The sequence below is a fragment of the Prosopis cineraria genome, unplaced genomic scaffold (genome assembly GCF_029017545.1).
Source record: "Prosopis cineraria cultivar Desert tree isolate PC_DT_omini unplaced genomic scaffold, ASM2901754v1 PC12, whole genome shotgun sequence".
In the NCBI taxonomy this organism is placed as follows: domain Eukaryota; kingdom Viridiplantae; phylum Streptophyta; class Magnoliopsida; order Fabales; family Fabaceae; genus Prosopis; species Prosopis cineraria.
Genome location: NW_026555343.1, coordinates 41,100,123 through 41,244,301, shown reverse-complemented (window position 1 = coordinate 41,244,301; position 144,179 = coordinate 41,100,123). Strand labels below are relative to the sequence as shown.

The window sequence follows — 144,179 nt, the reverse complement described above, 5'->3', positions numbered from 1 at the left end:
GAATTTCAATCTAACCTCATCTAATGGAATAAAATTTATTGTTGTTGTAAATGAAGGTGTACTTTTGATTCTTAACTTTATATAACGTTTTAATATGATCTCTTAATTATATAAAGTATATTTTTAAAGAAAAATTAATTTTTTTTATTCTTCAATTTTTAACTCACTTGTAACTCAGTCTCTCAATTATGACTCACTGCAAATCAATTCCTCAACTTTTGATTCACTTATAATTTGATCCTTATTTTTTAATTTTTTTTTAAAATTTCTCATCAAATAAGAGGGATAAAAAATGCTCATATATTATTTTAAAATACCCTCCTCTTGCTCATTGATGTGAGATATAAGTTAACATAAAAAAAGTTAACAAGAATTCAGGGACTAATTTGTAAGTGATTCAAAAGTTGAAGGATTGAATCATATGCTAGTTATAGTTAAAAAATTGAGTTACAGCAAGCCATAGTTGAGGGATTGAGTTACAAATGAATTAAAAGTTGGAGGACTAAAAGATCAATTTTTTCTATTTTTAATCTCCCAATCCTAATATCATTAGTTTTAAATAATTATTTTTTAGTCAATCATTATTAATTAAACTTAATATGTCAATATTTAAAAATATTTTATCAATATTTAAAAATTTAATTTATAATTTTATTTTGTGATAAAAGTAATTGTGTTAGAATTAAAACACTAAAAAGATATTTTATAAAATTAATATGTCAAAACAAAATCTTGTATAAAGTAAAATGAATAAAAGTATATTTTAGCCATTTTTTTAAATTATATATAATACAAAAAATAAATTTAATTAACAAAAACGCTAATTCCAGAAGAAGAAGTTATATGAATAATAATACACCTTGTTTGAAAATTTCCTTGAATTTTTATTTTAACGTTTACGCTCAGATACCTGGAGTCTCTTGCAAATTCAACAATTGATTCTTGATTATATTATCTTTTTATTAAAAATAATCATGTTCAAAACACAAGGGACACTAAACATAGATGCATAATAATTTATTTAACGGGAAACTCAGTTTATTACATTGTAGTAAGAAGCTAGCTCCTTTTATCTGACCCTAATTCTGTGGTTATATGTTTTTCACCAAGCATATGGATTGAATATTAGTTGGAAAACTAATAATTGATGATTAGTGAGCGATATTTGCATATATTTATTTCAGGGAAATGACTGAAGGCGGTTTGAATTGTTCAAAACGATGTCTGTTGTATTTCTTTTCTTCGGTTGCTTGTTTCTAGTAATTCAAATTCGACGTAGGAGTCAACCTCTTCGAAGTCCAAAGTCTCCAGTCCAATGTGGAGGTTCTACGGTGCTTCCTTTCATCTCTGTCACCGCTTTCCCTTCCTCTTCCTCCTCTTTTCATTATATTATCTTCAATTTCTCTCCTTTCAAATTCAAATCCAACTTCCTCTTCTCTTCGCATTTCTTCCATCCTCACAGTCATTCACTTCCCATTCTCACCCTCTATTTATACCTTCTTTCTGGATTCCTTTCCTCTGCGGTATTCCGAAATTTCGGACCAAGAATAATCTGGGTTTTGAATTGCTACGCGTGTTTCTGGATTCATGGGTGGTTTGGCAGGAACAGATGACAATTCGGGGGACTCTCCGGGGATGGAATTAACTGGAAAGATCATGGTTGTAGCTATAATATTCCTCTTTTTCGTGATTGTGATCGTCTGCTTCCTCCATCTCTACGCCAAATGGTTCTGGCGGAGCGTTGAAGGAAGCTCCTCTACCACCGATCGCCACAGTGGCCACCGCCGCCGCCGCCGATTTGTCTTCGCACCTGGACAAGACCCGGCAATCCATGGCGTCCAGAGAAGAGGACTTGAGCCTGAAGTCCTCAGATCCATACCTGTATTGGTATACCAACCAGAGGAATTCAAAGAAGGTTTGGAATGTGCGGTTTGTCTCAGCGAGCTTGTTCATGGAGAAAAAGCAAGGATATTACCCAAATGCAATCATGGGTTTCACGTGGAATGCATTGATATGTGGTTCCGATCCCATTCTACCTGTCCACTTTGCCGGAACCCAGTCGCTTCTGAATCCATTGAATCAAATTATAGTTCAGGTGTTCGAGAAAATGTCTCAGACAATTATAGTCATTCATCAGACTCAGAAAGTTCGGATGCTATGAGCGAGGCAGATTTAGAGTCTCAAAATTTCCCCACAAATGTGTTGATTTGGGGAAACCAGACCCAAGTGAATTCTATTGGTGCAGGTCCTTCTCTTCAGACACCTTCTTCCTCATCATCGTTAGCAGCAGCAGAAGCAGATAGCAGCAGCAACAATAACAATAGACGTAATGGAATATTGGTGATTGACATACCAAGGGAGATGAATCCATCATCTTTACCTTCTACTAGCATGTGTGCTGAAGATGAGTTGAAGTCACCAATGACATCTCGACTCAAGTCATTCAAGAGGATGTTAAGCATGAAGTTCAGTCCTCGTAGTCCTAGTTCTGTAGATGTGGAACAAGGAGGGAGAGGACAGACCTAGCTGGAAATTGTTTGACGATTGCTGTATTCATTATTCTTTCAGTACATATTCGCCCGAAAGGAGGCGGGAATTGGCGTGTAGATTATGGTGATTAGCAAGTCAAGGTGAAGACTTAGTGCCTGAAAGGTGTTTGATTTCTTGTCCTTGAGATGAAAGCTCACAGTTCCTTTTGCAGAGAGACAGGAAGAGCTCTCTCAAAGTTGATTCAGTGTCTTTCTAAGGCTGCATGCTCTTTGTAATTGTAACAACTTCTTATAAAACACTATTAAAAAAAGATTGCTTGAAATGTTTATATTGTAAAAAAAAAAAAAAAAAAAGAAGTTTCTCTGTATTACAAGGGTGAAATTATCCCTTACATAAATTTCGTTGTATCCTTGATATAATTTCTTCATCAGGCTTACCTCTTTATTTTCATGTGTCACAAATCAAGTAGCTATTGATCGACCCATTTAGTCTCTGGTCGGCCAATAATGACTCTGGTTTAATACAGTTGATTCATACTTCACACTTAAGTTAAAAACTTCCACTATGGGATCCAACATTGCACACCAAAAATTGCAGCCTGGATTTTCACACAAGATCATTGAGATTGAAGTTACTTAGAATAGAGTTAAGAGATGATGTTTTGATTACAGGTGCTTTTAGTGTGTTAAATGTGTACATACAACCTTTTATATCAATCTAATTGCAATTGTAATTGCAGCCCTTGTTTCCCTGTCGAAACAGAGGAGAAGCCAAGAAAGAATAGCAGAGAAGCCGGACTAATTCAGTTGAGCTACTAAGTTAATGATTGTTACTAATCAAGTCTATTATTTGCTAGTTGATTATGCTGAATAGAAAAGAATAAAATAAGGAGTGATTTTGAAAAAGAGAAATGATTTCCCTTTTCCATTTTTTTTTTCAAAAATTTAAAGGATGCAAGAATTATTAAATAACGATTTCAAAAACATAATACACATTCAAACAAAATCTCTTCCCACCTTTAAACTTTTCAATGCAGACAGAATTATTCACTCAATATTCTGTTTAGATGGTGGGAGGTAAGGATGAAAAAAACCTCTCAATCACTCATGCTTCTCTTTTTCCCTAAAGCTGGTCCCACTAAGTAGTTAGGTAGTTCATGATCTTCAATAGGGTTGCTTCTTTCTCTAGTCTCCATGTAAGCTATTAAAATCTTAAACACGAAGAAGATATGATGTCAATAACTTCAAATGGCACAAGGCTCAAGTATAGTAATTTTAAAAAGTCATGGCATGTTGAATATGAACGTATCAAACATAAATCTCAGTTCACACAAGACTCTGATACACTTTCCAGCAGAGTTTCCCTCAACAGCCAATACATTCACACTCATTTTGCAGTGGAAAATGAAAATATTGTCATAAGAATATGCATTTCTGACAGAGAAGCCCAAAACTTGGACATGCTCTTCATTCAAGCAATGTTTCAGGGTTTAGTTTCCGCACTCCCAACATGTGGGTCTTGAATGTACTCCAGCATACCTTACTTAAGAATTTCTAATTCAGACATGCAGATTCAAGAGACGACATAGGGGGGACCATAGTTCTGAATGTGAACATCTTGAGGGCTATTTTGTTGCTGGTGGTGGTGGAGACACACATAGGGAATATCATTGTGGTTCTCTTTCTTTGAGGATTTAGAGAAGAGACTTGTGATGAGAGGACCAGTATGGGGACGCCATTGCTTCTTTGCATTAGGAGCTCTTCCAGAGTTATATATTGGACCAGAGACGTGACTTTGCTTTTTCCCACAAGAACCCTTTTGCTCTTCAGAATTAATGTTGGTGGTGGTGGGCTTGCTTTTCTTCTCAGTTTTCCACCATGAAACCACAGAACTTTTCCATGATTTCTTCTTCTTCCCACTTTTCTGTTTCTCTTTATCTGATGATTCTTCTCTCTTCCCTCCTCTTCCTCCTTCTGGGTGCACCGATGCTAAGCTCTTCGCCTTTGCTTCTGTCATCTCATATTTTCTTGCTTCCTCCAAGAACTTAATCAAACCAAAGAAACTCAGAAATTGTCAAAATATAAATAAAAGCTACTTACTTTCAGTTCAAGAAAAAGTTTATAGCAGAAACCGGAAAAAGAGAAGAGAGATTGGTACCTGAGAAAAGTCCTCCTGCAGATCAAATCCATATGCGTCATAATAACTTGCCACAGATTTTGAGTGTGCAGGCGATTTCATCATTGACTACAAAGATATCTATGAAGATATCAAGTCAATACTATGGAAAGAAGCAGAAAAAGAAATGAGAAGCAAAAGAGCTGTCAAGGATGAGAAGAAAGCTTAATAAGAATATTAAGAATATGACATTCTAAAAACAAAGAGACTCGAATGGAAAAAAATGACTTGTAAAAAGCTTTACAGCAAATAACTCCACTTTGGGTTGAATTAAGTAGTTCAAGCTTGAATCATAAAAAGGTAAGATCTAACTACTCTTCTTATAGATATCATAATCACAGTGCCACTTGTACATAGATATAATAGAAACTATTAGTAGTTGAAATGGCATTATAAAATTTCTTATTCAAATTTGCTTCTGACGTGAATTGGAAGTTAGATTAACCTTGTAATAATTATTAATTCCATACACATACATACATTATATGCGCGCGCGCGCGCACACACATATATGTAACGTGTGTAGATTATTTTTACTAATGCATTCCTTGAATGGTAATATTTTCTCCATCCTTATTTATTTGTCCTGAAGTTGCCTTTTCATTTTGTCTTTAAATGCTTTTCTTGTTTCAAATTTCTAGGTATAATAATGACTTATTTCAATAATACCCTTAAAAAAAATAAAATTTCCTATGTCACCTTGTAATTGCCTCATGTTATTAAGTAGGAGTAATAGTGAAAAACAAATTAAAAATAACTCTTACATTTTGGATAAATTTTTCTATTCTTATTGATCTGTTTTGTCCTGTGAAGACAAGTAAAAACGGAGGAAGCACTAATCAAGTATTTAAGTAAAAAAGATAAAATTCAAATGTTAAGCAGTGATGATAGACTTGTATTATTTATCCTACTTTAAGTAAACAATTTTATGAGAAAGTGGAAAAGGTCAGATGCAACAAACCTGTAAATCAGATTTTTTTTTTTGGGGGGTAAAAAATTGTATTACTTTATATGAAAGATAACATTTTTGAAAGTTACTAAGTAACAAGTTTGAAGGAGGAGCAAAATCTGAAAAGTAAATAAACATGCTTGAGAATGGAGAACATCATTATGATTCATGATAAACTTTTCCTCCCCTCGTACGGGGCCACACTTATTCACCCCCACTAAACTTTTTCTTGATTTTTTAAATTCTTTTCGATAATTTATTTTCCTCCGCCTTTTAAAGGAAATTTATGGTGATCGAGAATAAATGTCTTGTGCCTCTATGAGACCCAAATGAGAGAAGCATATTCTTCGGTGTGTTGTTTTAAGAAACTAGTTTTATATTGTTTAAAATAGAAAATATTGACTCTAAAATATTCAGATTAGATGATCTAATATTACTACCTTGAAATTGAAAATATGTTTATTTGGATTTGCATTCTGATTTGGTAGGTAATCTTAATGCACTCATTCAATAAGTATTTCAGTTATAATCATTAGGTTTTATTAATATTTGAATATTATCAATGGGTAAACTCTCTAAGTATTGCAAATTATCAAAATATTCACTGATAATAGATAATATTTAACCCAAAATATTAAGAGCAATGGGTAAATTTTTTTAATTAAATTATTACATATATAAAATTAGAACGAACCTTCAAAAATTTAAAGTAATTATCATAATTAAAATACTTCCCATATATGTTGTCTCTCAAAAAAAAATTGAAATTTAATACTCTCTGATTGTCTCTCTTAAAACTGTCTAATTAAATTAAATAAAATAATTGCTGTGGTATCATGTAAAACACTTTTAAAGTGAGTGGAATCACAGCAGATTCAACCCCCCCTTTTTTTAACAATGGCATAACAAATTATGTTCTTTTTAGGGGATTGTTCAAAAATTAAAATCTTATAATTTAAAATGGGAAAAATGTGAAAATGGGGTGGATTGGACACTGCATGATCCTAGCTTCGTGACGATCCGTGATATTGGGGTCAGCAAGCAATAGGATTTTCAACGCATGGCCGCGACAAACATGCCGCGTTTCCCGGAGGACCCTGCTGTTTTTGCTTTTCTTTATTTTATTTTTCTGCACAAATATATCGCCCCTTTTCAAAATATAAAATATTTTAATCAAATTTTATTTTTAATAAAATAATTTTTTATCTTTAAATTAATACCATTTTTTTATATTTACTCTATTTAACATAATGTTTCACCCTAAAATAAATATAAATTAATGTATTCATTAAGGACATTTTTTTTAAAAAATATAATAATTATATTTTAAAAAATTAAAAATATTTTTTATTTTTTAATATCCAATTCATTGCCTTACATTTTTTAATGAAAAAAAATAGTTGCCATCAATCTCAACTAGCTAAATTAGGATTTGATTCTTTAATTTTATATAAGATTTTAATTTTATTTTTTAATTTTATAAAGTATTTTGTTAATCCTTTAACCGTACACTACTAGTTTTATAAAGTATCTTTTATAAAATATTTTTTAATTTTAAATGATTATTTTTTATACCAATTATTGTTATTTTAGAAAATTAAACTTGATATGTTTATATTTGAGTTAAATGAATGAAAAGATACTTTATAAAATTAAAAGATAAAAATAAAGCCTAGTATAAAATTGAAGTGCTAAAAGTACATTTTAGCCATTTCAACTTATAACATAATTTGATATAAAATTATGGGAGAATAAATTTAAGATCCTCTCAGGGAAATTACCAAAATAAGAGCCCATAATTTTATATTGAATATTGTCATGCGAAGACACGTATATATTGTTGTTAAATGTTGAATCTTAACTTGTATTTTTTATTAGAATTTCTTTGGATAAGATTCAACTTTCAACAACAATATATACTTGCTCTCACAAGACAGTATTCGATGCAAAATTTATGGGCTCTTATTGCTGTAAATTCTCTTAAAAGGGCCTTAAATGTCATGCTCCCTAAAATTATACATATAATAAAGTTTAGAGTAAAAAGTGATTTCCCTTCCATTTTGCTAAATTACAAAAAAAATTTCATTATTTTTAAAACTTAAACTTTAGTCCAATTTTAACATCATTAAGAATATTCAGTTAAAAATTCTCAAATACTTAATTTTTTATTTCTAATTAATGATAAAAAATTTTAAATTATTAGTTTGTCCTTATGATCTAATTTTCTACCCTCTCTCCCAATTTTAAAAAACTTAAATAATTAATATTTTCAATATTTAAATAAATAATTTAAATATTTTTTGTTAAATTTAATGAAATTTAAAAAATAAACATAAATTATATTGAGCAATTTATTATATTAAATTTTTTATAAATTTTTTATTAAAATATTTCTTAAATTGTTTAAATTGCGTATTTGAATATTATTTTAGCTCATTCATATATTTATTTTTAAAAATTACTCAAGAAATTGTATTAAAAAGATAAAAAGAAATTCAAAATGGACTAAAGAAAGTAAATTCTAGATGAAGATTGTAACTTGCCTTATTACTCCAACACAACAAAATCACCATGGTAATTAAGAAATAACTCATTCATTACCATACTATAGTTGAAACGCTTTAAGCCTTTTACTAAATATAAGTGAACTAGTCATAATAAAAAGGAAAAGATCAGTTCAAAAGTTTATTATGATTAAAATGTTTGAAATCAATAATTTATAACTTTAATACGTACTAAGATGGTAGAATAAATTCTACCCTGGTGGAATAGTCTGGAATCAAGTATTTAAAACTCATTGAAAATCTAAATAACCAAACTCAAGTTAGAACATAATAGCAACAGCGATGAGATACTAAGTTTAGATAATTTAACACATTAAATCTTGACAAAACAAGCTTACATCAAATCTACAAAACATATGGAAGCATGTGATGTCAATTAGACTTGAAAACATTTGCAAATAAGGTTAAAAATGTCAAAAACCCACAAACAAGCAATCAATTGTGGCCAAAGGAAAATGCATAGCAACTAATGTTCTCTGTGCCATGCACAGCATATTGCATAGATTAGATGACAACACTTTGTCGTCAAATTCAATTTTCGAGGCTAAACTTTTAATGTGTCCTAAATTTTTATTTGATGTTCGATTGGATGGTGATATAGGTGCTCACAAAAAGTTATTTAATAATTTTTAAATTATATCATACCAAAACGTTTGACACTAAATCCAAATTAATCACATTTTCACACTTTTTTACAACTAGAATGTCTAAATTTAGCCCAAGTGTCAAATGTTCAACTATATCTTTAGACCACATTCAAGGAACTTAAGACAGCCATTGCAACACATTAAAGTAATTAAAATATCACACATAACTCAATTTTACCCCTCAACCCCTTGATTCCAAAAAATAATAGGGGGAGATTTTCAATATCAAATGCCAACATAATCATTACAATCATTCATATAATCATAATCATACTTGTATTAGTATTTTGTGTAACAACCCTACACAAAATAAATCAAATCTCATAACACATACTTTAAGGCCCAAAATATAACCTTTTCAACTAAGCATACCAATGGTACAAGTACATATCAAAATATGTAATACTAGGGACAATATCCAAATTTTTACGCAATGTAAGCTCAAAATATAAGAGGTATTATAGTAGGAATAAAATTCCCAAGTCTCAAGTACTTACTCTTTATCTTGCCTAAAGCTAGTGCCTTTAAAATGTTAAGTAAAAAGGTGAGTACATCCATTAATAACCAAGATAATCTAAGTTATGCACATGTAAGTTAATCAATCATAGTCATGCAAAGTAGGCATTCATAACAAACATATCCGCATTTCTAAATCACATAATTCACATATTTACATTTCAACAATGTGCAATATAGTCAAGTCATAAATTTAACAATCATGTGACATTTAATCCAATAAGATGCATGATCAATAACCTCCCTTATAACCTCATAATATCTCTAACTGAAACCTTAAATTATTAAATCTAATGGGAATGCTTTGTGTAAATGAAATAATCTAAACTCATAAATTATGATGAGCTACCTAACCAAAGGTTACTATACTCATTCTCAGACCATGATTTCTCCCATTCACAAATTCCTGAGGTGTCATTGACCTTATTCTAGTCTCCTCAAGAAATAAATGGAGACAAGTTAGGTTAGAGTTCCTTAAAAAATTGTGAAACAATCTCAATTGTAAGACAAGTGGCTAGTCATTACCTTCCGAATTACAGCCATACCAAGTAGATTTATTGCTACTCTTCTCCTAAGACAAACTGTAAGGTCTCTCTTACTTAACCATAATTAACTTCAATCATGGCAATCAAGGGGTTAATCCTTAAAGGATTACCAAAATGTAAAATTTCATAAAAAGAAAATTTCTCAAATTCTTTATGAAAGGAATCCTATTTCAACATTTCAAATCCAAAACAATATATTAATATGCTCAAATTAGAGTTTCAAAGAAATGTAAAAGCTTAGAATTCAATTGGGACCCAACACAATAAGTTTTTAAAACTCAAAAATAGATTTTGTGTATAAAATGACACGTGCGTTGTGGTTCGTGACATGTGCGTCGCAGCTTGTCTTCTTTGTGCCATACGCCATGGTGCATTGCATAAATTAACAGCATCAGTGATGTCATTTGATAGCACAGGGAACAAATTTCCGACGTATCCTAAATCTCCATTTGACATTCAATTGAGGTGGTTTCAGTGTCTACACAAAGCTTTCTCCCAACTCAACCACACGTGCCAAATAACTCATCCGACACCATCTAACCATACTCAATAGACTCTAATAGACCGTGCAATGTACTGCACACAATCAGAAATACTTTTATCATAAAACCACCACTCAACCTTGATTTTCTCAAAACATAAAGGGGAAGCAAAGTTGTACAAATACATCAATTTCATCCTAAATCTTTCAAAATACATATGTCTTTACTTGCACAAGTATTTAGCCCTATCCATAGGTTTACAACTAAAACTCACTAACCCAGGGTACAAAATACATAAGTTATACACAAAATCATACAAGCAGTGCATAAACCATGTCAAATGATCCTAGTTGGCAAATACAATAACATATACACATGGAACCACAAAAAAGAGGCATATAGAGGATTACTCTACAATCTTAGGCCTCAGTGTGTTCTTCCCCGACTTAGATTTGATGAGTTAGGTCTTAAAAATATTGAGAATTGAGGGGTACAATCACTCAGTAACTAAGTTTCACCTAATTTATACAGTTGCATATCAATTGTAAATAGATGCAATTAGGTATATACACAGATATCATATATAACACTTGGCTGTGATTCACAAAACTAATAACCATGTGATTGGGCCCATAACACACAATGTCATGATATTTCACAAAACACAATACAGGGTTGCAATAATAACAACTATTGCCCCTAACACATGCCGGACCACAAAACTAACAACCATATGACCAATCTTATATGCATGATTATATGCCAACCTTATACCTTTCTATTACCTCCAACACAAAAACGGTGGCTATCACGTGGCTATGTCCTTCATAGACTAACCTAGCCTACCACTTGTAAGGAGCTACCAGGTTAAGGTGAACTAACTCACTTATACAATCTGGTTTCCTCTAATACTAACAATTATTAAGTGTTGTACCCCTAATTTAGCCTTCTCATAAACCGGTAGAGACTAATTAGGTTTGAGTCCTTCATAGAATAAGTAGAATAATCTCGAATCAACCATAAGATAAGGGCTACCTCCCGATTCCAACTGTTAGTGCCAAGGCAAGTTCCTAATTCCAATGTTTACTGCCTATATCACATGAATTTAAACCAATCTACTCCTCTCCCTAGGTGAATTCCTATCAATGATCATGCTATGCACATTCTCACATAATATGCATTTTAAGCAATCAATTCATAACACATAAACTCACATATGTTCAATTACTCCATAAACTTAACACATTTCTCATCACAATTCTCCAACCACAATAACAAACCATAATCAAGTTCAATATTCATAAAGGGTGGCAAAATTGAGGTTTTCTTTCTAAACCATTTCGCAAGTAAACACATTGTCAATACGTATCATAAATTTAAATCATAAATCACATTTCACAAACACAATTAACATCCAACTATAAAGATTAAGTTTCTCCTAGTTATCGCAAACCTTTGAGAGGTCAAAGGTTTACCCCTCACAATATTAACTTCTAAAGCTTCAACAAGCTTGAATGGTGACAAAATGAACTACACTACAATCATAGCATAAAATTACTATCATTATCTCAATCTTGAGAATTTATCAACACATAGCTCCACACATACTATTCTATCAATCAAAAATTCACTATCCATTCATACCAAATAGACTCTTTAGGTTTCATTAATGCCATTATCATTAATAACACTTTAAACCACCAGTAATGAACACAAACTTCTCCCAACTACTATATTTATATGGATTTTCAGATATTAAATGCTCCTATGAACTAACTACTTTCAAAATTACTAATATGGTGTTCCAATACCTTAAACAACTCTTATTATACCCATTTTAACCAATGAAATCAGACCCATACCCCTATAGATTGAATTTCAACCTTTCAACTCAAACCCTACCATAAATCATCATAAATGAGGGAGAGAAAGGAAGAGGAAGGCTTAGATTACTCACCTTGAATATTTAGGAGCTTCAATCTATTACTAATATGCTCTAACAACAAACCCCAACAGAGCTCTTCCTCTTCTCTATTTTTCTCATGTTGATACAAATCTAATATATCATATTTTTAGCTGTGCACCATAGCACACACTATCTTTTGCTGCGGTGCATGGCACAGAGGAGCCTGTTACATTTAAATCTGTCTTTGTGCATCGCAGCATATGGCACAGAGAGCACATCTTCACTTTTTCTTCCTTTTTCCCTGCCCGAGTAGCCCGTCATCAATCCAGACCCATTTTTAGGGTTGAAATCACCATAATTATTTCACCAATTAAACCCATTTGGCCATACACCTTATTAATTCACTAATCAAAATAATTAGGTTGATTAATCATGGTTAATTTTCTCGAATGTTACATAAACTCCCGCCAACCATGATTATGTAATATACATATGCTTGATATAGTAGCATGCCATTTCTAGCATTTATCATGCTCAAACACACTAGCACATCTCATTCCTCATTTCACATACTCATAATCACAACACATCACATAATCTCATTGTAAATTCACTATATTCAAGAATAAACAAATTCTATTTATGCATCACATTGTCCATCATCACTTAATAGACATAACCTTCACCATAAAATTATATTTACTTACATAATATTCAAAATCCTCTTCAACTATTATTTTCAAGAGCCACAGTTGCATTTAAACATTTCTAAAATGTGATGCTTATCATAGTAAATATAAAGGTAATTTCACATGTTCAAAACAAGTTCATAAAGTTCCATAGTTAATCAAACAAGCAATGCACACAAATTAGATTTCTTACAGTTACGTAAAACCTTTAAGAGATTAAAAATTATCCCTTAATCAAAACTTGCTTCCCGAGCTATTTCCAAGCTCAAATAGTATACAAAGTGGTTAATATGCAATTAACAATACTAATCATCATTAACACTCTCATAGACACACTCCTAACTTTTTAATTCCACACTTGAACTACCCAAAATCTCAGCCTCTTAGATTTAATCACAACTAATAGATACATTAACTCTTATGAGCTCTATTTAACTTTTTATACTCACCTACTATCATTAATAGCTCTTAACAACTCCAACTCCTCCTATAAATGCAAATTTTTATTCATAATGAGGACCCACTTGTAACATCTTAAGTTTTTCAATTTGTAAATTTCATTGTTTCTAAGGGTAAATTGGTCAATTTAAATAAATATTAATTAATGAGGTTTATGAGAAACTAATATAGTTTTTAGATCCTTGGACGGCTTTAGAAGTGGGCTAAGTTGATGTTTGAGAAAGCCATGGCACGGAAGGGAGTTTAAATTTTGTGAGATTTTTTGTGCCATGTGCCATAGTAGAGGTGTCAATGCACCGTGGCGCACATGATAAAATCAACACTTATCAATTCGCGAAAATAGATTGAAAATAAAAGAGAGAAGAAGGAAAAATGAGAGAGCAATGGAGAGGAGCTCCTGGTCTATTAGGGCGCAATCTCTAGGCTACTTTAAAAGTATTTAGAGCTTGAATCACTATTAGGTAAGTTTCACATTCCCTTTTCTCTCTCATTATGTAAAAATCTGGACATTTGGGGTAATGGGGGCCTTGATTTTAGTTCCCTTAGGTTTAGACCAAACCTATTAGTTTATTTAAGGTCTCGGGGAGTTAAATCAAATCTCTAACCCTAAGTTTATGAGTTTTTTAGTGATTGAAAATTTTTAATAAGGGTTTAGACGAACCCTAAGTATAATTTAAAGATTTTGAGACAATGTGGGATACTGGTTAGTGATTTTGGTATGTTGATGTTGGATGGATGGTTAGAGTGTTTAGGAATGGTTATATTGTTAAAAAAGAAATTTAGGTATTTTAGACACTTAAAACCTAGTGAATTTAGAGTTATCCAGAGTGATAATTGATGATAGTCATTTGATTGTGTAGACTGAGTATTGCTCGAGCTATATTGTGTGTATAAAATGTGTGAAGCTAATGTTGAGCCATGGTAATCCTTTTATGTGACAAAGGGTTGAGGTAGCGAAATAATTTACACTATTCGATTATATTAATTAGCTGTCTGTGAATATATATGTTAAATCTATTACTTGAGATTTAATAACCTTACATATTGCGAAATATGGTTTTGTGCATGAAAAATATATTTGAAAATGATGAGGATGATGAAAGTTATACATGAATGGGTTGAGAAATTTGAAATGTATATGTATATATATGTTGAGTGTGTGCATGATCATGTTAGGGGTAGGAGTTCACCTGTAAGAAGGAGTAGTAGAAGTTCATATGGCATGTATTTCTTTAGTGTCTAGTGAGGCACGGTGTTGGAGATTTTCTCCTTCGTATCCATACGGAATATGGCATTGGAGAGTAACACTCCTTAGCATCAATGATGTGATGTTAGAGTAAAGACACCTCGATTTGTGTGTGATAGGGGAAAACTATAGTCCGAAAGTAAGATAAGACACCTTTGGCCGGGTGATCCTACCATTAAAGGTGAGCTCAGATCATTGTGAATGTGCATTTGGTCTAAGAGCCTATGGTTTTGGTTGGGGTGATATGGAGGCTCGGATGGTAGAACGATCATGCTAGTGGTAAAAGATTTGTATTGATAAAAAGAGTATGTGGTGACATGTTAAAAGTATATTTTTGAGTTTTATAGTTTTACTTTCTTATGGTTGTGTATGTTAATTAATAGTAATGAATTATTCTATTACTGAGATGTTTATCTCATCTCATGGTTATATTTTACTGGTGAGGGCTCTAGTAGGGGTAAGGGGAAGGAAAGGGCGTTTGACGAGTGAAAAGCATAATTGTATAGCTCTTTCCTTTCCTCTTTTTGGATATTGTAACAAATATTGCCAATATGTAATATCAATTTAGGAACATGACATTATTATGATTATCTCTTGATATGAATTTGTGATAAGGGTGTGTGTATCTTGGTTTAAGATTGATGTTGTGGATTGTAACCCCCTAAGGTTAAACCACAATTTACTCCAAATTATAGTTATCCAAGGTTTTAAAGAGAATTTCTCAAAGATTATTTCATAAGAATCCCAATCTCGATAGTTCAAATCTCAAACATAATTTAGGGACTCCAAATTAGAGTTTTAAAAATAAAGCGAAAGCTTGAAAATCAATTAGGACCCGAAAAATGAGTTTTAAAACTCAACAATCATTTCTGTGTAGAAAATGACAAGTGCGCCGCGGCTTATGGCTCATGTGCTGCAACGTGAGACGCCATGCACCGTGGCCCATTGCACAAAATTTGACAGATAATAAATTAAGATAACAAATTAAGGTTAAAATTTTTCGAATGTTATATGGATTAAGTGTGTGTGCTTGGCCAAGTTACACTTATATGTGATATATTTAAAATGACTGATGTGCCAAAATAACTAAGTTGATATATGTGTCAGGTTTTATCCACCCCTTATATTGTTGTGAATTGGATTTTAATGGTCATTTTGAGTGTGAATTTTTAATTGTGTGTTATGATTGAATTGTCATATTGTGTGTGGTCTATTTGAGGTGGTCAAAATGTCTCTAGGCTAATGGTAATTGGCATTGTAAGTTGGACACTTTTATGTGTGTTTTGAAGTGAAAACAAATCATTTTGGGTTCGGGTGTCTAAATACAGATCAATGCTATCATTTGACAGCAAAGGGAGCGAATTTCTGACATGTCCCAAATCTCCATCCGACATCTGATTGAGGTAATTTTGGTGTCTACACAAAGCTTTCTCCTAACTCTAGCTAATGGTACCAGTTTCACACTCAAATTTATTTTCTATCAAAAGTTACACACCAAAACTCATTTTGACATATTTTTACAAAATTTCTCAAATGGGGTGTCCCAACTTAACCACATGTGCCAATAGCCTACACCAACCCTTCGACCATGCTTAATAGATTCTTGCGAACTCATGCAATACACCACACACAATCAAATACACTTATTTCACAAAATCACCACTTAATCCTAACTTTCACAAAACACAGAAGGGGAGGAAAAGTTGTACCAAATCAACCATTTCATTCATATTTCTCAAGAATACATATGTTCCTACTTGCACAAGTATTTTAGCCTTATTCATGGGTTCACAATAAAAAACTCACTAACCTCAGGCATAAAATACACTAATTAAACACAAAATCATACAAGTCGTACACCAATCATGACAATTAATCTTAATTGGCAAGTACATTAACAAATACACATGTAAATAATAAAAGAGAGGCATATAGAGGATTTACTCCACTAATCTTAAGCCTCAATATGTTTTTCTCGACTCTGATCTGATAAGCTAGATCCTGAAAATATTGAGAATTGAGAGGTGAGTATAACCATTCAATAACCAAGTTTCACTTAAACCTTACAGTTACATATTAATTATAAATAGATGTAATTAGGCACATAAACACATATATCACATAGCATTAGGCTACGGTTCACAAAACTAACAACCATATGACCGGGCTTGTCACAAAACACCATATCATGTTATTTTACAAAAACATAATATAAGGCCACAAAAATAACAACCATACACCCTTAACATGTGCCGGACCACAAAACTAACAATCATGTGGCCGAACTTATATGCATGATCATATGCCAATCTTATATCATCTTGTTACCTTCGACACGAAACTGGTGGCTATCACGTGGCTATGTCCTTCACGGACTAACCCAGCCTTCCACTTGTGAGGAGCTACTGGGCCAGGGTTAACTCACTTACTTATGTAATTCGATTTCCCCTAACACTAATAACCATGGGGTGTCATACCCCTAATCTAGCCTCCTCATAAACCGGTGAAGACTAGTTAGGTTTGAGTCCCTCATAAAATAAGCAGGACAGTCCCGAATCAACAATGAGATAAGGGCTACCTCTTTATTCTAATGGTCGGTGTCAAGGTTAGTTTTTGATTCTAACGGTCACTACTAATACCACGTGGATTTCAACCAATCTACTCTTCTCCTTAAGTGAACTCCTGCCAATGATTATGCTATGCACATTTCACACATAATATGCATTTAACAATCTTTTCTCAATACATAAACTCATATAACACAAATACTCTACAATTTAACACATAACTCATCACAATTCTCCACCCATAATAATAAATCACAAGTAATTTCACAAAATATCAAGGGTAGTAGAATCAAAGTTTTCTCTTTCCTAAAACTATTTCACAATCAAGTATTTACCAATATGCATCATCAATTTAACTCACAAATTACATTTTACAACACAATTAATATTCAACTATAAAAATTAAGTTTCCCCTGGTTACCTCAAACCTTTGAGAGGTTTAAGATTTACCCATCACTATATTAACTTCTCAAAGCTTCAACAAGCTCAAAAGGTGCCAAAATGAACTTCTAATCATCCAAACTACAAGAACATTATCATTACTTAACTCTTGAACATAAAACTCCATAAATACTATTTTAACCTACTCATAATCACTACCTATTCATACCCAATGGGCTCATTAGATTTTATTAATGCACATTATCATTAATAACACCTCAAACCATCATTAATGCATATTAACCCCTCCCAACTACCTCATAAATACCAATTTTCAGACATTCAATGCTCTCATAGACCAACCACTTGCAAAATCATCAATGTGGTATTTCAATGCATTGAATCACTCCCATTAATCTCATTTAAACTAATAGAATTGGATCCTATGGACTGAAAATTCATCTCCCAACTCAAACCCTACTATAAACAATCATAAATAAGGGAGAGAAAGGAAGAAGAAGGCACTATGATCTTACCTTGGGTGTTTGAGAGCTCTAATCTATCAAAAATAGGACAAAATGTTGTGCCCTAGTAGAGCCAAAATCAAGCTCTTCATTTTCCTCCTCTTTCTCTCTTCTATTTTCACACAGCTCACGAGCTGATTTATTTGATTTTTGGCCAGGTGCCATGGCGCACGCTGCCTTCCACAGTGACGCATGGCACAATGGATCCTGTTACGTTTAAATTGCCTCTGTGCACTGCGACGGACCAACCACGCATAGCGGCATGTAGCATAGAACACAACTCTTTATCTTTTCATCCTCTTTCCTTGATTGGGTGGCTCGCCATCAATTCAGACCCACTTCTAGGGTTGAAATTACATCAATTATGCCAAGTTAAGCCCCTCTGGCCACACATCACATTAACTCACTAACTACCCTAATTAAGATAACAAATCAGGGTTAAAATTTTTTGGATATTACATGGATTAAATGTGTGTGCTTGGCCAAGTTATACTTATATGTGATATATTTAAAATGATTGATGTGCTAAAATAACAAGTTGATATATGTGTTAGGTTTTATTCACCCCTTATATTGTTGTGAATTGGGGTTTTCATGGTTATTTTGAGTGTGAATTTTTAATTTTGTGTTATGATTGAATTGTCATGTTGTGTATGGTCCATTTGAAGTGGTCAAAGTATCTCTAAGGCTAATGGCAATTGGCATTATGAGTTAGACACCTTTGTGTGTATTTTAAAGTGAAAACAAATTATTTTGGATTCGAATGTCTATCTTTTAAATGAATAATTATTTAAGTGTGATATTAGTGCCATTAGCTGAAGGGCTCAAAGAGTTTCGTGTGGATACTTGAATCGCTCAAATCGAATGTTGGATGGTGAAACGGCACACTCTAGAAGTTCAAAGAGCTGTCATAACAGCAATGATAGTAAGTGCGCGCCGCAAAGCAAGCGGCCTTCGAGGGACTTGTCCTTCTGTGCCATTCACCATGGAGGGCACGGCTTATGCCATAGTAGATGGGCCAGGATTTTTGCAAAAAGGCTTGTTTCAGCCTGTTTTAAAGTGATTTGTTTTTCATGCTTCTGTACTTTCTATTAATTAATTTTTAACTATGGTTTTAGCTTAAATAATATTTTAAAAAGAGTTTTTTAGGATCCCAATATTTTAAACTAATTATTTTTTAAACCTTTGGGTTGTGATAACTTATAGGATTTTATCTAATCTTAATTATCACAATGGCGTGCATGAGTGTTGTTTTGATAATGTCAAGGCGGATATTACATCACTCACAAGGATGCATAAAACCATCATCCCTAGGTATAAGAAGAAAAAACAACTCTAATTGGTTTCATGTAAACCAATAGGAACCCAAAACCCTTAGGTCCAAAAATCTTATCTCCACTACAAGCCCTAACTTAAAAATAGAGTAGAGAGAAAGAGAAATGATAGGGGAAACTTACTTCGGTAATTGAAAGCTCTTAATCCCCCTAACAACTTCAACAATCTCATGCCCTAGCAGAGAGAACCGAGCTCCCTTTGACCTACTCCTATCTCTTCATCTTTTCCTTATATTCGAATGTAGAATGAGTTCATTTAATCTAATTTGCGACAAAGAAGGTTAGTCTAAAATTTCAGCTATAGTTAGGCCCTGATGGCCCAATACAACTCCAAACCTAATCCACAAGTTGTAGACAAAATTTAATAGGTTCATTAGCCCTCTTTAACCATCATCAGACTCAATTATGTTTAAATTTCCCTATTTATCCTCTATTAATTTAATTACTTAGAGAATTAATTTTAAAAATGTTTAAAAGACATGTAGAATTAGGGGGATAAGGGGAAGGGAAACACAAGGAGGAAGATGAAGAAAAGAGAAAACATATGAATTGACAATGCTCTTCCATTACATAAATATATTTAAATAATAAAAAATTTAAATATAAATGAAAAATTAAAAAAATATGCATTAATTTTTTGAATAATTTGAATGATTTTTAAACAATATATATTTAAACAGGTGTATGTTGGTCAAATATACGTGAGTTAATAGTCAAATAATGATTGGCTGGACAAAAATAAAATATTAAAAATAAAGGGGATATTTGTGTTTTGTAACTATTTATGTTAGGTGAGGTTAATATAGGTTTCAAAAATAAAAGGGAATTAACTATAACTAAGGTAAAATTGAGGGAATATTATAGTATTTTAATCTAAAGTTTAATAAGTGAACAAAGGTTTGAATCCTTACTGGAGAGGATATTTAGTATTCAATCATATTTTAAATAATATTGCCTCCAATGGGAGGATATGAGCAATAAAAAAAAGTTTAATAACAACACTTTACATGTTTATTTTTAAAATAAAAATATAGATTTCTAAAAATACCTTACATTTAATACTACATTTGTCTTAAATTATAAGACAACTTTAAAAATATTTTATTGTCCCAAAATATAAAATAATTTGACAAAAAATAACATTTTCATTAATAATATTTTTTTTAATATTACCTTTTGAGAGGAGACAAAATTGAAATATGTAATGTAATGATTAAGTATGTAGATTTAAAGTCAATAAATGAAGGATATTTTTAAAAATTTATATTTATATTTTGAAAAAGTAAGTTTGTAAGGTGTTATTGTTAAGCTTTATTAACATGCACAATTTTGTCCTAAATTATCTTATAATTTGAGACAGATGAAGTATATAATTTTAAATCCGCACACATAATTATTACATTATAGTCATTTCAATTCTCTCTCCACTTGAAAGGTAGTATTAAACAGGTTTCATTGATAAAATTTTATTTTTCTCAAATTATATTATATTTTGAAATAATAAACCTTCAAAAGTTATCTTATAATTTGATATGGAGGGTCATGACTCCTTATTTTTACTTATAATTGTGGTGTTTTTAGTTGCATTTTGGGGAGTCATTAATGAAGTATTTTGATACTTAATTGAAAAGATGTTAACTGTGTGTATCACATGGGTTGAGTGTAATATTTTAAAAAAATGATTTAAGTTGGTTGAATTTTAAGAAAACAAGTAATTCACTTGTAAAAATTGATTTTGATAAGTGAACATCAAAAGCTCAAATAAGGAGGAGGAGAAATCACGAGGAAGAGATTATGGAGAAAGAGGCTCATTGATGCCATAGCATGAGAGTTTATGTGTCAAAGCACCAATGTTGAAAGAACAAAGTCAAGAGGGTTGTGTCTATGATGCTATGGCATAGTAGTTATGGTATTATGACACTGTTGGAATTACATTAGATGCCTCTCTGGTACCACGACATCTCAAAAGGAGTGCCACAACACTTGTCAAAAATTTAAGAAAGCATAGTTTCATTTTTTATGCTGAAAAACCCTAAAAGACCTAATTTCTTAAGCTAAAACAGAGACTTTTTGACCCTTGGAGTTGGAGGCAATCTTAAGAGAGCAAGCCTTGAAGTTTTGAAGCTTTGGGTTGAAGACAAAGTTAAGAGAAATGCATCTACAATAGTGATTAATTAATTTTTCTTCTTCTTCTTCCTCCTTGTGCTTATAAATTTTGAAGCTTTTGTTGTTGTCATTGTTCTCATATCAACTATGTGTAGCTAAATACTTATTGTTTTAGAGGATTTTGAACCTATTTGTATAAAGAACATTTTATTTACTGTTTAGTTGTTGAGAAATGAAGTTTTAATTACTTGTTCTTAAGCTATCTTATTCTTACTTAGTGTTTGGCCACCATTAGGAAAAATTTGGGCATTTGGGTTAAACCTTCAAAGAGAAGACTCAAATTAAACTTTGAAAACTAATAGTCTAGGATTAGTTTAGCTAATTTTGCCATTAGAATATGAGTGTATCTAATGGACCTAGGTAATCCTCATGGGTTTAGGTCTGTAATGTAATTAATTAATTAAGATAATATTTTGCTTTAATTGAATTAATTAAGGTCCTTAGTAATTGGAAGATACTATGAATTAATTTATACTTTTAGATTATCAAAACTAAGTTTTAAGACAATTAATTCAATAATGAGAGGGCTAGAAAGCAAATAGAGAATTAACACTTTATAACGCCATTCTCTTAGTTGACTTTAGCTTGTTTGTGAATTGAAAGTTATTTTAATTGTAAACTTTAATATTTTCATTTGAATTGTTTTAAAATCACTCTCAAATTTTATTAACTTAACGTGAATGAATTTTAAAATTTAATGCTTAGTTGCTGTTTTAATTAATTTTTCATGCAATTGATCTTAATTTACCACTAGCTACAATTGTAACATATATACTTGTGGTGTCTATTGATTTTTGTGAACATCAGAGAGAGTATCTTTTTATCAAAGACTTGTTAGATATATGATCCAACATTAAATGTGATTTGTCAAATTTTAAGGACTAGACCTTTTTGATAGACTCAACCCTCATTAATTCTATTTTTTATTTTTTATTACTTTTATTACTTTAGTCTGTTTTTTCTTTGCTAATCTTATTTTTGAATTTATTTTGGTGAAAATTCTATTTTCCTCTCTTGTTAATCTTATTTTTAGTTTTGGCAAAAACAAAATCTTATTTTTTAATACTACATTAATATTTTATTTTTTATTATTTATATGCATCATTTTATTAGAGACAATTTTATTAGAGATTCAGTCGATTAAATGTAAACATATCTTTCAATAAGAATTCAAATATTAATTTGTCATATTATGAGAAATTAGTCCCTTTTGCTTGACTCAAAACTAATTAAAAACATTTTTCTTTTCTTATTTAGGAAAAGGTCATTTGCATTTTGCATAGAGAAATTGCGCATAAGAAATCTATGAATAATATAATTTTTTGTGATGATTTTTATTGACAAATGTTTAAGGAAAAATATCAACTAAGGACTACTGAAGAGAACTTATATCAGTAAGGATTACTTGTTGTCAAAACTTAAATGGGTACTTATTAATTTGAGTTAGTTTTTTATCAATAAATATTCATTTAAATTTTAATAGCTTATTGTAAATTAATAACAGTTCATTCAAACTTATTTTTCATTCAAATTTTGACAGTAACCCAACCTAAGACTAAGCCCAACACATTAGCAACTTTTGGTAGAAGAACAATGATTTTAGTTATATTGAAAACAAAATCAATATATCAATTTATACACAATAAATTGATGATAAATTGAGTTATTTATAATACCACAATTTATTTATTAAATTTTAAGTAGTACACAAAAACTATATCCAAAATACATTTTTAATATGTGCCACTGGAGAATCTCAATATAGGACCAAAAAGAAAATTATTTACTAAGGAGACCCAAAAAATGAAAATACTCTATAGGATTTTTGGTCTGAAATAAAATAAAAATTGCTTTTTAAAATAATTGAAATGCCCCTCCCTCACATTCCTTCGGTCAACATTCATTTTCTCTCCTCCTTCCCTTCCATTACCCTCTCTGCTCTTCGCCTTCTCTTCCTTCCTCCCCACCGCCATAGATCACACCTTCCAAGTTGGGTGTGAAAGGAAGCTAAACCACTATTAGTTACTTATAATTCGGTATATTTTAAATTTAATTTATTTATTAAATATGATTATATTATATTTAAACATTTGATTAAACTTATTTTTACAAAATATAACCTTAGGCTCGCCTATTTATATATATTATTATTATGTAATATGTTACATATATATTAGATTCACGATTTGATTATTAATTAATCAATTCTTTTTTATTTTAATTATATTTTCAATCAAATAAAATTTATATATTAATTTTAATATTATTATTTTATTATTGTATTGTATTATAATTCATAAATATTTTTAATTATTATATATTAATAATTAATAAATTATGTTGTTAATATTTAAATTTTAATAATTTAAAAATATATTTGAGATATTTAAAATTAATATATAAGTCTATTTTAAAATTTTAATTTTAAATAAATTTTTAAATAAGCTCTCACCTCAAATTAAACTTTTAATAGGCTTATACCTTAAATATAAAGAACAAAAACATTATATAAACTTTATGTCAGATTTAAACTTCTAACTCATCACACATGCTTGCTAGATCACAGCTTAAGGGCCCGTTTGGATTTCAATTTGGGAATATTGATTATAGAAAAAATTGATTATCAGAACATGGTGGTGTTTGGATAAATTTTTAAAAATTAATTTTGATAAAATTGAATGTGTTTGGATAATTTTTTTAGAATCAATTTTGAATGGGTAAATTACAATAAAGGACATTTATTTTTATAATGTAATAATTTTTTATCAATTTTTTAATGTAATATTGATAAAATGAATCCATGTAAAAATATAAATCAATGTATCTAACTTAAAATAAATTTAATAAAAGAGACAAATACAAATCTTAAATATTAAACATCTAGTTTACAACAACTAATGACTTGGGAGATAATAAACTATCTGATCTCTAATAACATCACGAAGATGAGCCATATCTGATGAGGATGCTGGAGATGAAGGAAAGGATGAATAGTCATCAACATGATCATTATCTTTATGCTCTATGTGGTCTTCTGTTTCATGACGCATAAATTCATAATCAGAATCAGACTGTTTTCTAATGAAATTATGTATTGCCATTGTTGCAACAACAATTTGAATTTGTGTATCATAATCATAGCTAGGCATATGGCGTAAAATTGCAAATCTATTCTTCCAAACCCCAAAAGTTCTTTCTATGGTGCACTTTAAACTTGAATGATAATAATTAAAGACCTCATTATTATTTGTAAATGAAGATGACCTCCTAAAATCAAAAAGATGATAGCGCTCACGTTTATATGGTCCAACATATCCATTTGGGTTTGGATAGCCAGCATCCACCAAATAATATTTACCTTATAAAAAAACAAGATTAATTGACATGTTTGTAATTTTAAGTCAAAGATAACTAAATTTTTTAAAAAAATAAATATACCTAAAGGTGGATGTGGGAAGTTCATTGAAGGAGTTGTGAGAGCATGTTGAAATATGCGAGAGTCATGTGCAGTACCCTCCTATCCAGCCAAGACAAATGTGAAACACATGTCCCAATCACAAACCGCCATTACGTTTTGTGTTGGAATTCCTTTTCTTCCAATATATTTTTGTTGTTCACTAGCATTGACTACACATAGAATATGTGTACCATCAATTGTTCCAATTGCATTTTTTTAAAAAAGCCAATATTGTTTATCATTTTGCAATTTTGTTGATATATGACAAAATATTCGATCTTGTGGCTTGATACATTCCATTGCAAGCATATTACAAGCTGATAAAACATCATGAAAGTGCCTGCTAATAGTTTCTCTTGAGTGTTGAAACCTTTCTTGTGCCATCCTATTTCCTAACCCATGTGCAAGCGTATTTAAAAATATTGCAATCATTTCTTAGACCCCCATTTTCCTAGTTTCTTTCAATCCACACCTTACCATTTCAATACATAGTTGATCAAACACTTGTTTTTCCATTCTAAACATTTCATAGCAACGAATTGGATGCCCTTCTAAAATCTCATTAACCCAACATTGACCTGTGTACTCACTATTTCTTCGAGGCTCTTTGCACAAATGTTTTACTGCATATAAACCAACTATGACACTAATTTTTTGAGCTCTTTTTAATCTTTGTTTGTATGACTCTGCCATAGTTCTTTATACCTGTAGTCAAATACATATTTACATGTACACTTTATTAATAATGTTGTTCATGAAGTCGAATAAGTGATAAGCAACAGTAAATGCATAACCATCTATAAAATCATCATAATCATCCATGAAGTCAAATATCATATAGTCAACAAAAAGCTTTACAATACCATAGAGTCAGGAAAAAGCATTACAATACCATGAAGTCAAGCTAATATAACTAAGTTACAATACTAAAAAGTCAAGCTAATATAACTAAGTTACAATACCAAAAAGTCAAGCTAATATAACTAAGTTACAATACCAAGAAACCAAGCTAATATAACTAAGTTAATAAGTTAATAACAAGTTTTAATACACCTTATAATCATCCATTTTTAAAAGATTGATATCTTAACCCTGCAATGCAAGCCCCCATATTAGTTTTCCTCATCTCAGTAAACATTTCCCTTGCAGTCTGGTCCATGAGGAGTGAAATACACCTTGCATACAGATCATAGTCATTTCTGATTTCATCAATTGCATCAACATGTTGCATAACTTCAGCTATTGATGTTCCATTTACATGAATTGCTTCTGTCTCTGATACACTGGCTATTTTACTGATTGCATCAGCTATTACTTTTGAGGTGGTCATTTTTTTCTTTCTCTTACTACTGTATTCAACCCTCTTCCTCTTCCCACTACCACCACTTGTGGTTCCCAATTCCTTCCCATTACCTTCACCATAGATTCCCTATGAAGTATTTAGAATTACTCTTTAGAACTCACCACTTACTCCAGTAGCAACTCTTAAAATTTCATCACTGTCCCCTGAACCTTATTTAAGATCTACACCTCGTTGTTCTATATATGGGCGATACTCATCTTCAACTCTATGATATTGATAAGGGAAGGCTCTACTTGATGGAGCCCATGATCTGCCTCCTGTGGTTGTTGTATCTTGAAACAATTCATATAATTCATTTGCAAAATATAATCCTTTATACCGAAATTTTTTATACGTTGGATCTTCCTACACATATATTACTGATAATATTAGACAATACACATGAATAAAGAAAATAAATATATAACCTCACATAACAATGTCATACCGATATCTTTTTCTCTCACCAATCATCCGGAGCATCTACTGTGTTCTTTTCATGATTCCATCCCAGCCCAGTCTCACTCAGAATCAATCTATTCAGTCTTTCCATTCCTTTCTCAAATTATCCCATTTGTTTTTGAATTGTTGCTTATCATATTTTCTTCCAATCTTACTATTGAAGGTAGTTTCTATATTTATCCAGCCTGCTTTGCTAAAGCTACCACCATTTCTCTGCTTCTTGTGCACTTGGTCCAAGCATAAGTCAATAAAAATCTTAGTGCTCCTCATATCCCATGAGGCTTTCAATTTATCCTTAGTCATTGTACTATATAAAAATCAATTTCAGCATATCACAAATCAAAAATTATCCAACAACCATATAGTAAGCATGTTGAGGATTATCAAAAAAATCATCCGAAAACATATATGAAAATCTGAAAACATATATGAAAGATGAATTTGACAAACATAAAAACATGAAGGCTCAGTATTATCAACAGTTCAGTTCACAAAAATAAAAAAATAAAAAAGGCCAAATATTCTGTTCATCATCTCCTGTCCAATTTTTCTCCATTTTTGTTTCATCATCTCCTTAATAGAAAGCATATTCTACAGAGGTCAGAAGTCAAAGATTCAAAAATATAAAAAAACATAGACACAGAGAAATCGTATGTACAGGTCAGAGGAGATAAAAAGAGCACAACAAAAATCATACCTTGCAGAGGATATGAAAGAACACCTAAAATAGGGGAGGATAGACCGGATGTAGGAGGTAGAGTCAAAGTTCGACAGAGAACCACTGGAGGAAGGAGATCGAAGCTGGAGGGAGGAGATCGACGATGAAGAACGAGAGTGAGGAAGGAGTCGAACTTGGATAAAAGCACTAAAGGAAGGCCGTTCACATCAAACTACAGTGAAGAAGATGCTCTGCAGGCCGCCACTCATGAGACGCCACTCACGATCTGGAGATCTTGTCCAGATCGAGGATGAAGAACGATCGAGGATGAAAAATGAGGGTAAGGAAGGAGCTCGAACTTGGACAAAAGGACCAAAGAAAGTCCGTTCACATCAAACTGCAGTAAAGAAGATGCTCTGCAGGCTGCCACTCATGATCTGGAGATCTTGTCCAGATCAAGGATGAAGAACGAGGGTAAGGAAGGAGCTCAAACTTGGACAAAAGCATCGAAGAAAGGCCGTTCATATCAAACTATAGTAAAGAAGAAGCTCTACAAGCCGCCACTCATGAGATGCCATTATTCACGATCTGGAGCTCTGAGGGAGAAGATGAAGAAGTTTTGCAGTTCAAAAGCTCAGGGTTTAGGAGTCAAGAAGATCACGTGAGGGTTAGAGAAGGTTAGGAAAGAGAGTTTAATTTTTATCTACCATCAGACTACAATAAATGCTAACGGTCATAATTGATTTTCAGAACAAAAATTTGCTTTACTGAAATGGAGTTTGGGAAGTTAAATGGAATTTTAGAAACGTGTGGTGTTTGGGTAAAAATTATGAAAACCATGATTTTATGGCTAAAATTGATTTTTCAGGTGTTTCCAAACAAGCTCTAACTATGCTCTATTTCCACCCCTACCTCTAAACCCTCCTCACTACTATCGGTAGCTTCTTTGTGTCCCCCTCCTCTTCGCCGCCATCATCCTCACCTGTAAAAGCAACCACCAAAACCCATCCACGGCATAACTCGACATCCGTGACTCCCTCAACTTGTATTAAACTAAGATTGACTGATCAACCCTTTCTTTTTGCTCTGATTCTTCCTAATTCACTTGGTTCCTCACTGTTTTTAATTCACCGAAGTTAATTTTCACTTGCTTCAAACAGTGAACCATAGGGGACGAAGATAGTTGCACTACCCAACTCATTGACGGCGACGGCATGTTTAGTGTTACAGGGTTGGATGCTTTTATGAGGAAAGTGAAGGTTGCTGACTGTGGCCTTTTCTATGCGGTAGTCGCTATTATGGGTCACCGAAGTAGCAGAGAGTGGCCAAGTGCATTGATAAGAGTTCGTGAACTTTGAAATTGATTATTGGTCATTTAGATTTAGCTCAATTAAGTTAGTTCTTCCTAGTGTTTTGAGTTGGATTCTGGAATCTTGGCGAGCTTGAATTAATGGCTTTAAGCACATATGTTTTTTTGTCTTTCTTCTACTCATATCTAAAAAATTTTGTCTGCATAACTTGTTAATTCCTCTACCTGAATTGTTAATCATTTAACTTTACTTATTAAATTTATAATTTCCTCAACTTAATTATATTACTTGTTAATTGTTAATCACATAATTTTATTTGTTAATTTCTTAACATGTTAATCACTTAATTTTACTTGTTAGATACATCATCAATTGAATTATGTTATTTATTAATTGCGTGACTTTACTTGTTAATTTCTAACATGACTTGTTAAATTTGTAAACTCTCTTAACTAAACTGCATTACTTGTTAATCACATAATTTTACCTGTTAATTTCTTAATGTGATTTGTTAATCACTTAACTTTACTTGTTAAATTTATGACTCCTTTAGCTGGATTATATTATTTATTTATCACATAATTTTATTTGTTAATTCTACAATAGGACTTGTTAATCACTAAACTTTTAATGAATTTTAATATTTTATTGAATTTATTAGTGTTTTTAATATAATTGAAAATTATTTATTAGCAAAAATATGATTGAGTGAATGATTAAGTGTGAGAATGGACATGGAAACATAATTAAAAATTAGTTGATCAATTATGAGTTTTATACATATAGGGAGGCTTAATTTATGGGAGCCCAAAGGTAAAAATTTTAAAGCCCAGGTCTAAGAAAGTAAATCTAAAAAGAAAATTTACACATGTTATGTTCACTGTAGTAAAAATGCATTTTGCTATAGCGAGGAGAAAATTTTAATAAAATGCACAATTTTGATCTTCAATAAATTTTAGGATTTAGGGACCTCTCTTAATCTAGGGTAGCTATGATTGATTCTTGAATTAGAGCATATTTAAACTATTTATTTGAGCTTAACGTTAGTTTTGTTTTCTTAATCTTATACTTTTTTGTCTACTTAATGTTTAGCCATCATTGAGAGGGAATTTGAAGGTTTAGTTTTGCCTTGGAAGAAGAAAATTTAAATTAGATCATTAGATTGAGTAATGTAGAATTAGAGTTCATTTTAATTTGCCGACAGGATAAGAATATACTTATTGAACCCATATAATCACATGAGAATGAATTTGTACCTTTTGCCTTGTGGATATTTGTGTTAAGAATAGCATATTAATTAAATAGAGAGGCATAATTAATAGAAAGACAATTATTCCTATTAATACTCTAAATTAACAAAATAATATTAAGTGAATTTTAGATAATTACCTGTTTTGTAAATTGAAAAAGAAGTTAGCCACTTTAAGTTGCCTGCATTATTTGTGATTGTCGAAACTTTAATTTTAATACATTTATATAATTTTTATTTTTATTTTGTAATATCAAATCCAAATTTTATTTTACTCAACTTAAATTAAAATTAAAAATTTATTACCTAATTACCCATTAACTTAATTTTTTATGAGAACGATCTTAATTTATTATATACTATTTTTGTTAGAGCTGTCAATTAGGGCCGGCCCTTGAAGGGTCAGGGCCTAAACGGGCTGGCCTTAATAAGCCCGATTACATGTCAGGGTTCCATTTTTTAAGGCCCGGCCCTAGCCCTCAGGGCCTCGGCCCTATTTTTTTAAAATTATTTTTTTAATTAAAAATTATAAAATATATATTTATAATTATAAAAAAAGTTATTATTCATAAAATTAAGTTTAAGAAAATAAATTTAAATTAATTTACACTACAACAATAAAGAAAACTAAAATATTTAGGTCTAATATCAAATAGCAACATCAAAGTGAATACCAATAAAAATTAAACTTAACTAATATTATCATAATAAATAAATAAGGGATGGATGAATGCATTTAATATGTTCATTTCTTTGAATTATGTATTTAATCTTTTATTTTTTATATTATAATTTAAAAAAATTATAAACGGGCCTAAAAGGGCCGGCCCTAGCCCTTTTAGGCCCGATTTACATTTTTAAAGATAAAATGAAAGCCCGGCCCTCAATTTTTTCGGGCCTAAAAGGACCGACCCTACGGGCTCGGCCCTAATCGACGGCTCTAATTTTTGTGACTCGTACACTTGTAGAACTCGTTACATATTTGTGTACATTAATTTTATTTGTTAAATCCATAACCTCTCCAATTCAACTATATTTTTTATTAATTACATAACTTTACTTATTAATTTTATATTAAGATTTATTAACTATTTAACTTGCTAACCTATAACTCCTTGAACTTAACTACATTATTTGTTTGTTTTCCAACTTTAGTTGTTTACTTTGCATCACTTGTTAACAACAATATTTTTGTGTTTAAAAGGGTATTTGGGTCTTTTGATTGAGATTAATTTCATTTCAATTCTGCTGGATTGAAGTAAAATTTTAAATTTTAATGGATTTCATTTGTGATTATGTCACAATTGATCCTGTATTGAATGTATGCTAGTGCTAGTTAAAATACTAACAAAGTATATGTACGAATGACAACCCATGTACTGGATTTAATTAAAAGAAAGTAAGAAACAAGACAGTTTACATGCAAAAGTCAATAGGAATCATTCTATCTTTTTGTCCATTTTTTTTCTTTAAATTGATTACATACGAATCAGCAATGGAAACTTGGAAGCAAATTAATTTTATGCTAAGTTAGATCAGATATCTTTGCCTATATTCTACTAGGCCATTCATTGAGAGCAATTGCAATATGCCATAACAATAGGCGTTTAAAGGAAGAGGAAAGAAAAAGAAGGGAAAATAAAGTACCATCAAGCGCATGCAGTGTATATGCAATAGGCCATAATTTAGTTTTCTTAGTCTGAGGATCCCAAATGCGTGGATTTAAATATTTATCATTGCATGCATATACACTACATGACACCAAAACCATTTAACCAATAACAAGACCAGAAGACGACCTCAGACTGGATTTATTGAACAACCACAAGCACGCAGCTTTTTGGTATTTGCCACCAAGAAGCTGGCACCGAAGACAAAAAGGAGTAGAATCAGCCCAAAAATAGAAAGCAGCCTTCACGTCAACAATTCCCTATACAATTCATGTTAGTCATGAGAAAAAAAAAAAAAAAAAACCAAGTAGCTTATAGAACCAAACCCAGTAAGGACGACACTTTATGGATCCTCATACACACCCATAAAGATTCTTTTTTGGTCCACGATCACAGCTGAAGTAGAGGCAATGCCATTATAACCCCAAAAATGGAGAGGAGCAACAACATCATCCATGTGGGTAAAGATTGCTTTCTGTTATTCCTCACCTCTTTCAATTCATCTACTGCTTTCGTGTCTTCTCCTGTAGACTCTCTAACTTTTCTCAACATGGGCCTTGAACTTTTGTCCCGAGATGCCACCTCAGATGCTGTTTTTTCAGAGGCAGCTTGCTCGGAAAGCCGCTGCTGGTTGTACTTATCAACATACTCAGGGAACATTTTCCTGAATGTTGCACTGTATGCAAAATAGTCAGATTCCGGGTGGGAAAAAACGGAGTTATAGCAATTAAATGGACCTTGCTCACTTTCTGTCTTGAATATCTGGTACAATACAATAAACTTACTTCTTGCAATTGAAAGCAAGGGAAGATTTTGCCAAGCGTTGCTTCTCTTCAGTAGTAGTGCTCACACTGCCAGTAGTTGGACTGCTGTCCATCTGCAAAAGAGAAGAGTTAAATGCCCTCAAGAAGGTATTAGATACGTGACAAATCATCAAGTATGAATTATTCAAATACATACACACATATAAAAACACATTCACAGAGAGAGAGAGAGAGAGAGAGAGAGCTAGCTTTGGTTCAGTGGAGGCTTGTGTGCCAGTGAAATGATGGAAGTGAAAGTGAATCCGCGAGCGGAAAAGAAACCATAGAGCATGGAAGATAGTTGGATTCTAATTAATATGCAAAGCCATGACATACTCACCATGAAGGATAGAAGCCCCGTAAGTATACTGCATTCAGAAATTGGAAGAATCAGTTAAAAACTAAAAGTAGAAACCTGCGTCAGCTATACTTCTAAGAAGATAATTACAGGTGAACAGGCATAAAACCTGCGTCAGTCATTTAAGAAAAAAACACAGACAAAATCACATAAAGGAACTCCATGTAACTAATCAGTCTGACCTTGATACGGACCACATAGGATTCCAACTTTCTGGATGAACTGCAAAAGCAGCATAATCCACACATTCATTAAATTGGAAGAATATGGAAACCCCACAAAATTATTTGACTTGGGCTATGCTAGGCACCATGATAGAAAGGCAATAGCAGAAAAGGAGACATGAATGCTTATTTTCCGACGTCTTTTATTACTCAATCAACAATACCTATCCATTTTCCTTACAAATTTATGCAGAGGAATAAGAATAATTTCCCATCACTCTCGTTCATTTTCTATTTCCTTGCCTAAATTTTTGTGAACCAAACATAGACTTGACTCAACAGATAAAAGAACTTACAATCACTCATGGACAAGCAGATCTTCTTCTGCGTAATGAAGCGTCCATTAGGTGTAGTCATGCTACATGGTTAACCATATACAAGTTAGAAAATATGCCAATAAACCGGATAAGCAGAAGCAAAAAATGAAAACTGAGTACTATAGAAACAAAAAAATCACCTGATTCCAGGAGGTTTATATGGATATTCAGGAGGAAACTTGATTTTGCCATAATAATATCCACCTGATAATAAGACCAAAATTGAGCATAAATTATAAACCATGACATTCACCATCACGAAGCACCAAAATAAATCTGCAAAAAAAAAAAAAATTGAAGCGGCAATTATCAAAATTTTCCAACTTGACATACCTGCAAAAGGTGTTCCTTCACTTCCTTCCAACACATAATCTGAGACATTTATACAGAATAAAATCAATATCAACCACTTTAACAAACAACTTAAAATTAACTAGCTGATAGCACAATGACCGAGGGCACAGACATGTTATGAGACTAAGCCCATTCATAATCATATGTGCGAGGACTTTGGAAGTAAAAATAAATGGTATTTTATGATATCTAGCTTGGCATGTTAAGTGGGAAAGTACTCTTTATTTATCTACATAGCACATTTTGAAAATATATTCTCACAAGAAAAATGGCTAGCTTTGACTAAGCAGTTCCTTTCAAACTAAAACTGGATGCTTTTTGCCAATAAAAAAGCAATCCTCACGAATGATGGTCATGAACAACAAACAGAAATTTACTTTCTTCCCTCTAAGTATTATCCAGGCCAAATAGAGATCTGCATGTCTTGCTTAAAAACAGAAAAAGCATCATAACTGAATTAGCCATAAATATGTAGATCTAAAATATTGCATGAACAAACTACCTGGATTGAGTTCCATAATAGCAGCATATCTTACAAACTAGATTATTTATCGGTAGTGGTACTCTCTCATATAATCATATTTCAATTAGCTCCACTTCTTTACAGCTACCAGTTCCAATATATCCAAGCATCTCTTTGTTTTTCTTCTCTATCTCTGTTTTTATTCCTTTATAGTTTTTAGTAGAACTTGTCCACTATATCTTATTCTTATCTTTGAAAAACTTTGGCTGAATCATGTCATCTCATTTTAATCCTGTTCTCATTGAATAATTATTTTTATTAATACTTTTGTAATTACTTAATGTGAACTACAAATATCGGGCAAGTGGCTGAGAACTTGACATCCATCACCAAGCTAACATGTTTCAATGCAAAGCCAAAAAATTGATATACGCAAATCACAGGCACACTACAATTTTTTCTTACTTTTTTGACATAAATTCAACATAAAATAGCTTATGAAAATAAAACAGTGTAAGGTAATCTTACGCCACTCAAGTATATCATTAGGTGATGGACGAGCAACAACATGGGGCACTGGTTCCTGCAAATTCATGATAACAATTAAGCATTATCCAGTCGATATAACAAAAATAACAACATACTTGAAAAAGAAAACTTTATGTCAATGCATTATAACAGTCAATGGAACTTCACCATGTTAAATTGTATAGCTTAGACTAATAACGGATGCAAACAATTAGTCAGAAAATCATACGCATTGCATAAACTTCAGATATGCAACAAAATTAGTTGATGTGTGCCCGGTACTAAGAAATTTACTCACAGCATTCTACCGGCTACTATACCAAATCACTACACTCAATGGACGGAGGGAGGGAGGGAGATGTCTGATGGAACCACAAAACAAGCAAAACTTCATAGCTATGAACCAAAAGTACCATGCAAGCACATGCATTACATCGAAATATAACTTAGGTAAGATGTTGTACTTTACAAAGAGCTCTATATTCCTTCTGAAGGCGCTTCATGCATGATTTCTCCGCCATTCAATGAATTTCAAACAGTATTGAGCAAAGCCCTACACTGTACTTTATTTCTTTGATCCCAACAATAATCTTCGCTTCCTGCTTAGCACTGATTAAGAATAAAAATATCAACGAAAAGATAGAAGATAAAATAGAGAAAATGATAATAAGAAATGTAAAAGCTCTCAATTTTTGTTAAATTATTGGTTTGGAATCAGAGAGTCAATTCAAAAACACTAACTCAGCCAAAGCTATGTAACTGTACACAAACCATGAGTTCTATAGGATGTTAGAGATGGGGCTTTTGAAGGCAAGAATGATTTTCCCCCCTTCTGCTAAACATTAAGTCCCTGGGAATACATATATGTCCTCGAAACAAGGTGTTACTCGGCTGGACTGCTCCTTCCCCAGCAGATCAGTTTGTGAGTATTCTGCCTACTTTGCCATCTTTTAGATTTACCCTTTAATTGTATTCCTTCGGTTTCCACAACTTAAATGCCTAATACTCAAGTACTTCCACCCGATCATCCAGATTCACAAACCAAAAAAAAAAAAAAAAACAAACAAACAAACAAAACAAAACAAAACAAAACAAAACAAAAATCAAAAAAAGGAGAAAATAAAAGGTAGGGCAAATTGATTGTGCGTATAACGAATTTCCTTGTATCCCGAAATTGGACCATGAATTCTACAAAATTTACCGCCCACGAATCAAAATTGCAAGATGAAACATTAAAGATGAGCCCCTAACTAGACTCCACCATTGATGACATGAAAAAGATGCGGGCAGCATAAAAGTCAAACGAACATAGACTAGTCCAAATCGATCGAAATCATTAGGACAATCAGCCCAGAGAGAAACCAAATCACAGATTATAATGAAAATTGGAAGCTTCAGGGAGGAAAAAGGAAATTGAATTAAAAATCACCTGAGATCTGTGTCTTGCAAATTCGACCTGGTTTCGATTCGAGGAAATAATTACTGGGAATTCTTGCGTTATTTGTTAATATATTATTTAATTATTTATTATCTTCCCCGTTTCGAAACGGAGCACCGAAAAGTTGTTGGTAACGTTCTAAAACGGTGGCGTTGAAAATTGGGAGAGAAGAGGGACGCAAGGCTGACCTGTGTCCACCGTTCAATTCAAGGCCCTGCCCTGCCTGCCCGAGCCAGTGTTTGTGCTTTGTACACACGGGGTCGGGTCGATAGTGGAGTGACTTCCTAACGAGAACGAACCGTCCTTTATATCTAAATTTAAAAGACCATTTTAGCCTTACGCCTTTGCATCCGAATCATAGTAAGGATTAAATGGATCCAGTTGGGAAAAGAAATAGATTAGAATGATCTACTTGCCAAAAAATAAGTTTTAATGGATCCGATCAGCCGGTCTGATTAAGGAAACCGTAATTATTAAATGATTTCTCATTTAATTTAAGAAAAAGTTAATCATTTTATGCTCATAATTTTAATTCGTTTACGATCTAGTCCCTCAAACTGTAGCTATTAACTATTTAATATGTTGATATTAACACTTCAGAATTCGGTTTTAAATCAATTGTAAAAAAGACCATATATTTCCTAAATGTGTAAAACCAACGAATTAAACAGTTAAAATTTGAAAGATTGAATTGTAACAAAATCAAAACTATAAGGATGAATGATTATTTTTCATTTAAATATTTAAAAAAATAAATATTTTCTCTATCCTTATAGATAAAAAGTCTTTTAAAATTCTTTTGTATCTCTAAATATAAAAGGTTGTTGATATATTTTTTAATAAATGAACTATTATATTCTTATTACCTTAAAGGAGTATTATTTATAAACTATTGATTTTCTACCAATATATTAGTTATATGTTGTCTTAAAAAAATCCATCAATCCAAAAAAAAAAATTGGTAAAATCGAAAAAATTATTTAAAAATCAATTTAAATGATTTGGCCCACTTATTGTTATTGTTCATACAATTCCCTAACACATTGATGAGTGCGTGAGGCGATTGGCACAACTCTAAAAAATGAGCAGAGAGCCAAAAGATGATTGGTGACTCCAATTAACTTAGCAATAAGTTCAGGCATGAGTGCTTTTTTCTTTAAATAATTGAATAATGTTAAACAGAAAACATGCTAATCAGATTAATATTTGTGTTAATAATCAATATGCGAAATTCAGGGTCTACTGACAGATGTCTTTTTTGTTAGGTGATTTAAGAGTTGTTAGCATGGATTTGACATGCAGAATTAAATAAATACGAATAACAAATACTTTTTAAAAATAAAAAATAATTTTGACTTGATTTTATTTAAAAAAAAACCACGCTTTTTTTTATTAAAAAAAAACATCTTTGGAATCAAACGATTATCATAATTGCCTTGACTAACTTGATTAACACCTTTGGCTTTTTTCAATAAAGTTAAAGATATAGTAACATCACGTGCCTGATCACATGACGTTTCTGAAATTTCTGTCACCATTTTCACCAAATCCGAAGGCTAGACAACGCAAAAAGCAGCCTGACACGGTCAAGAGTTGAGCACATGATCAAGCAGGCGTCAGATCTCAAACAGACTTCTGCCACATTAGGAAGAATATAAATCAGCACCAATCAATCCACTTGACCCTCATCAATATCTCATCATCAGCACAAGAGACTTGACTCACAATGCAGCAAGCAACAAAAATCATCAAACAAACCTGTAGGAACCAAAATCCCCTCCCACTTACCATGAAGTGCCCCTGGTCCACGCCACTGGCTGCTCTTGCTCTTACACTTTCACTGCTATTATCGGCCTGGTCTGCTGGAGTCAAATCTGAGGCTCTCCCATCTAAAGAAGTGAATTCTTTGCGACTAAGCAAGACTTCATCTTCTCAGGCTGCGCATAGGAAGAACCCTTCTTCAAGGCAGATGGTGAATTCATGTTTCAAAAGGATACCTCCAAGCAAATCAAATCCCACGCAGAATAAGTAACACTTAATACTTACTCATTTTCAAGCCTCAGTCATTCACAGCTATCCAATGATTGACAAGACTATCTCTGTTTCTTTGGCAGGTTTGATCCTCTCACAGATGGCGGATAGGACAGCACAATGGTCACAGAAATATTAAACACACCTGTTCTATTTCTTTCATTTCTTTTTCACTTTTCTATGTTTAAATTAAACATAATAGATGAGTGTACCTGGTGTTTTGCCTTCGAACTGTCAGCTATTATATACATGCACTGCAATCTGCACTGTCTTGAAAGTTCTGGTGGTTAAGAGTTGAGTTCTCTAATAAATATATAAATATATATATATATATATATATGAATCTATAATATTCGATTTGTATGAATAATGAGACTGATATCCCACTGTGCAGAATCCAACACGCACACAGCATGACACAGAAAAGTTTGGTAAATATTTGATCGTCTTAGCTTTACTAGCGTGAACGAAAAAGAATATAAAAGACGGATTTGGAAAATACTCTCAATGTTTTGCAACAACTACCTCTCTCAGCCTATGCATTCATGGTCTATACGGCTTAGCAAATGATACAAAATTTTATAAGCTGTGTAGCGTCATTCAAACGTTCATGCATCAGATCTTTAGAACTCTTTCACCATGCTTAATGCCACCCTATTCTGAAAAACCCTTTCTTCTGATCTATACCCCATCTTATGCCTTCAATTTCTTCTGAGAAGCTTCAGACACATCATTACCTCTTCCTCGTTTCTTCACAGATGGACCGTCTTTTTTCTCGTTAAAACTTCCCTTTTTCCTGTTAGAGCTAACATCATCTTTACCAATTTCAGCATCTCCCTTACTTTTCTGCTTTTCTGTTTTTGGTTTTCTCTTGGATCCAGACGTGCTCAAAAATGGAGTGGCAGAAGCTAAGGATTGACCAATCTCTTTATTCACTTCCTTAACAGTTTTAGGTTTTGAATTTTTATTTGGCGTGTTTGCAAGAAAGCCACTCATTTTGGTTGACTTGTTATCATCGGAAGCAAATGTAGCATAAAAATCTTTATAAGTTGATGCTTTCGATGCTTGTTTGTACCTCCAATGATCAGGTCTGGCAGCAAATCTGGGCAACACAACAAAAGCATAATTCAATAAGATTAACTTCGATAAAATTATAAAGCAAACAAATAAACAGTACCTAGGCTACAGATATCATCGCATGGAATGGCAGATGGTAATTCATAAGCAATGCAGCATGAACAGAAGGTAGCCATTGAAACTCATTATTGGACGTGTCTTGTTGAACTGGATTTTTCTTATCCACAGCAAGAGGACAAGCAGTCCTCGTACATTTTTATCAAGTTCTTCAATTATATAATTTTACAATAGGAACATGTTAAGCATGATTTTTGCAGGAAAGTGTATGTTTTTTACAATTCAACATTACATGATTGGGTTTTTTAAAAGTTTTTCAACACATGATTTTATTAGAGAATTTAATAGCAAAGATATTAGAATCTGCACCTAAATATAATCCTATTTTACATGAAATTTGATTGATGCACCCTATTTATAGAGACTAAGCAGTTTAAAAAAATATCCACAACAATGAATGGCAAGAAAATCTGGACCGAGAGAGAGAGAGAGAGAGAGAGAGAGAGAGCACGCAGCCAACAACTTACCCGTCAACATCTAGTTTCCTTAATATGTAAGGGCCCTGCTTTGTCTTGGAAAGCTCACTTTGCGCAGACAGCAATTCAGACACTATAGCCTCTCTTAGTGACAGATTACTGGCAGTGAAGCACGTTTCAACAGTAAAAGAACCACAATGGTGTAATGCAATCTCTCCAAAATGACCTCGTAGCCTTCAAAATAAATTACAAAAGATAAGGACAATGACAGAGAATCTAAATAAAGTAGACAATTTAAAATATATCACATATACTAAAGAAAGAAAGTAAATATGAGCAGAAACCCCCCTAAAATGTTAGGGCATGCAAAATAGACTCCTGCAATTCCCTTTTGGCAATTGATCGCTCTCAATCTTTGAAAATAATCGCTATTCATTTTTTTGTAGTCAATTGGTTTTCACTTTTCATCCCCATGGTTGAATTCTACCAATCCACCTATTTGTTCCATTCCAAAAGATTCCATACTTAGAAACAAAGATCTCTTTCGATATGGACGCAAAGTAACTATAGAGGCATTTTATCATTTCAACAAAGATAAGATCTTCCTGATGATATGACCAAATGGTTGGAAAACATACTTGTTAATCAATCTACGCTTCTGCTTTCCTGGAGCACCAGAACTTAGAAAGGCTTCAATAACCCGTGATCCCACTGAATTCTTGGTTGTTTCAAGTACGTGATCATCTTCCATAGTTGTGATACTGGCGATGTAAGGTTTTATATATTCCTGCCAATAAATTCAGTTCATCAGAATGTAGTAAATGAATGTAATTTTATTCATAATGTGAATAAACCAGTCTACAGAGAATTTCTAAATGAAAGTACCACTTTCTACAATTATATGCCAAAGATTAGCAATTTATACCGCATTGTAATAATAACTCTTCTATATGGCAAAATAAATTCACCGCAGAAATCACTCCATGCAAATGTACTTTAAGAATAAGCTATCTTAGAAAAATGGAAGATGTTCTCCCTCTCAAGGAGGAAAAATATACACGGAGGAGACTGGAAAACTTTAGAGACAAGGTATTTACATGCAGCAGGTTGAAATATTAAAAGGAATGAAAACTAAAGAGGAAAAACTAGCGTAAGAATTAGGAAGAGCAAATATCAAATGGAGGTGGAAGAAAGGGAAAGAGTATAAATTAACAAAAAAGATTGAGAGATAATGACAATCCTCACCCTGATTTTAGTTCATCAAATAGAAGTGTGAAGAAAAGCCTTTTCAGTTTTCTAAACCTGTACTTATACAAGAGTCTTAAACTGTATTTTTTTGGTTTTAATTGTCTCAAAGATTTTCATTTGTTAAAGTAACTTTTTATTCATAAGGAAGACAACAACATTGCATCATAAAAATTATGAAATATATAAAGCTAATACATAATTTGTCACTCATTAATTTCATCAACTATTCATTACATTATATCATATTTCTTACACTCATGCAAACTTTACTTTTCAAAGGGATTTACCAAATTTCTATTTTCTTTGCTCCATATATATATGTGCACAGGAAAAAAAAATGCTTCTACATTCGATTCTACTCTTTTGTTTGACTGAAACTTGAAAGAAAAAAAATCCAACACGTGCAAATTCAAAATGTTGCTTACACTTCTGAACCGGAATACTGTCTGCAGAATCAGAGAACCAATGACATGCATTTTAGCACCACTTTGCCAGTTCCAATGGGACTTGTCTTCACAAGTGAAATAGTTATCAAGGAATAGTAACCGTGGGATGAGCCACTTTATAGACCCATCCACTGGACACATTGTTTCAGCAAGGACTTGACAGGACTGTGAAAATGTAATAAAGATATTATGAAACAAAATTAAGAAACTACAATAGTTTCAGTGTGCTGGTAAATTTACTTTGATAGTTTGTTGCTGCAATTATTGCAGCAAATTGATGTAGGTTTTGAAAACACAAATTCAATCAGCAATTTAAACACATTAGTATCTGAAAATTCAGTCATTATTGAAAATGCAACTAATATACAAACCTTGTGTTCATGAATATGAAGCCTCTCGCTTGCAGCAATAAGTGCAGCAACAACTCCTGCCCTTCCCATTTTGAAAAGACTTTCGATATTTGGACCAAGTTCTTCCCAAATCACCTCCATCTAGCAAATATAACAAATAAAAAACTTACACATCTTTAAATAAACATCATAAAACATCTGCAAGAGGAAAATAAGAGAAAATAATTTGAAATGAATATGCTAAAGACAAATAACACAGAACCCTCTACAACACGTGGTGAACATATAATTGTACCGGAGTTCATAAAGCAAAGTGTCAACGCTGTTAAACTATAAAGTAGTTGGATGCATTACTTGATCATGATTTCTCACATGAGAAATCAATGCCTGAACAACGAAATTCCCACATTGGTGAGATGATAGCTCAAACAATGAATTCCTGAATACTTTAGCGAACATAACATTGTACAAGGCCTCAGGAGATACTTCCAAAACAACCTGCAAAAATTCATGAAATTCATTTAATTCCATTTCTCTTTATAAAAAAGTATAATTTGATACCTTCATAAGAAAATGCACAAGAATAAGACTGTTAGGCATATAACAGCCCATAAAGGTAAACATCATACAAATTATGTACAGCTTGCAAGCATAAAATATCAAATGTTCAGACCAGTCTACTGAGAGAAGTATTTTTGAGAGAAAAAATCATCAACAATACTAAATTTAATATATAAAATTATAGCACCAATAGTTCTGAGAAATTATGCCTATGGAAGTGTTAATTTCAAGATTAATGACGCCAGTTTGCTTTTATACAGACACCTATAACAAAATTGAACATATACTAATATATATAAAGTTTAAAAGGAACTTACGATTATATGAAGGTAAAAGTGAAAAATCATAAGCATAATATTCAACTAATTGCATTATTTTGTTTGCCCTGATATGTAAGTTGCTAACCTCCATAAGACGACTAGATGCAGGTTCTTTCAATAACTTCACAAGCTTTCGTACTCCTGCTGTTTCTATAAGATTGCCCTCTGCAATATTTTCTTCTTCACAGCCAATAAGGACAGGAATGACGTGAAACAGCTCTTCATCATTGCCTGCCAAGAGCTTTAAAGCAGTCTGCCAGAAAAGAAACAAAATCCTCAACGAGACAGAAGTAATTAAAAACGGAGGCAAAAAACCAAAAGGCAAAGACACTGTTAGCAAATGGTCTAACCCAAGAAGTTAAAAAAAAAAAAAACAATTAGACACAATCAAGCTTCTCAAAAGGTTATATCTCACAAATTTTCATCATGCAATAGTATCCTAGTTAATAATGCCCAAAATCAAAGGTGCAAACAATACAAAACACTTGATGAGTACCTAAGTGGGATGGGGAACCCTACCCCAAAGCTAGCTGTTGAGGTGGGAGAACCAACCCACTTATATACCCCATTAAGCATCTCATATTATTCAATGTGGGAGTTAGTATCACAGACTACCCAGTCTCCATCAATTGGCCCCCTATGGAAAGCCGACATCCTAGTGGCTGCACTTCACGACACTTAACTTGACCTCCCTCCAATCAAAACCTTCCATGAGTAGCCCTCTCCAGAACCGCCGACAATGAGGCTTTAAAACCAATTAATGAGTACCCAAGTGGGAAGAGAAACCCTACCCCAAAGGCTAGCTATTGAGGTAGGAGAACCAACCCACTTATATACCCCATTAAGCATTCCATACTATTCAATATGCGACTTAATATCCCATACTACCAACTCTCCATCAACACTATGCATGCAATCTGCTCTCAAACAAAAGAAGAATAAAAAATGTATGGGAAAACACTACTTTTGGTCACTACACTTGGGTTTTGGTATAGGTCCTTACACTTTGTTTTCGGTGTTCCAAGTCCCTACACTTTCCTTCATCAACAGCATTGGTCCCTACATTTTTAGAGGGATGTTGCCATGGCTCAAACAATATTAATAATGCTGACATGTCAATTAACACCGTTAACTTTGTGCTTATGTGTCAAACTGACGCTAACATTGAATTTTTTAATAAGCAAAAAAAAATAAACATCAAATGAAATAAAAAAGCTAACCTAAACTCTTTAAATGATCAGCAAAAGGCACAAATTCCATGTAGGCTTTAAAAAAAAAATCTTATTAAAATTTTCATGTTTACATCAGTTTGAAACATAAGCACAAAATTAACGGTGTTAATTAACATGTTAATATTATTAACACCATTTGTGCCATGTCAACATCTCTCTAAAAATGCAGGGACTAATGTTGTAGATGGAGGAAAGTGTAAAAACCTGGAACACAGAAAATGTTGTATCAGAATAATTCAGAAGGATAAAGATGAGGGAATTGAGAGAAGAACAGATAGGGAAGAAGATACGGAGGAATTAAGAGAAATAAAAAGACATAGGGAGAGGATTAGACTGAATAGTGCGCAAGCTTCATTGATAAATCATAATGATTACAATTGAATTGTAGGATATTCATAGAAATAAGAACAACCCCCCCAATGGCTACTAAAAGCCTACCTACTAACGGCTATATCCCTCTAACAATTATAACTAACCATAACAGCAACTAATATTTCAATATTATGATTATATAACAATACCCCCTCCTAAAAGACCTTTGCCCTCAGGTCATTTACAGCAATTTGAGGGAACTTTGTTAAAATATTGAAAAGAGAGCATTAAACTCTTAGAAGCAACTGTTCATCGTTCTCTGTCACTATGCGCTACAATTGGTCACTGTTGCTGTTAAATAAATGGAAATAATGAGTACCATACTTGAGCCCAAGAGCATTTTTAGCAATCCTCCTCTATGCCATAGAAAAACAAACAAATGGGTAGCAAGCAACTGAATGAATAAAGCCCACTGAAAATAACATGCCATTAGCATCCTTTGTATCAAAACTGATTTGAAATATTTGCCCAACAATTTATTGACCCAATACCAACTATTTTTGGGCCCATCACCATGCCATTTAGTTTCATGAAGTGGGGCTAAAGTAACCAGGCCCTTATATATGACTATGATCACAATTTTTCCTAAATCAACATTCAGACATGTCGCTATCACCTTTTTCTTTCTGATTTTTAACCTCTGCACTAGTTGTTTCCTAAATCAACAGTGATAATGGAGGAGAAACACATGGTGACCAGCAAACAAAAACCAAAAGCAAAGAAGAAACAAAACTCAACGATGAAGAAGCAGGGACAAAAAGTGATGGTGAAACTAGAGACGATAGTGGCAACAAAAAGGAACCAGCAAATTGTGATTTTAACAAGGAAACAAGGTTTGACAGTACTGGAAGAATAAAAGCAGATGATGGCGCTAAAGGACCCTACGACGAGAAGACGGAGAGAGAGGGTAACGGTGGCTTTGTGAGTTGACCCAAGTGCATTTGTGAATAGCTCTGGGTCCCAAAACGTAAACCAGGACAAACGGGATTAGCAACCCCGACTGCTAAAGAGTTTGAGAGATTGCCCAAGCCTAATCCATCTTTGAACTCACACAAAGAAACCATCTTGAAATCACTGCCATCGACTTGCAATTCTTATTGTTCTTGCATTGGTAAGGAAGACCCAACTTCAACTTCAATGGTTCTAGTTGCAAGATCCCCATGATTTATAATGCCATTCTTAGCTTGTTGATTCCCACAATCTTGTGGAGGGGTACTTTCTTCATCCTTCTCCAAAATCTCCGGTGACCTATAATTATCTTGAAGTCCCCGTGCCTTCTTTTCTATCTAACGCATAAGCATGATCTCTTGCATTCTTGCAAGACTTCTAGTTTCTTGCATCATTCTTAATTTGAAGAGATGCACTGGTTTTACAAGCTCTGGCTCGAGCCTAACCACATATGTAGAAACTAAATATTTTTCTTGCAATTTTAATCCACTGGTGTAGCTATCAAAGAATTTTTCACACTCCCCCATTGACAAAGCCACATCTAGTGGTCATCCTCATATTGGAATGAAAGGTGTGCCATGGCCAAGGACAACTGGCTCTGATACCACTGTTGTATCAGAATAATTCAGAAGATACAAATGAGGGAATTAAGAGAAGACCAAATAGAGTAGAAGAGATAGAGAGGAATTAAGAGAAATTAGAGACATAGAGAGAGGATTAGATTGAATAGTGCCCAAGCTTTATCGATAAATCATAATGATTACAATTGAATTGTAGAGTACTTATAGAAATAAGAATAACCCCACAACAGGTATTAACAGTCTACCTACTAACGGCTATATCCCTCTAACAATTATGACTAACCAACTAACAATAACAGCAACTACTATTTCAATATTATGATTATATAACAGAAAACAAAGTGTAGGAACTTATACCAAAATCCAAGCAAAAGCAAGGATCAAAAGTAGTGTTTTTCGAAAATATATCTATAAGTCAAAAAGACAACACCATTAGATATTATAGAAGTAATCATTTAATTCATGAAAAATCAAATTAAATCAGAAAGCGTGCCTGAAGAACTAAACTGCTAAACTGATCAACTAGCAATGTCTTGCTAAATTCTTTGACATGCTTTAAGATCTCTGACACAAGGAACTCTAGTAAATCTGGAAATCCAAGCTGAAACTGTGCTGGAGCATCTTCTTTTGAAGGGAATGTCTTCAAATTCAATCGATCTGCTACATTTGTTGCTGATTTTGATACATAACATCCAGACTTAACGGGTTGTACTCCTTTACAGAGGCAAAGAAGACTACGAAGCACATGAGAACCATAGCAATTGCACATCACATCAACAGAATTAGCAGCAACCACCTGCCAAAAAGACAATTATACATATAAGAACTCAAACTCCTAGCAGAAGTCTCATAAGACTATTGCCATATTTGGTAGATGGAGAAGGAGAAGTAATCAAAGGAAACTAATTCCAGGAAGAATGCAATAGTATCTGGCAGCCAATAAAAAACCTCGATTTTAATGTTTTAGCAGTAGAATTAGATGAATTATACCTTGCATATCACAGTCAAAGCCTCCTCAATCAAAGGATGAACCTCATGGTTTTCAAGATGAGCAGCTAAAGATTTAATGGCTGTCTCAGCAACATGAGAACCAGATCTATCCATTGCAATAAAAGGGAAATCCTTTGCACAGCTTTGCAGGAAAGAGCATAGGTTGTCTACATCACAAGCCTCGAGGAGTGATTGCAGGGTGTGGCTTATAATATAATCAGTTGCAAGTTCAAATTCTTTTCCTCTGGTTTCTTCAAGAGCATTACCACATATAACTGATCGTTCCTCCAGGTCAACCTCATTACTTTCAAAAAGATTAGCAATTTCTGAGAAGTATTTCGCTGTTTCAGGATCAACCTGTTTCCTACAGATATCATGTAAATTATGAATATTCTTTTCATCAGGTATATTTGTAAAAATTGGCAGGTGTACTCATGTGTTTTATGCCAGAGCTAGGAATTAAATATGGAGACAAACTCACAGTAACCCAATCATTTGATGAGCCAATACCTAATACGAGATGCCTGGGCTATCTTTCTGTCTTTCATACTTTCCTCCTTCCCCATTCCTCTTCCAGATTTGTGTGGATTGTCTCTATTGAAGCCAACTCTCTGTGTCTTTGCCTTCGTCATTCCTTTTTTACTTTTGCCATGGTCATACAAATCGTAACCTTCACCCATAGAGCTTGCCTCCACCAAGTTACAGGTTTTTGTTCCACGTGATGGCAATGGTTTTAATTCAATAGGAACCAGATGGACTCTGTGTACAATTGAAAGATTGAAAGAGTCTAGTATATGTTTAGCAGTGAACGCAAGTATTCAACCAATAAAGAATCAAAATCAAAAGTTTACATCAAAAAATCACAAACAAGGGTTTTATTAAAGCATATAATAGTCTAAAATTAATAGTTCCTAACGATATGGTCTAATAACTAAAAAGTTTAATATTTTTTATGAGACTGCATTCTCCCAATTTTTCCTTTCCACATTTCACAAGAACCAGAGTCATTATGAATCACCCAACTAATAAAGCTAAATTCCAACAAATGAACCATAAAGCACTAATATACATTTATAAATTTACAAATTAATATAAAGCTTGTTCAGTGTATAACAAAATTTAGCAAAGCACTTTTCTTTTCTTTTCTTTTTTTTAATAACAGGCCACGGATAAACCGTGCAATTAGACATCTCATATCATATCAGTGTACAAAAGGTTTCTACAGCCAAGTGGCGGACTATCAAAAATATGAACATCTAAATTATCGATAGAAGCTTGGTTTAGCAAAGCACTTTACGAAAAGACAATCGGAGAACCATAAAAGAAAAACAAAAGGACAGAGCAAGGGTTTATGCATTGCAAGGTTTAAATAAAAATAGGCCAACAAAAAATCCAAAGTTGAGGAGTGTAGAGGAATTGAAGTAAAGCAGTGAGAGCATTCAAGAGAAGGAAACTGACGTATAAAGAAGAGCCAAGAGACGAAGAGAGTTTGTCAGAATCACTGATGGCCGAGGAGGCGACTGACTGAGTCAGGCTAAGTGGAGTTTCCGGGTGGCGCTACCCCGAGTTCTTGAAGCGAATGAGCCAAAGGGAAAACCAGCCCCTGTAAAACATTAAAACAATTTGGCAGAAAAAAAGGGGAAAATCACATATAATTCTAATCACCAAAAAGTACCCGAAATGCAAAATAATAACAACAACAGCAACAAATAATAAAGTCCCAGGGTCTGCGACTGCAAATAAATTTTGGAATGCATTTACCAAAATGTCCTTGTTTTAAAAATAAAGGATAAAGTATATTTTTAATTATCTAACTTTATATAAGGATTTAATTTGATCCCTTAATTTTATAAAATATTTTTTTAATTTTTTAACCCTAACATTATTAGTTTTAAATGATTATTTTTTATATTGATCATTATTATTTTAAAAAAATTAAACTTAATATCTCAATATTTAAAAATATTTTATCAATATTTAAAAGTTTAATGTAAGAATTTGTTAGGATGAAACTAATGATTCTAAATTTAAAAGATTAAAAATATACTTTATAAAATTAAGAAGATAAAATGAAATCTAAAAGATTAAATATATCCTTTAGCCAAAAATAAAAAATTCTAGAAACATGAAACCTAGGATTGGAAACTAGTGAAGCTAGCGAAATAATCTGATGTCAGTGAGCCATGTTCATCTAAAAAAGAAGCCCCGTAGGACAATCGAAACCTTAAAAATCACAACTCGCTAGTCGCTTTGCGAAGGACAAGGCGAGGCAGCTCCAGTTGATGACCATGGAGACCTTTCACAACACCATTAGAGAGAGGGGCCCGGGGGGGGGGGGCATCAATCAACGATGCCTTAACCCTCACAAAAAATTTATTTATATAAAAAATTTATTAATTTTTTTATAAATTAATTATATTATGATCTTAATTATAGTATGATATATTAAAAATATATGTTATAATATTATTTATTTTTATATTAGTAAAATCTTATCACTCGTTCATGAAAAAGTTAAAAAAAATAATTTTGTATATGCTTTGAATTCAAAAAAAAATTATTGAAATGATTTTTTTGACAAGCTATTATTAAAATGAATGCAAAACCTAATCTTAATAAAATTATATAATTTATAAATTATAACACAATAAATTTTTATAATAATTTTGCCTTAGGTTTTTAATATTCTTCACAGGCCCTATTGTTAGATTCCATAAAGAAACAAGGTAATGATATACCAAAAGCTGTGAACGAAGGAGGAGGAGGAGCAGGAGAGGAAGTTGATTCCTCTGTACTTTCAGTGCTTCTTCTTCGCGGCAGCCAAATCTTCTACGCAGCTCCGAATGCCGCCATTGAACTGAACTTATTCAAAAATCATCGCTGAGGAAGGAGGAAGACATGTGTAAGCTTCTGACGCGATTTCCTGGGTTGTTCGGCTTGTGAGAAGGAAGACGATGCCATTGGGAGACTCTGCCATTTCTTTCGCTGGGAAGAATAATTGGGTTCTGAAGGGACTGGAGCCAGAGAGTGGCTGGAGGGAAAGAGTTTTTTTAAATATTTTTAAATAAGGATATTTTGGTAAATTCACTTCAAAACTTATTTTATTAAAGCCCATCAAACATTAGAATTATTATTGCATTTCTTCGTGGGACTTTTTCATTATTAGAATTTATCTATGGGACTTCTGTGTGATTTTTTTTATCATTAATATTATGATGGGATTATTAGTTGTTAGTTATTAATTATTATTATTATTATTATTATTACTGCTGATGAAGCTCCAAGATAGCATGAGAAATGTTTGATTTTTTGTGTTGAAGCAGTTTATTCATATATTAAATTAACTTTTTATAAACTTTGCCAAAATTGTTACTTTTTTATTCCCTTAAATAAATAATAGTAATAATTTATAATATATAATCCACCACTTGAAAAAAATATATATGATGGACCTTGTATTTAAGTGGTGATAGTTTCTTCACTAACACCAACATTTATTGATGATGATAAACTTCTTTTAAAACCTCACATTCAAAAAAGAAAAATATTGAACACTCAAATGAATATAACAATTTTTTTTTAACTTATACGTATTTTTTTATTGGAGACAATTATATCTGAAGTACTATGATATATTAAATGTGAGTATCTCTTCAAAATAAATTTGAGTATCTCTCTAAAATAAATTTGAACATTGATTTATTACAATGTGAATCGCTAGCTTTTTTTTTGAAAAATTTTAGTTAAAGACCACGATAACTATTTAATTACATGTAGGTCAAGAAAAATTCTGAAATTTTATTTTAGTTTAAGGGAGAAAAGTCAAAAGAATTTTGACGGTGAAAAAATCAAAATGCATTTCACTTACTAAGCAGAATCACTTGTTATTAATTTACTAATCTCAATCATAAGTTACATTCATTTTTAAAATAATCAGTAATATTAATTGTTAATTTACTAACTTTACTTATTAATTTACTAACATCATTTATAAATTACAAGACATGTCAGTAATTTAAAATTGATGTTAGTAAATTAATAAGTAAAGTTAATAATTTAACAATTGATATTTCTATTTATGATTGAATAATTAATGTTAAATCTTATATAATTATTCACATATAAACTCATATAATTTATAACTCATATTAGTAAAAACAAGTGAAGTGAGAAAATTAATAATTAGTGTTTTTGCATAATAAGTGGAAAGTATTTTGATTTTTTTCACAATCAAAATTCTTTTAATTTTTCTTCCTTAAATTAAATTAAAATTTAAAAAAATATATATCTATCATGGTCCTTAACTGAAATCCAAACCCCCCTCCCCTTTTTTCTTTCTTCTTTTCTTGAAAGAGCTTGCGCGTTTTTGGGAATTCACTAAACATGTTGGTGAACACCGGAGAGTTTTTTAAATATGAACGTAGGAGAGTTGATGAGGCTACTTCTGGTGAACTAATTTTAGCCCAAGGATGACAGACAATCAGGCCCAAATGATTGGCCGAAGAGGCCCAAACAAGTCAAGAAGGTAAGATGGAGGCCCATCTAAATTCTCGATTCATGCATGACCTAGATAGTAGTATTGAACGATGACCAAGACAAGAGTGATTAATTATAATGAAGGGTTGTTAGTTTAACGCAGCAATCTCAAAAAGTGTTTATGTCACCCACAATATATGATTTAATGGAGGGGACAACAAAAATAATGAAGGGTTGTTAGTTTTTTTTTATATTTTATAATTACATAATATCCGAGCACACTACTAATTAATTCACATTCGAACTCGAATACTGCTAGTTCTCAAATAATGCGTGTTTATTTTAATGCCAACAATATTCATGTAATAAAAACTTGTTTATGTGCTCCCCAGTATAATTGAACCCGGGGGGGAGGTGATGCAATGTTGGTGGAGACAGCCTGGAGAATAACAAACCAAAATGAAATTAAAGTTATCACTTAATCTTAATTAAATATATTTTGGGTTAAAGTATACTTTTAATCTTTTAAATTTACATAAATTTTTATTTTTTTTCTTAATTTTACAAAATATATTTTCAGTACTTTGATCCTAGTATCATTAGTTTTATCATAAAAGATTTTATATTAAACTTTTAAATATTAATAAAATATTATTAAATGTTGACTTGTTAAATTTAATTTTCTTAAAAATAATAATTAGGATAAAAAATCATTTAACATTAACGTGTTTAAATGATTTAAATATACTTTATAAAATTAAAAATTAAATAAAAATTTTATATAAAATTAGATGATAGAAACAAACTTTAACCTATGTTTTGGGACACTTATTATTATTATTATTATTATTGGTGAATATTTTGGCATATTTTTGCCGTGGAATCCAAGGAAGGCATAGTTGTCTGTAAAACCCAACAATATATAAACATACTGACACCAGAGGTCAACAAACAAAGGGGTTGTTCTGATTGCATTAAATTATTTTTGCTTAATCATGAATCTCATATACTTCATTGGCATGGTACAAATCTTGTAGCCGTGGCAATAATGTTGGTGGTTTTGTTTTCCCTTAGTAGAATGGTAAGAGTATAATAGCATTGAAAAGCATGGCAGTCCAATTGATATAACTGAAATCAATTCAATGAAATATTTCATTTATGATCAGCCTAATCACAATTACACGACAATTTTAATCCTTACCTTTTGAATAAATGTTTTCATCAATTTAATAATCAATTTGATTTTCAGTATCTCATGTAAGAATATAACAAGGTAAATATTGAAATGAGTGCATTATTGAGTTAATAATAGTTAGTTCAAACAATTCATTGTTCATTTTTCTTTAAATACCGTCTTAAGCTTGTGCATTGCTTATAAAAAAAATTAATCATTTAGTCCTTAAAATTTTAACTCAATTATGACTTTATTTCCTCAATTATAACTCACTCTAACTCAATCAATGAAGTTACAAATATTTAAAATTTTATTCCCCACCATTAATAAGCATTTATGGTATTTCATTAGTAACATGACATGATAATCAGATGCATTATTCACCCATATTTACTAGTTCAAAGAGACCATTGTACATGCCCAATAAGTGTTCATGTCAATTCACATCACATTCTTAATGTAAATTTGCTTAAGTGTTGAATTACATGCATTAGAGGTATTTTCATAAAATGCACTTTTTCACCAATGTGAGGTTAAGGTTGATAATTATATTTTTTGATGGGCTAAGATGATTGATTAAATTAGTTTTATTAATTTATCCTAAATTGAAAGTTAAAAAAAAGACAGTATTTAAGTATGTTTTTTTAAGATTTTTTCATTTAGCATTTGATTTTAATTCAAGTGTATATTTGTCTACACTTGTATCTCATGAGGCTTTTATATTCATATTCTCTTAGTCATTTTAATATCTTGAATGAATTAAATATTTTTATCTTAATTCAATTAAATAAATATCACAATATGATTATTTGATTATGTTATTAAATTGTGACTTAAGTGAATAGATGTGATAATTGAAGACATAATTCAAGATAACCAAAAAAGGCTTTTAAAGGGCAATTGAGGCATGACAAAGGCAGGTTCGAGAGGGTGTAAATTGGCTTAGAATAGTGTATTGTATGGGATCAAGTCTTGCTTTGGAATTATTACCCTCCAAAATACTAGTTAGTTTCGGACATGTAGACTGTTAGTTGAAGACCATAACCACTTTGCAAGTTTTTATCACTTTTTTCTCATTTTTTCTTATTCCATTTCTTGCTCCAAGTCTTTCATTTGGATCACACACTAATTTTTCCATTTTCAAATATTTTCTCTCACTTTCTTACTTATCCCTCCATCTTCTTACCTAATTATCCACTCATATCTCTCTCAATTTTCAACCAAATTACACAAAGCCACTTTCATTCTTCTCCTCTCTAAATTATCATCTAAACCCTCTTAAATGTTCAAAGATTAAAGGCTCAAATCAATCATAGGAGAAGACAAGAGGTTTGACCAATATTAGAATAGCTTGATGGCTTCAACTGTGGTGATGGAAGGCTAGAGATTATGGAGGATTCCTGAGAGGGAGATGAAAGAGATGGAGTTCACATAATCTTAATTTAGCTAAGGATCTTCTAACCCTATATTTTGCTCATTTTATTTCAAGTTGTAATGCTAGATGCAGGTCACAATTTGATTAGTTTGTTTTATCTAATTTGAAACCATCATCTTGTGTAATGAAGGAGTGCTTATAGACTCTATTCATTTCCTTTGTTCAATGGTAGAAATTTTGGCCATATCGTGTTGCTACATAATCTTAGTTAATGCAATATGATTTGTTTGAATTAGCCTTTACATAATTTTATGAGTTGGTTCCTTGACTTGAATTGGGATGTTGCATAATTTTGTGATATTTCCCTGTCTAATCCTAGCTTGGCCATGATATTGGTTTGAGGAAACACACTAGGACACTTAATTTAATGGGTTGGACGTGGCTTCATTCACCTTAATTGATTGACTAGCTATAATCCAACTAGGTTTAATTGAATCTAGAAGGAATTTGATCTAGTAAGGAATAAATTCTTAGTTAAATACTTTAGTGGACAATGAAATCTCTAATATTGAATCCCTAGATATGTCCATAATTAACATAAGGTATTTCATTCATTTCCTTTAACTTATCTTGCATTAGTGTTTTAGATAATTTAGTGTAGTTTAATTCTCAAACACTTGGGTAATTTCTCCACTTGGTAACATCACATTTGAATTAGGACACTCACTAGGAAAGTGATTTAGAGTTAACCATTTGCTACATTAGGATTGGAACTAGTAACTATTTTGAAAGGTATGTGATTAGCCTAGTCAAAATTTGGCATCATTGTGGGGGAATATGTTAGATTTGATTTTTGAGATTATTTTAGTGTTTTATTTGTATTTTGGAACATTTTTATCTGTTGGAATTTTTATTTTTGCATTTCAATTGTGTTTTGTTTACTTGTCCCAATGTATTCTTGTGTGCTTTGTTGTTATAACTTGTTTGTGTGCTTTGTTCATTATTTTTAGGTGTTAAAATTAATTTTTGTTGCTACTGGAATTTTGGATTATTTTAGTGTTTTTGACATTTTTTGTGTGATTTGAGTGCTTTTTCATTTGTTTCTTGCATTCTAGCATTAGTAGTCTAGTTTGTTTTTGTGCATTTTATAGTGTATGACCCATAAAAAAACACCCTTCATTGTGGCATTAAACCCTGAAATGGAAAAGAGATTTTAGAAATTAAAGAGGTCTTAACCTCAACTTGATTGGCATTTAGTGTATAATTCCACAATACAGGGGAAACTAGCTAGGTCATAAGCATTTGCATGAGCATGAAGGTCGTGGGAATAGTAACGAAAATGAACATGAACATTTGCATGGTGATGATCATGTAAATAATGAATTTGTTGGCTTGCATAATCCAAGGAAAAAGAGAAGCGTTTAGCAATGCAAACAACCTAATTAGCACGATAATCCTTATAACTCGTATGTTCCTCCACCTAATGTTGAGATTGAATTAAAGCTTTCTTTGATAAATGCATTGCCAAAATTCCATGGATTGCCCAGTGAAGATTGTTATAGATTTTTGTATATTCTTTACTTGGTGTGTGATAGTATGAAACCATTACATGTGAATGCCGATGAGGTTTAAGTTAAAGCATTTGTTTTCTCTCTTAAATAGCTTGCTAGGGAGTGGTATTTTAACTATATATCCCTCTTATATGAAGGTATCCACTTGGGCCAAATTGAGGAGGTTGTTCTTGGACAAATTCTTCCCAAATTCAAATGCGAGAAACCTTAAAAAGCAAATATATAGAGTTTAACAAGGAGAGAATGAAAGCCTACATGAATATTGGACTAGATTTTAAAGACTTTTGGCAAAATGCCCTCATCACCAAATATCAAGCGAAAATCTAGTTCAATACTTCTATGAAGGCTTAATTCCAAAAGACAAAGTCAATATAAATGCCGCGAGTAGTGGGTGTTTGATCAAACTCACATCCTCAAAAGTTTGGTAGCTTATAGATAATATGGCTTCAAGTGATGTACAATACTCCATAAGGGCGAGCAGGAGTGTCAACTTGGTCAATGCAAGCTTGCTTGATGAATCACATGTAGATCTTCTTACCGTCAAGATTGAAAGGATGTTAGCTCCACAAGTGAAAAACCAAGTGGTATTACTTAGAGGATTGAAAATTAATTTAGATTTAATTTACATTATTTAATGATGATGAAACTTTTAATCTCTTAAATTAATAAAAATTAAACTTAAGTGGCCAAATCAATAAGAGAGACATATTTAAGGGACAAAAAATTGCATTATCCCATATTTAAAATAAGATCCAAGTAATTTAGATTTTATTTAGATTATTTAAATTTTAAACTTATCATTTCCACTGTTAAGTTATAATAATATCATCATTTTTGTAAAATATCAATAGCTATAAGATTACTTTTTTTTTTATGTTATATTTGATTAAACTAAGTGAGGTCTATAGTAAATCGTACAATGTCAGTATAGTCTGTCCAAAACCAACTCTACCCACAAACCATGAACTAGAAGACTTCGATTGATGACTTCAATTTCTTAAGCATCTTCTTGATTTTCCTTTACACGTTTTAACGAACTAATAAAAACTACATGCGCACGCCTCCTAATTACTGGCATATCCATGATCATTAACTCTCTCCGTACATAACCAAATTATCTTAAACAATTTGCCAATTATCTTACATCCAATAATAAAATAAAATTTAAATTCAGTTTCATTTTTGAATTGAGATAGTAGTATAATTGTAATTAAAATCAGCAACCATCTTATGTCGATGGTCAAGATTAGTGAAGCATGGGGTTTAATTTGAACGAGGACAAGTAGGAACTAGGAAATAGGGAAAGCGCAAGTCACGGTTTGATTGAGGGTATGCCATTTCAACGCTTGAAATTAAAAGGCCAACTAATATTAATGCAGAATTGAGTATCAATTAATCAAAAGGAGAAAAAGAAACACGGAAAATAGCGAAATTTACGTGATAGCTGGCATGTCATTGTATGGAATTAAATTAAATTAATGGATCTGAAGGAAAAAGATTTTCCAAAGTTTCTTTATTTTTTTATTTGTTAGTTAGGATAATTAGTTGGCACATGCACATGCACCCAAGTTGACGCCAGGCCTTTTCCCAAAAATTATTATTAAAAATTAAAAGGATAAACCAGTTTTTAGTCATTTATGCTCAGCGGTTTTATCGTTTTGGTTTTTTAATTTTAATTTATATCGTTTCAGTCCTCCATGATTTGCTTCCCTGTTGAGTTGTTCCTTTAAGTTTCATAAGACAAAATACATAGCCTTAGAAAAAGATGATATGAAAATTAATTGCTTATATGAAATATACATTAGATTAAATAAAATGCATTAGCCAAATCTGACAAGTCCTAAATACTTATCTGTTATTTATTTTATTAATAAAATAAAATAAAACACATTAGTTTTCTTTTAGGGCTATTTTATCTTACAAAATTTAAAAAATAACTTGATAATTAAAACAAAAATTAATGAGTGAAAAGATATAGATTAATATTAATGGACTAAATTCACAGAACTCTTAAATATAAGAGATTAAAAGTTATTTTATTCCAAAATTAAAATACTTGATGAGGTCCATTATTTATTCCCGTGGTTTTCAATATGAGGATTTTGTTGGGTAAACAATACTATTTACCACAAACATTTTTATACATTTATTTATTAGCTTCTTACGAAATTTATATAATGATTGATCGATTTATTTTTATTTCAAAAAAATGTTCTCTATTTCATTCCAATAAAAAAGTCCATACATAACTAATAAAAATCAGTCAAGTAATAACTTAGTTTATAATTTATGGGATCATGAGTTTAAATATCAATGCTACATTCTTGGCTGCTACTGACCTTTAAACCCCTATAAGCTTTTTTGACCACAGAAGTATACTCTAGTCCTCGTAAACTCATAAGCCAGCTTACCTAATTTTTTCTTTTTCTTTTTTTCTTTTTCTAGAAGTCCTTCATGTAATGCAAGTGCTAGCTAGCCAATGACTCTGACCCTCGGTCACACTCTCGGCCTTTTAATAACGTGGCAGACAAAAGTACATTTACTCATTGCCCGATGAAAATATATTTATTTATTTTTTACCCAACAGACCAAAGTGCTTTTTTTTTTTTTTGGCGCCCCAATAGGATTAAAGAGTTTCCACCAGCGTTGGCCGAAGGGGACATTTTATTCTAATGTAAAGTCTTGCACATGTTCATATTGTCGGTCCATATCCATTTCAGATCAGAGAAAGATTAAAAATGCTTTCCGACTTTTCGAATCCTATGAATATCTATCCATCTACATATGCTACGAGCGTCGTTGATAAAGAAAATTTTAAAAATTGGCAAAAAGGATAGAATGGTAAACAAACACATCCGCACAATAATATTTTCTTTATTTGGCCAACGACACCGGTATAACATGTATATATAAATCCCACAATATGTGTTGTCTGGTTTCAGTGGGTTTAATTCTAGCTAATTAATCAGGCTTGCAAATATTTTAAGACAATTGATGCCTTGCTTGAGTCTAAACAATCTCACTTTTTTCTAATTAAAGAAACAAAAATTTTGCCGATGTTTTAGATGAGTTGTTTTCTCTTTTCATGATCTTCATGCGTGGCTTACCGCTCACATATAAATTATTTATTACTTTATTATTAAAGCATATATTTAATTATTTTACCAAAAAAGAATATATTTAATTACTTAAATAAACGAGTTAAGGTTAATTTTATCTCTAAACCATACACAAAGGTACACAAATGATCCTAAACTCAACTTAAGGTCAATTTTATCCCTCAATCTCATAATTTTGATTCCTCTGTACCTTGGCGTCAATTATCTGTTAGTAGGGCCCACAGGAATTTTTTAAATAATAAAATATAAGAGTAGGACACACTTTATAATTTTTTATTATATTTTTTTATGTGTCCTCATTGTAACATCCTGAGTTTTAATTCCCTGACTAATTAAACATAATTAAGGCAATTAAGTAAGTTGAAGTGGTGTGTAGCCAGAGAGGTCTAATGATTATATTTGATGGTATTTCAGCCCCAGTTGTGGGTTCGATATCGAGATAGGCCACCCGGGCGTCAAAAGAAGAAGAAAAGGAAGTTGAACTTGCTGTGCCACACACCGCGGCGCGTAGATTATCCAGCGTGGCGCACAGCCATTTCTGAGCGAAGGAGGACCTCTCTGTGCCATGCGCCACGGCGCATTGTGCGTCCACCATAGCGCATGGTCATTTTCTACAGTTTATCAAACACGAAATGAGACAGAATAAAGAGAAAAGAAAAGAGAGAAAGAAGAGGTGCGCCAATACTCTACTAAGGTTTACTTGGAGATGACTTTGGGAGTATTTTGAAGGTTACAAACACTCAAAGTAAGAATCACACTTATTAATCTCTCTATTTCTTCCACATTTATGAGTTTATGGTTAGGTTGAGGGTGGAAGTGGAATTTCAATCCATATAGGTTATAGGTCTGAATTTGTTGACTTAAATAGAGTTGATGGGAATAGATTATAGTATTTAAACCTAAGTATATTGAGTTTGGTGTCTTGGTTGTTGGGCACCACTAATACACGAAAATTTCATTTATTATGGGTGTTTGGAAGTTTGTGATGCCATTAATGGAGATTTAATAGCCTATTAATGCTATTGATGATTAAAGTTAATTATTAAACTCAATAATTAGGCTTCACCTCTTATAAAGTAAAGGTTGGGCAATTTAGAAGTAAAGATTTAGGGTTTAAATGTTTGAATTTATCATGTTAATGGAATTCAACTTGGTTGATTGTAGTTTTGGCTCTTGGTCACCTATTTGATTGGAATTTCAAGCTTGGAAGCTAGTTGATTGAGGGGTAAACCTTTAACCTCTCAAAGGTTTGAGGTAGCTAGGAAAAATTCTACTTTAGGTAGTTTTATGTTAATTGATTGTTAATTAGTTGTTGAATGTGAGTTGGTGAATGTTACATGTATAGAATTGATTGTTAATGTAAAAACTATATATATGTTTCATTAAGTGCATGAAAAAGCTATTTTTGACTTGAAAATGCCATATGTAAAGTTTAGAGAATTTTAACTATGAACATGCTTTTGTTGTTAAACATGAATGAGGTGATGTGTAGAGGTATTTGTTTGTTAATAAGAAAAGATGAGAATATACACTTAGGTAGTGCAAGGTCATGAGCCCAACATGGTTGTGCTAAAAGTGAGTATATGAAAGTGAAAAGTGAGAACAAGTGAGTATTATTTATGGCATGATCAGTGATGGGAGTTCGCCTAGGGATTTAAGAGTAGAGAAAATTCATATGGCATTTAGGCTACCCTCCGGTGCATAAGGGCTATAACTTGTCCCATTATTTGTCAAGGGACTGTCCCATAGTTTGTCGAGAGATTAGAACCTAGCTATCTCTACTAATTCAATAAGGAGAATAGCCTAGGGTATAAGATAACCTAGGGATTCGAGGAAGGGGAAGCTGTGGTCCTAGAGTGAGTCCTGTGATCTTTGGCCGAGTCACACCTTACAATTGGTGAGCTTGGGTAGTCCAGTCACACGGATGGAGTCCTAATTAGTGTTATAGCTAACGATTTCAATCTGAGGAAATAAAGAAGATATAAGGTTGGTTGATCATTACCTAAAAGTATATAAGACGTGTCACACGTGCTAAGTGGTGGCAAGTCACATAAGTATGGGTTATGTCATATATTTGAGAATAGACAATGAACCTAGTTATGTGAGTTAAAGAAAGCTATAGAGTGATAATGATAAATTGTGATACATGTGAGTTGTTTTGCATATTTGATTTCCTTGTACATGTATTTATTTTATAATTGATATATAATTGCATAGGATAGATTTAACCTTAGTTACTAAGTAGTTAGACTCACCCCTTTTCTTTAATATTTTTCAGACTCTAGTTCTGGTGTTGAGAGAGAGAAGACTAAGGAGGCAGGGAATTAGCATATTCTCACTGTATGCCTCTAGTTTAGTTTTAATTGTGTAATGGACTATGAATTGCCAATTCTAGAATGCATATCCCCACACTTGCACTATTTTGGTTGTTGGAAATATTTTAATTGTATTTTAGGCTCTTAGTCTTGGTGTATGTTGATATATATATATATATATATATATATGTTTATAGGGTCAAAATACTAGTACAAGTGTAGAAATAAATATTTGAGCATATTTTGAATGGTTTGAGTGAAATGCAATGACAAATTACCTCCCCATTTGTTTTTGATAAATTGGGGTTAAGGAGTGAATTTTTGTTATATTGATATTTTGGTGCTTGTGATGTGTTATACTGGTAGTCCTAGGTTCATTGGACATGGTCCAGGTGTTAGAAAAAACTTTTGACACTTGTTGAGGGGTTTGGACATTCATTTTGTGTAAAAGTGTTGAAAAATGATTAAAATATATTTGGGTGTCCAACTTTCTAGTGTAATTTGTTTTGAAAGTGAAACTCATGCCATTAACTAGTTTATGTAAAGAGCTTTCTGTAGACACCTGGATCACGTCATTTGGACGTTGGATGGAGAATTGGAGCAAGTCAAAAGTTCCCCGATGACAGCAGAATCAATAGAAATTTTATAAACATACTGCGGCACATGGCACAGAGAGTAACACGCCAGGCTCATTGCCCTGTATCATAGCATATGTTTTGTTTTTCAACCGTTTTGATTTTTTTCACTCCTTTGAGGTATCCTATGCTTTCGAAACTTATTTTTACTCTGATGTGAAAGATATTGGATCCGAAGGAGCAGACAAGTGATAGATGAGACAAAAGAACTTGAGTGCATGGGGAGGGTTTATTAGTTAGAGCATGTTGCTCTCACTAGTCAAGTCTCGAGTTTGAAATATGATCTCTCCCTCTCCCTTAATTCCCTCCCTCTCTCTCTCTTTTATTCCCTCTCCCCTTGATCCCTTCATTACTCTGTTTTCATGTTGGTTTCACTAGTCAAGTCCTGAGTTTGAAATTGTGATCTCTCCCTCCCCTTTCATCCCCTTCATTACTCTATTTTCATGTTGCTATAACTAGTCAAACCCCGAGTTCGAAACTGTAATGATGGGAAGAAATAGAAAAATAAATAATAAAAGATATTACAAGGATATTACAGATTTGAAGATCAAAGATATTTTGCCCTCATATTAATTACGCATATTTTGTTTTAATTTGAATTATTGCTATCTTTTAACATTTATTATTTTTTAGTTAGTTATTTTTATTTTATTTAATTTTAGAATATCTATGATTTTCATGCATTTATTTCTAGGGTTAGGTTGAGGCCTATAAATAGCACCTCAACTCATTTGATTTGTACGTATATTTGATTGAATAAAATTACTAATATCTCGCCTCTCTTTGAGTTTTTTTTCTCTCTATTTCCTTTATTGATTCCTTTCTTCTTCTTTTTTTATATTCTCTCCCCATTCTCCTTCCCTGTTCTGCATCAATTGATATCAGAGGCAAGGTTCTTACTTTGTTTCTATTACTAAACCCTTTTTTAATACTAAAAATCATCATACAGAAAGGCTTTGGGAGACAATTTTATAACTCAAGACTCCTTAAGTTATTTAGTAAGGTTTTTCGATCATAAATTTTAGGTTCCTTGCTATTTATCTCCTTTCCTTATTCCTTTTTTTCTATTATTCTTGTTTGTTTCCACTTTCTTTTACTTTAAGCCATTCTATCATATTTTCTTCTTTTTGATATTATTTTGTTTTTTATATTTTATTTCCTTCCTTTATTTATTCCATTTTTTCTTTCCTTCATTCATTTATTCGATTTTTTCTTTGATTTAACCCTTAAAAAAATTCACCTCATAAATAGCTATCTGCTTTAGGCTAGTCAAATTTTTATCAATTTCTCTGAGGGGTTTCCAGGCCCTTGAAGGTCACTGTAAAAACTTCACTCATTTAAAATGTTTGATCCCTGAGGAACTTTTGAGTTCTCGAATAGTTAGACTTGTTAAATAGAGTTTTTACCTTTTAGGGGAGAGCAATTGGGAATCTTTTTTCAAATAGGATATTAAAGCCTCCCAATAAAAAAATCTCATTATTCCATTACCTACAATCGTCCAAAAAAACCACATTCAATCATGATATTATAACCTCATTTAATTGCTGATATAATTATATTGACCATCAATATAATTATATTGACCATCATCAATATAATTATCATTATCAACATGATTATGTTAATCATGACTACTATGATTATGTCAATCATCATCAATGTCACTATCAATATGATTTGGTGAATCAATCAGACTTGAGTTTCATATGTTCACACCTTAAACTTATGAGAGATAAAATTGATGAACTCCAGAGCTCCATTCGATCAACATTAAAAGAAGGGCATCGCCATCAAGTTGAGAAAGAGAAAGAGAGGTCATATCGAAAGGAAGAAACTTTTAATCCTATTAATAGTATCTTAGAACCACACAAAGACCTTAATATTTTGACTTCTAAGGGGATAATATGCTCAACAAAGACTTTTACCTACATCAGTAGTGCTAGAAAATAATGTTGATAATTTTGGGATTAATATATATGACGATCTAGATGCGAAGGAGGTTTCAAACCGTACTAAAGATTCTACACCTACTTCAAAGATAGGTGATGTTGAGAAACAAGTAAAGCTAGTAATATGACATAGCAATTGCATATACAAATTCTACCTATGATAGTTATTCCTTTTGAAATTATTGACGATGGTATGCAATTTGATCCTACTCCTATTTCACCTTGTTGGTTTGCTACACCATATAGTGCTGAGGTTATTATAGCTCTGAAAGAACAAATTGTTCTTCAACCATATGGTCCGCTCTAATATTATCTTATTCATTAGAAAGGATTTCCAAATTTGTATATTGTGCTTCTACATTCTCAAATTATTTATTGTTCACTTGATGCTATTTATTAATATTTGATTTATTGGAAAGGGTTTTTCAAACAGAGACACAACTTGAAATCTCTTGATCCCATCATACTTTCAGAACATATCCACAATTTTGCTTTCTGGAGGAGAGTTTTAAGCGGGGCAGAAATGATGGAAAGAAATAGAAAAAAAATAATTAAAGATATTACAAGGATATTGCAGATTTGAAGATCGAAGATATTTTGCTCTCATATTAATTACGCATATTTTATTTTAATTTAAATTATTATTATCTTTCAACATTTGTTTTTATTGTTATCTTTTTATTTAATTTTAAAATATCTATAATTTTTATGCATTTATTTCTAGAATTAGGTTGGAGCTTATAACATATCAACTCATTTAATTTGTATATATATTAATTAAATAAAAATTACTTATATCTTATCTCTCTTTTTATTTTTCTCTTCTCTCTATGAATCACTTTCTTTCTTTTCTATATCCTCTCTCCCTTCTCCTTCTCTGCATCGTGTGATCTCACCCTCCCCCTTCATTCCCTCTCTCTCTCTTCATTCCCTCTCCCCTTCATTACTCTGTTTTTCTATCATTAAAACAAAGGTTGAAAAATATAAACTGTGTGTGTGTGTGTGGTCCTTGTCTCCCACGCAGAAACTGTTGTCGTTTGCCGGACTGACGTCCTTGACGCCGTGCGGTCTATCGCAGACCCTAACGTCACCCAACGCAAGCTGTTTATCCGTGGTCTGGGATGGGATACCACTATTGATGTCCTCTGCTCCCTCTTATCCATCTTCATCGCTCGGAGCCTAGCAAGAGGATGGAATATGGTTGCATTATGTGACGCAGCTTGCAGCGGCGCTTGTGGATTTGTTGAAGATGGTGGAAGGAAGAGATTCGAAGTGGGAGACACGAGCTGCCTGGAGTTTAGGTAGAGAGAGAATGTGAGGAGAGGAGTCAGAAATATTTCTCGTTACTTTCCTGATTCTGGCTTCCTGTCACTTGCCCTCTTTCATGAAATGGAATGTGTGTAAAAAAAAAAAAATATTTTTTTATTATAAAAATATATATCTAATAAATTATGGGATCCACAATTAAATATTTTATAATAAAAAGTGTTTAAAAAAAACAAATGTAGGACCCATTTAATATAAAAAATAACATCAGAATAAATGAATGACTGAATTTTTAAAATTAAGAGAGATAATTAATTTTAAATTAAATTTAAAATTATTTGTCCACATTCATGTATAATTCAAGGAAAAAAGTCAAAACTGATCTTTAATCCTAAATAAATGATCCTAGCATGACATTTAATTAATTAATAATCAAGCCCTCAAGCAAACCAATGCCTAAATACAAGATCAATAACAAGAAGAAAATATATTTATGCCACTAGTTAAGTTGAGTTAATTGCATGAACTGCGTAATATTATTGTACTCTATTAATAAAAAAGTTTTTGGATATATTGTTAATTAAAAAGGTTCATTTGATAATCTCAGTAAATATTCTCTTTGATATTTCTCTATCAATTTTTTATAAGATTTAAGACTATATGCTTCACATGGGCACCTCCCACAATATTTTTTGTATGTATTAAAGTTATTTTAAATAATTTTTTATCATATTCTCTTCAATAAATTCTATGCCTACTCTTTCTTGTATATGCTCAGATGTTCACTTTAACATATTCCCATCCCTTGTGGGCTTAAATACGACATTTGAATTAGGATTGATGTAATTAAAAGCAGCTTAAGAATATTTAAATCTAGTCCAATACTAATAAATATTATTACATACTACACACACACAAGGGTAATATATGTTTCGTTTTCATTATAGAGTTTGCATATACTAAAAACGACTCAATTTGTAAAATAATTAAGTTCTCTCTCACTGCGTAGGACACTCAAGGCGCCGCACGCGTGGTTTCGTGTTCCTTCCATGTACAACAAACTTAATTATAGAAGCCAAACATGTAAATAATAGTACGATTTTTTTTGTTTAATTTAAATAGAGAATTATATTGCTGGTCTTCAAAACTAGCATATTTGAATTAAAGACTCAATAAAATCTAAAATACATTTGTAGATACAAAGGCCTCTCTTGCAATTAAGTTGTTTTGGTGGAAAGATATAATTTTCCCTTTGTAAAATAAATTGATTTTGATTATTAAATAATAATTTCATCTAAATAACTTATAATTTGTAAATTCCCTCTCCTTTCAACAAGTGTGGACTATGTGAAACGTTTTGCTGTAAATAAATAGACTTGAATGCTATTTACAAAATTTGTAATATAAATTTTATTTAGATAACTTATAAATTTTTTCTCATTCAACAAATGTAAATAATGTAAAATATGTAAAATGAATGCAGATTTTGTTATTAATAAATAAATTGTGAATATTATTTACGAAGTTTTTATTGTAAATATCATCTAAATAACATATAAATTTTTTCTCTTTCAACAAGTGTAAACATGGACTATGTAAACTAAATGAATGTTTAGTCATTAGTAAATAGACTTTAAATGTTATTTAAGTATGTCTTGTTGTATATTTCACAAAGAAGCCATTCTACCTTTCCACCAAATCATTTAATTGCAAGAGAGACCTTTGGGGTTTCATGATTATTTCAAATTTTATTGAGCCTTTAATACAAAATACGAAAATGTTATTTTTATGGGCTACAGTGCAATTCTCCCTAATTTAAACTTGGAGCACACTGCACATAAAGTTTTGGACTAATTTGTGGGAGAATTAATGTGTTGATCTTGAACTGAATTAAAGAATAAGGGCAGTTTCACTTAAAAACATGTGATTTAATAATACGTACAAAGAAACAAATTGAAAAAGATGTAGATTTTTTTTTTTTACCTGGAAAAAGTTGAAGGTGATAGATGGAAGTATGGAACAGCCATTGCACTGATATGAAAGAGGAAGTGATAAAGTGTGGCGTGAGTGTATGTGGCTTCAAAAGCCAATGATGGGACCAGAAGAAAAGACCTCGCAACTTGCTCTGCTTTTGTGCTTTACAGATCCACCGAGCAGCGAAAAATATTTTCATTAAAGCTCATCAAAACTAAATTTCAAACGTGTTATTCTCATAATTGAATATTTGTCTCTCATTTTTAAATTCAGATATTCCCATATTCTTACATTAGCTTTTGCACATTGTTTATTGGTGTGATTATCTTATAATGGCTGCTGTTAACTAATTTTGATTTAATTGTTATCTCATTTCTTTTCAAGTGATGGGTAAACGTTCCTGGTTTCCAATGCAAATTGTTTCATGTATTATAGTCAAGACTCACAATGTAGTGAATTCTTTCTATTTTTAACAATTAAGATTTGTGAAAATATCGAGAGCAGCTAAATTTAAAACATCAGAAGGTAATGGTAAAAGAAAAATAAATAATCAAAGGGTATAATGAGCAGTCTAATTACAATTATAGATATAAAACATAAAATTATGTGTGATCTGTATATGTGTCCACTTGATAGAGCTTTTGAATATTATTATTAAAATATGTAATGTATCAAAAGAAAAGAAGAAGAAGAAAAGGAAAGAAAGAAGTTGAAAGGCAAGGTATACATGCTTCATCAATTGTCCATTATTAATTATTGATGAAGTTAATAATAAGCTACATATGGTAATATATAAATCCAAGTAATTATGAAGAGCATGGGAGCATATCCACAGTCGAGGCCTCGTAACCATTGAAGCATCTGAATCTGATGCTTTGCCCAATTAGAATCCAAAGCAAAGGAAAAAAAAAAAAAAAAGCCCCAATAAACAAATAATTAAATTAATTAATTAATACTCCCTTGTGTCTTTTTGATAAATTATAAGAGAACTTTTGAAAAGTGTTCTTACAGGCGTACAGAGTTACACTTCTATTTATAAAAAAAACGAAGCCCCCTTGTCTAATGCAGTTACTAAAAATATTCCTTTCATATCTTCATTAAAAAGAAGAACTAAAATTATTGCCTTCAGTCCCGTTTATTTTTAAGTCACATTCATTTCTAATATGTTCCATCAAAATTTAAAAAATTAAAATTCATTAACTTAATTTGGTTAAAAAATTAATAAATTTTTAATTTTATCCTTATTGAATATACACATATATATATTAATTAATAGTGTACTCTTTTTTACTAACATTTAATGAGAGCAAAAGGAAGAATTTGCAATAAAAATTTTAGAATATCCTTATAAATATAATAAAAAGATACTCTCCCCGCTTTATAAAAAGGAGGATAAATGTCCTCTTAGTTTCTTCATGCAAGAGGAGTTATTAGAGTCCATTAAATAAAAGTATTCCTAAAATTAAAATATTATATCTATATATAATATATTTAGAAACTCTAACCAATATTAACTATATTTTTTTGTTTAATTTCTTAAAAAAGGATGAAAGGGAATAGTAATTAGTTTTTCATACAGTTTACAGATATGAGATCTATACAGTATATAGTATATACAACAATAAGCTACGTAAACAAATAAATACAATATAGAAATTTTCACAATGACCCTGATTATACTGTTCAGAGAGTGATTTACCAATTGATTAAACTATTGACCAGTTCATTATATTCCCCACACACACACACACACACTTGGGCACTATTCATAATCCATGGATAATAAGGTTTAGTTTAAACTTGGTGTAGCATAGATAGAGAAATGTGCCTGATTATCTCTAAACAGTGGTTAATTTTCAGAAATAATCGGTACAGACACGAGTCATACAAGACCAGAGGAATAGCACAGGATAAAATTTAATAGAATGGAAGCCAGCGTTTTAAAAAGTGTTGAGAATGAAATATATTGAATTTATATGTCAGAACGGTCATATATGTTTCCATGCCTGTCGAGATTCCAAAAGATGAATTCAATTAAATATTGAAACGTTATGTTGAATAGACAAATCATCGCACATGTGCCTGCATCATGGAAAAATGAAAAACAATTAAAAAAATTAAAACACGTATGACAGTTGACAATTGTTAAACCAAATATGACATATAGCTGACAAAAAGGTCACAGGAATATGAGATGTACTGCTGAGCTCCATGTTGCAGTTTGGATCAGAAAACGTGAAAATAGTGACAAAATGTTATCAACAAAACAAATCCACGGCTGAGATATTAATTCGAGGGGAAGAAAGTTAAGTTTTAAAAGAGAAAAATGATGATAATTAATTAGCTAGGTCTTTAATAAAAATTTTGGAAAATAACTTCTAAGCATCAATTTAAATACTATAAATTCAGAAATTTTAATTAGATTAACTTATTAGGCCAATCTTATTCAGATTAAGCTTAAATTGGCTTATTTAAATTAAATTTAAAATATTTTACTTTTTTTATAAAACTCGTATAATCAAGCTTGATCTTAACATCTTTGAACTTTAGATTTACTCAGGTTGGGTTAAATATCCAACAAATTTTTAAAAAAATTCTTTATTTTGATTCAATTTAATTTTTAAATAATTTTATTATGCATAAAATATTATTTTTACTTTAAAATAATAAAATAAAAAATAATAACTTATCAACTTTGTATTTAAGTAACTCTATAACTGTTTTTTATATTTATAGTATAATTTATTCATAAATGTTTCTTTTACTTGTAAATTAATGTTTTAACTGTTTAAATATTGCTCTTATTATGGTTGTATATAAATTTTATACTCGCTCTATTTAAAAATGTAAGATATTTTTAATCGAATCTTACTATCCAATAAACTTACTTTTCAACTAACTCTATTTTTTTATATTTACTCCTATTAAACACCCTATAATAAATATAAAGTCATTATCAATAGGGGCACTTTTGAAAAAAAGACAATAATTACACCTCAAAAAACTAAAAATGCCTTATATTTTTAACATCTAACACCTTAAAAAATACCTTATATTTTTAAATAGAGAAAGTATATTTTAATTAAATTATATTATTTTAATTATGATCAAGTTAATCTTAATTCAATTACAGTTATATTACTAACTTAAAATTATTGTCCCAATTGATTCAAAGTTCTTAATAACTTTTAGGTAAATAGTACTTTTCATTTTTAAAAATATAAAAAAATAAATATCATTATATTATATAAATAAAATTATTTAATTATGAGTAAAATACTTTTTTTGAAATTATTTTTTTAAATTTTTATATTATTTAACCCCTACATACAAGAAATATTTAATCTAATTTATTCTTAGTTTTTAACTAAGTATGGCATAGAGGATAATCAAATAATTATTTAAAAATATTATTTTATTTATTATGTTTATCTAATAGTAGATCCAGGAATTCACACATGTCTAAATTTTATTTTTAAAATTATTTTTAATTTAATTTTTCCTTTAAAATTAATTATCTTATATTATAAAAAACATAAAATATACTCTTTCCGTTAAAAATGTAAGACATTTTTAACTGAATCTCAATTTCTAATAAAGTAGTTACCTACCTTTCAATTAACCCTATCTTTTTATATTTATCCTTATTAAACACCCTACAATAAATATAAAGTTACCATCAATAGGGGCACTTTGAAAAAAGCAACAATACACTCAAAAAATTAAAAATGTCTTATATTTTTGAAAACCTAATTCCTCAAAAAATGCCTTACATTTTTGAATGGAGGGAGTATTTTTTTGGATACTCAAATGATGTATAGGACTTAAAAGTCTTATTAAAAAATAATTGGGTCTTAAAATATAAAAATGAATATTAAAATATATTTTAAATGTTATTTTGAAATATTTTGTTGATTAAAATAATTAAAATGTGAAAATATTTTTAAAATTTTTTACAAAATTATAATAACGATTCAAATATATGATATTTTAGCATAAAAGGATATAAAATTCAAAGAATCAATTAATATTTATTATATTTTATATTTTTAAAATATTATTTTTTATTTTGTTATTCGGGCCAAACCAAAATCTAATTGAGTTGGCCAAAATAAGCTCAATTATTAAAAAATATTATTTTTTTAAGTCCGACTTCAAATTTTTCAGAGAGGTTTAAACTGGCTCTTTGAGTTTGGCTCAATTTTGGACTATTGAAAGGGAAATAGCTATGGAGAATCCATTTCCTTTAGAAACATACCTTTTGAGTTGAGTTGGTCGAACCGTTGAAGTCAAGAGCGCAGTGAGTGGAGGCTCTGTAACCGTTCGTATTCAATTGTATGTTTTTACCTCGCACTGATCAAATTTTAATATATGTAACAAGTGAAAAGAATGTAAAATTAGAAAATTGGATTTTTGTTTAGTATATCATTCTATAATTATTATTTTTATATCATGAGGTGTTAAATCCTCAATAATCTCTATATATGTACTCTCGCTGCTTGAATTAACTCTAAAGTTATAGCATAGATATAATGTAAAACAAAAAACTACGCATGAGAAACAACATGAGTTGTAATCCAAGGAAACACACATTAATTCGTGATACAAATCCAGCATTTTATTTTTTTTTAAGCATTTAATGATAATGATCTAGCATCACAAATTGAAATTAAAATTATATATAATTACCCGGAAAATGTATTCACACACCTAAAGGGCAAAAAATATCATTATCTTTCTTTAATTGTTTTATAAAATGAAAAATAAATGTACAAACAGAAAGTGTATTCTCTGTAACCAACCTCACTTTAATTGGGGAAAAAATTAAGCTCACCATCCACCTAGACCTGGTAACATGCATTGCTCGTGTTAATTTCAAATTAATATGGTAGGATCCTGGCCACACATGCGAGACTCACCTTAAAGAAGACACTCCTTCAATCCAAAATACAAGCATTTCTTTTCTATTAATTTTGATTTAAAATATAAATAATCTAGTATATGTAATTTTTTTTATTTTATCCCCTATATTTGTTAACCTAGATATTTATATAAATATATTTCTCACTCATTATAGAGTGTATTGATAATTGAAGTTAGGGATAAAAATTAAAAATAATATATATTTTTATGGAAATGAGGACTTTATAAGTATATAAATTTTTCTTAAAAATTACTTATATTTCAAATTGGTGAGAGTAACTTCCTTTAAAAATTGTACATTTCTGTCTTACAATTATATATATATATATATATATTGAATTAAACTGGATTAAATATTACTAAGAATAACAAGAAAAATACAAGAATTTTATCAACACTAAACGTTAATTTTTTTATCATTCACTGCCTCTCAGGTAAGTGGAGAAGGATGATTAAAGATGTAGAAGTTCTCTTCTAAACTATGAGATAGTGTAACTAAATAATCAGCAACAGTAATATTCTCACAAGAAACGTAATATATATTAACCGACCTAACAACAAGACAAATACAAAAGTTTTATTAACACCAAAAGGTAATTCTTCATCATTCACTGCCTCGAGTAAGAGGAGGGGGATGAATAAAAAATGTAAAAGTTCTCTTCTAAACTATGGGATAATGTAACTAAATAATCAGTAACAATAATATTTCTCACAAGAAACATAGTATAAATTAACCGACCTAATTAAGTATCATTTTATACACAGACAGGTATGTGATTCATGAAATCGATAGTAAATTAATTTTTTAAAAAAATCATATTTAGTCTTCTGTGACATTTAAACATGCTTAGACGTGTAAAAACAATTAAAGAATCATGAAAGAGTTACAGAGTTTAATATTAAAAATTTAGAGAAAGATTGAAAGAGTAATACACAGAATCTGAGATAGCTCGCGCAATTTAGGACTTACGGTTTATATAACGATATTGACAACATTTAGTTTTTGAATGGATATGCACGGTTAAAAAGCATAATAAATCCTTTCTAATTTGTAAAGTTTTTAATTTAAAATACACAAAACTCACCTTAATTTTGATACAACCACACAAAACTTCCTTCATTTTTTAAAGTTTAAAATAAATTTCCTATTTTTTTAACAATATACTTCCTTACTATATTTTTTTAATTATTTTACTAACAAAAGTTATCGCATAATGTTTAAAGACACGTAGAAATTTATGTGACATCTGATGCACATAAGTTAATAATAACATAAAAATATGGATAAATATTATTAACTTGTAAGTTGCTAAATGTTTTTTTTTAATATAATATGATAATTTTTATTAGTAAAATAACTAAAAAAATGTTAGCGGAGGAGTTTGTGATAAAAAAAAAAAGGGTTAAGATCTTAAAGAGGTTAATTTTTACCTTTAAAGGTGAGAGAGTTTTGTGCAAGCTAGCCTCGACTGTTCATGAAAATTTTGAACTTCCTCTATTAAAAAAATACAAGATACTTGTAATCCTATCTTTTTTATATTATCTCTATTTAATTGGAGGTTTCACATTAAAATAAACACAAAGTGATTTATTTAATAAGAATATTTTTTTTAAAAAATAATGATTATATTTTGAAAGATAAAAAATGTCTTATATTAAAAAATATCTTATATTTTTTAACGAAAGGAATATATTTTAACAAAGTATTCAACGTAATTTTTATTATCCCAAAACAGTTATTGAAATTGATAATTTAATTAATCCATAATTTTTAATAGTTCATTCCAATATATTTTATTAGCCATAAATGATAAAACTTAAAAGTGATAAAACTTCAAATAACAAACTAAAATTAAATCATATGCGTTATAAATACTGATGAAATAAAATTAAAAAATACAATAAAAGTTACTTATAATAACAATAATGATAATAACAATAATAATTCAGTTATAGAGTTTCATCAAAATAATTGAAACAAAACGAAATTTGTCACAAAAAATCAATTTCCATATAGTAAAATATAGATGACACGGCCCAAGCTAACATGACACGCTTTTTCAACTTACATAGCCGTTGTTGGACCAGAAAAAATGAAAAACTCTCCATCCTTTCAAAGCCTCTTTCTACGTTTCTATATAACTCTCACCGCTCTTCCCACTCCATTCCACTCCACCCCTTCCTCTTTCTCTATTCACAATCTTTATCACCTATGAGCAAGTTACGGCACGTCTTCGCCGGAATCTCAGATTCCGGCGACCACAGCAGAAACAAGAAGCTCTTTCTTGCTCTGTTCTCCACTCTGCTCCTTCTCGTCGCCGCTGTCGCCATCATCGCCGGTGTCAATTCCCGCCAAAAATCTTCCGGTGACGATAGTTTGAATTTCTCCACCCATCCATCCCACGCCATAGTCAAATCCGCTTGCAGCTCCACACTTTACCCTGAACTCTGCTTCTCTGCTATCTCCTCCGAGCCTGGATTCACCGAGAAAGTCTCTTCCCACCGCGATGTCATCGAGCTGTCCATAAACATAACAGCCAGAGCTGTCGAACACAATTTCTTCACCGTCGAGAAGATAATGGCAACCAGAAAGGGAAGCCTCACGGAGAGAGAGAAAACCGCCCTTCATGACTGTTTAGAGACGATTGACGAAACGCTTGACGAGCTTCACACTGCTAGGGAAGATCTGAAAGTCTATCCGAACAAGAAGACTCTGTACCAGCACGCCGACGATCTGAAGACTCTGATAAGCGCCGCCATTACCAACCAAGTCACGTGCCTCGACGGATTCTCTCACGACGGCGCTGATAAGAAAATCAGGAAAGCACTGGAGGCAGGGCAGGTGCACGTGGAGCACATGTGCAGCAATGCTCTGGCGATGATTAAGAACATGACGGACACGGATGTGGCGAACTACGAGAAGAAGATGGGGATCACAAAGAGCAGGAGGCTGATGGAGGCGACGGAGGGCGCTGTTCAGTGGCCAGAGTGGATGTCGGCGGCAGACAGGCATCTATTGCAGTCGACGGAAGTGAAGCCGGACGTGGTGGTAGCGGCAGACGGGAGCGGAGATTTTAAGACGGTGGAAGCAGCAGTGACGGCGGCGCCGGAGAAGAGCGCGAAGAGATATGTGATAAAGATAAAAGCAGGAGTTTACAGAGAGAATGTGGAAGTTCCGAAGAAGAAGACAAATATAATGTTCTTGGGGGATGGAAGATCTAACACTATCATCACAGGAAGCAGGAATGTCGTCGACGGAAGCACAACCTTCCATTCCGCCACTGTCGGTAAGTTCACCACCCTCCCTCCCTCCCTCTCTGTTTTTTTGGGTCAAGCTCTTCCTTCTCGTTTACTTACCTCACTTTACTAATTAAAAGGACAGACGACGGTAAAATCTAGATAAAGGAAAATTAATGATGATTGAATTTTTAATATAAATTGTAAAATTGATAAAATTGTAAAATAGAAATTTCAATTACAAGCTGTAGTTACATTTAAAATTTAAATATTTTATTTATAATTAAATTTATGAACTTATAATTGTTTTATTTAATATTTATAATTTCTTTTTGAAAAAATTTATCAGTTTTTTTAAATTTAATTATCTCTCTTCAATTTAGGCTAACCATTTAATTTTTTTTAAAAAAAGTTTTTAAATGGTCTTATAATTTAGCCTTCAGGGACCAAAATGTTGGTTGGTATCTTATGATCCGTACCTTGGTCCTCGGACAGAGTGTTTGTCTGTAGTATATAGATTTATTTTTATGCAAGAACATTTTAAGCTGGTAAAAAAAAAAGAAAAAAATCAATATTCAGAATTTTAAATAAATATTCTAATGCAATGCCTTTTTTATTTTCCATTTTCTAAGCGTGATACATAGAGGATTGTTCTTCTTTTAAAATGGTATTTCAAACAAATTATAATGATTATAGTGCTCGGGAATTGTCTTTTTTTTTTTAAATATTCCGAATTACATTTGCAAGAAAAATGGTCTAATGTTAGCTTTGGGCGTAATATAGACGAGCAAGCAAGTTTGAAAAGTTGACAAACTTCTCATTTAACTAAATAATATAATATAATGCCGTGATGAGCGCGATGGATGATGAGGTTCGCGAGTTGCCCCACTGATTCATTAATTCGAAATCAAGGGGCAAAGGAAAGCACCGAAAGCTCAAATTATCCATCCATATACGTGTCCGAAGACATTGCACATATTACATTTATTAATGTAATGATGAAGACAATTTACTTTACTTGACAACTAATAACATTTACGTGGTCACCGTTGTTGTTGAGTTTCGACCAACTCAAAAATTGTTAATGTTTGTTCCTGCGTTTTGATGTTCAAAATCAGACTAATTTTTCCCTGCTTGGCCGCTTCTAACCCTCATAGATTGAAGAGCTAGGAATATTGTAGTTCCTAATACAATGATTAGCGAATAATGTTTGATGAGTATGTTTTCGCTGTCGGTTACATTTTATCATTATTTCCTTGTCTGCAACCAAAAAAAAAAATACTAATAAACTTTTGAAACAAATGATAATTCAATTGCTATCATTTTCGGGATAGAGACCCCAGCATTTGTTGAGGGCCAAGTCATGCTGTACTCAGTATTCTTTTAGGGCCGGTTTCTTATGGTCCAGCTAAAATGTGGCAGCATGTGCACCTGGGTCATGATCGTGTAAAGATCTAGAGAAGTCAAAATATTTTGTCTCTGCCTCCTCTTTTTCTGATTGGTAATAGTAAGTCGCAAAGCTATATATAATGTTCGCACAATCGATAAAAGAAAATTAATTATTTTTCTAGGTCATGATTTTCAACCGCCCCATCAGACTAGCTGTTCTAATTTATTATCTCGTTCTTTAAAAGACGGGAAAAATTTCTGAGAAGCCCTTGTTTTGTTTGTTTTTTTGTTTGTCACTGATCAGTTCTGAAGTTCTCTAGAGTCCGGATATATTATGTTCTTTCTCATTCTATTTATAAGATTAAATTTTTTTTTTACCTTTCATTAAATATTGAAAAAAAAAAATTATTATTAAAATATATATATTTTATAGAAATAAAGTTAAAAACTTATTAAATTTTAAGATAAAATTAATAAATTTTAAAATTTTTTTATATTAATAAAATATATTAAAAATAATTTATAAATAGAATTAGAAGAGTAGAGAATTAAAAAACAAAAATGATAGGTGGCTTGAAGAGATAAACATGCCATCTTTACTTTTTTTAGTCCGGACGATTAATATGTTATTTTAGAAGTCTGGAAATCTTAAAAGGAAAAAAACGACATCAGGTTGTCGGTTGTTTTATTCCTTCGACATTTTGATTTCATGTAATTCATTTCCTTTCTCTTTTGCTCTTCCTCTTTTATCGACCTTCTCTTTTCTTCCTTTTCTTTTGCATACAATGAAAAGAAAAGCTTTCCGATATTCCAAAAAAAAAAAAAAGAACTTTCCTTGATGCTTCTTCTTTATTCTAGTGCCAGTATTATTGGCATCAATCATGCATGGTTCCGTGGGACATGGTAGAAAAATCCAGCCATAGAGAACAACCCACGGCACGACACCCCCCACACACTATTACACCTTTCACTTCCACGCTATCTTTGCTTGTTGAGTATATTCGTGTCGTTTTATATATATTAGCTGTTGGTCGATTGAGCCTTTGATTCTTTAGTCTGGACTCTGGAAATGCTCGGGTTAGTGTAATCCAAGGTAAATCTTGCGTGCCACTGTCAAATTTAATTCCTTAGTTTCCTTTTGGGCATAAACGTGGTGTGTGTCCTCCGCTGTCCAATTGAATTAAAGAGTACTAATAAGTAAACTAATTTGTCATTTTGTTCACGCTGTCCAAATGCTCGGGTCAGTGTAACCCAATGTACGTGTCTCAGACTGAGTAACTTGCAGGCTTGTGGCCACGTACGGAGACACGTACATCACCCCACCACTGAACCAGCCATGCGCACTGTTTCACCTTACCCACGCTTTGACAGTGACCTCTTTAGGCTCTTGTTCTGTCCTCAAGTCCCTACATAAGAGTTTAGACACATTTTTTCCAGTTAAGAGAAGTCTTTAATTTTTCATAATTTAGGTCTAAATAATTTGCATGCGTTTTTAGAGGATTTTTTTTTTTCAAATTTAATGACCTTATGCCTTTATTTACAGTTTTGAAACTGTAAATAAATATCATAAAATTTTTACTGATTTATATAATGAAGCTTGACAAGCTTACATGCAGGCCTCTCCTGTTATCATTTTCAAAATCATCATCATCATCATAATGTAACAGTTTCTGATATACTGAAAGGAGAAAATTTCAGTCAACTCTAAGAAATAAAAATATTAAAAACTACTGTCATTACTCCTTCCAAGAGGGAGGTAACATAGCATGCATGGAATATTATTGCAAATGGCAATCATAAAATAGGAATTATGTTGAGTTGGCATTGGCGAGAGCCAGCGTATAAGTGTGTCATCTTTTAGATGTCACTATTATGTTCCGTAGAAGATATTTTTAAGCCAGCTCATATTAACTCACAGAACAGATTATTATTATTATTATTTTCCTGAATTAGAACGAGTAAAGAGACCTAATCTTCTGATTATTCATCACACCCCTTGATAAGTAAAGATTTTATCCATTTTTTGTTTTATACCTTTTTTCCCATCAATTTATACTTTTAAGGGACAAGCCATTGACGCACTGTACATTGCAGCCGTAGTGGGAGAAAGATTCCTCGCTCGCGACATAACCTTCGAGAACACGGCCGGCCACGCGAAGCACCAGGCCGTCGCCCTCCGGGTAGGAGCCGACTTCGCCGCCTTCTACCAGTGCGACTTCCTCGCCCATCAGGATACCCTCTACGTCCACCACAACCGCCAGTTCTTCATCAACTGCCTCATTGCCGGTACCGTCGACTTCATCTTCGGCAACTCCGCCGTCGTCTTCCAAGACTGCGATATCCACGCTCGCCTCCCCGGCTCCGGCCAGAAGAACATGGTCACAGCCCAGGGCAGGGTGGACCCGAACCAGAACACCGGCATCGTGATCCAGAAGTCCCGTATCGGAGCAACGAAGGACCTGGAGGCGCAGAAGAAGAACTTCAAGACTTTCCTGGGGCGGCCGTGGAAGGAGTATTCGAGGACGGTGATAATGCAGTCGAGCATAACCGACGTGATCGATCCGGTGGGGTGGCATGAGTGGAATGGGGATTTTGCTTTGGACACTCTGTTCTACGGAGAGTATCAGAACAGTGGCGCCGGTGCCGGGACGGCGAACAGAGTGAAGTGGAAGGGGTTTAAGGTTATAACGAGTGCTTCGGAGGCTCAGAAGTTTACTGCTGCCAACTTCATTGGCGGGTCTAACTGGCTGGGGTCCACCGGCTTTCCTTTCTCTCTCGGTCTTTAGATTATTATAATTATAATTATTATCATGGCATTGATTATTGTTATGTTTATTGTGTAATGTGTATTATGGGTAGGAAAAAAAATGTCATTTTATGTAGGAAAAAGGGAATTTATGGGAAAGGAGAGGTTTGTGGTGCGTTGAGGAAACAAAATCATGTGCTTCTAGCACGTGATATGCCTAAAAAAATAAGTGAAAAAAATAAGGTGACCTTTTTATTTTTGGCATGATTAATGAAAATATGAGTGATTTTGATTGAATGCTACCAATAAGGATTTAATTATTTTGAATTGTTTAAATTTATGATTGGTAGCCAAATAATTGTCATTTTAGGTGGAAAAAGGGATTTTGCGGAGAAGATATGTCCGTGAGGAAGCCAAATCCTTTTCTCTTACCGTGTATGCTGGCTATGCATGCAGCAGAGTTGAAGCAGACGGCATTTTTTTCTTTTTTAACAAAGTACATGTCAATATGATATGAACCAGGTTATAATTTATTTTTTTTTATAAATTAAAAGTATGTTACAATATGTACGTATATAATGACATAGTTTTGGGAACTTGGATAATTTTGACTCTCACATAATTTTGACCTTTTTCTTATATTACGGAGATTTTAAAATATTATCCCTTTTCTAAAAATTGCCATTAAATGTATAATTTATATCCCTTGTATTATTAACATTCTAATGATGAAAGGGGAATGAGATAGTGTTCTGTGTCTGCAACAGATTGACCAGTAATGAATTACCGAGTGTATTCCCTTCTATTTTTATTATAGGACACCTAATTATTTTATTAAAACTAAAGAAAAATTATTAAATTATTAACTTTGTTTAAAAATAGAACAAACTTTTAGCTTTAAAATTTTTTAAACTTGTATTACACTTTCACTTATAGTTAATGAGTTTAAATGGAGGTAATATTGAAAAAATAAAATCAATATTATATCAAGTGTATTAATGATGAAAAATCTTTCTAAAAAACATTCTATATTAGGAATAGAAGATATACCGTGTATGCGTGCTTGGAAGTGTGATGTGTACACATTTAAAAACTGTGTATCCGTGCTTAAGGAAGGTTTACGCCAGATGTGGGGCATGGCCGATTTCTCAATCGTCGGCCTCCCTAACAACTTTGTTGTAAGGTTCCCCAATAAAGATCTATGGCAGGCCCACTACAAGAAGGTTCTTTATGAAGGTCCAAAGATATTCAAGCAACATTGCTTATTGGTCCAAAAATGGACACCGTATTTTGATCCGTTTCAAAATACCCCCCGACGTGCGGTGACCTGGGTGCATATTCCTCATGTGGCCATGCATCGCTGCAACCATCGCTTTATCTCTTGTTTGGGTGAAAAAATAGGGAGGACCTTAAAGGTTGATTCAAACACTTTGTCTGATTTCACTTCTGGAGATGCTAAGGTTGAACGGGGACGGCACGCACGTATATGTGTTGAACTTGACTTACAAAAAAGATTAGTGCCGAGAGTGATAGTGGCAGGTTCTCTCTTCAATGTTGAATATGAAGGATTATATCTGATTTGCTTTGCCTGTGGTCGTTATGCTCACCGACGAGAAGCATGCCCCTGGAGAAGTAGTACCAGTACCCAATGCAACACTACCGCATCGTCTTCCTCTTGTGATCACTTGCCCATCAAGATGCCAGATAAATCACCGGTAAGAAAGGTTCTAGAGGACAGTGAAATTTCTGGAAGCTGGATGTTGAGTAACAAGACCTTGAAAGGTCGATTCTCGAAGCCAAATTGGTGCAGAGATGATCAGAGCCATCGTTCAGAGGGTAGGATACAAGGTGTCAGTAAAGACAACTACTTTCACCAAAAGTCCAGATTTGCCTCAATTGCAAACCCAGATAAAAATGATAGCACTTTTGAGTGGAACATCTTAAATTTTTAAATTAAAATTTTTTAGTGTTTTTAAAGATATTTTGATTAATTTATATAAATTATTGATTAATAATGTTTATAAAATATTAATATAGTTTTTAAATCTTTGGACAAACTTAAAAAAAAGTTAGGTCAATGTTTAAACAAATCATGCCATGGAGAGAAGTTTAAATTGTGGCGAGACTTTGTGTCATGTGCTGCGGCGGACATGCCAATGTGTCGCAGCGCACATGCAAAATCTACACTTATCAAATCGCAAATCAGATTGAAAATCAGAAGAGAGGAAAGGGTGAACATGAGAGGAGTGACAGAGAGGGACTTGTGACTACTAAGGCTTGCTTCCAACGTGATTGTGAACGCCTTACAAGCTTGATATACATTACGTAAGCTTTCCTCTCTTTTCCCTCTCTTTCATTATGCAAAAATTTTGACTTATGGGGTAATAGGGGCTTGTTTTTGATTTCATTGGGTTTAAACCAAATCTACTGGCTTGTTTTTGACTTGTGGTAGTCTTGAAACACTATTAGTGGCAATCAAAAAGCACTCCTCGTTGGTTTTTGTGTAAGTCTGGGACTCCGTCCTTTTAGGAGTTAGTAAAAAGATTAATAGTGGAAATAATACCAACTTTTGGTGTGACCTATGGACTCCTTTGGACAAACCTCTCCTTCTCCTTGCTGACAAAAATATGGAATTCATCAATCTCAATGATGTTGTCAGTCATTTTATTCTCCCATTTGAAGATTGGAATCTACAAGAATGGAGCGAATTCCTATCTATAGACATCATACAATCACTCAAAAACTTGAAAATACCATCTAGTTCCATGAAGGACTTATTCTAGTGAAGAGCAGCATCTAATAGTCAATTCTTAATCCAATTTGCTTATTCTTTTATTACTAACAGTGTCAATAGCAACACTGATCCCTTATAGAGCAAAATTTGGCATTAGCAACTACCTAAAAAAGTTAAGGTGTTTATCTGGCAAATTGTCCATGAGAGATTGGCTACCAACTCATTTAGAGCTAAGAGAGGACTCTCAAACACTAATGAGTGTTCTTTTGAGTGTGATACACTTACTTTAAAATTATGAGTGGTCGAAATCTGTTTGGAAGGTGTTTATTAATTTTGACCATTTACTTGCTTTTTTCCTTTTGACTTGCAAGGTTGGATTCATTAGAATGCTACTCATAACCTAGGGAGCAAATGTGTTAGAAGACGGCCATGGCATAAAATCTTTAGCCATGTAAGCGGGCTCTTTTGTATGTAAAGATGTAAGTATGTATTTGAAGGAAAGAGTGCATGACTAAATGAAATTGTTTGTACTTGCCTTTATCGACTCATGGTAGATGTTTGCAATGACAAATTTAAACATCAAATCTTCGTTAGCTCTTCATCTTCACCAAACCTTTAGATTCCTCCTCCTTTGGGCAAAGTGAGACTTGACGTTGATAGCTCTATCTAGCACAACATGCAAGCAGCCTACAGGGGAGTCATAAGAGATACCAATGGTGAGTGGATACTAGGTTTTAAGAAAAATTTGGGATTCCTCCCTCCTACTGCAGCAAAGATTCTCGCCATAAAGACAGAATTTGAAGTATGCAAAACTTATAGCTTTACAACGATTCACTCTAAACTATTAATATCCTATTTAGGGATAGTGGTTTGGATCATCCTCTTAGATTAGAGATTGAAGACACTAGAGCACTGTTATACAATGAGTGAGAGATTGAAGTACATAATAATAAGCAAGAAGCACTTCAATGCGCAGACTTCCTAGCCAACGAAGCTCATAGGAATGGTTTTGATACTATTTTAATCCCTTCTGTACCTAATAGCTATCTAGGTATTATTAAGGATGACTTTAATCACTTCTACAATAGACATGGTCAAATAGGACCTAACTTTGTTTTATCTCTTACTTAAGCTTTGCTCACCCTTTAAACCCAAAAAAATAAAAATAAAAATTAAGCTTCGTAGAACTTGAGGAAGTCAATTCATTCATGTTGATCAATTATTTTTTTAATTTTAAAAAAGAAAGAAAGAAAAGAATGAGAAGATTGCAAAGACGTGCTTATCAAAACTTTGTCACAAATTAAGTAGTGTGGTGTATCTGGACTCATTGACTCGCAGATTATGGGAGTGAAAGAGAAGAAATTAACTACCAATTGGGATGAATTATGTGTATCCTAACTCCTCCTCCCTTCATGCGTCTACTTCAATCTCACTTCTTCATTTTTCATTTTTTAATTAATTGAATTAATTATTTTCTTATGTAATTAATCTTAAATATATGTACGCATGGGGCTAACACACAAAATCCAACAATTTTAACCTAAAGATAATTATAACTTTTAGTCTTGAATTTTATCTCAAATGTTAGTTTTGTTGTGAACATTGACTTAGTATAATTTAGTCCTCATATTTTATAAAGTCAAGAAATCATAGAAATTAGTTGCTAATTTTTTTTTATTATTTTGAAATAACTTTTGGAGCTATCTTACTGAGCAAGGTAGAGATGAAAGGTTGAATCAGGACCGAAGAATATAGAATAAGATGAAGGACACGGAATGACAATGAGGAGCAAGCTGTTATGGTATGGCTTGAGAAATCAGGAAACAAATAGAATTTGAATAAAGTATACATCACACACCACGGAAATTGAAAAAAAAAAAAAATCAAATCCCCAATTTCTCCAATCCAAATACACATCTGATTTTCAAAAATTAATTTCTGAAAATGTAGTGTGGATTAATGATAAGAAAACCAATCACAACTTTTATTTTTTATTTTTCTTAGTTTAAGAAGGAAGGGAAGGAGAAATGGCGGGGGGGGTACAGAGGAACAAAAGGCTTGTATATTGGCGCAATTGCCGGCCGCTCCACATTTCTTCAATCTTTGACCATTCTATATAATAATAATCATTAATTTCACATTGTCATCTACATAATGTTTCATGCACAGTTATTGGGCGAGAATTTGTGATAGACAATTTAAATAATTTGACATAAATTCAATTTATTATATCCATTGGGACATCCAAAAATTAATTTATGACTCTTTCCTACATTGTTGACATTTTTTTTAGGAAAAAGGAAGTCCAAACATGTTTAAAGGCATGTATGTAAGTATGGATATATTGAACGGTTGTGCGAGTGAGAGGATAGGATCGGATAGTTCATAGGTTTGTGACTTGTGACTTACAAAGTGTGCCCACAGACGGTGAAGGTGTTGCCTAGTTTGCAGGCTGCAGGCTGCGCGCACTTTGGTTCGTTTTGCTCCGAGCCACTCACTTGGCCTTTGTCTGTTTCTCGCTTTTCTGTTGGCGCATCCCTACGGTTAGTTTCTTCTGAATGATTGCATTATTCGGTTAGTTAAAAAATATCATATACTTAATCTTGTGTGTGTTTGTGTGGATATTTATTTTTAATTAAATCAACATATATAAATATTTTATAGATTATTTATTTTGTAAAAAGTTTTTGTTATTAATATTATCAACACTTTAAAATTTATTTGACTGACTTAAAATATAATAAGTATATAAAATTAAGTATCAATGTCTTCTCATGATTTGTGAGAGGGGGCTAGATCGACTTGCAAGATTGAACTTGCTATCTGTCCATATCTAGGCAGCATCTTTGACAAATGCATGTTTGATTTTTAGTTTACACGTCTAAAAATATATTTGGAAGAGATGACCATTTATTGGATTTGACCCAAAAAAAAAAAATATAAATGCAGTTTAAATTGATTTTTGAGGGCCATACAGGTCCTGAGATAATACCTTGAACAAGATCAAGTTAAAAAAAAAAAAAAATCACTGTCAGAGACAAATGACAATGCACCCAATGAAGAATGAACATGGCTTCCAGCTTACTCCTGCGTGTCACCTCATTCATCAGTGTAGAAGTCCTAAAGTAATACTGATAAACCATTGCCTAACGCGCAAAAAAACTCGTCATGTTTGCCTGTCTCCGCTGACCCATCAGTGACTCTGATTATTACTTATTAATCTTGTCATCCAAGCATCCAATTACAGTATTACCTACCTTTTTCAACTCATTTCTACCAAAGCGTGCAAAGCCACACAGATTTCTTAAAATTGCAATATTTCCTTCGCAGTCTTATAATCCTGTTTTTTTTCTTTTAAATATCTAATAAATATATTAGATAAAAAAATCAACTTTCATATTATTTTTTTAATTCCCGCAGTCACCATATATATCACTAATTAGTATTACTAAGCAACATTAATAAATTAGTGATACGATTTTGAATATAAAAGATCCTGATTGCATGTCATCCCCAGCCTCTTATATAAAAGGGACAGGGACAAGCACAAACCAGATCACGCCACTCCTCTCAAACAGAAAAGTAATACTACTCCCATAAGAAACAAGAAGCTCGGAAAATAGAGTAAAACAAAACCGCACAGTCTTGTTTTATGGACTCTATCAAGTCCTTCAAGGGCTACGGTAAGGTAGATGAGCTCGACCAGAGAGCTTTCCAGAAGAAGACACGTCGCCGCCTCATTATCCTCGGCGTTTCTTGCATTCTCCTCGTCGCCGTCGTCGCCGCAGTCGTAGCCACCGTCATTCACAGGCGCGGCCGCTCTTCCTCTTCCTCCGACGACGTCCCTCCCACCGAGTTGACTCCGGCGTCGTCCCTCAGAGCCGTCTGCGGTGTCACTCAGTACCCCAGCTCGTGCTTGTCCAGCATCTCGTCCCTCCATAATTCTAACACTACCGATCCGGAGCTTCTCTTCAAGCTCTCTCTCCGAGTCGCCGTTGACGAGCTCTCCAATCTTTCGAAGCTCCCTTCCAAGCTCAAAGCCAATGTGAAGGATCCGCGGGTTCAAAAGGCGATCGAGGTGTGCGGAATCGTGTTCGACGACGCGGTGGATCGACTCAACGAGTCGATCTCATCGCTTGACGGCGGCGGCAACGGCGGGAAGATCCTTTCGCCGTCGAAGATCGGTGACGTTGAGACGTGGCTGAGCGCTGCGATTACGTACCAGGATACCTGTCTGGACGCTTTGGAAGAGTTGAATTCCACCGCCGCAAGCGAGATTCTCGGGGATCTGAAAACCGCGATGAAGAACTCAACCGAGTTCGCGAGTAATAGCTTGGCCATTGTGACCAAGGTTCTACGCCTTCTCTCGAATTTCAACTTCCCGATCCATCGGAGGCTACTGGGATTCGGGGGATCCGATTCGGGTTTTCCGGATTGGGTTGGCCCGGCAGAGAGGAGGTTGTTGGAGGATACAAACGCAACGGTGCCGCATGCGGTGGTGGCAAAGGATAACAGCGGGCAGTATAAGACGATAAAGGAAGCGTTGGCGGCCGTGAAGAAGAAGAGCCTAACGAGGTTTGTGATTCATGTGAAGGAAGGGGTTTACAAAGAGAATATCGATTTGGATAAGAACACTTGGAATGTGATGATATACGGTGATGGCAAGACCAAGACCATCATCTCCAGCAACCTGAACTTCATCGACGGCACGCCTACCTTTTCAACTGCTACTTTCGGTAAGCCGTATATCTCTCTCCTTTCATTTATTATTCATTTAGGCCGTGTTTGGTATGATGGAAGAGTTTTTAATGAAATCGGAATCAGAATCGGAATTGAAATTGGAATTGGAATAGAATTGGATTTAAAAGTGTGTTTGGTATAATGATGGAATACTGATATAATTTTAATAAAATATAAGTATTTAAAATAAGAAAAGACTAAAGTGTCCTTTTTAAAATTAAAAAAAATTATATTGGAGGAGAGAGAAGGGGCAAATTGGAGAAAAGGAACCATGGAATTGGATTCCATGATGCATATGATGGAATTGGATTCCATCAAATTTTCTTGAATCCTGATTCCAAAGAATCATAATTATTGCATACCAAACACATATGTTAACAGATTCCATGTCCAATTCCATTTCTTTCTCCATGATTCCAAAGGGGCCTTACTTTGTTCCCCTTCCCTTTCTCTTCTTTATTATTTTTCTAATTTCCATTACTCGTTCCATGCTTGATAGTTAACATGACAACCAACCATTCATTCATGCACATCGATGTTTCTTATGTTTGTTAGGCATATGTTTTTGATGCTGCGTTTGGTTCATTTAGAGGAGCATTTTCTTTAACAGTTTTAGTGGCGAAAATATTTTTGGTACTATATTTAAATCTCCTTATACTTCATTTTAAAGCTTGAACTTTCTTTTTGATATAACTTTTAGCTTTCTTTTTACAAGTGTATAGAATCGTTCAAAGCAATTTGCGTTAAGCTTGAAAATATTGTTACTGTTATATATATTTTAAAAAATTGATAAAATTTAATGAAGTTTTTTCTTAAAATGTTTTATTAAGCCTTTTTTACATAATAAATATATGGAAAATATAGTTGAGAGAACGAGTTCGATAGAAAGAACGTGACAAGGGAAACACCGGCGTTATTACTTATTGGCGGGATAAATGTTATAAGCAAGCGGTGACACATCATATGTATGGCCAACCCACATGTCCACATGATGTGGTGAAAATGATGGATCATAATGTGAACATGATCTGGCAGTGTGAAATCGCGTTCAAAACATCGTAGCTCCTTTTGGTTTTGTTACTTTTATATTTTCCTGAACAGTGAACGCAATCTATGGTGGTGATGATGATTCAAATGAAAAACAATGTTTGATGGAATATGGTTGTCGGCTTGTTGCCTGGTGGGCTCACGTCCTGCCATGAGCCCATGAGTGCATGTCTGTTTTCAGATGATATGCTTATTCTTTTTCTTATGATCTTGTCACACGTAAACCGCAAAAGTCTCGGGCCCAAAAAATTAGTATGAACAAGTGGTAGGTCTCTTCTGGAGACAAACAGGGTTGTAATTTTTATGTTTCTTATATTTTTTTTAATGAAATATCATACATGACATATTTTTATTTATGTAACATCTATCTTAATGTTTGGAAAACACTTAATTATAAGCCCCTAACATTTTATGTGAAGTCTGAACTTTTTATATGTTATTATCTTATCTGGAAAGTTGTTTGGCTTCAAAAATAAACTATCTAAGCATATTTTTGCTTGAATGATTTTATTCTTTGCTAATATATTCGGCTTATAAAAAAAAAAAGTCAATTAAGCATGCCAGTATTAACTTGAAAAGATTATGTCCTTATCCTGTACTAATTATAAAATTTCATAAAAAATGTGCAGAAAACTTGGCCAAGTTTAAGTAACTATTGTAAAGGGGAAACAGGGTTATAATCCAATAGTTTTGCATTTTTACCAATGATTTGGCTTTGTTGCTTTCTGTCCAATCTTTTATTTCAACTCAAATGTTCATGTTCGTGCAAGACTGATGGTATAATTGAAAAAATTAGATACTTAATTTTGTATATTTAATATATTACTGTCTAATAGAATTAAAATAAGTAGATTTTATATTATTCAACTTAGCTTGACAAGAACAGTTTTACTTCTTTAGTTTACTCCCACTAGACAAACTCACTTGCTTATAACCAGCTGTCAAGGGAAAGGGATTCATCGCCAAGGACATAGGATTCATCAACACCGCCGGAGCAGCGAAGCACCAGGCGGTGGCGTTCCGCTCAGGCTCTGACCGATCCGTGTTCTTCAGGTGCTCTTTTGACGGCTTCCAAGACACTCTCTACGCCCACTCCAACCGTCAATTCTACCGAGAATGCGATATCACCGGCACAATCGACTTCATCTTCGGTAATTCCGCCGTCGTCTTCCAGAACTGCAACATCAAGCCGAGACAACCCTTACCAAATCAATTCAACACTATCACGGCTCAGGGCAAAAAGGATCCTAACCAGAACACGGGTATAATCATCCAGAAATCCTCGATCTCTGCTCTTGACAATCTCAACGCTCCGACGTACCTTGGCCGACCGTGGAAGGAGTACTCCACCACGGTGATTATGCAGTCTGATATAGGGTCATTCTTGGATCCAGCGGGCTGGAAAGAATGGGTTCCGGGCGTGGAGCCCGCGAGAACCATATTCTACGCGGAATACAAGAATTCGGGAGCCGGGTCGGGCGTGGATAATAGGATCAAATGGGCGGGTTATAAGTCGAGCCTATCGGATGATGAGGCAGCGAAGTTCACGGTTCAGTCTTTTATCCAAGGAAGTGACTGGTTGCCAGATACCGCTGTGGAGTTCGAATCCACATTGTAATGGATTTTTTTTTTTTGGCTTTTTGCTGTTTGTTTTTAACACTGTTTACTAACTTATATTTGGTTAAGCCGAGTATGACACATAATGTTCGCTCTTGTATTTTAGTTGATGCTACAGTTTGAAAATTGGATTTGTAATGCAAAGACAGTTAAAATTGAACTGTAAATTGGAATGCCAACACACTTTTAAAATGACGTGAAAGTCATGTCAAAGCCACTAATGGTTTTATAGACCCGGTTATTTAATTGTCGTGCCTCGGTTTTATATTGAGTCCCCCCCCCTCCCCCCACAAACAAAAAAAGCAAACGTTGCGATGGGAGTCTTCAAATCGGATTTCTGGAAAATGAGTTTAAGAACTACTCTATTCTTATCCTATAACGGGGGAAAACAAATAATATAATCACTGGCAACGCTTCACCTGAGTGGTGTGTGAGGTACTGCGATGAGAAGTGGAGAGCCTGAATGAACATAACTTCCCGGCTTGGTTTCTGATTTTACTCGGCGGAAATATCTAATAATTTATTAGATCAGCTCAATTTGAACATACATGAGCTAAATTATTTTGGAAGAATGATATAGAGATTTTAAGTTAAATTTTAAGTGTTAAATTTTAAAAATTTATAAGTTTAATTTTTTTTTGTAATGTTATTGTGATGAATTTATAATTTATATTTTAAATTTTAATAAAAAATAAATTTAATTATATTAAAATTTAAAAAATAGTTAGTAAATTTATTACAACGAAATTATAAAATTAAAAGATAAATTTATAAATTTTTAATATCTACATTTAAAATTTATTTTGAATTATTTTTTTGAGACCCACATTTTATTCTCAATTATCTTCACCTATTGCACGTGTACGCGTAGCACGCTGCAATTGCTTCGACAATAAAGCAAAAGTTCCAGCCAATTACTCTGCTCCTTTTTCCTTTACATTTGCTTAAAAGTTTAAAAAGATTTGAAATCGTGAGCTTGCTTTGGGTTTCTATTTCACACAAACACATACACACCACACCAGAAACTGACCTGTGGAGCAAGTGAATGGGATAAAAATGAGATGGCGAGAATAAGAAAGTAAATAAAATTAGTATTTATCCATTTAATCCAAAATGAAGGTTTTATAGTCTTAAATAAACTACATAAATTCCCCATATTTTTCACATGAATAAATCACATATTATGAGTAATAAGATTCAAAAAAAAAATTATATGATATAATTGACAACTAGACACATTTTCTTTCGTACATTGTACGGAGTCTAAGGCTTGCTTTATAATTTATATATTGATTATTAGAACTTTCTAAGAATTTTCCCCATAAATTTTGTTAACGTGCGGTTCCAGAAGTTTACTGAATTTACGAGCATTTAATTAAATAAACATTCATGCTTTTACCAAATAATAAATAAAATCATGTGCTTTACTTGTTTGGTTTTAATGTTTTGTGTGCAGAATTATACATTATGTTTCCTTACATTTAGATTGTCACCTATAAATCAAAATCAAACACATTTCTTAATCACTTGATTTATTAGACATTTCGATGCTCTTAAATTTAGGAAACTCCATAGAATGAACTTGGGAGTATTTTGATCCATAATGTCTTTTCCAGTTAGGGCTTTCATTATTACGGCTCCCTCAGATTTTTGTTTTTATTTTTTTTACTATGTGTAATGAGATATGGTTTTGCTGAAAAAGAAAAGAGGGTATAGTTTTTAAAGGAGAAAAATACTGTTTTGGCTCCTGAATTTTCAGTTTTGACTTTTATCTTAATATTTTCCCTCTGTATTCTTCCTATACTTGCTGTTATCGCCTATTCACTTAATAAAACAAATATCTACTTCAACATCAATTATTTTTATTTATCTCTTTTTATCTTTATAAATACTAATAGATAAAAATATGAATATATTATTAATTTCTTTTCATTTTTATTGACAACCATTTTTCTAAATCATAAAAGTGTGAATTTTTTATAGTACAAGACTTGCACACTCAACACTTAATATACTTTTATCTAATTAAATCAAAACAAATGAATTTTAATATGTTAATAATATTAATAACAAGAGTTTCATATGAAATGAATAATGCACATGTATTTATTTAATTGAAAGCAAGCATATCAAGTATATAAGCTTTTCTATTTTTATAATCAAGTTTTTCTTTTTTTTTTATATATACATTCTTTGCAAAACTTTTTTCTTGAATTTTTGGGAAAATTTATTATTAAAAATTTTCAATGTTAATATATTGATAATCATAAAGAAGATATTTTTAATTATTGAAAATTTTATCAACTGTATTATAAAATTATTTTCAATTAAAAATAAAAATTCAGGTAACATAAAATTGGCTCCCCACACTTATTGCTTTGGTTCCACTACTAGTTAGTACTTCCCTTGATCCTATTTATAGGGTAGAGAGAAATTTTTTTATCCTATTTATAAATCACATCATTAAATTTTTATCATAAATTTTTTTTAGCCTCTATTGAATATTGGAGAAAAAAATATTATTAAAATATATATATTTAATAGGGGTAAAGAGAACTTATTAAGTGTTAAGACAAAATTAATGAATTTTAAAATTTTTCTCAATATTAATAAAACATATTAGAAGTGACTTATAAATAGAATTAAAAAAATATCCTTGGCAGAATTATAGTTGCTCTACGATGCTCCTAATTTCTTCATTATTTATGCTTTCTTTTTTTTTTTTTTAATCAAATGACATCTAACTAACAAGATAAGTTATGTTAGCGTGCAAAAAATTACTACGACCAAATGACGGAGTATCAAAAATAAGCACATAAAGATAGTCAGTAGGAGCTTGACGAGATAACTAATTCACACATTTATTTACTTTCCTAAAAATATGGTCAAACATAATCGTTCAATCTTGCTTAATAAAATCTCTGATTTTATTGATAATTGCAGAAACTAAGTGATTAGTAGAAAACTCATTTATTTATACTTTTGGTAGCTAATTTGCTTTTAGAGGAGGGCAAATGAAATGACGACCAAAAAGCTAATCTGGAATTTCAGGAAGAGAATCAAAATATAGAGATTTGGTGTTAGCAATGGGTGTTATTATTGCAGGGGAAGCAACCACAGGATCGGTGATTTGAGAAATGAGGGTTATGGCGGTTCATCATCTTGTGAGCTTGTTCCGTCGCCTTCTGGATCTGATCCAGGTGCTGTTGTTTCGCAGCTTCTCTCCATTCCTCGGCTTTTCTGTGAACCGCTGCCATCCTCTTCATCAATTTCTCTTCCAGGTTTGATTTCATCTTCTGTATTTTCACCTGCACAACGTTCACTCAATTTTCACCTTCGTTCCAATCACTCGCTCTTCAACTGATTGAAAATTTGACTAAAACAGCAAATACACAGTCCTCTTCATTGAAATCTTTCTCTTATTCTTCACTTTCAAATTTTCATTAAGATTAGTCTATCTTAATCACCTTTAAATTCTTTTATATAACATCTACAATACATTTAATAAAGGTGTCTGAAAAAAGATTAATTATTGACGTTTTGCAAAGTACCTTGTATTTAAGCTTTAATTATTGACGTTTTGCAAAGTACCTTGTATTTAAGCTAGAAGGAGTAATTATAGCAATTATAATAATTACTTTTAATAAGAGCTTTTGAAGGGCTTTCTTGTTTCTAATTAAAAGAAACAACCTATTATTTGAAGCATTTATTAATTGTTGTTCTTTTTTACTCACATTTAAAAGAGTGTTTATTAAAATTGCATTTATAGCATATTTATTTAATTCTATTAATTTTAATTGCATTCTTTGATCATTCAAAAAAGGATAGGAAGGAGTACTTTATAAATATAAGACTTTTTTTTTTTAAGCGAGATGCCAAAAGATATAAAATATTTTAGATCCTTTAAAGTGCAATTAATGAGATTTTTTTTAAAAATACCCTTTAATTAAATGTGTAATTAATAAGGCTTTTTTGATTGAAATACCTTATCAAATAATTATGAATGTGAAAAGAGAGTACAAAATTTTAAAGACAATCATTTAACTCTAAGATTGTAATTCGATTAAAAGTGTTTTATAACATTGAGAGAGAGAGAGAATACTTTTATGGTCTTAAATATAAGTCATTTTCGACTAATTTACACACATAAAACACTTAGCCAAAGTCTACCAATATAATCCTTATTAATTACACTTAATCGGTTAACCCACTATTATATACCACCTCTACATCACAATTTCTAATATATGACATGTTTGAAAAACTATTTAAGGCCTCAACAAGTTCATAAAATGACTAATAAAAAAGACTACAGATATCTTACACTTCCTCCATTTAAAAAATATAAATCATTTTTAAAGAATTAAATGTTAAAAATATAAAATATTTTGAGTCTTTTAAAGTATATTATTATTTTTTTTAAAAAGTACTACTATTGAATATATTATTTTATTTTATTTTTTTGGGGTGAAACACCCTATTAAATAGGAATAAATATAAAAAAATTTTTAGTTTAAAAATAAATTAATAAAAAATATTTAATTTAAAAATAAATAATTATTTTATTAAAAGATGTTATTCGGAAGGGGTACTGGCCAGCATTTCAAATTTGGGATTTGTCAATATTATTTATGAGTTCAATAGTAAAATACGCTTTACAGCTTATTGCCTGATTCCCCCACCTACCGTCCACGGTCTGAGCTCGGAACTTAATGAACCCAACGTGAGCTCTCTTAAAATAATAATGCTCATTATTATATTAAAGTTGAACAGGAAGAAACAGAGAACAAGTGCGACTGAGCATGGCTGACTCATTATTCCCAAGACTATATCTAAAGCAAACTATCACATGCACTCCTTAAGTCCTGGTACACTCAATATCGCAACATTTTGACTTTCAGGCTTTTAGTGCGGTATTTTATTTTTGAGGGCATGGTGTGGGGAACCGTATTGAATTGAGGATCACTCTCAAAGCAGGGGGACTGGTCAAAGAACAGATAAGGTTTGTGTTCCATTAGGAGCTGCGGGTGGCTCGAGGAGATGAAACCAACCACATGCCAGGCTAAACACTCAGACTTTAATCAACAACTCGTATCAGCATGAGCATCTCAGGTATCTAACTTGTATGCACAGTTATTAAGATACTGGGTTTCTCAGCGTCCAGTACAAGGCCAATCCATGCGCAAGACACAGTAATCTGGACTTATCTTGACTTTCACTGTTCAAACTGCTTGCAAAAGTGCAAGTCCCTACTAGACAAACTGATGTCCGTTTTCACAATACACAAATATGACAAGAGCAGCAAGGGAACCTATGAAATCATTCTTTACCAACTAGACAGATTCAGTTGGGTTCGCATTGATAATTTGAACAAACATATTGTCTTACTTTCAAAGCTAAAGACTTCAGAAAATAAGGCAAGGAATGCAAACTAACCATGATTCAACAAAGGGGAAGTAAAAAGGGAATGATGGTTGAATAATATTTAAATACCTCAAGCTTTCTTGATTGAGCTTCTGCTTTTGCACTTTGGAGATTAACCCAAGCTTGGATTTTTGCTTCTTCTCTCTGATACCTGTCACTCACATCACAAGCATGTAGTTCTTAACTTGACTATCTGACACATGTGGAACTACAATGTGTGCTGCAACAACAATGTTTCACTCTTTCTAAATATTTACCTGAGGCAACACTTGGTCTTTTCCTCTTCTTCCCATGTAGCAGCTCTGCAGTCTATATCAGCTTTCTGGCTGGTGCTATGTCTCAAGCTCTTTGATATCTCCTCCTCCTCCTCCTCCCTCGAGCTCCAATTTGATGTGACTGAACCATACTGTGTTCCTAATTGCAGTTTAGCGAAATGGCACTCCTCGAGCTGAATAACATCAATAGTACAGCCAGTGTCGTTTTGGTTTGCTAGGACCAATGGTCCTGACCTGCTAGCTGGAGTATTATGGCGAGCAGGGGATGAGCTCTTGAAGGGTGTGTGGCACCTTGAAGTGGTTGAACTTCCAAGAGGAGTCATCTCTGTCCCAACATCTCTGTGTTGAACCTCATGAACCATTTCCGTGCAAGCATCTTTCATTGCCTCACCACCAGGGTTTCTGAAAAGAAACGCTTCTTGGTTGGTTCTGAATATCTGAATTTAGGCAGAATAGGGTCTGGATTGTCTGTGAACTTGTCTGCATTACAAGTCACTATCTGTCAAAGGGTTGCTTATTCTATTGGTAGACTTGAATTCAGTTATAACTTCCACCATTCACTCAGGTTCTCTTTCCTTAACTCCTTGAACACAAAAAGCTTATGATGGTCTTTGAAAAGATTGTGCCACTGTCAATTTAAAAGCTTCTCAGGTTATTTTGAAGTATTCTAGTACCAGAGAGCTGTGATTTTGTTCCAACTATGAAAGACAGTGTCTGTATAATTTTATAACCAACTTATGGAACACAGAAATGAGAGTTTACAAAACTTTAGAATCTTGAACCTACCAACAATTTTGGTTCCAAGGTTAAAAATAACCATAAAAACCACAAATTTCTTCCAAGCATAAGCGACCAAATCTAAATTGGGTCTAGCAGCCATCTCAAATCCCAATAATATTGACCCTTAACCCAGATAAGATAAAAAAGCTTTATAGAAAGGCAAAAGTCAAAGAACTTAATACAGACAAATTAGAAAAAAGAACAGAGAATGAAAAAGATGGGAAAAAGGCAGAATGATTTTGAGGTTAAGATAGTGGATAGTGCGGTCATACTCTAACCTTTTAGAACCATGTCTGAGTTATGGTGGTCCAAAGACACGGACCCTTGAAAGCTTGGGACAGTGTTCGATGCCCTTTCCTCCGTAACCCTCGATTTCTCCGAGAGATCCTCCATTTGTTTCTTAAAGTTATCACATTGGCTGCTAACCTTTGAATTTTCTGATACCTTCACAGTATGAGCAGGAGAGTCATGGCAAGAGCTACTTATGAGCCATTTCTCTGCATCATCCCATTTCGAAGGAAAGTTCTTCCTCGAGAGATTTCCAACACTCGTAAAGCAGAAAACAGGTCTACCAGGAGTTGAAGGAGTCTCCAATCTCCTGTTTGTGACCGAGTTAGAGCCTTCTTCTCTCCCTCTCTGAGTCGAACCCTGAAGAATACAGCCCCTGCTCTCTGTGCTTCCACCATTCGACATTGGAAATGACTTGACAAACTCAGAGGTCTCTCTGAGATTGAGCTTGCAAAGTGGGTCTGGAAATGGGTTTTCTTTGCTCCTCCCAAACAAGTCGATCTTGCCCTCCAATTCCTGAAACACAGACCCAAAGAGGGGGAAAAAGAGAGAGAGAGAGAGAGAGAGAGTAATGAATAGAGAATCACATTGAAGCACAGGAGAAACGAATAGAAGGAAAAGAAACGTACCCCATTTGAAGATGACAGAAGAGGAGAAGGTCGAAAGTATTTGTGGTTGGGGAGATCCATGGCAGAGGCAGAGGATATGAAGGAAGGAAGGTGGGTGTGGTGGTTGGGAGAGTGTGTGTGAAGGGCCTTGACTCTTTGTGTGTTGTCGCATTAGACTCGAAAGGGGTCATATAATGGAACAGTGGGTCATGAGAAAGGGACCAAAGAGGCAGTGAAACAGCATACCGAACAAGGGAAAAAGCAAGGACTAATTAGGGAGGCGGGATCTAAAGTACAGCTTTTTAAAAAATGACTCGCATGGGACAAGAGGCAAAAAAACAGAGACCCCTGTTCCAGCTCACTCAGACTCTGCCCACTTCTGTCTCGAAGAAATATATTTTGGATGAGCAACAAGACGAATGAGTACCTCCATGAAAAGAAAGGGAGCTTTGGGAACGACACACACAAATTAAACTATGAAATATTGAAATGCTAACATCTTGGTTGTCATGAACTAATAGCTCACCAAGCGTGGTTTAGCTTTTGGGACTTCAAAATGATAAGAGCAGAACAAAAATAAAAGACAAAACTATAAAATATGCATTGTACTATTATTCAGTAGTAGTATGTCTAGCTATTGTTTTATTTTGCAGAGTTTTTTTTTTGTGTTAACCCTTTCTCCCCTACCAAATCAAAGTCTATCTCTTAGTTAGATAGTCAAGATAAAGATGACTTGTACTGTTTTTTTCTCACCATACACATAATTTTCCCTCTTTTAACTCGCATGAGAGATTGGTATAGTTCATGCTACTTGAGCTATATGTTCTTGGCACTTTTATTAGTTAAATACAGAATATAAATTGTGTTTGAAAATAAATGAAAATTAAAAATGAACTTTCTACATAGTTTATTACTTTTATTACGTCAATATATAATGTCAAATTTATGTTATGCGGTCATGCACAATGCAACTGATTTCAGGCTCTGCGTAATGCTTCAAAAATGCATCTAATCTTTTTTTTTTAAAAAAAATATGAATGAGGTAGAGGATCACATATTCTCCCAAGGTGAAGAGTGAAATTTTAGGTGCATTAAACTGTTTATATATAAACATATAACGTTGAAATATTTATATACCACTTACATGATGTAAAGGTATCCCAAAAGTAGAAAGCAAGAGCTTGTTGTGCCCTGCTTTGGGTAGGACGATGGGAAAAGTTAAAATGTGAATTGCCAATCCAAAAGGATTAAAATATGAGCAAATTGATGGGCTTCACTCATTTATTGTCTTCGTGGGACTGAGAGTACAGTCCCATGTGGTGTTTACAGTTTTGGGAACCATTGAAATGAAAATTGATTTGTTATAATATATATCTGCCGACTGATTTTGGTGAGATAGAAAATATTTGAAAGAAATTAAAACTAAAAATTTATCAAAAACCCACGTTTGATTATCCATTATCTAATATGCATAGGTTTGGGTGTATGTTTTTGTAATTTTCTTAAAAATAAATAAATAAAGCAATGAGTATCTATGTATGAAACAGGAGCCTATGGAGCTTAAATCTGCTGGTAACAAAAAAGATCGTACGGTTTGTTTCCTCGCCCTCCCTATGTGTTTTTGGCATTTTGCCGATCATGTACGGCTTTCTTAGGCTTAGCGTTTCTTTTTTTTTATTTTTTTTTCGGGGTAAAGTTAGGCTTAGCGTTCCTTGTTCTTGTGTTCCCTTTTTTTCTTTTTTTAAATAAAACTATTAAAATCACTAGTTTCTTATTGATACTAAAATGATCAGTTATTAGTTGTTAGTAAATAATATCTTACTATCACATACAATATTTAAGGAATAAATTTAAAATAAATCTGAAAATGAAAGGTTTATGATTATTTTAATTAAATGATAAATATAATTAAACTAAAATAAATAAATACTCACTCTAGTTTTGTTTTTCGGGTCAATGTTTTGTGAATACTATACCTTGCAATGATTTATGAGTGGGAAAGAATATGATTTTTTTTCCTGAATTTATTTGTTAATATTATTGTTTATATGATTATCTAATTGAATTATTATTTGGCTCACTCGATAGTATCTTTTTCAAAGATAGTTTTTACATTCACATATACTTAAATCAAGACTTTGTATTTAGTGATTATAAAGTATTTCATTGTTTTACAAAGACCAACGCGGTGATGATTACTTAGTTATATTATTTGAATGATACAAGCATGATTGTTCGTGGATTCAAAAGAAATTAAATGATGAACAGAAAGTTGTCAAACGTCGTTTTGGTTAGTTGATTTTTTTTTTATTTGTTTTAATTTAATCTTACAATATCAATTCAAATTAATTCAACTTGAAAGATAAGATTTAAAAGACGGACATTGTCTTGTATCTTGCTATACGATTCTTCTCCAATATATCCCCTGCGAATTACTCTTATGGGAATGTGAAAAGTGAAACAATAAAAATGTGATGGTCAAATACACTGACTGTGAGAGGTGAAATAAGTGAAAGTAGAAGTCTGATGAATGATGCAGATGTATAGGACAGAAGGAGGTGGCTGTTGAAGGCCTACATTTTAATTGGCTTCATTTTATTTCTGAGAAAATTTCTGGAAAGGCAAGATATTCAGTCTTAATTACTTCTTTGCAACTGCAAAAATCTAGCCAAATTAAGCCAATTAAGCAGAGAAGCGTCGAAAATGAAGAGAAGTCATCGATACGATGAACACATGAGCAGGTCATTGAAGCCAACCAGATTGCGCAAAGATTTCGCATCTCTAAACACTCTGTCATTGATGATACCTCTATGAACCTTAAGATGGCATATTTCCTGTGTCTTTATATATAAAATATTTTCAAAAAATTTATTTTATTTTTTAATATAAAAAGTGACAATGAAATTTTTAAACAATTAAATAATTTTATTCTTACTTTAAAAAATAAAATAAATTATTAATTGTATGTTTTTTTTACTACCATCATAATATTAATTATAATATTATTAAAGGTAAACTTGAAAAATTATTATGTTTTTATATGAGTTTAATTAAATAATAAATTATTATTATCATTATGTAAGATTTAATTAAAATAATATTATTATAAAAACGGAGGGAGTATATTCATGGAGCTTGATCGCTAACATGCCTCGCTCTGTCACTAATTATGAAGATTATCATTTATTACAACTTTCAAAAAAAAAATTTGGGAAACAAATGGCCCATTTGCATTCCAATCCAATGTCATCATCAAAAGCCCACAGCTCGGAGGACACTCATAACATGCTCTACAGGTCAGGTTATTAATATGCATTCTTCATGGTTTAGTTTTAACTATTATTTTTTTTTTTACTATCTCCGTTTTAAATACACGTAAAATTGTTTACTCTTTAGAACTTCAAAGCAATATTTAGTAATATTTTTCTTATTTCCCCCCCTTTAATCCAATAATTTAACTAACTTATTTAATACAATATTCATTATTAATGATTTTAGATGACCTGTATTATGAAACAGAAAGAGTATGTTTTAATATAAGATAAATGAATAAATTGACCCTTAAATTATAGGTCTAAAAACATTTTAGACTCTAAACTCATTTGTTTCACATATTTTTTAAAATTTAAGTTAATTTTAGTTATTAGTTAACTAAAAAATGATAGAAAATAGCTTTAAAATTATAGAAAATGATTCACTAAAATTTTCTTAGTCATTTTTTTTATTTTTGAGACCATTTTTTTTATTTTCAAATTAATTAACAATCAAAATTAATTTTTATTAATGATAAAAATTAAATAATATTATTTTAAAAGTTAAAAAAAATATTATATAAAAGATGAGTTTAGAGCTCCAAACAATTCTCAACCTGTAATTTAGAGACTAATTTGAACCTAAGGACACTTTACAGGTTTCTACGAGTAATTAATTATTTGTTAGCTAAAATGCCCTTAAGAATAATTAATGAAATATTAGGGGCCGTCTGTGTGTTGTTGATAGCGGCCCTAACTTTTTCATTGTCCCCTTTCCCCGCAACTGTTTTCCGTGTTTTGCCCAACCAAACTTGTTTTTTTTTTTTTGAACAAACCAAACTTGTTTATTTTATATTTCATACTACCAAATTCTCCCGTTGTCACTTTGTCTTTTAGCGTTCAATTATATTGCAGTTCTTCAACAGCTTTGCTATCGCCAATCTGCCATCCGTGCAGCTTTTGTTGCTTTGTTAGCTAATTAATAATCCTTTTTTTTAAATTTTTTTTCCAAATAAGGGAAATTTTTATATCGTTTCTTTCTTATTTATTTTATAGTCCCAAAACAAGATTATTCATTTGAAATGATCGATTGTGCTATACAGATTTTTTTAATTGCATAGTTGAGATTTTCTAGATTTTTTAAAAAATGAAAAGATTTTTGGGAGGAAATTGCAATCAAATGAGGAGCTATCTTCTTCAAAAGCTTGTGATTCAAATCTCCAAGAACAAGAAACTGAAATTAATTTAGAAGATTTTTCATGAGATTGAAGAAAGTGATTTATATTACAATTTTAGCATATCATCCTAATCATATACATATATAATTATTTTATATTTTCATTACACGTAGTGTGTGTACATATATATATATATATATATATAAAAGAGAAGTGGTTGAGATTAAAAGAAAAAGAAGCACTCGCATTAAAAAAGAAAGAAAGAAATAAAGAAAGAAAGACTTCTGGCGTGAGGACGTTTAGAGTATAGAGTGAGGTGAGAAATAGTCAAATCAACCAGTGAAGAGGAAACAAGCCAGAAGCAGCGTGACGCATCAACCAATAAATATCGTATTACTATATAAGATATCCATACCCATTCTCTTTCTTCTTCTTCTTGTGCTCTTCGTCACAATCCACAACATTAATTTATGGCTCTTCAGTGTGCTTCATCTCAAATCCTAATTCGCAAATCTGGATCGTTTCTCAAGTTTGCAAACAGAGATTACATGTCCCCACGAACTCGTTTGCCTCTCAGACTCGGAAAGGCCCCTCCATTCATACTCACAACCTCAGCTTCCATCGACAAGGTTCTCTCTCTCTCTATAAACTATTGCATAATTGATTGCTTGATTAAACCTAAACATGATATCTAAAAGCCAGTGAACAAAAATATAAAAATTGAGGTTTGTAGATGTGCGGTGGAACAGGTGTACGAGAATGAATCGGAGGGAATAGTTTGCTACAAAGACGAGAGTACTGGAGAGATTATTTGCGAAGGATACGATGAAGGGCCTCGGCTTCAACGAATTCCAGCACCAACCTTTCCTCCAAGGTTCAAATCATATTTCTCTATATTTCTTTCTACGGAAAACCCTTAATTTTTTAGCTTTTACTTTCATTTATTCAATTAAATTAAAATAATAATATTAATAATAAAAAATATTATATACTAAATGGTATATAAAAAATCTACGTGCTTCGATTTAATTGAAAGAAAAAAGCACTTTAATTAAGTATATAAGTTTTTTATATTCAATCTAGGAATATTCCCTCCGATTTTGGAGTTTTTAGTCATAATTTAATTCTAGTTAATTTGGATATATCTTGTGTTATTGTTGGGCTCAGAGATGCTGAGATCATGAATCTTCTGCTTCAACAAAGTTTGCTTCAGATCGTAAAAGGCAAAAAAATGAACCTCTCGCTTCAACGTCTTTGCCTTCATCAACACTTCAACTTCGATGGTACTGAAATCTGACCCAACCAGCTGAACCAACAACCATATAAATCCTTATCACTTAACAAAACAAGCTGTGAGTGTGTTGTGAACGTGTGTGTGTTTATGTATAAACAAACTAAAGTACACCAATCACAAGACAGCGCGCACTTGTAAGTTCAATGGAGCTGATAAACAAATTTAAATGCTTTTTAGGGCAATAGTTTGTTTGTGATCCAAGCACATCTTTTTATTGCTAGTGATTTTTTTTTTCACTTTAAAATGACAATTAAAGTTGAGAGTAAGAACTGAGTTTGAAAGGTTAAACTTAAAAGCCTTTTTTGAATTAAAGTTTGAGCTTGAAAAATAAATTTTTTTAAGATAATTGAATTTTTGGGCTTGAGCAGCCTCCAAACTCGGTTCTATTTTTTAATCCATTGTATCTTGAAATGTATCATTTGGCAAATGAAAAAAAAAAAAACCCTAAGTATTCATCAATTCTAAGTTCTCTCACTTTTATTGTCTCTCGACTCAAGTTGTCTCTCTTGCCCTCTCCTTTCCTGTAGCTGTCTCGCCTATCCCTCTTGCTGTTGTGCTCACATTTTGACTCTCTGCGTCTCTCGACTTGGTATTTCCCTCTTTTTGCCGCTCAATCTTGCAATCTTCTCTTCTTGCCTTTGCTTGGTGTCTCTCTCTCATCGTTCTCTTGTTTTGGCCTTTTGACTTTCTTACTCTTAGATAATTTCTCTTCTGGCATAGACCTTTTTTTTTTAGGCTATAGATGTTCAATATTTCAATTTGATGCTCACTCTAAGGAACTCATTTTAATTTGAAAAGTCTAATTCCTTATCTTATTCTATGAGAATTATATCGGTATACCTCGTGTATTTTGTTTTTGGAATTTTGTTGTAAATTTTAATGACATCAACTAACATGTATTAAGACTTTTAAATCTTTTATTTATTTTTTAAATAATGTGAGACATTAATTTAGTTGAATTTATCATTATTTGTAATCTTTTGAGTATAGTTTAGGAACAAATATGATTCTTAACCCTTTAATTAAACTTGTATACAAAAAGCCTTCCAATCAATATTTTAATTTTTATCAATCTAGTATCTTACACAACAATCTGTTCTTTTATTTTTTTTTAAATGTTTGAATCTATTTTTTCTTACACAAATTATTACATTTTTTTATTATGGTTGGCATTAATATCATGTTATCTAAAGCAACAAATTTTGACAATGTTGTCTTCTTTTTAAGTAATGAAGACCAAGCCAATGGTTGAGAGCAAACTTAAGAAACTAAATTAATAAAAATTAAATTTAAAAGATCAAAGTTAATAATTGAGATAAATTTGAGTGACCAAAAGTTTTATTTTTTTTATTTTTCACCATTTATTTATTTTTTCTTTGAATCAAATTTTTTAGGAGGGAGACTGACATTGAAATTATGAGATTTTGAATTTGGACCTCACCATTTCATTTTCCTCTGATTAATTGATAGGAAACTTTTTATAATTAGAGTCAGTTTATAAAACATACGTAGTTAAAGTAATTATGACTATATTTTTTTTAAACATATTTTTATTCTTCACAATTAACTTGCTTTACTTATCTTTTATACATTACTTACATCAACATTGTTCAATCACACTTGCACAAGGAGCAGCATCATTCATAGTCCAAATCTTCCAAATTTTGTTGGTGAATTAAAATATTAAAGTCTTGTATTTATATTGAATAATCTTGAGTAAACATTTTTTATTTTTAAAATGTTTAATTAAAACATGTATTTAAATTTTTGATGATAATATAACAAATCTGTGATTTAATTGAGAAATCATACAACTTTTTATATCATATATTTTTTAATATATAATTTTTATCTCTCTGACCTAGCTCATGAATCTTTCTGCTCATATTCCTGCAAATCCTGAATTTGATCTCCCCCACCAGCTGTATCCAACGAGGAATAAACAAGAAAGAAAGAAGAATGGCCATTGCCATTAGTAAAATGATGACAATATCTAAACCCATGCAAGCAGAATATGATGAAGATCTTACATACATTTGAAATCTGATCTATCCAATTAATAAGTACAACTCTGAGAAATTTATCACGTATAAATGTACATATTGTGATGCTAGTTACATTCACTATGTATAGATTATTGTACACAGATATCATATACAGGCTCATCAAATATTTCTTTCCTCATACAGACATCCTGCGGCTTCTAACAGCCTCTTTTCTCTTTATTCTGCATCTTCTAACAGCTTTAAAAATGAAAAAAACAAAAAACCTATATAATGAGAGAGAGAGAGAGAGAGAGAGAGAGAGGAGGAGGAGGAGAAGAGCAAAAAAAGAAAGCATCAAAGAATTATTCAACTGAAGTAGACGGTGTGTTCTCTTCAAATAAATCAGACTGGGATTTAGGTGGAAGAGACCACTGATCCGGAAGCATGTAAAAATAACTGCTCATTGCTTTCCTGAACCTTTTCTTGTATTGCTTGGGTGATATTACCGTTGGAGCTGCATTCTTGGGGCCTCCAAGGATGCCAGCAGCTTTTACCCACGTTTCCAAATGCTTGTCCCATGTATACTGCCTCATGTAATCAATGATTCCAATCACCAACTCATGCTTCTCTTCATCCATCCCAAGAAGTAATGAATAGTCCATTACGCCGACCGACTGCACAAGAACAAGACACAAAACAAGGGAAATAATGGGGCATAAGATGAAGCGAATGTTTGTTTACACCTTTCAATTTGGGGTTAGCTAATCCTCTGTGTATCAATAGACACAAGCGTTGCTTTTCTATTATTTCACTTTAATAGATCTGATATTTGAGTTGTTTTGGAATGGACATTGTTTCTTTTCTTTTTTGGTTTCTGCACCATGAGATAATAAGCATTATATAGAAGAAAATTGATCCCTCAGATAGTAGAAACCTCTCCAAAGCTAGGAAGAAAAGAAAAAATTGCATGCATTACAAGAAAGAACATCAGATATAAATAGCTCTTCAATACTTACAGCAAGAAAAGAAGTATCATTCCAGACAGCTCTCTCTAGCAACCGTTTTGCCTTATTTCCCACAAAAATGGGAGAAGTTGGTATTGATTCAATCAAGTTCTGGTCCAGCAGAACTTTGTTGCTCCCAGTAGAGTCCGAATTATAGCGAGACCTGGAAGATCCTTTGAGATCATAAAGTCGTTTCACATTCCTCCCAAACAGAAGATTCTCCATAACCAAGACATCTATCCTTGATTCTTTCCCCCCCTTAGGATGCTTTACTGTAACCTTTCGAGGACAAAGCAATCGTTAAACAGAGTTTATCATATGCTATTCAGCAAAGAAACATTACCATTTATTCATTTGCTCTCTAGAGAAAATTTCAAAAATTACATGGCCATTTAAACTTTTTGGACAATTTAAGCAGGCCCCTTTTCCTTTCCTTTTCTTTTTCTTTTTTTAAATCTTCCTCTTAATTAGTTGCCTGCTCAATGCCTGGTAAAGTTTTCATCTCATGAGGAAACATTATAGCAGTTTTCTCCTTAGCTCATAAAATAAATAATTTAGAATCTGGAACATTTGAGGATAACATACAAGTACCTGGTATATTCCTAGAATCTTTGCCAAGCATGTTGGACCTCCCACCTGGTATATTGAATCAGAAAGGTACTTGAAGTAATCAGGACCAAATTTAATAAAGGATTCAAGCTCTGTTTTGGTGACTTGTTTGATGATAAATCGATCGTCCAAGGTTTTTGCAAAGAATACGTTACTCTTGCCACCTTGAGCTCCCCATTTTCTACAGCGACTCAAGGACCGTACATAGTCAAGTTCGGAAGGACAAGAGGTCCTTCTTAAGGCTTCAAACAGCTTGGCATAGTAAACAGTCACAGAATATTTGACCTTACTATGGAGACCATCATCTCCAAAGGAAACTCTGGGATGCATGGCCTTTGTACATACCAGTGGATCTCCTACCCATGTGCTACGTGAGGCAGAAAAGGATGGTAACGTATCATCTGTTGAGAAAAAACTTATCTGAGAATCAGAAGTTGTTTCATTAGCAGAAAGGAACGACTGGAAATTTCCCGAGTCAGACAAATACAATGAAGGCATTGTTTCAACTCCATCTTTTGTTCTTTCTCCTTCATCAATCAGCTGTGCATGATATTCTGGTGACATTAGTGCATACGATATGATACTCGAGGGCTCATCATCAAACAGTGGTATTACAGTCTCATTAACTCCAATCGGAAGAAGCAGCCTTGCTTCGCCTTGTAGTTCCATCTCCCGAAAGGAAGATAAGGAAGATACATACACAGGATTGTAGTCTGCTAGTGTATCAAACTTCTGGGAACTGGCTAGAGAGTTCTTGTTAAATGAGCGATAGAAGTTTATGAACGGCATTCCTAGCCAGCTTAAAGAGTCTTCCATAGTATCATGTCCTTTCGGCATATTCTTGACAACATTCTTGTCTTCTGCATGATTCCCTTGATTTGACATGTCTCTTTGTATAGCGGTGCTCAAATCTGCCATAAACTCATCAAGATTTACAGAATTGTTATCCTTTAGGATTTCAAACCCTGAATCCTCACCTGTCCATTTTGCATCAAGGGTATCAGACAAACAGTAAGACATGGATTGATAATGCCCCTCAGAAAGAGATCTGCGAATGCCTAACCCAAGATTTGAAGAGTCAGGTTCATCCTCTTTCTCATGTTCTGTGTCTTTGTCCCAGTCAATTTCTTGATCAAATATATCATCACCTTGGGAAATTTTGCTACCATGTCCTCCTCTGACCAGATAAGGGCTTTCGAGAAGCTTCGGATCCATAAGAATGCAATCACTACTCCTGAAACCTGGCATGGACATCCCACTTTTCAATTTTTCATCCGTGGTTCTCGTCTTGTCATCTGAAATTGAACCGCTTAAATCACTCTCGTTTGTAAAATTAGCTGAGCTGGCAACATGGATAAGGCGGTGGTCCCACATATATGATTGGAAAAATAACTGCCTCCGCGACCGATTAATTTCCAGAATGTCAACCCCAGGCCGGCCCTTTCTCTTTTCCTGGTTTAAAATCTTATGAAGTGCTTCCTACGTAAAATGAAAAGAAAGATCGAATCACAAGCCTTGAGTACATAGCATTCATATGCTGCTTCATTTGTGAAAATTATTAAAACTGCCCCTAAGTTCTACAAAAGTTATCAAGTATAAATTGCAGATATCAAGAACGAGAAGAAGGGGAAAAACAAAGAAAGAAATTGAGGAGGAGGTGGCAAAATTAAAAATTGAACAGGAACCTCACATGATAAATTCATTAAACATAGCAAATTTCCGCGCAATTTCACACTTACCAGGCACATGGTAAAGCTGGTCAGATCAATTTCAATGGTCAATGGACACTACCCATTTTAAGATCTCAAAAACTTCTTATATTTACCATGTTCACAGGAAAAGGACTTCAATTTAATTTGTTATAAAAGCCCAAATAATCAAAATGAGTCTTACAAGATAAGGAACTAACTAGAGCAAGGCTCCAAATTCAAGCATTTAGAACTAAAGGCCTCACCTCAAATTCATCTTTCTCCCTTCGTAACATGGCCTCTAGTTCCGCAACTTGGCTCCCAGATTCAGGTGTTACAAGTCCACTACTAACTGGCATTGAGCTAGTTCTTTTGTCTTCAATCTGACTAAGAGCACTCTGTACCTCTGAAAATAAAAGCTCCGCTCGGTTAACCACCTGTTACACATCAAATCACGTCTGCGATCAAACAACCATATTTAAAGATCTAACATCTCAAGAAAGTGAATATTGAACCTCATCTGACTCCTTTTGTATCCATTCTTGATTTTCATCATCAAACTTGAGTTTGTATGGGGGAAGGTAGACCGAGTGAATTTCGATTGATACATACCGAAAACAAGCAACCATATGCCCAAATCTGCAAGAAATTGAACATAATCTACAAATAAATCCTACAAAAATAACACATGCATAAGCTACAAAAAACCTATAGATTCTATATTCCAAAAAAAAAAAACATTCCCCCAAATCTGCAAGAGAAATATGAACATGGCGAACTAGTAAATAATTCCCACAAATACATGAAAAATCTAAACCAATTCTAATTTCATGAATGGGCGCAATGAAACTCATTTCCATAAAGACACAAAAAACTATAAGGCTTTTCAAAAAGTGGTTATAAGAAGGGAATCTATTGCATAACTGAGTCAAGCTAAAGATAACCAAACGGTTTGTTTCAATTCAACTAGATGTAATTCAAACCAAAGTTGATCATCCGAAATAATTTTGGGAATCTAGATTACAAGCATGAAAGTTTGGGAAGAATGATGCGTAACAAGCAATGCAATGTTGAATAAAATTTGAAGCAGAGTTTTGCTTATTCATACAAGAAGGAGAAAAATGATCACCCATAAAAACGAAGACAATCCCTATGTAAAGAGTGACCGCAGCCTGCCACTCTGCTTGCTGCAGCATGGTTCGAGAAACTGAGTTCCAAAAATTTCCCAAATGATAATCCCCAAGCAGCATCAGACATTATTATTCTATTTGTAGCGGGAGGAAAACCATTCATTCTTGGACACTTCAGGCATCTGTGCCACATCCAGATCTTTCCATCCTTTTCCCCATGTAGGAAAATTTCGGGCAGTTTTTTAACTGATATGGTGATGGTTCCCTGCCGATGAGTATAGCAATGCACATGTGCTTCTGATGGCATTTCACAGAAGTTGCACTGATAACTCTGAAATGCAATGAAACGAAGCATGAGAACGGTAGCCAGAGTTCTCAAAATAAAAATGCATGGATTATTTCTGGAACAGAACCAACCTGATCAAGTAAACAGTCCCGCAAAAACCGACCCAAGGGTTTGTCAAAGGTTCCATAGTATGCAATACGAAAAATATGGGGCCTCTCACACACGGTTCCCTTCCATACGCATCGGGAGGACATGGACACTAAAATACTTTGATGATCAGTAGGTGATGGCGGAAACACTTCTTCAGCAAGTAATTGCTCTTCATTCACTGCTTCTGTCTCTTTGGAATGGCTTTGACCAACTTCTAAAGGCGACAGCTTCAAAGCACTCAGTGTCGTGGACATTTGGCTGAGACTGTTCTGAGGTGTGTCTGTCTGGATGTGATGAGCAAATTTATCTGAAGTCCAATATTCATTTACAGAAGGAGAAGGATGATTATCCATAATTTCAAGAGAACAGTTCATTACAGAAGTTCCCGACATGAGAGATATTTTAGATTCCATTTTATTTATATCTTCACTTGTAAGAGGCTTCTCATAATAGGACATTGAAGTTGATGAAGGAAAAGAAGAGGGGTAAAAGGTAGTTGAGTTGCTGTAACTTGAACCTGGTGGCATAGATGAATAAGGAGCATAAGACAAGGAGGTCTCTTTACCGCCAATAAGTGAGGCAAGCTCAGCAATTGAGATGCTTTTGGCTCTCTGTAGTTCAGTGCCAAGTTCAGGTCCCAGAGACTTTTCGCTGCCAGGAATGGGATAACCAGGCACTGTTGAGATGGACCTCTCAATGACCGGTGATTTCTCTGGAATGGGCACAGGTATTGGACCATTCAAAGGACACTCTGTTTGTGAGGCTCCTTCATCAGCAAGAAAAGATGTCTCCATGGCCAAATGGTAAGCTGCGAAAACTCCATACTGTACCACATGCTTTACCTTCTTCAGTTCATCCTTGTCAGCACCTCGAAGTAAAATCTGTAAGAAACAGATGCGCTAAGTGAACACTTAATGTAGGTCTACGAAACAAGTTGTACTCGAATGGCTTCTAAAAATTGACAAAACATCTTGGATGAAATTTTCTGGCATATACTTTTCAAGCAAGGATGTACATGACAGCAATCATTGATTTGGGTGGATATAGATAATCCATCTGCAATTCATTAGAAAGAGTGCCGCAAAAATTTTTATTTCTTCAAATGAAATATAAAAATTAAGATAAGGACACACCGTGAAACCCAACGGCTTAGGACAGCCTTCAAAAAACATTAACGTCTTTGCAGATTTTTTCCCTTCATGACCAGCACTACCTAGGTCTTCAATAAACTTTTCCACACGAAATGTTTCACAGCTGCCCAACTTCAGCGATGATAGATGATCAACTGAAGGTGCTATCTGAGTTTCCGTACAGCGTGCTATGCGCTCCAGAAATGACATTTTGACATTGAGAACCAATGATATGCCTTGTGCAAGAAGATATTCCTGTGCGTATCGAGAAACTGATTTCTCCACCAAAAGGATATCAGGTTGTTGTGTAGCTATTTTTGCCACCGCCATCTTCAAATGCTCCATTTCCTAGAAAAGAATGTAAACTTGTCAGCATGAACTCATGAAAGTGAACATATAGGCTGTGCTCCAGCAACCAAGCAAGTGCCACGCTAAACTTATAAAATGGTAAACAAGTACAACCTGCTGCAATAGGGTATCTACACTAGTCAAGAGATTGGTAACACGCTGATACTCAAGCGCCCCTCCAAGGATCAACAAGCGAGGTCTATCTACTTTTGATCTCATTCGCCGATGAGCCACATTTTTCTTACAGACAACTCCTTTAACAACCACACTGTGAATAGAAAATCCAAGAAGCAGGTCAAGTAGCAGGAAGGAAGGGCCATAGAAAGTTAGACTTCTCTTTGTCCCATATTATGGCTTAATAGTAATGCAAATTAAATTAAGTAATAATTTGTCCTTTTATCCAAACTTTAATGACAATTTATAAAAGCGATAGATTGTTACTTCTGTGAAAGTTGTTCCCAATTCAAAGGATACGGAGCAAGACACGTGAGAGTAATCAGAGGAGGACTTAATGGCTTCTAGATTTCGCAAGTCATAATGCATCTAAAGACCATTCTCTAGCCATGCTATATCCAAATCTAGCAAGAGGCTGACAAATTAATAATCAGACAATTGCATTTTTTCCAATTTGTTGATACTTTTCCCTTGAACTATTTTAAACCCATTAGTAAACCAACATTTATTAGTTGATATGAAGAACATAAAACATCCTATGTGGATATTACAACAGAAAATCATACAGATTATGGCACTTACCTCTCGCTGCGGCTCCCGCATGCTATGCATTTGACCTTCACATATCCACCCGGGTCCATCCCACCACTTTGGCTTGTATCTGGTTTCAATAACCTAGCAGCCTCCCATGATAGAGAAGTGATGATTTCAAACCAACTGTTGTTATCATTTTCTTCAACTGGTAGGTTTTCAACTAGTAACAGCTGTGCTACCAGGGCCCTAAAATGTTCATCAACTACATTGCTTGTGCCCATTCTCTGTTCCTCACATGACGAATCTCTATTCGGGTCCTCTCCACTTTCGAAGCTGCTTGGTGAGTGAGCATACCCCCACTCTCCTATGTCATTCCCATAATAATCATCTTCATTGTCAAATAACATGTCTTCTCGTTCATATTCTTCGTCTTCCGGTTCAGGAGGGAGCCAGAGAAGTCCATTATTTTCAAAATCTAAGGGTTCAGCATCAATATCTGCTGAAACATATAAAGAAGAAGGTGCTTCGTTTTCATCAAACATATCAGGCTCATCTTCATTTTTTATGATAGCCGGGATTTCATCCAAACCCCTCATGTCAAAGTATTGGTGCTCAAAAGAGTTGCATAGAACTCCTGTATTGATGTTATCTTCATCAGGATGCACTTGTGATCCATCAATGTCGTTAATTCCATCAAAATCAGCTTGACCATAGTAGCCACCGACTCCTGAATAATGCCTCATTTCAGAAGCTGACTGATACACACTGTAATCATCCTCTTCATCACCGCTCCTGAAGCAGGATAAAAGCATATTTTCTGAGACAGACTGTTCCATAAAACTGTCTTCATGATTAAGGGCTGTAATTCTTGATTACTCTCAATCTCACATTGATTACAAATTATATCCATGTAGCCAGTCTAACCGGCTTTGTTTCTATCATAACTAACTAACTAACTAACAAGGAAAATTAGAAGCAAGAGCAACCAGTGATTTGAAAAGGGGGAAGAAGAAAAGATCTGCCAGCACTTGTGGGATGTGCTCAATCTCATTTGATCATTATTTATTATTTATTATTTTAAAGTTGAAAATACATTAAATATGTCAAGTGTATCAAATTAAAAAACAAAAAAAATAGAAAACTTAAATAGAACAAAATTATGAAATAAAATAAAAATATCATCTATAAAGTTTAGAGGATCTGTTTCAATAAAGTTATTAGATTGTTTTAAATGTATAAATTGATGATTAGTCAATTATATTTTTGTTTTGACACAAATGACCTGAAAAGGTACATTACCCTTTCATTGAGTATTCGTATTGCTTTAATGATGAATTCCCAAGGCTTGCCACAAGATCCCTCCTAAGTGCTGATAAAATTTCCCTATCAAGACTTTCTAATTTCATAGATGATCGATGTAGGCTCACACCAGATTGTTGCCCTTGTTGATAACAACCAACCGAAACGGGAAGGGAGCAAACAATATTGTTACTACTATTAGCGGTGACAACAGATTTGGTACTGATAAAGCTTGAAGTTGATGCTGAAGAACTATGATCCAAACTGAGGACCTGATTATTACTATTACAACTAGCTAAGCCCTGCTTCCATTGCTTGTAGCAAAAATTGCATACCCGAACCTTGTCCCTCTCATCCGACAAGTTCCTTTGGTCGCTAGATAGAGCAGGAGCTAAGTTTGAGGTACAGCTGGCACAAAAAATTTTGCCACAATGACGACAATGGTGCCTGCGATTAGTTAAGTTGAATAGGGAATCACACCCATAGCATACTGTACAACTGTTTTTGGCCATCCAAAAAACCCTGGACACATTTGTCGACTCAGATTGAGGTGGCCAAGGAATCCATGACTTGACGATGCTCACAACTTCAGAGAATGTCCTCCGTCGAGCAACCATTGACAAATACAACTTCTTCCCCGTTCATTGTGACAGGTTCATCTGGCACTCCTGATAGGCAACGATCTGAATTGGAAATTCACACAAAACAAAGAAGAAGAAGAACTAAATCACTCCATGAGATCCAAGCTACCGTATTGACAACTCCAATACAAACCTTCGCGGTCTACATCAACAAAGGATCCACAACCTTGTTTGAGGAAGTTCAAGGTTATCCATTTCAGAATTTAACCAATTCCACTGTCACAAATCCATCTGCACAATTACACAAGGATTACCGCCTAAACCCACGTCAAATTAAACTCATAAAAGTGACCGAATTCAATAGAAACAAAAGCTCATAGCAGAGAAGATCTCTCTCTACCATCACATAGAAGACTCAAACACGCTTCTCAGACAATGCTAATTGAAATGGTCATATTCATCCGTCGTCTTCAATCACTCCACGCATAACCGTTAACTTCTCATTTCAAATATTCAGAAGGCGTGGAGATGAACCAGATTGAATTATAGTTTTAAACAACCTAATGAACCAATCAGACAAACTGCTGGTGATCAAAAACGAAATTGAAGCAGGATCGCATGAAATTCTGATTAAAATTCCCGCTGAAATCACGTACAACAGTTTTTTTTTTTTTCTCGGTCAAATTAAGGCACAAAGAATACGATTGCGCCTCAGAGTTAACGGACTCCTCTGCACGGAAAACTTAAAGACGGAGAGAGGTTATTCAGATATAGTCTTGGGAAACAAACACGGACCAAGAAACGATCCTATCCTTTTTCTATCTTAATAATCAAGAAAGCTTCAATTCTGGATCGCGATTGTTCATGAAACTTCCACTTCCGACGTGGTTCATCCAAAATATTCATATATAGAAGAATATCAATCAAATTCAATGACGAAGGATGACATTGGTAATTCTGTGAATAAATTGCAACGCCTCCAAGTAATTGTATAGCAATTTTATTTTTTCCGATAAAATTAGGAAATTAAAACAAAAAAAAAATAACTAGAAATCTTTGTCTTTGTGGGGATTCAGTGACAACTCTCCATTCTCTTATTCTTCCATCGTTTTTCCGTTTCGCAGCAAATAGTCGTTGTTGTCCCCTTCTCTAATTCGCGTGACCCAGAAACCGAAAACTGCTGACGTGGCCGCATCCCATCACAACATTATTCAAATATGTTACATGTAAATACATCGGTTGTACCTTTACACACACACACACACATAAATATTCAACCACTTCAAAAAATTACAAAATTTACTTTTAACTGCCATGCAAGAAGTTTTCAGTGATCTAGACTTGATTCTTATTTTATTCTTTAATAAGTGATTATTTTTCACCTTGTATATTTAAAGAGGATTTCAGCATGGAAGTATGAATGGATAAGTATGAAGTATCATGAGAATTATTCAAGCTTATTTATTTAAAATTCAAATATAACTCCATATTAAATGACAAATAAATAATTAATATTATTATTATAAAAAAATAAATTTGGGTCTTTACACTATTCTCGCATTTTATCATTGGTCCTTGTATTTTTTTTTTTATGTTCTACGTTCCAAAACTTTTGTTTTTTAGTGTTTTAAATTCCTTCATGAACAAAGTATGGGAATCTTGAAAAGACTTAAAACATTAAAAAATAAAAGTATAGGAATTTAAAATATTAAAAAAAATACAAGGATCAATAGCAAAATATGAGTAAAGTGTAGGGATCTAGAGTTATATTTTTCTTATTATTATTTAATAATTGATCGACACATTAGACTGGGAACATGTTGCTGTGGATAAAATATTTATGAGTATTTTTATTTTATAGGAAAAAGTATATTAGATATATCAACACTTACATGTTGGCCAAAAAAACATCAACACTTACAATATAGTTTGTTTTTTTTTATTTTATAAACAACATTTACAATATAGTCGAGAGTATATAACTGTTTGGCAGGATTAGAATCAAATTTTGTTAGGCCCAATTAAGGGATAAGAATTTTAAAATTACAAAATATTATTAAAACTTGGGTGTTTTTTGGCCAAATTATTAAGACGTGGGTGTGAATACGCATTATTTTTTTATCAGGAAAAAATTAATTGCATCATTTGGGACACCAATGGGGTTAGGTCTAGTAAAATGAACTAATCTCTTATAATATGACGAATTAAGGTTCGAATCTTTATCAAAAGAGATGTACATATTCTGCACCTCATAGTGCCTTAAACAAATTGCCTCTAATAGAAAAATACACTTGGATAATGAAAAAAATAAAATAAAATCTCATTTAAGGACCACACCATGCCATCCCCCCTCTCTCCCACACAGCACTATCACTAAAATTATTATAAAATAATTAACAACCAAATTAATACGCATCTATCATATATGTTATGCTTACACAAAGTTTATAACATATAGTTTATAACTTGTTAACAGTATGATTTTTTTTGATAAATTTTATGTAAAACATTGATATGAAATGATACTCTTTCTCTAGACCTCTATATATACGACAAATAAGAGTCTTTTTTTTTTTTTTAAATTTTGTCTAAACATAAGAAACAACTATCTATTATCCCTTGCACTTATTAAGAAAATTTACCCTCATTAAGTTAGTATAATTAAATCTATGACCACCACATGTCAAATAATGAATAAGGATATTTTATAAAGACTTAAATCTTAATCACATTTATTGATATCAATTAACTGTAGTTTTTAATCTGTGTGAAACATATTTAAAGATTATGAGAAAGTAATCCATCCGATCCATTTATAAGGTTGAAAAAGAAAGGTTTTTTTGGTTCTATTTGTAAGTTATATTATTAATTTTTAAATAATATTTTTTCTTTTACCCTCAATTAAAAGTACTTTGTGGAAAAAATATATTATTAAAATGTGTATGTGATAGGGACAGTTGAAAACTTGTTAAATTTTTATGTAGAATTAATAAATTATAATATGTTTCTTAATTCCAATGAAATATATTAAAAATAATTTATAAATGGGGCTAAAAGAGTATGTTGATTGTAGATGTAGAGGCTAATATAACATAACATGTAGGAGACGAGATGTTATGATAATTAATGCAAAAAAAAAAAAAAAGATTGGGTTGCAAATATAATTATGGTTTCCAGTTGTGTTGTTCAATTATTTCTCACAAAAATTGATTTAGCATTCCATTTGATTTAATTTTAAACCGATATGTATGGAATATTTAATAAATTAGATATGATATGTCCTATCTATCTTAAATTTCCTTTTCCCACCTCATGTGCCAAGCTCGAGCCTTGAGATTAGGAATAAAAACTGTGTAATCTATCAAATAAATTCAACCAATCATCAAAATCAGATGAAGAAAATAAGTAAAGGGTTATTTAACGCATTAATTACAAATAACCAATCTGTCTATATAAGAGAAAGAGTGTAGAGACAATATTGGATCTTATGTTAGAAGAAAGGAAAAGACCTGTAAGTTTCACTTTCACACGAGTAATATTGTTGATCGGTCATGATCGATCTCTTGTATTGTATGTCATAAGCCAGAATAATTAATTTGCATTATATTATTGATTTTTTTGTGACCATTTTTGTTGAAATTAAACTTAAGCTTTTTTTTTTAATGAGAAAGAATTATTGGGATCGGCATTGGATATAATTAGCTCGTGATAAATGAAGATATGGTTTATAATTTTAAATGATATTGATATATTCAATTATCGGCAGAGAAAGCATAGTACAAGCTTATCGATCTCTCTAACAAATCTAAACCAAATTGATTAATATAATTAATTAGCATATCACAATACCTGCTGTATCATTTCATTTAGCATAAGTGCATGAATCTGGTCTTACGGAACTATCTGACTTTATCCTCTCCAAAAGGGGAAAAAAAATGCACATATAATGCAGACCGAGTGCGTACAGAAGGGACAATTTCTCAAAATTTATCAACATCATATATTTATTCATTGATAACAAATTAAAGAGATAAATTTATTTTAGCAAAACTTATCCTTGTAAACTTTTTAAAGGTGATGAGAAAAACTAGACTGACCAATTAGTTATTAGGCCTAACTTTAGTATACATATATTAATATATATCACTATAATTTTGAATCAATTGAGATGGTCGAAAAATAATTTATAATTAAAAATTTGATAATTTTTTTCTTTAATTTGATGTCTTCTTGACTATTAAATATTTATGAAATTTAATAAAACTTACACTCAATTTATTTTATATATGTTTATTTATTTTAATGAACTTGAGAACTTCAAAATAATTTTTCATAAAAATTTAATTTTATATAAAATATTGTGTTGATTCATTTGCACAATTCAATACTTTATACTTACAATTATATATATAATTAAAAAAAAGTTTGACTCTGAAGAATAAATAAACATAACAGATTTCATAAAATATATTGTTATCACTATTAATTAGTATAAAGTAAACCATAGCCCTATCTTACAAATAATTCAAAGAATCATCTATCTGCAATTCATGCTCATCCAATATGACATAAGGCTAAGAGTTCCAAGAAATTAGTATCATATATCTAATGAAAGCTGATTTTCAATTTTAAAGCTATTCTTTGATTTTCTTTATAAAAAAGGACAATAATGTAAAATATAAAATAACCCCATTTAAGACAAATTCCCATGGTTGGCCGCTGCCATAGATAAAGATAACAAGACCGTTTCGCATTATCTTAAACTGATTTAAGACATGATTCAATATGGGACTCTCTACCTGATCAGCATATATATATATATATATATATAAAGGCAATATATATGATCTGATAATTTAAATTGAGGCATGGCAAGAGTTCATGTTCATCCCTTTGATTCCTCTGCAACGAGGACTTGCCACCACTTCACTTCCAAACAAGAAACTTTTACCATATGGATGAAATCTCTGATCCTAAATGGAAATGGCTGTACTGTGTTTAACTCCCAAGGCCAAATTGCGTATCGTGTTGACAATTATGACATCAGGTGTGCACATGAAGTTTTTCTCATGGATCCAAAAGGCAATGTCTTGTTTACCATACTCAGAAAGGTACAATCTCATAATAATTTTGGTTGTACATGTTCATGCTACGTATAGTTAATATGCTTGTGTTCCATACATCGACGCTCAAAAATCAAAATGCATACTTTATATATGTGTGCATTCGAAATGTCTAAATGATACTTAGAGTCAAAGCTAATAAACTCAAATTTCATGGTGTTTTGTTTTTGGTAGAGGCATAAGTTCACAAGGGTTTGGGAGGGCTACAGATACAATAATGATCAGAAAGAACCAAACTTTCGAGTCAGATCATCAAAATTAGGCTGCAGGGTTCAAAGAGAAGGTTTGACGACATACGAAGTTATGCTTGGACTGGACAAGAATCAACCATATTCTCACACAATTGAAAGCAGCACTGGGAAGTCATCTTTTTGCAAAATCTCAGATCAGTTCGGAGGGCTAGTTGCTTGGGTAAATTATAAAAAATTCTGCTTATATCTAAATATAATTAATATTGAGCTTATGTAGGTTATAAATAAGCTAGCTATCATGATCAATTTATATAAAAAAAAAACATAATTAACACTTATGTATATACATGTTTTTATATTTCTTTCTGAGCAGTTAAAAAGAAAGAAGGCAAGCTGTGGAGTAGATTTGGGAGAAGATGTCTTGTCAATGGTAGTGGAACCAAATATAGACCTTTCTCTTATTATGGGGCTTGTTGTTGCTTACTGCCTCATCAACTCTAAAATGTAATGTTTAGTGGTTAGAATTAATATAGTTGTACTTCATTATAGCTGGAGATCAACCCTTTATATAATTTACATCCAAGAACGTAATAAAATTTTACTATATAATATATATTTGTGTTTTGACTTTTAGAGATATCAAAACATGCAAACGATGAAGTCAACAGGTCTGTTACTCAAAGGTTGCCATTATTTTTAATTTATATGAAGGACAAGATCAAAAAAGAAAACTATATCTGCCTTCTCTAATATGAAGCAAACAAAAGTAAGGAATTAAAAGAGAAAACTTTGCCATCTCATCAGTTTAGAAAACTATGACAAGATCAAAAAGACTTAATGATGAATGGAAAAGAAGTTTCTAATTACTTAAAGAAAATCTTGAGCAATATAATTGGGAATCGGCCAATTGATGCATGCTATATATATAGCAGCAAGGCAAGGCAAGATGTTCTTTGAAGGAGTATAAGATCCGGCTTGTAGGTCTCATGGAATACTAACGTTTGGCTGTCTCTTGAGGTTCCATTCTCAGTGGACAGTGGTGAACCATCCAACACCTATACTCCTCTTATTACTTGTTGCTTGCATGTTTTCCTTCCCTATATATAACTATATACCTATTATAAACTTATGTTCCCCTACTTATTCCTTTCCTTACTTTTCAACCTTTTGATTGTGGGTCATAGCTTAACCTAGCTAAATTTTTTCTATTTCTTCTCCTAACAGGATGGAAACAGGCTATGTAGGTCAAACTTTGACCAAATAGACTTAAATTTAAAACAAGGGCTTATAACTTATGTCTAAGCCTGAACTTATGTATATAGTTTTTTTTTTCTTTTAAATTCAAGCATTAAGTGTTTTTTTAAATGTCTATATATTTGAATTATATAGGCTTTTAAAGGTTTAAGAGATTAGGTCTTGAAGATCTTAAAGTAAGCTTTGAGTCTATTTAAAACCTTCCATAAAATATTCTCAAAACTTATTTAAAATTTACATATTTAACTATCAATGATTGTGTCTGAATAAAGGAGTCCTTCATAATGTGTGAATCAACATTCAAATATCTATTAAAAAATATGCTCATATTTAACACTCTATGTTTTGTAAATGATTTTTTTATTTCAATAGGAGGACACGTGTACACAATTAATTCAAAAAAATCAAAATATTCTCCACTTATTCCTTTTCTTAATTACTTTCCAACCTTTTGATTGTTGGCCAGTGCTAAACCTAGCTAAGACTTTCCTATATACAATACTATTCCTTCTCCTTAAGGGCTTTCCTTTAATTTATCGGAAAAACAAGTAGCAGCTTAGCTACGCAAATGATCGGTTAATTAGCAAGAGAAAATTAAATTTGCAATTTGCTAGGGAATAATTTATATATAATGTGATTGGATTATTACATTTATGATCTGGTCTTGGACTTTGCTGATAACAATGATGCAGATGGCTAGTTGCTCAAAGCGGAAGTGTATAGATATGAAAATGGTAATTATAAGGGAAACGCAACATAATATATTTATATATATATATATATATATAATTATATTTGATAGGTGCATGTGTGTTAGGTACTGGTAGGCTAATCAAGTTTGGTTTGAGTAAGCTTATGTGCGTTGGACAGATACTTGTTCCTCAGCTCAGCAACATCAATTTCTCCGAAGTGATTCTCAGGAATCCAGTTTCCGGTGTTTGGATCTCTCATCCAAAACACTTTCTCTTTCACCGTAACAGTTCCACTCACTGACTGATCTGGTGGTCCCTCCACCTTCCTTGCCGCCGTCTCAGCCGTCCCCAACCTTCCACTCTCAGCCGCAACTGTGTGACATCGCTTGCTGCATCATCAAGTACTCCGTATCATAACAAACTAATTAAGAACACATACACAAACATACATATTTTATGGTATAGATAATAAGCTACGGAAGAAGATTACAGGGTGGGAGACATAACCTGATGAGAAGGAGAAGTGGGTTGACAGAAATCTTAGCCATTACTGTGAAGGAAGAAGCGATGTACAGATTGAAAGTTGAAGAGAATTTATGGGGTTTGTAAATATATAAGCTCACGATGTAGGTTTCCAGTAAAAGCATGAGCTAATAAGATATATTAAATTATTATTTTTTTGGACAAGACTTTGATTAGATTATCATGTGTCTTTGGGCAGATTCTCTAATACAAACTATACAAGATTTGGTCGGTCTTTCATTCTGTGTTTGTGCGCTTAATGAAATCGAAAAGGATGTGGTTTTTCTGCGGGAGTATTTTAAAGCAGGCATGATTAATATTAACTTGATCAAAATTCCCAAAGAAAAATTGTTAATGAATTTCTGTCATCTCAGTTATTATTTTTTTCATTTCATCACCAGTGTGCTAGGAAACATTGAGTATTATGTGCATGAAGTAGCTGCCTCATGGGTATTTCAATTATATCCTTTGGTATATTTATTCAACGCAACTGCTTGTTTTAGATTTGAATTTGAAATTCCAGGATAAACAAATTAAATTCTCTTGACTAATGAAACTAAGAGACCTCCACATCTTAGCATTTATAAATATATAACCCGGAAGAAGGGCTTCCTTGTTCCTCGCTCAAATTTTTTTCCTCTCAGGAATAAAGCAAAGCATGCACGGTTTTTGGACAGATGCCTCTCATTTACTCGAATCAAACATTATATATAGTATTGAATATCAAATAATTGCATATAAAAATTCTCTCTTCTAACGTTAAAGAGTCTAGTGAAATTTTTAATGGTATTTTAACTAAATGTGACTCCAAAAAACATAAAATACTATCAAAATTTTGGCGAAATTTGACATTTTCTAAAAACATAAATTAAATAAGCATTTAAAAACTCATATCAATTTTTTTCTAAATTACACACACACACCCCCCCCCTATTAAGCAATACATGTCCACACAAAATAATGCCCAATTGTGTATAAGAGGCAAAAAAACGAAAGGAGGGAGAAAAAAAAAGCCACTTGTTGCTGTAAATTAACCAAAAGAGATTAAAGAATAAGAAAATGGACAGTGTTATTCCTTTTTTAAAAAAAGAAAAGAAAAAAAGACACTTAGCTTGTTATTCTTTGTTCAAATCATATTAACGTGGGCAAAATTTGTACTAGCTTTATTCTTTGCTTTCTTCAAGGCATTTGATGCCATAATCAATTAATTAACCATTGATAATTCTGTCACAAACATATTGCATGTTTTGCCGAAACGTGGGGAATTTTTCAAGATACGAATGGGTGATGAAATGCAAAATTGTCATATTGATTATATCATTAATCATTAAACACTTTCATCTTCCATATATTCTACAGTACACAGTGAGAATGTTTTGCATGCTTTAATTAGAACATATTCTTAATCCAATTGGAAGGAGAAAGTTGATTGTAGAGACTCCTCTATGAGATACCCATACAATAAAGCCACAGTTCAAATATCTTTAAAAAAGTATTAACGCTTTACAGCTTTAAAGCCCAAAATTGGGTTCTCATCTGAAATTATGTTTACACGGACAAAACCGTGTAAGGGTTACAGAGGTCAGGACATATCAGAGTCTAAAATGTTCCTACATCTCATAGGCGGAACATTATAGATAGAGAAATCATAGTGGTCATGCGAAGATTCCCGTGCGAGCAAATCAGCACAATTGTTTACCTCTCTGAAAACATGGTCAAAAGTAACCGTCCAATTTCTCATAATAAGCTCCCTTATTTTCTTGATGGTTGCCGCAAGAGGATGGCTATCAGAGAAATTATGTTGAATAAGAGATAGGGCTTCCATAAAGTCAATGTATAAGTTAATCTTGGTAAGGTTAGCATTCCTACCAATCTGAAGACCTTCTAAAATGCCTGATAATTCAGCTGCAGTACAGGGTTGATATCCAAGAAATTTAGAGAAACCGATAATCCAATTTCCTTTTTCATCGCAGATGACTCCACCACAAGTTGCAGCACCGAGTGAGTTAACAGAACCGTCAACATCAAGCCTAGCCCATCCTTCCTTCGGAGGATGCCATTTAGACTCGGATCTAAGTCTGTTGTCATTCAAAATATCCACTCTTGATAGAAGCCACATATCATTTATGATTTGTTGGGTACAAGAAAAAGCTATATCTTTGTCTTGATTGTCATCTTCAGAATATAATCTCTTGCATCTCGCTTTCCATATGTTCCAACAGACATGAGCAAAGAGCTTCTGCCAATTAATTTTTCTTATGCTAGTACTCCCTGCTTCATTTCTAGCATTCCAAACTATCCAGTCCTGCACGTTAAGAGAGAAAAAATTATTTAGCTTGGAAGGATTGACTAGCTTTAGCCAAACCTCCCGCGCTTCCTTGCAATCATGTAAGATGTGAATTGAAGAGTCAGGAGAGTTACAACCAAAGGTACAGTTTCGTTGTATTGGGTTGTGCCCTTCATCAGTTGTAAAATTACTCTATAGGCGATCCCAAGCCGCTCTCCATAAGAAACACTTGATTTTTTTCATATGTAGGCCGCTTCCAAATTTTAGACCAAATATTAGAATTATTTTGTTCGTTATGGGCTTCTAGCTTTTTATAGGCAGATTTTTAAGAAATTTCCATCAGAGGAAGATCTCTAACAAAGGGCATCATTAGCACCATGAGGGTTAGGAGGTTGAACAAGAGCAATTTGATTAATCACATCAGGGTGAAGATGACGATTAAGAAGGTTGAAATTTCATCTTTCTGAAGGTGTGCATAAATCAGAGATTTTGGCGTGAAGAATAGATTCAACACTAGGGAGAGCATATTTAACAAGAGGTTCAGGAAGAGGAGCCCATTTGTCATACCAAAAGGATATTTGGTTACCCTTACCCACTCTCCAACCGACTTGAGACATAAAATTTTCCCAAATTTTGCAAATACTGCTCCAAGTGTAAGAAGAAGAACTTGGTTTATAGACCATTGAAATAGCCATTTTGCTGCATTTGTTCACACTTTACAGAAACAGCTTTCTCATGTGTCCAAGTCGATTGATGAAACTTATACCAAGCAGAGTGCTTTCTCTATTTAATTGTATAGTTGGTTTCCCTGTAATGATCAAACATTTGCCCTTACGCTTCATCCATTTAAATATAGCATATGGATATTTAAATTCTGGTATGTGCATTTGGAGTAACAAATTATAAGGTTGATTGTGACGATTTCATACACTAACCGCTATTTCAAAATCGTCAGTTAAGTTTTGCTTTTGACAAGAGGTTTCAAGCCTTACTAGTGCCGTTCAGCTATTTTTAGGGAAACTCCTGCAAATTTAGGAACCAAGCGGACCAAGTTTTTGAATTTTATAGACTACAATTCAACTTAACAAGGTTGCTTAAAACACCAACAATCCCAAGATATATACTGAATATGCACAAGTCTGTTATAAAGTAGAATAAGACTTGTCATTCGTTACATGATTATATTACAAAATGTCAGCAAATCCGCGAACAGAGACCTCATGTCCTTAATCATATTGGAGCCCTTGATGGGATGCAAAAGCCGTTGAAGTTCAATAATATGAACTTCAAATCTAAGGACCAAAAAATAACAATAATGATTGGAGGTAGGGATGTGGGAGGGGGAGGAGAGCCTATTCCTAGTGAAATCAGTATTTCTTAAGAATTAAGACCTAATTCTCACTTTTGCCCCTAAAATCCTATAATCTATATAGAACATAATGGTTACAGATGATTCCAACACAAGAAGGAACTAGCATGGCTTGTTAATGGAGGAAGGGAGAGACCGAACTATATCAAAGGAGTTTTGATGCCATTGACCCCTGAGAAAACCCATTAGCAACACCTGAGGGTTTCTTCTTGAAATTTGTAATGCTACAATGAGGACAAATATATTCTAGACCATCTGTTTTTGCATAATCCTGCACAAGTTGTGAATGAAATAATATGGTGAATCCTCGACACGAAGAAAAGGTAATGAAATTCAATTTCCCTCACACAAGATAGCATTAGACTATTCATTGGCAACAAAGATTGGGGCAGTACCTTAAATGCACCAAGACCTTGACGTCTGTCACAGCCAAAGTGGGCCCACTCGCCACATATGCCACAATTCACCCAATCCCCGGCAGCACTACTGTTGAACAGTTCAAAAGTTGTAAGCAAAGATTTACACAAAATGCGAATAGCTGCTACTAATTGTACACAATTTTCAATAACAGCAACATCTCTGGTTACGGTCATGAGCCAAGAATAAATTAGATGAAAATCTACAACTTCAGCACTTTTCATGGAAGGGGGTTTTAAGAGAAAAGAATCTGCATGTGATCGCGAAAAGCAATAGCATATCTGAATACAGTCAGGAAAAGGGAGAACAAAAACCTGTGACACAACAAGCAGCACTCCCCATCAACATCATCATGAGCTAACTCATATTCGAGAAGGTAAGTTTCATAATGCCTTTTGAGTGTATTTCCAACGCCCTGAAAAACCAAGATAAATTATACAGATAATCTTAGCTGTTGCGTGTTATAGCTAGTTAACATCGAAAACAAAAAACCATTAGATAGATCATCACATGGATTCTCAACTAGTTTCTGGAACCATTACCAAAGCTTTTTAATCAATATGCAAGAAGCCCTCTTGAATTTTAGGTGATTCGCAAATAGCACTTAACTTTCAAAATCAGAAATGAGGTCCCCAAATTTCACACTTCAAGATATAAGTCCTTCTGTCTATTTTCCATCAACCATGTTATCTCGAGCCACATTTTTATTTTGGGCCAACGTATCAAAAGCCACTTTAGACTCCCCTACAACACCCTAAATTGGCCAAACTGACACCAAAAATGAGAGGGAGGTGGAAGCTTGTCACATTGATTTCAGGAAGTTAAAGGTGGCAAAGAAGTTAAACCCATTAAGATAAAAGTAGATAAAGGACCTGCTTCCTGAATTGTGAATTTAATTTCTAGTTTTCAAAGCCTGGGATTTATTTGCATTAATAGATAATAAAATTAAGATTAAAAATATATAAGTCAACAAAGGAATTATATATTAATCCTACGGTTGGCTAAAAGTTTTGTACTTTTTATCAAACAACTAAATCTAAAATTAATAAACCATTTATTCTAAATTACAAACCCTAAATTCCAAATTACTATTACATCGTATGTTAATTCAAAAGCCTTTTTTTTTTTCCTTTTCATAATGCATCAATTCAACACAATGTCTTTTCCTTGGTAGGGCACAAAAATGGGCCAACTTCGGACACAAAATGGTAACATACTGATAGATCTGGTTATACCGGCACTGCCATTGCCTATTGCCCCCAGTATCCAGTGAAGAGTGCATACTGACAAATTAATCTCACAAAAAGAAAAAACAATGAGAAAGAGGCAAGGCATCAAACATACAGTCATTCTATTGGTGGTTGTGTAATTGCGCATCTTTGAGAAGATTTGCCCTTTCCAATTGATGCCATTGCCAACATGGAATCCTCCCCTGGTAACCACCTAAGAAACAACAAACAAATTTATCAACATACTCCCCAAATTTGCTGAGCACAATCATCATCAAAAGTGAAAACCCCAATTGCTCACCTCTTTATACAAGTTGTAGAGATCAAGTCGTTTCCCATTGAGTATGGCATCAGGAAACTCAGCAAGCCCTCCTTGAGGGATTAATCGACTATGTCCTCGAAGCATTAGAAACTCCATGACATCTTTCAAAAATTCCTCCTATGAAGAACAGTGACTTAATAGAAATCCAGTAGAAGTTTCTTGATAAATAATTATATCATAAAAAGATCTGAATACAGCCAACTGGTTTAATTTAAAATTCTTTTTCACTGCAAAGTGATGGAAGTGTGTGACTTATCAAAATTTAACCTCACATGGTATGCACTCAATCAAGTTCTACTTCAGATACAGCCTCAATTCTTCCCCTATTTCCACATTAGGGGGCTCACTGAAGAATATAATGCAACTCACACTTTACCATGCTATCTCTTTGAATAACCAATCACAAGCATTAAGAAAGTCTCCATCAGTGTATTACCTTTCATCCAAGTCTCACCCAATGCCAAAGTATTAGATTGCTAAATGAAATAGTGTACCCACACAAAAAGTTGTATCACAGGAAACAATCAAAGAACTCACCTCAGAGCAAGTTTGGATCGGGCCTCTGCCACAACCATGTTTTTTCAAGGGCAGTGGGTTCAAGGAAATAATCTGTTTAGACTGAGCTGAGCCTGAAAATGACCTTCTCTGTGTTGCAGAACTTGAACCAGTAGTACTGCGCTTTGCAGGGACAACAACTGGTAAACTAGCTTCAACTTGGGCACCATCATAACCATCTGTCTCAGAAGGTCCAGAAAAGAGTGTCATTCTATGGCGATGAACATGAGGGATGGGCCTCATTGCAGACACTTTTAATCTCTGCCTAGCTGGAGTTAAGGATGTGCCAATTCCATTCACCATTCTTGTATCCTTTTCCTCTTCATCTATTCTTTGAATAGTACTTTGCCCAGTTAAAACACCATCTTGAAGGCCAGGGCTTGCCTCTTGACTTGGCTCATACCTTTTTCTAGTAGGAGGGGGTGGTTTCAACCAACCAGGGGGGCTGCTGAAAATGATTTTGCCTCCACCACTATCTTTCCCTTGACTTTGATAAAAGAAAAGAAGGCGCTCAGCATCATCTTCCCCAAATGAAGCAATAGGCAACCCCTGAATGCTAGCAATCCCAAGTACAACTAAACTTCGATAAGTAACATTTGGAGCTAGCTGTCGCAAAACCTGAAGGTTGAGTCAAGAAATTATCAGCAGAATACATGATAAATAAAGAGAAGACAGCCCATTTTCAGTGCAATTAAGCCCCAATTCTTATAGTACATGAACTTTAACGCTACATTGAACTGAATCTCCAGCTACTTGTGAGGCAAAACTCTTCCCAACCAGCCAATAATTGTTCATTTTCAGCAATGCAAGAACTTACCATATTGAACTCTAAAGTTCCCATTAAAAATACATTTTATGAGGAAGGCAGTAGATAGATTGATGCAAGGATTTAGGAAGACCCAGATTGATAGTCAGTCAAATGATTGAGTGATATCAATTATCAGCCCATTTAAATACTACAGCACTTCTCATTTGAAAGGGGCAAGGTTGATGATAGAGAAAGCAGAAGCACATTTATACTACCAGCCTAGAAGTTAGCTTCCTAATATGATTTCCCCAACTAAATTTTAACATATCATATCAGCATCTTCCACTTTGGTTAGTCTATTATTTGTAACATTTAGCTTTAGCTAGTAAAGAAGAGCAAAATTCAATGATGTGAGAACATATTGCTGTTGTTCCATTTTTGCATGCAGGACCTTTGTATCATCATTTAGGTGTCAAAATTTCAGAACTCAATTTCATATAAATTGAAAAATGGAATATCCACATTTACATCAAGTAATGGTGCAGAACCTAGATACCTAATTGGCGTGCAAAACTGAATATATTAAACAACTATTCACTCATTCAGCATGGCAAAAAACTCGACCAAATGAATCAAATTGCCATTCAGTGAAAGCAAATACAGAGATGGGGCAGAAAAGCAATTTTTTGTCTTTTAAATTCATGTGAGGGTGATTAACATAAGAGGTAAAGGTCCAGAGGTAGTACGATTAATGTAATCAATCCTAACGGAGAACTTGACGTCAGTAGCATTGTAAGAAGGGTGATCTGATAGATGGGAAGAATACATTCATGTTCCAGATTTCATTTTTGCACAGAAACCTACCAAAATTAGAGGACCACTTCTCAAATACTTAAGCTCCCAAAGCAAGTGAGCAAATACATGCTGTGCTGATGCACAATTACCACCACTATATTAGATATAGAACCAGAACCTTAATGAGGACCTAGTAAGAAACTAGCAAGAAAGTGTATCTTATTCAACGCTAATAAATTTAAAAAAAGCACCCACGTAAAGTTTTGAGATAAAGAGAGTGAAAAATATAGTAATGAATAAAACCTGCGAAGCCCATAGAGGAAGCTTCAAGCAAACTTCAAATACAGCTGCTCCACAAGCAATTGAGGCAGATCTACGAGGTTCAGAGACATGCTGTTTGTTTCCCTCATCAATTTGGGCATGAACTAGTTGATTCTTCTCAATTATCTCATTTTTTATATGATTCTCCAATAACTATAAACAGAAAGGTCAGGGAATAAGAATTTCAAAGTTTTAGTTAGCCAACTTTACTTGCACACTTCATGTCTAGAACTACCTTATACCATGATTTTGAACTGCGCATTTGATATAAAGAAATGGTTGATTTAGACAGGTTATACAAAAAGGGAAATTGTCTGAGAACAATTTTCAATCCAAAATTAAAATTTAATATTTTCCCAGAGAAAAATAAGAATTACCTCCCTAAGCACACTGCGCTTGAAAAAATCTTGGTTATGTAAGATTGATGTTTAACACATTTCTAGCTTCAGTAATGCAACTTCAACAATCACCACAATACTTGGAAATTACCTGATCATTGAAGCACGTTTGAGCACTACCAGACACCAGAAGTGAGATATGGGCTGAACTACAGGTTGATATATCACATCGCATGGTAACAACTCCTCGAGAAAAAGTGGCTGCTTGAAGAGGTGGTGGGGGAGCACTGTGACAGGGGAAAAGGGCCTTGATATATTACCGGATGTCAATGCTCACCAATGACCAACAATCTCTCAAAAACACAGCAAAAATATTTTTAAAAAAGAAAAAGGCTTGTTACCCTATTGGTCAATTTAGTTTCGTAAGAGTTTAATTATATTGCCCCAGTCCCAATATCAAAGTTGCTGCCCTAGTGATTTCAAATTGACCGAGCATGATGCCACCTCTACATCAGAAACTTTGGCTGATAATGCAATAATCTTTCTGCTGAAGTGGATATGGCATGGCACAATCCACATCAGTAATGACAATGTCATATTAGGGCATACTGACAGAGGGGACTAATGCCTAGGTAGCAATAGCATCAATTTGAAAGTTATGGGGGTTTCAACAACAAGAAGCCTTTTCTCACTAAGTGAGATTAGCTACATATATCGGACAACACTATTGTGCTCTATCAACAACCAGCTCCCTAGATGTATCATCTACCTATCTTTCTAAGGCTAAAAATCATATGCTAAGCCCTCTTCACTGGCATCTTGGTAAGCATATGGGGGTTTAAAAGTAAAAATTGGGGGGAGGGGGTTAAATTTTTGCGCAAGGGAGACTGGTAATTAAACCCCTACTCTAGCCCCCCCCCCCAAAAAAAAAGAAAAGAAAAGAAAAGATCTAAATTCTAACATATTGGAAATCATCCAATGTGTAGTTAGTAGGCATATACATGATATTAACATACCTAAACTTGCCATGGAGCTTGCTCCCCCGTATCTGAAAAGATTAAAGAAGACCATGAAAAAGCTGCCTGCTTAAGGAAAAATTTTGACAAGTAGCTATAAAACAAAATAACAAATAGAGGCAACTAGAATGATCAGAGGTAATTAGCAAGGATCTTTAAAATGCCTCTACTGAGAGACCACTATGTTGAATAATGAATAAATCATGGAACCCAACTTTAGGATAAGAAATGATTCCCTGCATGTAAAAATAATGATCCCAGGGCTTTCACTAAAATGAATGCAATAAGTGCCAAATAAATCATGTTCATGTATAAAAAAATAGAAAAATTTGATGAGAATATACGAGAAATAATTGATCATACTTCAATGATTAAGAGTGATTTGAGTCCATCCTCCAATGATCTCAACAGTGACTCATCCTGGGAAAACAAAAGGAGAAGAGGGGAAAGCGCATGAGTAATTGGGGGGAAATCATGTGCATCTAGCATATAAATTCACATCATGTAAGCATAAACAAGTAAGCTTATACAAGGCTATAGCGCATATATATCATGATGTAGTATTCAACAAATGCTTACCACAATGGAAGGCGCACCACAGATGAGAAATCTCAAGTTCACTTCATCATCATGTATCTTTATAGCAGGAAGACTGCCTGAGGAACTTTCCTCATCATCTTCACACACCTCAGGAGGGTCAACATTGATCTGAAGACAGTCTCCAAGAAGGTGTGGCCCTACATTGTCACTAGAATCATGTTTCTCACCGGGAAGGACTTGATTGTTTTGAACACAGTAAAACTCAAAAGAAGCACGGGCAAGATGAAAGGCATCCCACGTATGCGTAGAAGAGCTGCAATTATGTCATTAAAAACATGAAATATAAGTCAAGTCTTAAATTTCTTAACAAACCCACTCATGTCAGGTGAAAAGTGGAATGCGCACACACAAACATAAATACACGCATGCATGCATATATGAAGCCAACTAGACTTCTTGCTTTGCCTTCTCAGACACAGAAATAATTAACATCTTCACAAGTTCTGACCATTCCATGATACAATCAAAACAACTGATATATTAAACATGTAAAACTAAATATGTATGCATTGAATGTCAGCAAACACTGAATGCAGAAGTTTACACTCCACATATTCGAGAGTTAAATATTCCTTTTATAGATGGATAGCTAAATGAAAGCACCATCAAATATGTATATGTGTTCTCGAAGTCTGTGCCTATCAATTGATCAATTCCCACAAGCATCCATTGTAGTGACATAAGACTTTGTCATATATAGTCATTGAAAATGGAACCAACCAAATACTTGCTTACTTGATAAATGGTAACATACCTCTGCACCACTGAAAGAAATGCTTGACGAAAATGGCAAGCAGCATAACAAGAAAAAGCATTTTTCCAATAAATCACATATGCAACTCCCTGCAAGATCAATGTCCAAAATGAATTTTCTTTCCCCCTGAAATTCTCAAAATGCAAGGGATTCCAAAAACCGCAAAACCCAAGTAGTTTAACCATCAAATGATATTAGTTTTGGAAGTTGTTGGCATTGCTGCCCAGCAACATAAGTACCTTAAGATGAAGAGCTTCTGCCAATTTTTCCCCATTTGGGATTTCCAAGTACACCTGCAGAATTTTTTTTTTTTTTTTGGGCAAAAAAATACATCAATTTGAATACCACCAGCTTTGCCAGTTCAAGGACGTCCTTTTATAATAGCATTATTACTTTACATAAAAGAATAGATTATATACATTTAAACAGTGAAGAAGTAAGGGGGCAACATTAGACCATGACAATGCCATCAACATGAGCTAGTATCTTGAGCAATATGTCTAAAGATCACAAAATCTTCTAACCATAGTTTCCCTAAATTTATCATCTAATAATTCATTCCACCACCAACCTTTCCTAGTTTCTTCCATGGTTCAATTTTCACATTATTACAAATTACTATGCAGGACAACTGATCAAGGTAATCTAAGGTTTCCTATGATCTTCATATTCTGTGACAATGAAATTCCTATTGTTTCTTCCTTTTGACCACAAGCTATGGTAATTAATACTCCCATTTGACATAGAAGATTGAGAAGTTCGCATTGGCATGTTAACAATTTGCAATATATAAAATAGCAATTTTACATGCTCCCCCTTTTGCTTTTCATCATATGTCCAAAGTCCAAACCCATGCCCAGTCGGCAAGAATTACATGAAAAGAACAAAGAATTTACTTGGTTTTAATTTGAGAATACATACAGCTGTTGGCAATGTGGGATCAAAGAGCTCTAATATAGCTTCAGAGGTGGCCAATTCTTCGCCTTGCCAGACCAAAGAACCAACTTCACCATTAGCAAGCTGTTCTCCTTGCAAATATACAAAATTTGGTTGATAAGACTCGAGAACTTTTCGAAACTGTTCTTTTTCTGGATTTTTTAGAGTTTGAATCTGCATTAAAGGCTAACCATATGTTAAAGAAACAACCAAAACTAATGCAAAACATAAATTTGTAACCCATAATTGAAAGGAGATAGAGAAATTTGGCACCTCCAGACGCCCTGAAGAAGTTAACTCGGGAAAAGGATATTTGAGCTGATTCTTAGTGGGTTTCTTCTCGAACTCATGCTCAACGCTTTTGCCACATGTGACAGCAAGTAGACTACAAGTTTGTTTAGGAATTCCTCCAGGGTGAAACATCATTCAAGCAGCAGCACCAGCCACCAGAGGAACAAAAGCCAGACGGTTGCAATCTTCGATTTGGCGAATTACCCAAACCACAGAATACGGAAGTACTTCAAGATTCCAATGTCCCGTCGAAACAAATCAAATACCAGTCTAAACAACGGAGCATCTCATCATAGGGGCCTGATATTGGGAAGTGGGAACAGTGAGCGTGCACAACTCAAAGGGAAATTGCAACTCTGCAAACCCTAACTAACAGGATGGAGGAAGAACAGGATCGGAGAAAAAGGAAGAAGATGAACAAAACAAAAGGCACATCTTCCTCAGCTCCTCTGCACTCTAAACGCGTCGTCGTAGTAGAATTTTTTTGTATTTTATTAAGTTTTTCATTGATTGATGTTTTTCGGGCTCAATTGAGCCCAACACAGGATGAATCTTTACATCGCCGTCACATTCATATCTATTCATCTTTCTCAATATCTTTTTGTTTTTTTTATTTTGGTTGATCAGGCTTTTTGTTTTGAATCGGATTGTTTCACTAGTTCGATTCCAATGTCAACTGATGACTCGGGATTTGCACGCGAATAAAACTTGAGACTAGACTGTTATTTCATGCGGAAGTTTCATCGCCCTATTTTCAGTTTTTCACTTTATCACATCTCTCTTTCAAGATTGAGATTTGTTTATATTTAAGATTTAAATTTTCCTGATAAATTCAGCATGTGATATGGGGCCAATTAAGCTTCCATTTCTGAGACAGGGAGTTCTATATATACGTGGAAGTCATTTATACTCTCCCCATTTTTATCTATAAAACACTTTTTATAACTTTTGTTTATGTCCCTATTTTTAGGTCATTTTACAAAATCTACGCATCAATAAATATTTGCCTCAAAATGCCCTTGACATTGATATTATTGAGTAATTATGACGGGGAGGGATTAAGGAAGATGAGTAAAATCTAGTTGGAACTTGATTTTAACTAACTTTTTTAATTTATATGGATTAATTAAATGTGAGTCATGCATAAGAATGGGAGAAATTATAAGATAGACTAAATGTGTCATGTTATTTATAATCCATTCAATAAAAATATAACATTTAAATAGCATTAAATATAAATTGATTACAATATTAATGATAGTATAAAAAGAAAATGTAAGAAATCAAATGTGCATTATTTTATAAAAATAAAATCAACTTAAAAATGTCAAACAAAATTTTATTTAGATTAATTAAAGCATTTCAATTGGACAAACTACAAATGACATGATACAATCAGTCTACCTAAGTATTTCTTAGAGTAATGGAGACAAATACTCCCTCCAATTTTTTGACAAGAATAATATTATTCAAGGACTATTAAGAGTATTTAATATTAATGAAGAATTAAAATATTTTAAAATATCACTGTAGGATCAAGAGATTAATTTAAAATTAACAAATAGTCATTCGTTAGTTAAAAAATATTCATTCACATTTCATAAAAAACTATTCATTATTTGACAAGTAAAAAAAAAAAGTAAAGTAAAAGTATTATAGTATTTTTCTATCTAAAATTATTTTTAAATTAATCTTCTGATCCTATATTGATATTTTAAAATTGTTTATCCTTGTTTAATATTAAAATGCTTCCATGGTCCTTGTTTAATATTAAATTAGTCTCCCATGTTTAATATTAAAGTGGAAACGGCTAGAAGAGAAATGCACCGTCGCACGTTTTCCATTCAGCTATGGCCCCTCCGGAACAGAAAAACATATTGATTTATAAACCAACATATTCATTGTTTTTTACTATATTTTTAACTCTTATTCATGTTGATGTAGAAAATAAAATTTTTTAAGGATGTATAAGTCTTAGTATTTAGTATGGCAAAGTAGAAAACTTATTTAACTTTTACACAGAATTAATGAGTTTTACAATTTTTTATTTCTAGTAAAAATATAAAAAATAACTCATAAATGATACCTTATGGAGTATTGTTCTATTACAAAGAAAACTGAAAAATAATATAATATATATTATATCATGTTGTACAACATCCATCCCTTATTATAAAAGCTCATGCATATTCCATTTCATATATTTTTGCTTATAGTCTAATTATATGTAGGTAATGGGTTTAATAAATACCAATTGAATATGTTACTTAATTAATATTTGTTGCACAATAAAGTGTTGGCCAAAAAAAATTTACAGTTAAAACAAAATAGTGCCTATTCTAACCTTAGACAACACTTATCTTGATTGTTGCAAAGTTATTTGTTACTATAGCTTTAAAATATTGTGGTGTTTCATAATATAATATGTTTTATCTAAAGTATTAATTTTTTTCTCCACATAGTATCCCTAACTTATTACAAAACTTCTAAAATGATTCCTCATGGGTAAACAAAAAAAAAAAATTCTAAACTGATTAACCAATCTCCTCTCTAACTAGAAAATTTAAATCAAAGGTAATTTAAAGATTTTACAATAAATAATTAATGATTAATTTAAACTAGTTTTAATTAATTTATGCAAAGTAATTAATTGGAGCTTATTGGAGGGAATATTATATTATATTACACATGTGTATTAAATGATCATATATGACTACTTTGGTCGGGGTTCTCTCTTTTTATCGTCCATTATATATGTTTGGTAATAAGTAGAAAACATGTGATCTACCCAAAAAATGTCGAAGACAGGATAATTTAATGCAAAATGATGCATTAAACCTGTGGGGTATTTGCAATTTGCATGATCGCATGCATGCAGTATTTTTGACTGAGTAATCTTCGAGATTCATGTATTTAATGAAACTGTCATGTGATGATTTATTATATCCGTAAAAAAATGAAACATTGGTAAAAAAAAATATTTATGAAGAAAATTCTCATGTCTATATAATATGTACTCATGAATCAAATAATTTTTGTAGAAAGATGGTTCATCTTTATCAAATTCGTGTCTGAAGGACTTTCTCTTTAGTGACTAATAGACAGTTAAAACCCTGCTTGGCACAAGCATTTGATAAAATCTTATATATAATAAAACATAAAAATTCACTGTTCCATTGTTTATGGAAAAGTGAAATTAACATTCCCATGGAACTCATTATTGTCTTTTTATAAAAATATTCAATTGTTTACTGGTCAAAAAAAAAAATATTCAATTGTTTTTCTCAATTATCTTTTGTTATACTTATCTTTTTTTTTAAAAAAATCAATACATGTTTAATCGTGGCTACTGATATTTAAAAATTATTTTTAAATTATATTTCCATGACATTATATTAACATTTTTATATTTATATGATTTTCAAATTATATTTTAAATTTTTCACAGGTAATAAGTTCACGAATAAAATCAGATGTCTATATTTTTAATATGCACAAATGTCAAAAAAATATTGTAAAAAAATAACAATTTTTTAATTATTTAAAAGCATTTTTCTATTGAAAAGAAAATTCCTATTCAAAACATGATTAAGTACTAAGTGTGGGCAGCTCCTCAATAAGGATTTGAATCTTAATTGGTCACTATACTACACTCAACTCCCATTCACAAAAAAATAACAAGTTGTTATTAAAATAAGTTTGTCCTGCGGATAATAAATCTTATTAGTGGCCCTTTTTTTCAAGATGTAATTTGTTTTCACATTTTTTATGTTCATCCTATTTTTCACTTTGTCTTAAAAAATTAAAGCATTAATAAAAAATTTTTATTATATTTTTATAATATCATGTTAACATATTTTTTATAGGACCTACTATTTTTATTCAATTACCATAATCATATTTTATGTAATGTAAGACAGGTGAAATTTTCTAAAGAAAGATATTAAAACAAATATAATGTGTCATGGCCCACTAAAAACAGATAATATATTGAATTGAATACAAAATGGGTCTCACATTTTATTAAGTCAGAATTTCACGTCAAGATATATATTCCAATGAAATAATGTCCAAAGACAAATTTAAAAAAAAAAAAGTAAATTTCTCCCTAATCACATGCATTGTTAGGGCCATTTTCTAGTTACTTACTAAATATAAGTCCGACCAATAGATATATCCAAAGAAGATAAAAAACAATTAATTATATTATTTAGATTACCATACACAACAAAGTATAAATCGGTTTATATGCATAAATGAAATGAGAAAAATAGAGTGTTAAATAAAAATGATCATGTTAAAGTCTAGCAAAAGAGTGAAAGACTCAGGCTGATTGTGAGCATTGAACCACAAAAACAAGTATATATACTGGGTAGGTGTAGATGTACGTATATATATTATTTTTTTGTATCTTGGCATGTAAAGGTTTAAATGAGATGAATTTTGCAGTTTGTCATGAATATATTACAAATTATTCACCAACAAAATATTCACATTGGTGACGAGATTTGCACTTATGATTAATTATAGGTTAAACTTTTATCAAATACATCGAAAAAAGTTAGTATTGTACAGATGTTGTTGGGACAAAACTTGACCTCAAATCGATTTTTAAAATTTTTTTTTTTTGGTAAATCACATATGCTGGAATGTTGGAGATGGCTCGCATTTATCAGGTGGCCAAATAGATCATTTATTTATACATGAAACTACAATTATGACATCATGCTCCACAAAAACTTATTTTAGTGCTAGTTTGGCAATGTATACACACACATGTAAGTACGTTTATTTATTTTTTTTTAAGAAAATGACAATTATGGTATAAGATCATTAATTATAATTAGAGATCTTGAATTATTAAAATTTTAATAATGAATCATGATCTTTAATTGAAATTAAAATGTACTTATGAGTTTAAAACAAAAAAAAGACACTCTTCAAATTATTATTATTGGTTGGGTCTATTATTAATCTCAATTAAAAAAACAAAAATTCACTCTTGAAAATGGATTGAGAATAATCTCAACCCAAGATAATAATTTTAGTAGTCCCAAAGCATAACACTTGGAATCTTGATTTTTTACTGAGATTGGCAATAGTTTCAATTCATGATAATAATTTTAGTAATGTCTTTACAAAAAAATTCAAGCAGTTTTAAAAAATTCAGAAGTGATGGACTCACAGTCAAAAGTGATTTTAATAAATTTTTAAGTAATTATTGTATATTCATAAGTGTTTTTTGAAGATTTAACAAGTGAATTTTAGTTTCATATTGTAAAATAACTCATTCTCAAATATAGTTTATAGTTTTCTCAACTAAAATTAACAATAGTCCTAACCCATAATAATAATAATAATAATTTTAGTAATGTCTTTTCTTAATTTTAAACTTATGTGTTTTTAATTCAAAATAAGAACCACAATTTATCATTAAAATTTCAATAATTCAGGATCCCTAATTGTAATTAATGGGGGTCCTTTGTTGTCATTTTTCCTTTCTCTTAGGTGAATGCACATATAAGTGCGTTGCTGGATAACCAGGCATAATAACCAAACGGCTAATTAAGTGACTAACCCGATAATCTCACACCCCATATATATAAATGTTTTAATAGTTAACTAATTTTATTTTCACAATAAAGTTTATTAAAAATTCCAGCATTTAGAATCACTTAGGTGTCAAACATGCTAAAAAATTGTGAAATAAAAGCCTAGTACTGGATATCGAACCAGTGAAGATACTGTATGATTTAAGAATAAGATGATTAAAACTATAATCAAATCATAATCAAAATAATCATAAATAAATCTTTTTACAAAATTGGTCGAGATACTCATTCAATAATCTTCTCATTTAATAGGGTGAACTCGATTTTTAATACCGCAACATGATGAATGTTAAGCCTAGAAGCAAGGTGGTCAGGAGAGGCATGGGGTTTGTCTATGTTGCTCATCAACATCATTGTGATGTAATTTGGTTCATTTAAATCAAAATCTAGATAATCTAAATTTAAAGTATTATTATAAAATAATTTTAATAAATCATTTTACTTTTAATCTAGTATAGATTTAATTTAGAGGGTTCAATTTAATATTAAATTTTTTTAATTGCTATAAAGAGTATAATATTAAATTAAATCCTTTAAATTAAATCTACACCAGGTTAAAAATAAGAATTAATTTTAATAAATATAAAATAAAATAATACTTTAAATCTTAGGTCAAGAACACATCACCCTGATGAGGACCTAAGTCGATTCAGAGGCATGAGGCACAACAAAATCTCTCACGATTCCCTTTGCTACGTGGTTCTCTTCCATCCCTCCAATACATTGCACGGCTGTCTCTGGTTGAATGGGGTTTTTTTTTACAGAGTTATTATAACTAGCAATAACAAAAAACCAAAATGATATATCGTGGGAATTATATTCCAAAATACTACATCAAAAATTGCTTTTTATATTGAGCAATTTATAAAATTAATGATACCATGAACGATTTCTTCAATATATACTCCAAAAGCTAACAAAAGTGAAACAAAAATTATTCTTGACATGGACCATTCATAAACTTCATCCCCAGTGCATCCTCTGCCCTTGATAAATGAAATGAATGATTTAGTAATCATTTAAATAAAAAATAATGAGTAAATAATTGGAGAAGAACGTGTCAATAATTACGTAATGTTACTAATATGATCAAGAAATTATTATAAGGTGTATTAAATTAAAAATCATTCATAATAAATAAATAACTATTAGGTTTTATGAAAATTAGTAATAAATAATTAATTTTTATGAATGAAAACTAAAAATTAATTTACCTCACAAATATAACTTCCAGTATCATATTTTATTGTCTTTCTCATACATTGCGCGCCGCTGTTGTTGTTCTACGTTCCTTGACGGATGTGTCACTTAGAGTTGGCTGCAATCAAGAAGGCTATTGGCCATTTATTATTTATGGGTGGTTGTTGTATCACAAGCCATGGCGGAAAATGCCTAAGCCGTGATGGATTAATTCTTATGGAGTTGGTCATGGCGGATGTACTATAAGCGGTGATAGATGTATCCATATTTTTTAAATGTTGTTTTCATCCCTGATTGAATATATTTGAAATGCAAGAATTATTTTCCCATGTTTCCACATACTCCTATACTCTGATTTTTAAGTTATTTTAAGAGCATTGTTTTTATTAATTATTTTCAAAGGACTCTTAAAATCTCAATCTTTTGAAATAGTTTTAAAAACCTTGACATAACTCTGGTTATGGTTGATCTTTATTGAGATGGTTGTTCGTTTTAGTTGGGTTTAGTATTTGATAATGACAAAAGTCATTATAAAGGAAAAACCGGAAATTCTTGCAAGAGGTTTGCAATGAAAATTATGTCTTATGAGTTAAAAAAGTTGAATTTGTTCACCAAGTAAATGATTCACTTTTTCATTAAAAAAATTAATTTTTGACTACAAAATTATTCTTGATATGAACAAGTTTTTCACAAGTATAAACTACTTTATAATATGAACAATTTCTAGTATTGTACTTAGATAAATATTTTCTAAAATATAGTATTTAGATTTTTTTTTATTGTTCGTAGCATATTGATAAAAAAGTTGTTTGAATGCATTATATGGGCTTTTTTACTTGGATACTATAAGTGATAAAAAAATTAATCAAATGCTGCATCGTGAAAAATATTTATTCAAATATTATACTATAAGTTGTTCAAATTGGGAACGAGTTTGTATTTGCAAAAAAACTTGTTCAGACCAAGAACAATTTTGCAGTAAAAAATATTTTAAAAAATGAAAAATTAAATCATTCGCTTAGGGATTGAGTTTAACTTTTTTTGAGTGACAAGACATAATATTTCTTATTATACTTTCTCTTAGCATACTCCGCCAAGAGTCAAATTGCCTTATTCACAAATTCATTGAGATAAGTCGAGTAAGTGATGTGGCAACCACCTATTTACCTCATCACTAATTAAAAATGAAAATGTAAAGAAATAAGAGTATCAAAATTTCAAAAGTAAAAGTGTTGTATTTAGCTAAAAATAGGGCAGAATTGTCAAGTAAAGACATGAACTATCAAAATTGAGTGGGAGTGTGTGAGTTGAACAGTGATGTTGATAAGGGTAACATGTAATGAGACTTAAATTAAGTAGAATTAAGAGTAGTGAGAAAAGGGGTGATGATAATGATGCGGCTACCGTGAGATTAACTAAAATCTTAAGACTTTCATTTTCCTAAATTTTTATTTTCAATTGGCGATTTGTAAACAAGTAAGATTGGGTGAGATGAAGTGGGACTCATTTTCAATTATTCCCCTATATTCTTATTATGCTTTTGCGTAATGAGACTTGGATTGAGTATGATTAGAAGAGGTGAAAATATGTGATAATATTATTGATGTTGCCATGTAATGAAATTAACCAAAATCTTGAAATTTTTATTTTCCTACATTTTCATTTTTAATTGGTGGTTGGATAGACAAGTAACCACAATGTTGCTTGCTCAGTCTATTTCAAAAAAATTTTGAACGAAGCAATTCAACTCTCATAGAGTAGGTTGAGAGAAAGTAGAATAGAAAATATTATGTCTTGTCAGTTAAAAAAATTGAACGTATTCACTAATTAAATAATTTCACTTTTCATTAAAAAAAATTTTTGATTGTAAAGTTATTCTTGGTGTGAACAAGTTATTTACAAATGTAAACTCATTCTCCGTCTGAATGATTTCTGGCATGGTATTTATGTAAATATTTCTATGGCACAGCATTTGAGTAATCTTTTTTTACTGTTTACAGGTTTTTTGTTTTTGGACAATGTTTATAGAGGCTTGAAAGCCCATTATATGCAGGCGGAGACACGGAGTGGAATCCGTACGGAAAAAAAAAAAACTGATTCACAAACAGGTCATCTGTCATCGCTTTTATGGCATGATTAACACGTGTGCATATCAGAAACCGACAAAGGAGATGCTGTGCTTTTGACGCTCCCCAGTGGACCACACCAGTTGAAATTTGAAAGATGCGTCACTTAACGTAGGTGTTTTCAGTCTGCTCTTCGTTTACTCTATTACTATATATTATTTTGTTTTCGACCATGACAAAAGCATGCACATGCTGTACACATTACAGCCCCGTCAGTGTCTCAGGCGGTAAATATAATATTTATAAAACTAAGTAATTGTGGCACGTGTTGTAATCATAAATCAAATGCATCGGAGTTAAATATACATGCAGCACAAGATGAAGTCCACCTGCGTTGTTTTTATCCTCTTCTCCCTTTTTTTTTTTTTAATGTAAGGAGACGGCCGAAAGATGATTATGAAGCCAGGTCAAATCAAAATTCAGAATAGACCTACAAACTATAAGTAGTTCATTATAAATAATGAGATCACAATTTTTATGAGAGATTTGACATGTAAGTAGATCAACACATTTGTTTACTTTTTTAGAGTCATGATTAAAGGTGACTGATCAGTCTTTCATAACAAATTTTTTGATTTTCTTGATGTTTGACGTTAAAAGATAATTATCAGAGAAGTTGTGATGGATAAGAGAGAGGACTTCCATAGCATGAATGTGTAAGTTGATCTTAATAAGTTTAGCATTCCTAACAAATTAAAGATCTTCTAAAATGCCTGATAATTCAGCCGTTGTATTAGATTAATAGTCAAGATATTTAAAAAATTTTATAATTCAATTTCCTTTGTTGTCGCAAAAAACTCCATCACAAGCAGCTACTTCATAAAAATTAATAGAACTATCAATATCAAATCTGACCCACCTACTTTCAGAGGATACTATTTTACTTTGCATCTGAGTCTCTCTTTATTTAAGATATTTTCTCTGGATAAAAGCATCCTCTTCTCCCTTTAAAAGCCCACCACTTCTTCCATTCTCAGACCTCATCAGTCTTCTCTCTCTCTCCCCTCCCCTCCCCCCTGAAATCTGAATCATACCTCCATCATCTTTCTCTTCCTGGTTTGGTCATGGTGCTTCCAGAGTTCAGTAAGTCCAGTTGTGCAGAGAGCTCCATGAATGTTGGTCTGAGGCTTCTTCCTCAGATTTCCATCCCTAATAACAGCAAATCCAATGTCCTTCTGAAATCTGCCGTTAGAAAGGGAGACCAGACCAGGCCTAATTTAGATCAGGACTTTTGCTACCTTAAAACTTGTAACCTCTGCAATAAGAAGCTCAGTCCAGACAAAGATATCTACATGTACAGGTATTAAACAGTGACCCCATTAGTACCCTCAATCTCACAATCATCATGGGCTCTCTAAATTTTACTTCTAAAATTCTGGGGATACTTTGGTTTCTGATAAAACTCTACATTTTTATGCATCTGAGATATTTAATTGTCAAAATGTGAAAGAGAAACACCATTTAAACCCTTTTAAGAATGTGTGCCATCTCTTATCTCCTTTTTGGCTGGGAAGTTATATGTAAAGTTTTGAATTTTGATTTTCTTCCCTTCCATGGGTAGTTTTAAATTTGCGCATGAAAATCTGGGTTTCCTTTGGTTTCTGGGAAAGTTTTAATTTTGATGTAAATTGTGCAGAGGAGATGAAGGATTCTGCAGTGTAGAGTGCAGGAACAGGCAGATCGTGATGGACGAAATGAAAGAGTTAGACAGCTCAAGGAAGAAGATGGTATCGTCTTGTTGGAATGAGTCTCGCCGCCTGGAGACTCGTCTCATTCTCAAAGACCTTCAAATGCAGAGACTAAAGTCTAAGCCTTGTAATCCTCGTCATCAAAATCACTGGGCAATTGTTTCCTAGTACTTCGCTTGATCTTATCATATCACTCTCTGCTCTCAGTTTTTTCGTCATCAGATATGTAATATCAGATTTCGGATTTTTTTTCCCTGAATTTTTGGGCCTCAGTAACATATCATCTTTTGGTGAGAATAAAGTTCTTTAAATAAAAACAATAGCACACACTTCACATCAACTCTGATGGAGATTTGTCTGGACTTCAAATATCTCTATGAATCTACCTTTTGGGCCTGCCAGGCTGGAAAATCTAATCATTCATGTATTCTTCAAAGCTAGCCCTCAATTTCTTCTTTTGTTTTTCTAAATTTACTAGTTAGTGAGAACTACAAAAAATGTTCCTGTCCTATTTTTTGTCTTTTAAAA

At 32.6% G+C, this 144,179-nt stretch overlaps 14 protein-coding genes across 25 annotated transcripts; 7 read left to right on the top strand and 7 right to left on the bottom strand.

Annotated features, from left to right (window-relative positions):
• Positions 1-1,292: 1,292 nt before the first annotated feature.
• Positions 1,293-2,934, top strand: LOC129287714 (RING-H2 finger protein ATL60-like). The gene has a single exon (XM_054923938.1). The coding sequence runs from the start codon at positions 1,588-1,590 to the stop codon at positions 2,524-2,526; it is 939 nt and encodes a 312-aa protein (XP_054779913.1). The 5' UTR covers positions 1,293-1,587; the 3' UTR covers positions 2,527-2,934.
• Positions 2,935-3,717: 783 nt separating this feature from the next.
• LOC129287715 (uncharacterized) lies at positions 3,718-4,962 on the bottom strand. Of its 2 annotated transcripts, XM_054923941.1 has the most exons (3): positions 4,910-4,962; positions 4,648-4,808; positions 3,718-4,533 (listed from the first exon to the last, which is right to left on the bottom strand). In XM_054923941.1, the coding sequence occupies exons 2-3, from the start codon at positions 4,729-4,731 to the stop codon at positions 4,063-4,065; spliced, it is 555 nt and encodes a 184-aa protein (XP_054779916.1). In that variant the 5' UTR covers positions 4,732-4,808; positions 4,910-4,962; the 3' UTR covers positions 3,718-4,062. The 2 variants fall into 2 exon arrangements, with proteins under 2 accessions (XP_054779916.1, XP_054779914.1); XM_054923939.1 differs by lacking the exon at positions 4,910-4,962 and having other exon boundaries at positions 4,648-4,887.
• A 26,856-nt stretch (positions 4,963-31,818) lies between these two features.
• On the bottom strand, positions 31,819-36,604 carry LOC129288642 (ubiquitin-conjugating enzyme E2 34-like). Of its 4 annotated transcripts, XM_054925322.1 has the most exons (11): positions 36,265-36,444; positions 35,300-35,444; positions 34,836-34,890; positions 33,824-33,862; positions 33,631-33,694; positions 33,470-33,531; positions 33,132-33,171; positions 32,932-32,959; positions 32,574-32,665; positions 32,152-32,464; positions 31,819-32,048 (listed from the first exon to the last, which is right to left on the bottom strand). In XM_054925322.1, exons 2-10 carry the CDS (start codon positions 35,354-35,356, stop codon positions 32,179-32,181), a joined length of 723 nt encoding a protein of 240 aa, XP_054781297.1. In that variant the 5' UTR covers positions 35,357-35,444; positions 36,265-36,444; the 3' UTR covers positions 31,819-32,048; positions 32,152-32,178. The 4 variants fall into 4 exon arrangements, with proteins under 4 accessions (XP_054781297.1, XP_054781295.1, XP_054781294.1 ...); XM_054925320.1 differs by lacking the exon at positions 36,265-36,444 and adding an exon at positions 36,462-36,604 and having other exon boundaries at positions 31,819-32,464; XM_054925319.1 differs by having other exon boundaries at positions 31,819-32,464; positions 36,265-36,441.
• A 1,351-nt stretch (positions 36,605-37,955) lies between these two features.
• On the top strand, positions 37,956-38,595 carry LOC129288459 (uncharacterized). Its single transcript, XM_054925045.1, has 2 exons — positions 37,956-38,301; positions 38,388-38,595. Exons 1-2 carry the CDS (start codon positions 38,000-38,002, stop codon positions 38,413-38,415), a joined length of 330 nt encoding a protein of 109 aa, XP_054781020.1. The 5' UTR covers positions 37,956-37,999; the 3' UTR covers positions 38,416-38,595.
• A 123-nt stretch (positions 38,596-38,718) lies between these two features.
• Positions 38,719-49,716, bottom strand: LOC129288458 (pumilio homolog 23). Of its 2 annotated transcripts, none has more exons than XM_054925042.1 (11): positions 48,421-48,565; positions 47,473-47,721; positions 46,963-47,326; positions 46,466-46,768; positions 42,925-43,092; positions 42,313-42,456; positions 41,980-42,099; positions 41,588-41,773; positions 40,553-40,701; positions 39,966-40,148; positions 38,719-39,406 (listed from the first exon to the last, which is right to left on the bottom strand). In XM_054925042.1, exons 2-11 carry the CDS (start codon positions 47,640-47,642, stop codon positions 38,998-39,000), a joined length of 2,196 nt encoding a protein of 731 aa, XP_054781017.1. In that variant the 5' UTR covers positions 47,643-47,721; positions 48,421-48,565; the 3' UTR covers positions 38,719-38,997. The 2 variants fall into 2 exon arrangements, with proteins under 2 accessions (XP_054781017.1, XP_054781019.1); XM_054925044.1 differs by lacking the exons at positions 38,719-39,406; positions 39,966-40,148 and adding exons at positions 40,173-40,409; positions 49,701-49,716.
• A 24,148-nt stretch (positions 49,717-73,864) lies between these two features.
• On the top strand, positions 73,865-79,408 carry LOC129288694 (pectinesterase-like). The gene is made up of 2 exons (XM_054925416.1): positions 73,865-75,026; positions 78,460-79,408. The coding sequence occupies exons 1-2, from the start codon at positions 73,952-73,954 to the stop codon at positions 79,149-79,151; spliced, it is 1,767 nt and encodes a 588-aa protein (XP_054781391.1). The 5' UTR covers positions 73,865-73,951; the 3' UTR covers positions 79,152-79,408.
• A 5,939-nt stretch (positions 79,409-85,347) lies between these two features.
• Positions 85,348-89,416, top strand: LOC129289557 (pectinesterase 3-like). The gene is made up of 2 exons (XM_054926333.1): positions 85,348-86,581; positions 88,571-89,416. The coding sequence occupies exons 1-2, from the start codon at positions 85,498-85,500 to the stop codon at positions 89,248-89,250; spliced, it is 1,764 nt and encodes a 587-aa protein (XP_054782308.1). The 5' UTR covers positions 85,348-85,497; the 3' UTR covers positions 89,251-89,416.
• A 2,853-nt stretch (positions 89,417-92,269) lies between these two features.
• LOC129289535 (uncharacterized) lies at positions 92,270-97,129 on the bottom strand. The gene is given in 6 exon segments (XM_054926311.1): positions 92,270-92,557; positions 94,743-94,824; positions 94,931-95,363; positions 95,366-95,428; positions 96,007-96,532; positions 96,646-97,129. Coding segments are annotated over 6 exon segments (1,392 nt in total). The 5' UTR covers positions 96,706-97,129; the 3' UTR covers positions 92,270-92,329.
• A 4,262-nt stretch (positions 97,130-101,391) lies between these two features.
• Positions 101,392-104,539, top strand: LOC129288673 (uncharacterized). 4 transcript variants are annotated; one of them, XM_054925382.1, is made up of 4 exons: positions 101,400-101,682; positions 101,803-101,927; positions 102,221-102,336; positions 104,213-104,265. In XM_054925382.1, exons 1-4 carry the CDS (start codon positions 101,524-101,526, stop codon positions 104,248-104,250), a joined length of 438 nt encoding a protein of 145 aa, XP_054781357.1. In that variant the 5' UTR covers positions 101,400-101,523; the 3' UTR covers positions 104,251-104,265. The 4 variants fall into 4 exon arrangements, with proteins under 4 accessions (XP_054781359.1, XP_054781357.1, XP_054781356.1 ...); XM_054925381.1 differs by lacking the exon at positions 104,213-104,265 and adding an exon at positions 102,875-104,179; XM_054925383.1 differs by lacking the exon at positions 104,213-104,265 and adding an exon at positions 104,270-104,441 and having other exon boundaries at positions 101,401-101,682.
• Positions 104,540-104,689: 150 nt separating this feature from the next.
• Positions 104,690-114,278, bottom strand: LOC129288672 (1-phosphatidylinositol-3-phosphate 5-kinase FAB1B-like). 2 transcript variants are annotated; one of them, XM_054925379.1, is made up of 12 exons: positions 113,459-114,278; positions 112,685-113,367; positions 111,434-112,177; positions 110,792-110,945; positions 110,333-110,677; positions 109,181-110,080; positions 108,763-109,094; positions 108,149-108,272; positions 107,900-108,070; positions 105,928-107,424; positions 105,349-105,615; positions 104,690-105,006 (listed from the first exon to the last, which is right to left on the bottom strand). In XM_054925379.1, the coding sequence occupies exons 2-12, from the start codon at positions 113,299-113,301 to the stop codon at positions 104,695-104,697; spliced, it is 5,463 nt and encodes a 1,820-aa protein (XP_054781354.1). In that variant the 5' UTR covers positions 113,302-113,367; positions 113,459-114,278; the 3' UTR covers positions 104,690-104,694. The 2 variants fall into 2 exon arrangements, with proteins under 2 accessions (XP_054781354.1, XP_054781355.1); XM_054925380.1 differs by lacking the exon at positions 104,690-105,006 and having other exon boundaries at positions 105,541-105,608; positions 112,685-114,278.
• A 3,866-nt stretch (positions 114,279-118,144) lies between these two features.
• On the top strand, positions 118,145-119,157 carry LOC129287817 (protein LURP-one-related 11-like). The gene is made up of 3 exons (XM_054924065.1): positions 118,145-118,376; positions 118,563-118,799; positions 118,953-119,157. Exons 1-3 carry the CDS (start codon positions 118,224-118,226, stop codon positions 119,085-119,087), a joined length of 525 nt encoding a protein of 174 aa, XP_054780040.1. The 5' UTR covers positions 118,145-118,223; the 3' UTR covers positions 119,088-119,157.
• A 1,206-nt stretch (positions 119,158-120,363) lies between these two features.
• Positions 120,364-121,088, bottom strand: LOC129287719 (protein SENESCENCE-ASSOCIATED GENE 21, mitochondrial-like). The gene is made up of 2 exons (XM_054923944.1): positions 121,033-121,088; positions 120,364-120,914 (listed from the first exon to the last, which is right to left on the bottom strand). The coding sequence occupies exons 1-2, from the start codon at positions 121,071-121,073 to the stop codon at positions 120,662-120,664; spliced, it is 294 nt and encodes a 97-aa protein (XP_054779919.1). The 5' UTR covers positions 121,074-121,088; the 3' UTR covers positions 120,364-120,661.
• A 3,365-nt stretch (positions 121,089-124,453) lies between these two features.
• LOC129288388 (AT-rich interactive domain-containing protein 4-like) lies at positions 124,454-133,583 on the bottom strand. 3 transcript variants are annotated; one of them, XM_054924925.1, is made up of 15 exons: positions 133,008-133,583; positions 132,720-132,920; positions 132,038-132,091; positions 131,799-131,887; positions 131,024-131,297; positions 130,808-130,864; positions 130,445-130,476; positions 129,580-129,715; positions 129,073-129,243; positions 127,209-127,844; positions 126,651-126,788; positions 126,465-126,563; positions 125,435-125,535; positions 125,099-125,189; positions 124,454-124,974 (listed from the first exon to the last, which is right to left on the bottom strand). In XM_054924925.1, exons 1-15 carry the CDS (start codon positions 133,158-133,160, stop codon positions 124,849-124,851), a joined length of 2,358 nt encoding a protein of 785 aa, XP_054780900.1. In that variant the 5' UTR covers positions 133,161-133,583; the 3' UTR covers positions 124,454-124,848. The 3 variants fall into 3 exon arrangements, with proteins under 3 accessions (XP_054780900.1, XP_054780902.1, XP_054780901.1); XM_054924927.1 differs by having other exon boundaries at positions 132,720-132,818; XM_054924926.1 differs by having other exon boundaries at positions 132,720-132,908; positions 133,008-133,582.
• A 9,379-nt stretch (positions 133,584-142,962) lies between these two features.
• Positions 142,963-144,050, top strand: LOC129287669 (FCS-Like Zinc finger 17-like). The gene is made up of 2 exons (XM_054923892.1): positions 142,963-143,263; positions 143,600-144,050. Exons 1-2 carry the CDS (start codon positions 143,028-143,030, stop codon positions 143,817-143,819), a joined length of 456 nt encoding a protein of 151 aa, XP_054779867.1. The 5' UTR covers positions 142,963-143,027; the 3' UTR covers positions 143,820-144,050.
• The last annotated feature ends 129 nt before the right edge of the window (positions 144,051-144,179 follow it).

Coding starts and splice junctions, on each gene's coding strand:
- LOC129287714 (XM_054923938.1), top strand. CDS start 1,588: ATGGGTGGTTTGGCAGGAACAGATGACAATTCGGGGGACTCTCCGGGG.
- LOC129287715 (XM_054923941.1), bottom strand. CDS start 4,731: ATGATGAAATCGCCTGCACACTCAAAATCTGTGGCAAGTTATTATGAC. Junction 4,534..4,647: donor TGCAGGAGGACTTTTCTCAG/GTACCAATCTCT, acceptor GGTTTGATTAAG/TTCTTGGAGGAAGCAAGAAA.
- LOC129288642 (XM_054925320.1), bottom strand. CDS start 35,356: ATGGCGGAGAAATCATGCATGAAGCGCCTTCAGAAGGAATATAGAGCT. Junction 34,891..35,299: donor AATATAGAGCTCTTTGTAAA/GTACAACATCTT, acceptor ATGAATTTGCAG/GAACCAGTGCCCCATGTTGT. Junction 33,863..34,835: donor TAATGATATACTTGAGTGGC/GTAAGATTACCT, acceptor TAAATGTCTCAG/ATTATGTGTTGGAAGGAAGT.
- LOC129288459 (XM_054925045.1), top strand. CDS start 38,000: ATGCAGCAAGCAACAAAAATCATCAAACAAACCTGTAGGAACCAAAAT. Junction 38,302..38,387: donor TCAAATCCCACGCAGAATAA/GTAACACTTAAT, acceptor TTTCTTTGGCAG/GTTTGATCCTCTCACAGATG.
- LOC129288458 (XM_054925042.1), bottom strand. CDS start 47,642: ATGGGTGAAGGTTACGATTTGTATGACCATGGCAAAAGTAAAAAAGGA. Junction 40,149..40,552: donor AAGCGTAGATTGATTAACAA/GTATGTTTTCCA, acceptor TTTATTTTGAAG/GCTACGAGGTCATTTTGGAG. Junction 39,407..39,965: donor AGGAAACTAGATGTTGACGG/GTAAGTTGTTGG, acceptor TGTGTTGCCCAG/ATTTGCTGCCAGACCTGATC.
- LOC129288694 (XM_054925416.1), top strand. CDS start 73,952: ATGAGCAAGTTACGGCACGTCTTCGCCGGAATCTCAGATTCCGGCGAC. Junction 75,027..78,459: donor CTTCCATTCCGCCACTGTCG/GTAAGTTCACCA, acceptor TGTACATTGCAG/CCGTAGTGGGAGAAAGATTC.
- LOC129289557 (XM_054926333.1), top strand. CDS start 85,498: ATGGACTCTATCAAGTCCTTCAAGGGCTACGGTAAGGTAGATGAGCTC. Junction 86,582..88,570: donor CTTTTCAACTGCTACTTTCG/GTAAGCCGTATA, acceptor GCTTATAACCAG/CTGTCAAGGGAAAGGGATTC.
- LOC129288673 (XM_054925381.1), top strand. CDS start 101,524: ATGGCTCTTCAGTGTGCTTCATCTCAAATCCTAATTCGCAAATCTGGA. Junction 101,683..101,802: donor CCTCAGCTTCCATCGACAAG/GTTCTCTCTCTC, acceptor GCGGTGGAACAG/GTGTACGAGAATGAATCGGA. Junction 102,337..102,874: donor TCAACACTTCAACTTCGATG/GTACTGAAATCT, acceptor CCTTTCCTGTAG/CTGTCTCGCCTATCCCTCTT.
- LOC129288672 (XM_054925379.1), bottom strand. CDS start 113,301: ATGGTTGCTCGACGGAGGACATTCTCTGAAGTTGTGAGCATCGTCAAG. Junction 112,178..112,684: donor TACGAATACTCAATGAAAGG/GTAATGTACCTT, acceptor ATCCTGCTTCAG/GAGCGGTGATGAAGAGGATG. Junction 108,071..108,148: donor TACAAAAGGAGTCAGATGAG/GTTCAATATTCA, acceptor GATGTGTAACAG/GTGGTTAACCGAGCGGAGCT.
- LOC129287817 (XM_054924065.1), top strand. CDS start 118,224: ATGAAATCTCTGATCCTAAATGGAAATGGCTGTACTGTGTTTAACTCC. Junction 118,377..118,562: donor TGTTTACCATACTCAGAAAG/GTACAATCTCAT, acceptor TGTTTTTGGTAG/AGGCATAAGTTCACAAGGGT. Junction 118,800..118,952: donor TCGGAGGGCTAGTTGCTTGG/GTAAATTATAAA, acceptor CTTTCTGAGCAG/TTAAAAAGAAAGAAGGCAAG.
- LOC129287719 (XM_054923944.1), bottom strand. CDS start 121,073: ATGGCTAAGATTTCTGTCAACCCACTTCTCCTTCTCATCAG. Junction 120,915..121,032: donor CCACTTCTCCTTCTCATCAG/GTTATGTCTCCC, acceptor TTGATGATGCAG/CAAGCGATGTCACACAGTTG.
- LOC129288388 (XM_054924925.1), bottom strand. CDS start 133,160: ATGATGTTTCACCCTGGAGGAATTCCTAAACAAACTTGTAGTCTACTT. Junction 130,477..130,807: donor AATCACTCTTAATCATTGAA/GTATGATCAATT, acceptor TAATCTTTTCAG/ATACGGGGGAGCAAGCTCCA. Junction 124,975..125,098: donor AAGGTCTTGGTGCATTTAAG/GTACTGCCCCAA, acceptor CAACTTGTGCAG/GATTATGCAAAAACAGATGG.
- LOC129287669 (XM_054923892.1), top strand. CDS start 143,028: ATGGTGCTTCCAGAGTTCAGTAAGTCCAGTTGTGCAGAGAGCTCCATG. Junction 143,264..143,599: donor AAAGATATCTACATGTACAG/GTATTAAACAGT, acceptor TAAATTGTGCAG/AGGAGATGAAGGATTCTGCA.